This window comes from Haliotis rubra, unplaced genomic scaffold (genome assembly GCF_003918875.1).
Source record: "Haliotis rubra isolate DU_JTF1 unplaced genomic scaffold, ASM391887v1 Scf439, whole genome shotgun sequence".
Classification (NCBI taxonomy): domain Eukaryota; kingdom Metazoa; phylum Mollusca; class Gastropoda; order Lepetellida; family Haliotidae; genus Haliotis; species Haliotis rubra.
The window spans coordinates 538,561-682,739 of NW_025767123.1; the positions used below are offsets into that span (position 1 = coordinate 538,561).

The 144,179-nt window shown below is 39.7% G+C and overlaps 1 protein-coding gene and 1 pseudogene across 1 annotated transcript in view; both read left to right on the forward strand.

Annotated features, from left to right (window-relative positions):
* Positions 1-6,590: 6,590 nt before the first annotated feature.
* Positions 6,591-116,982, forward strand: LOC124289285 (annotated as a pseudogene).
* Positions 116,983-141,910: 24,928 nt separating this feature from the next.
* The window catches only part of LOC124289286, a 19,789-nt gene continuing 17,520 nt past the window's right edge, over positions 141,911-144,179 (forward strand). Inside the window, exons 1-2 of the mRNA XM_046725896.1 lie at positions 141,911-142,020; positions 143,320-143,475. Coding sequence (XP_046581852.1) covers positions 141,953-142,020; positions 143,320-143,475 — 224 coding nt within the window. The 5' untranslated portion in view covers positions 141,911-141,952. The remainder of the gene's footprint in view (positions 142,021-143,319; positions 143,476-144,179) is intronic.

A 144,179-nucleotide genomic window follows, 5' to 3' on the forward strand; every position in this document is an offset into this window, starting at 1 on the left:
CAAACACACCCACTACACAACCACACCACTACACAACCACACCACTACACAACCACACCACTACACAACCACACCACTACATCAACCACACCACTAATATCCACACCACTACACAACCACTACTACTACACCACACCACCACAACCACGCCACTACACGACCACACCACTAATATCACACACACCACTACACACACCACACCACTACACAACCACACCACTACACAACCACACCACTACACACTACACAACCACACCACTACCACACCACTACACAACCACACCACTACACAACCACACCACTACCACAGCCACAACTACACACACAACCACACCACTAATACAACCACACCACTACACAACAACACACACTACACAACCACACCACTACACAACCACACCACTACACAACCACACCACTAATATCAACCCACACCACTACACGACCACACAAACCACACCACTAATATCAACCACACCACTACACAACCACGCCACTAATATCATCCACACCACTACACAACCACACCACTAATATCAACCACACCACTACACACTACACACCACTACACGCCACTACATCAACCACACCACTACTAATACAACCACACCACTACACAACCACACCACTACACAACCACACCCACTACATCAACCACACCACTACACAACCACACCACTACATCAACCACACCACTACACAACCACACTACACCACACCACTAATATCAACTAACCACACCACTACACATATCAACCACACCACACCACTAATATCAACTACACCACACACAACCACACCACTAATATCAACCACACCACTACACAACCACACCACTTACATCAACCACACCACTACACAACCACACCACTAATATCAACCACACCACTAATCAACCACACCACTACACAACCACACCACTACACAACCACACCACTACACAACCACACCACTAATATCAACCACACCACTACACAACCACACCACTACAACCACACCACTACACAACCACACCACAACCACGCCACTACACAACCACACCACTACACAACCACACCACTAATATCAACCACACCACTACACAACCACACCACTAATATCAACCAACACCACTACACAACCACACCACTAATATCAACCACGCCACTACACAACCACACCACTAATATCAACCACACCACTACACAACCACACCACTAATATCATATCAACACACACTACACAACCACACAACCACACCACTAATATCAACCACTAATATCAACCACACACACAACCACGCCACTAATATTACACAACCACACCACTAATATCAGCACACCTACAACCACTACACAACCACACCACTAATATCAACCACACCCACTATCACACACACAACCACACCACACCACTAATATCAACCACGCCACTACACAACCACGCCACTAATCAACCACACCACTGTGACGCACCACTAGACGAACACTTCAAGACGACTACACCACCATACAAGATAAATCCCACCACATCACGGCACATATTGTACCCATGTGATGAATCGAACCCGGGTCTTCGGCGTGACGAACGAACGCTTTAACCACTAGGCTACCCACAAGTGGAACAGAACACAACCACGCAGAAACATTACTACACAACCACACATCTATATAAACACGCTACACACAATTATGCAAGCACACAACCATACAAGTACACAATTGTATAACTTTAACCACACAACAACACAACAACACAGCAATATTACTACACTATCACGCAACACACAACTATACAATCACACACCACTACAATCATACAACCAGAAACGGCATATCAAGTGATCCACAGAACCTGAGCTGCTTTGAAATACCGCCATCATCAGTCTGAGTGCGTGGGCAGATATGTAATACCCTGTTCTAACCGTACCACATACACTAAACCTCCATCCACACAACACATTATGATGGTCACGTATTCACCTGCCTTCTCCTATGATATTATCGGCTTTCAGCCAGATTCAGTATCATTAAACATCACACCGGCATCGCTGGATGTTAGCACATCGTACATGAAACTATACACATCTTGTAATTCACTTACACCGACAACAGTTTGTGCACCAAGTCTCATTTTCATTCTATATTAACCTTTTGGATCAGAACAGAATTGGAAAGTGCGTGATATATTCAGGGCGAAATGCATCTCGATTGTTGCTCTGGAAACCGAGGGCTTAAAACCGATTACTGGTCGTCTGTTTATGATTAAAGGGACAGCACTAAGTGCCTTGACTTCGCTCCATGCCTAAAGGACGACGGCATATAGTTGGAATATAGCTGGGTGCGGCGTTAAACGACAAACAAAACTTAAAGGACGAGGACCATTGGTAGACATACTCACCATAATTTAGGAAATAAAGGGTTTATTTATCAATTTATCAACTGTGATCATACACATTTGAATCCAAGTTTCAGTCGCTTCAAACAGGTATCAACAACATGATGTACAGATAAATAAAAAATGACAACGCCAGAGTATAAATGCCTCTATTACCTGCCCAAAGAAATTCCATTGGGTGTAAAGACAATGTATTCATGAATCTTACAGTCAATGATCACTACAAGTAAAGTTTGAGACACCCGTGAAGATCCGGGTTAGAATTGGTCTTCAGCAACCCATGCTTGTCGTAAGAGACGACGAACGGGATCCTGTGGTCAGGCTGGCTCACTTGAGTGACACATGTCATCGGTTCCCAATTGCGCAGATCGATGCTGTTGGTCACTGGATCGTCTGGTCCAGACTCGATTATTTACAGACCGCCGCCATATAACTGGAATATTGCTTAGTCCGGCGTAAACAACAAACAAACAAACCAATCTTGAGACCATCTGATTTCGACAATGGTTATGTGTCCATTGGTACCAATTTCCACTCACATGATTTTTATGAAAAAACAAGTGCTCGTTTATTGTCTAATGTCGTACCCAGTAATACTCCTGCCGCTGGTTAAATGTGTCAAAAAGCTTTTAAGACTGATTCTGCAGGAACAGGTTTTTTTCCTTGAATTTGAACTTTGGCACAATTTGATTATCTTAGAATATGTGGAATGACGAATCAAACATAATTATGGTAAAAGAACTCATCGTAAATGACAGCCCTGCCTCTGATATGAAACATCCCTATGGACCTGTTAACTTTATGTTCTTGGACGTGATGGAGTGAGTGAGTGGGTTTAGTTTTACGCCACACGCAGCAATATTCCAGCTATATGGTGGCGGTCTGTAAATAGTCGAATCTGGACGAGATAATCCAGTGATAAACATCATGAACATCGATCTGCGCAATTGGGAACCGATGACATGTGTCAACCAAGTCAGCGAGCCTGACCACCCGATCCCGTTAGTCGCCTCGACAACCACGGGTTCACTTGAAGATCAATATTCTAACCCTGACCTTTCATGGGTGCAGGCGTGATGGAACCTCCAGGAACCTATACAGTTTGCACTCCTCCACAAGCCCAATCTACTGTATAAACTCTATAAACAGGTCATCGTTTCATCACTGGCTTCCAACCCTTTGAACATGTCAGAAACATGTTTGTGTTTCGTCGCAATACGGTTGAAATATTGCCGACGTGAAATTGTAACTAACCTGTGTCTTAGTGCTTACTTCAAAGCGTTATATTTCTCCAGTTGGCCAAGAGGCCGTTATTTCAACCCGAACTTCAATAATTTGGCGATATGGACTGGCATGATGACTTTGCAGTATTGCAGTATGAAGACATTTCTAGATTTCTCAGAACACGGTTTTTCAAAACGCCAATGTGCAGTCTATCATCGTTATTCCGAAAGCCACCGTACTAAATTCGATTAAAATAACAAAGCGAGTCAATGTTAAACCATTATCCGACATGTTTCGGTTAGCTCTGACAAATGGATCATAAATAGATATGTTACAAGGAAATGTTAATTGTACATTCGAATCCATCCGAATGGTATGTGAGCACCAACTTCGTACATGACAGAGGCTTTATACCACGTTAAGATGGCACTCCATGCTCTGTTTCAACTTAACTGCCCGATAAAATATATACTCCCCATCAAAAGTTCAGACTCACTAGTGTAAATGTAGCCATTTACTTAAGTCAACTGTTCTAAAATAAATTTTGCAAAACTTTCCATTGATGAATTCGTAACAAAACTTTACACCAAAACGCAGCTGCTCGCATGCATGATATTTGCACATGCTTTACAGCAATTTGATGCATGATCCTCGTGCAATTCATCTGCATAAGGTTTTCAGTTGGTTCCCCCAAGTTAGTGGAGAAATTCATCTTCGATGTAACCATACATATATACATAACATATAGTGAGTGCTTTAAGTGAGTCGAAACTTTTGATGGGTAGTATAGTACACACTTGGATTCGAAAAAATTACAAATGTTTCCGAAAAGTTACTCCGATGAAGGCAGTTGTCGCATCACGGACAATGTATAGTCCAAAACACAACTATCAAATATCATCATTTGATAAACATTTCTTGTTTGCTCAATTTTAGCCATCATCAAAGATGGTTGGAAACCAGGTTTTTTATGTTCAAATCGGTGTTTCACCAAGCATATAGTTACATGTTGCTCATGGTATAAACGGCACTAAACGCGTGCGACACACTTAATTATATGATGAATATAATTGTATGCTCCCCAGGGAGTTGAGATTGATAACACGATGTGCCGTTGAGACTGACATCCAATGATCGAGGGAAAAAATACCAGCGCCTTGAGCAAGCACTAGTTGCCTGGATATGTGCGCTATATAAATATCATATATTAATAATAATAATAATAATAATAATAATAATCTGATGATGAGCCTTACCAGCCTGACTGTGCCAGGAACACCCGAACCCTCTCTGCTGCATACTATCTTTAATCTGTAAAACATAATAATAATAATAATATATTCTTCAGCTCGGTGTTAACGCGAACGTTAGTCCCTTCAACAGTGAATGAGTGGGTTGGATTTACCGCCACTTTGAACAGTATTCCAGTAATATCAGGTCGTGTGGGCATTACGTTGGAATAAAGACTGAAATGATGCAGGTCTCAGACTATTATCATTACGGTGAACCCTCCTAGCACTGGGATGGTGATGACAAATCTGGAAACAATCAGGGAGACCCGGATCTCGATCCGACAATCATCGGTTTCCAGGAACCTTAGGAACGCAACTCACAGCGAACGGCAGCGCCTCAGATGACTGGGCCGTATTCTCGGGGAATTCTTGAATATTTTTTCTGGTATTATTTATAATAGGTAATTCTGTGCCTTAGGCCGTTTCCACTCACTAATTGATCAATAACTTACAGTTTACATTTTTAACGTGTTTTTTGTGAAACACAGAAAGCATATTGTTCCCACATCTTTCTGAGAAGACTTTTAAAGCTATGTTCCTCCGACTCAAAACAACTGAAACATGTATAATAACTAATGCAATGTACTGTTCTTTTATTCTGTCGACAAAAAATATGTAAAATGTAAACATTGCTGCTTTCAATATAACTATTTCATAAAAAAGAACTCTTCTTATAAAACCTTTAAGCATTCACAACACAACGAATTACGACGTTTCGAGAGTACAAACATGTATTTTCATTTTTATACATGTTCAACCTGCTGGGCTGAATGTTTGCACTAAAACCGGTAACATATAATCTGGACCTGTATCTCCATCACTAATGCTGTATCTCACATTTTATCCACTGGTATGTGTAGGCGCATACGAAACACACAAAATTCAGATCCTGCTGTGTAGTGGCAAATAAAGATATCCCCGTAAATACCTAGCATAGCACATAAAACCAAGCCTATACTGACACCACAATACTCTGTTATATAATACTGTCCTGAACAATGCAACACAACATTAATAACGACACTCCAAGTTTCGAATGTGTATTCACATCTGCATTCAAAATGAATAATTATTATTCAATAAATGCTAATGTGTGTTATTCAAACATACCAACGCGTTAATGTTTAAATCAATAAATCTGCACAACTGGAAACGTGTTTTATTTCTAAGTACACCGAGCAAAACGCTCCACACGTGGAACCAGCATATCGCGTATATTGATCCTGTTCACTGGACTATCCCGTGATTTCATCACGCACCTGTCAAGTTGTCAAATCCCTTGCATGAAATAACCAGGCACTAAAACCCCAGCTCACGTAAAAGCATATTTTTCACTTATAACCATTCCAACAAACTCTGGTGGGATTTGTACAGCAATGTAACGTTGATGATGTGAAAGGGTTGCAAGTTCCTAATGTCGATTTCAGATACACTAATCATTTCAATATTCGACCTAAATCGGGACGATTAAGTAATATTCGATCAACACAACTCTAACGTATACATACGTGTAAGTCAAACACGGCTGCTATTTCAATTATTAACACAACTATGTTCTATTTGCAGAAGCGCGGATGAGAAGTAAGACATGCTGCGATGTACTATTGTATTCCTACGCGGTACTGCGTGACTAACAACTGCTCAACATATGGTCAGTGGGATCAGACAGATGCGTCTGGAGTAATGCAGAAGGACGAATCCCGACCCTAACATGATCCCTGCCCTGGAGTCCGACTGAGATACAAAATCAACAACGACAGGCTAATAATCTCTAGCCTTGTATGATGTCGAGTCAATTAAGGATGCTTCGCTACGGTTCGTTAAAAGTAACTTCTCAATGGGTTCGGACTCGTTCATCCGAGATCGCCGTTTGAGGAGAGTCGTGTATCAACAGTCGCGAGGAAAGTACTCTCAGACAGAGTTTGTGCATTTGAGGAGTCGTGAAGTTTCGGCGGGCGTTAGTTTTGATTTGCCCGTGATGGCTTTTGAGGATCGGATCATTGGAAAATGCCTCTTGGTTTGACCGGCTATTGATTTCTACTTGTACGGTATTGTGATGCACCGTGTCTACACTCTCTCGACACATAGGAAAATATTTGGGAACCTGATTTGTTTCTTACTTGGGAAATACAACCTGGTTATAGGACTGACAAATGTTTGTAAAGTTTGATAAATCCTGCAACACAATCAAGACAAGTGCTGGTGTGTCTAGATGGTTTTTGTGAAGTATTCTGGACTTTTCGCCGTCGGAGACCTCAACGTAATGCATACACTGTGAGGAGTCTCTAAACTATGCGGATCAGCCAGAGAAGAGGTGTCGGACAACTAAATATTTGAGGAAAATATTTGTGATGTAGGATAATACGTTTGTGTTGACAAATATCAATTCTAAATACTGTCTAGCTAACGATAGAAAATATCAATTCTCGTTTCAGAAATAAGGATCTGTGAAATTTATTCTTCGGAAGTATCTTTCAGTGAATATATTGGATCGTTGATCTTTCCAAAATAGGATTATTCTCGTATATTTCACTGGTTGTTTGTTTTACCTGTGATTGAAATCTGGACCTTTTCCTTGTCGTCTGCTCTGTCGTCTGTTCACTGCGTGATGTAATTGATGATGTCCTTGAGTGCACTGCGCATCCATACATCATGGAGTACTGGTCGGTTTGGTGGAAGATTTTAGTCGTCTGCTGCTCAGGTAAGAACAGTTAATTGCTACCTTTGTATCTTAACGTAGTCCTGATCACGAACTGTAAAAATGCCATTTGTACGGAGATCAATTGTAACAGCGGTGGTGGTGAACGTCAGCGCGTGTTTGATGACTGGTCAGGTATTGATGCTAGCGGATCATTCTTGATTGATTCATACCAATTTCAAATGAATGTCATTGAAAACGATGTTATGGGTCATTTTAACCTTTTCATCAAACTTGTTTAACCATATGTACAACGAAAACAAACTATACCATTTGTTGAAAACCTATACAAAAAAACATTGTATCCCCCTAATATAGACTACAATAGGGAGTACAATAATTTTGTATCAGTATCAATAGGGAATACAATTCTTTACTTGTATCAATAGGGAATACAATATTATTTTGTATCAGCATTCATAGGGGATACAATATTTATTTGTATCAGTTTGGGATAAAAAAAATCGTGAAAATGTAACACAATATTAATTTGTATCAGTATTAATAGGGGATACAATATTTACTTGTATCCGTTTTGGATAAAAAATCGTGAAAGCATAAACATAAAAACACAACATTGGGTGTGGGTACAGTAGAATAAACCGTGAAAATGATTTGTGTCAGTAGAGTGAGCTTCTATGCAGTATGTCAATATATATCACGGTTAAGCATCTCGCCAAGTGGGATTATGATTCATTACCGCTCGCAAGCCACCTGGCTTAAGTAGCGAAAGGTTGCTAAATATATAGTGTCACGGAACTCGCGTGTAGGGCAGGGTGTTCCAGTAATGAGCTTCATTACATGTTCGAAAATACACACCCGTTTTATTAGAAGTACCGGTATGATCATGATAATCAGCTATATGCATGCAGATATGAAAAATATCCTCGGGGGTGTTTTTGTCATACAAATGTACAATATTAGATTGCGAGGATTTGATAGCTGTTTATGACGTGTCCACCTGGTTGCCTTATTAGATCTCGTATATTGTTACTAGATTTATCTCAACTGAATATATTGATACAGCTGTGGCACATTGAATTGTGGGGGCGGTGGGGTAGCCCAGTGGTTAAAGCTTTCGCTCGTCACGGAGAAAGCTCGCGTTTGATTCCCCCTATGGGTACAATAACCCCTTTCGGGTGTCCCCCGCCGTGATATTGCTAGAATATTGCTGAAAGCGGCGTAAAACCCAACTCACTCACTGAAGTCACTGATGATTCATATTTGGAAGTGTCCGGAAAATGTAACTGAGACCATGCATATCGTAACCCTGATTTTTTAGAAATAAAATAAAAAAACACCGGCGACGAAATGGTTGTAAATGGAAACCAGAATGATCCTAGCGACCCCAGGGCTGGGAAACTCAACCCTCACCCACATACATACACTGAGATCGTCTCAGTTCTTTGTAGAACAAGGCCCTGTTTCTCTCCACATAATGTACATAATATATGGAACGTAAGTGCAAAAGAATACATGGTCTTGACTACTCCCAGAAACCAATTCCGTTTGGTGTGTTGGTGTTACAAGAGAAAATAGTTGTGAAAAAGATATGAACATCGCTGAAACATCAATGGTAATACCAGGTGTTCGTGAAAAGGGTAAGCATGTCCTTCCCTACTTCTGTGAAAACACATCCCCAGAATCACCTGCTTGGATACAGGATCGGCCAGAGACCGTTTTAGGGAGCAGTGTATGTACTTCTAAACATACATTTTGTTTCCCTTTTGCAAAAATCTTGATTATAAATAGATGTAGAACGTTTTAGTGACAAACCCTAAAGCACCGCTACATTTTTGGTATTTTCTGGAACGTGTATACTGGATTCTTTTCACAGGTTTTTTTTCAGGTGAAAGTGGGAAAACACATGAAAGCCATATGTGCCTGTATGTTTTAATCTATATCAATATACAGCTCTACAGGACCATTTGTTAATCGTATGCTGTACTTAATTACAGTAAAACCACTTTCCATCAAGGGACAGATTCATACTGAAACACAAAAACACACGCTGTTTTTTTATCATGACGTGTTTCGCAAGTAACAGTTGCAAATGGATGGCCACCAGAGTTGGTAAACATCAACCTAATGAAGCAGACTATAGTTAAAGTGTGTGGCTTTAAACAAAGGAAACCACATATATCATATCCAGCACTGACTCAAAGTAACGCAGCTTCATATCTAGCACTGCCTCAAAGTAATGTAGCTTCATATCTAGCACTGCCTCAAAGTAACGTAGCTTCATATCTAACACTGCTTCAAAGTAACGTTATTTCATATCTAGCATTGCCTCAAAGTAATGTAGCTCCATATCTAGCACTGGCTCAAAGTAACACAGCTTCATATCTAACATTGCTTCAAAGTAACACAGCTTCATATCTAGCACTGCCTCAAAGTAACGTAGCTTCATATCTAGCACTGCCTCAGAGTAACGTAGCTTCATATCTAGCACTGCCGAAAAGTAACCTAGCTTCATATCTAGCTCTGCCTCAAAGTAACGTAGCTTCATATCTAGCACTGCCTCAAAGTAAAGTAGCTTTATATCTAGCACTGCCTCAAAGTAACCTAGGCTTCATATGTAGCACTGACTCAAAGTAGCGTAGCTTCATATCTAGTACTGCCTCGAAGTAACGTAGTGTCATATCTAGCACTGCCTCAGAGTAACTTAGCTTCATATCTAGTACTGCCTCAAAGTAACGTAGCTTCACATCTATCACTGCCTCAAAGTAAAGAAGCTTCATATTTAGTACTGCCTAAAAGTAACCTAGGCTTCATATCTAGCACTGACTCAAAGTAGCGTAGCTTCATATCTAGCGCTGCCTCAGAGTAACGCAGGTTCATATCTAGCGCTACCATTCAGTAACAAAGCTTCACATCCTACACTGCTTCAGAGTAACGTACCTTTATATCTAGCACTGCCTCAGAGTAACGCAGCTTCATATCTAGCTCTGCCTCAAAGTAACGTAGCTTCATATCTAGTACTGCCTCAAAGTAACGTAGTGTCATATCTAGCATTGCCGAAAAGTAACGCAGCTTCATATCTAGTACTGCCTCGAAGTAACGTAGTGTCATATCTAGCACTGCCTCAGAGTAACTTAGCTTCATATCTAGTACTGCCTCAAAGTAACGTAGCTTCACATCTATCACTGCCTCAAAGTAAAGAAGCTTCATATTTAGTACTGCCTAAAAGTAACCTAGGCTTCATATCTAGCACTGACTCAAAGTAGCGTAGCTTCATATCTAGTACTGCCTCGGAGTAACGTAGTGTCATATCTAGCACTGCCTCAGAGTAACTTAGCTTCATATCTAGTACTGCCTCAAAGTAACGTAGCTTCACATCTATCACTGCCTCAAAGTAAAGAAGCTTCATATTTAGTACTGCCTAAAAGTAACCTAGGCTTCATATCTAGCACTGACTCAAAGTAGCGTAGCTTCATATCTAGCGCTGCCTCAGAGTAACGCAGGTTCATATCTAGCGCTACCATTCAGTAACAAAGCTTCACATCCTACACTGCTTCAGAGTAACGTACCTTTATATCTAGCACTGCCCCAGAGTAACGCAGCTTCATATCTAACACTACCATACAGTAACAAAGCTTCACATCCTGCACGGCTTCAGAGTAACGTACCTTTATATCTAGCACTGCCTCAAAGTAACGCAGCTTCATATCTAACACTACCATACAGTAACAAAGCTTCACATCCTGCACAGCTTCAGAGTAACGTACCATTATATCTAGCACTACCTCAAAGTAACGCAGCTTCATATCTAGTACTGCCTCGAAGTAACGTAGCTTCACATCTATCACTGCCTCAAAGTAAAGAAGCTTCATATTTAGTACTGCCTAAAAGTAACCTAGGCTTCATATCTAGCACTGACTCAAAGTAGCGTAGCTTCATATCTAGTACTGCCTCGAAGTAACGTAGTGTCATATCTAGCACTGCCTCAGAGTAACTTAGCTTCATATCTAGTACTGCCTCAAAGTAACGTAGCTTCACATCTATCACTGCCTCAAAGTAAAGAAGCTTCATATTTAGTACTGCCTAAAAGTAACCTAGGCTTCATATCTAGCACTGACTCAAAGTAGCGTAGCTTCATATCTAGCGCTGCCTCAGAGTAACGCAGGTTCATATCTAGCGCTACCATACAGTAACAAAGCTTCACATCCTACACTGCTTCAGAGTAACGTACCTTTATATCTAGCACTGCCTCAGAGTAACGCAGCTTCATATCTAGCACTGCCTCAAAGTAACGTAGCTTCATATCTAGCTCTGCCTCAAAGTAACGTAGCTTCATATCTAGCACTGACTCAAAGTAGCGTAGCTTCATATCTAGCACTGCCTCAGAGTAACGCAGGTTCATATCTAACACTACCATACAGTAACAAAGCTTCACATCCTACACAGCTTCAGAGTAACGTACCTTTATATCTAGCACTACCAAAATGTAACGAAGCTTCATGTTAAGCACTGTCTCAAAGTAAATCGCGCCCGGATTGTCAGGGTGACGGGCGAATGCTTTGACCACTAACTCATCCCACCTCAACCCAACAAAACACACAAAAACACTAGCAACTAGTCCGGGACCGACCCAGGAACTGCCTGAAAATGACGAGGATCAGACGCTTGTCTTTGACAAAATATCAGTGACAGTTATCTCCAGATTGACAGACAACCAGCGGTCGTTTGATTCTAAAACACTACGTTTGAAATTGAGACAATCCAGTACTGATAAACGGTTGTCAGGTGTCAACGTCTTTTCCATCATTCATTGAAGCAATTCTAGTGTCACACGTATTCTTGTGAGTTCATCAGATGTCTTCATAGAAACACCAATTGACTTAGAAATACTCCATCTTTAGGTTTCAAATGAGATGTTGCGGGAGGTCATTGAAACACGAATATCTCAGATTTCTCATGTGGAAGAAAAATAGAAATGCCTTTCTTTGCACTGCTAGTAAGCATCGGTTTACAAGAGCTTTGTAGCAGATGTAATTCGATACATTAACTAGGGCATGTGTTCTTATTGAATTATGAAATCAAGTTTTCGTTTTTACATATGCACAGGCACTCAACGACGTGTCTGAAAAAGGCAGCCATTATAAATCCATACACCAGCTGAGGTCCGGGTAAGAATTTATCTTCAACAACCCATTTGTGTAGGACGAGGCGACTAACGGAATCGAGCGGTCAGACTCGCTGACTTGGTAGATGCATGTCGTATCGGAATTGTATAGATCGTTGTTCATGATGTTAATCACTGCATTGTCTGGTCCAGACTCGAGTTTTTACAGACCACCACCATACAGCTGGAATATTGCTGAGTGCGGCGTTATACAATAGTTCTTTGGAAAATGAACACTTCGAAATATACATTCATCGAGTTATCAGTAGTTCTATACAAATGGAATTTGTCAGGCTTCCGGGAGGTTCCGTTGAAAGAGTGTTGTGGTTATGATTGGATATGTTTAAATAGAAACTCCTTGAAAGAATATCTGTCGCCATATTTTGCTAAACTCATAGAGTTATCCGCAGTTCGATACAAGCGGTAATGGTCAGTCTTCCATGAACCACAAAGTTTTATTGTGAGGGGATGTTATGAAAATTGGAAAATCCTGAAAAGAATATATTTGCGTCAGGTATTACAAAACAAAAGATCATAGGACATACTCTGTGTTCTGAAATATAATGTGATATCAGAGGAGAGCATGCGCCATTGTCCTGAATCTCTATAACACAGAAACCTGCTCCAACCAGCCAACACCAATCTCACCCCACATCGTCGACTCTTGAAGGAGTTCGAGCTAACGAGAGATCAATCAAACAGTGGCAGATTCAGTTTATCTGCCGATCGCATGTGAACATCGGAGTTCAGTGAAAATCATCTTTCATGTTACTTTCTTTCTTCCTTGTCATTTCAATGCGATGACATAATGTTTCATGCACATGCTATTCAACAACACCCTGGGCCTGTTCGTTAGCACCCTGGATCCATATCAACGTTATCTTCTGTGACAATCTCACTGATGTGTGACTTATTATGAGATCGTAATTAATTAATGAAGACGTGTTTTGAATAAATCAGTGAAATGCATGAAAATAGGAACACTAACACCTAGTTAGGGTTAATAATTAAACTCGTCGTAGCTACGCAATCTCTTCAGTCACACAGTTCCTTCCGTGTACAACGTTGGAACGTCAGATTACGTTGTTTTATTCATACGTCACGCCGAAAAAATATTTTCTCACTTTTTTTCAACAAAATTATTTTCTAAATCTGACCGTTCATAAATAATCTACTTAGGATTGAAATCAGAGAGTGGTAGGTGGTTTTTCGAAATACGTGTATATCAATAGTGTGTTACGATACTTTTACGGCAGTTTTAGATATGAAGTTTTAGAGGCAGTGCTAGATATGAAGCTACGTTATTTTTGGCAGCGCTAATATGAAGAAAATTTACTTTGAGGCAATGCTAGATTGAAGATAGTGCTAGGCAATGCTAGATATGAAGATACGTTATTTTGAGGCAGTACTAGATATGAAGATACGTTATTTTGAGGCAGTACTTGATATGAAGATGAACTTTGAGGCAATACTATTACTTTGAGGCAGTACTAGATATGAAGCTACGTTAATTTTGGCAGTACTAGATATGAAAATACGTTATTTTGAGGCAGACTAGATATGAAGATACGTTATTTTGAGGCAGTACTAGATATGAAGATATGTTATTTTTTTGAGGCAGTACTAGATATGAAGATACGTTATTTTGAGGCAGTGCTAGATATGAAGATACGTACTTTGAGGCAGTGCTAGATATTACTACTTTTGAGGCAGTGCTAGATATGAAGATATAGATTGTGCCAATTACTGTTTAAGACGTAGTGTCCTAACTGTTTAGTATCATCGGAAATGGGGCAAATGGACCGGGGGTATATCTTCTTGTTTTCTCAGTCAGATTCCTCAGCGCTTGAAAAAATATGTTTCTTTCCTTGCCATTATAGCTTCATTATAGCTTCAAGTACAAAATACAGATTTAATTTTGTGTAATATCCACAGAGAAAACAAATTAAATCCTTAAATTTATTGCTAATGTACGTGTAATATTTATTCGTGGTTGTAATGGGATTATTACACCAAATGATGTTTGACAGGTAGAGTAATTCCAGTGTTCGTGATTCTCAGTCACGTCATAAACATGGAACTGCTTCAATTATATTCCGAACAGTGGATCAATGTCAGCCTATAGAAATACACAACGCTTGAAATAAAGTCCATACTTTCAACTGCACTGTATGAATCATGCTGTTCTCAATGGAGTAGCTACAGAAGCTGCTTCTCTTGGGTACCAGGTGTATGCCAATACCACAATATCTGCCCACACTGCCTGTCATTAAAACCGAATGCCAGAAGTGTTGATTGTTACATTGCGAGATGGCATCTCGATAAAACCATTGTTTGTTTTGATTAAATGGTGGATAAGCCTCATGAATGTTTTATTACGTAACTCATATATGCAATTCTGGTGGGTTGACCATGTTTGAAGTTTGATTAATTTATCGTGGGAACAGTATTATATACTCATGCCAATAATGGTTGTCACCCCCCCTCCCAACCCCAACCACACACACACACACACACACCCAACCCCTACCCCCACCCCCTCTCCAATTAAAAAACAACCATTATTGGCATGAGTATATAAAAGCTGTTGAGGCCTTAGTGATACAAAGAGATTATGTGGAAATTATAATAACCACCACACGTGCATATAAGGTATATATGTTTAACTCAAAGTTTATTCGTCATACGTCAGATTATGTGCATTTATCAAAATAGCCAAAGACAATATTGCGTGAAGTTATGTTTTAATGAACAATAGTCAATTCACATGTTCTACACTAGCCTTAAAACATGTCACTATTGATCAGATCATGGGACTATCTGACCGGAACTGAAACATCCGAAAATCAAGAAAACGAATATACATGTATTGTCAAAAAGTGTCAGTAGCGCGTATGTGGATCACGTGATGCGCTCACAGCCGGACACCACCGGAAGATACTTTCAATACCGGGTAGTCGGCAAGGGAAAACATTCCACTCTTCAGTAAGTGCATTGCTGAGTTCCTGTAGAGATGCTGGAAAGACGTTCAACGGTTCGATTTGGCGACTAAACTGGCCACTCCATGCAGACATTGCTCTCCTTCCTGAAGTTCACAACGACCCTGTCACGATGAGGACGTTCGTTGTCGTCTATGAAGATGAGGTCAGGTCCCATAACTCGAGTATACGATCTCAGGTACACATCTAGAATTCCACCCCTATAGCGCAGACCCGCCATCGTGCCTGATTGAACATGGTGACTGTTTATTCCAGGTTTACTGATCCCAGCCCAACTAATTGAGCTCCCTTCATATCCGTCATGTTCGGCTACGGTATAATCCTCAAATCTTTCTCCTTGTTTTCGCCACACTAGGGCACGACGATCTGTGAAGTCTAGACAGTATCTCGGTTCATTATTTAAAAGTACTAAGCCCAGTCCTGGCATGTCCAATTGACGTGATCTTTAGCCCAACCCGAACGTGCCGGCCTATGATGTCGGTTCAGTGGGATGAGAATGCATGCCCCCTGCGACCGGAGACCAGACTCAAGGAGACGATTACGTACAGTCTGGGCAGAAACATCACAACAGTTCAGGTGTGTGTGTGGTATCGGCCACGTTGAGATGACGCCATGCTGCAATCAGATGCAGCCGACTTCCGGCTATGTGGAACGCTGTCGACCACCTCCATGTTGCTTGGTAGTTGGTCCAAACGTCTAGTATCAAGTCCATGACCTGCTGATACTATAGACGTTTACAATATGACGTTGTACTTGAATGACTTCCAAGCATTATTCAGTCTTGATTACACAATGCCATTTAGAAAGTAGTCAAATGTAACATATGTTATATTTGGGATATTCTTTCTTACTAAAGTACAGATTCTCGTACTTTTGTTGGGTTGAGTCCCATGCAGGATTGGAATTCACACCCTCAGAGTCAATTAAGCACCTAATCGCCAGCACACAATGTCAGCCACCTAGCTCGCTCAGCCACCGCAACTTCCATGTGTGTGTTTCACATTGCGTGAAACCAGTGAGCACGGGAACGGAGCTAACATGTGAAAAAGAACAAGTACTGAGATTCGACCCAGAATTACGTCTTTGTCTGTCTTGATCTCGCAAGTCTGTACATCACGATGTCAGCAACGTCCAGCGTGAGTGAGTGAATGTACGCCGCTTTTAGTCATATTCCAGCAATATCACAGCGGGGGACACAAGAAATGGGCTTCATACATTGTACCCATGTCGCGAATCGAACCCGGTTCTTCAGTCATATTCACGTTTTTAACTTAGTTAATTTGTTTGCATTTCTTTTATTAAAATGGAAGCATAACGGTAAATGCTAGACAATAACCAGTCTCGATTATCGGTCGACTCCATTGTACGAAAGGCCCAATAGGGTAAGAACGCCCCGCCCTACCTGTAACATACGCCATTCCAACCCTTGCTTACAAAAAGCAAGTGCTTGTTGCCTGATGCCTCATAACTGTACCACCGTCGTACAAATTCCATAACATGTTTCAACTTGAGTCTATAACCAGATGTCTTATCGTACCATCGAACCTTTTACATACACAATTACATACAATAAACGACTTCAGGGAGACCTTTATGAGAAATGGATCAGGAGTAATATGTAATACCCCTAACAGTCTTGGAATAGGAAGGAAACAAATACGATATTTCGAGATACAATCAAATCAATCAAATCATCCATCAATAACGTCCAATATCCACGGAAGATCTGCCTGTGTATGAAACATTGTACGTAACCGGGTGGTTTAATCAGGGAAAATACAGGATAAGGCGTTTCTGTTCCGACTTGCACAAAAGACAACCTCCAGAGATTTGTTTGCCATGAATGGAGCCAAACACTGAGAAACCATTCTTCACTTGTGCATCGACCACATCCACACTGCCTGTACCGTTCTCTCTGCGCCATGACTGCAGAAACTGCTCGTGGCGGTCTTACATAAGATCTAATATTTCAACGATGTATTACATTGAAGATCTGTTCAAAGGCATCGCCGACTTGTCGATAAACCATTAGTTAGAGTTTCAAGTTTGATTTGAAGGGTTTAGTGTTCGTGAAAACCTGTAATCTTTCGCTGAACGATTGACTGAATTTAAACTAAGTGATGATCTGCCAAGTCACGACACACACGCATGCTTTGATGCTTTGATGTGGATCTGGCAGTTCATGATGTATCTTCCACAACCTCTGACTGCTGGGACTATTTATGCTGCTACAACCTGTTGTGTATACAAACATAACGTCTATTTTTGTGACAGGAACAACCTTCCGTGCTTCAAATTTAGCCCAGTATATCCTGAACAGACCGCTGTAAATTGCGATCGCAGCTTTAAAACCATTATACATGCTGTCGAAGAAAGAAATAACAAAAGAGGAGATGAAGCTGTTAAACGTGCTTTGTCGATTGGGTTGAGTCAGTGTGTTATGGTGTGAACAACTAGATGAGGTAGAATAGACCCATTCTCTCCAGTCAGCTGTTTGATGGTTTATGTATGTTTAAAGATTCAGCGTCAAAATGCCTAACTACAAGACTGTGCCACAGGAGACACGTCTAGAACTTTCCAGTGTCATATTTATTTTATTTGCCCGGAAATATTCAAGTAGCCCCATACATGGCTTTTTCTGCGAATATTTCAAATTGTGTCATAAGACTGCAAATATGCTATTAAAACAAGATTACAAGATTCCAGGTCTCGGTAAATCTTTCAAGATGGTGTATTTTTCCACATTTGACGCATCAGTGATAAATTACATGCGGTGTTTGTTCAGCTGAAGTCTTGCCTTGCCTGTGAATGTGTAGGATACAATGTACATGGGAAAATAGCAACTCTTTTTGCGAAAACATTTTTTCATTTCTATTTCACATCGATTCTTAGCACATGCTTATCATTTAGTCAGAATTGTGCAATAAAATGTATTATGCTTAATGTTTTAATTTTTGGTTATATTCATAGACATGTTTTGTGAAGAAGATGAAAACCTTTTCGCAAAACGGTTATCGATTATGGTATAAATTGGAAAAAGTGCAGGATCTTTTCGCATTTGTGAACAAAATATCAGTCAAAAAAAGCTATGTACATGTTCTTCACGTTCACCTCAGTGTTCAGTTGGACATAGCCGTGAAAATCCAGGTTAGAACTGATCTTCAACAATCCTCATTTGTCGCAATAAACAACTGACTTGGTCGGGTGGCAATATGTAGCTGAAATATTGCTCTGTGCAATGATCACCAACAAATGAACTCAGATACCAATGAATATGCTCATCTCTTCATTGTCTACTGATTCATAGAATACCCTATGACATCCACTGCCAATACAGTTATACATAAGGAATATTTTCATGACATTATTCCATCACTATGCATCCATATTTCATTATTTGTCAGAATCGAATAATCATGATTCTGATAAGAAGGAATATGAATGTCAATGAAATGCGAATGGTATCAGTTTAGACGGCAGTGCCGCTGGTAACATCAGAGTTAGATCAAGTTTGAAGTTGTCAGAAAAATATGCATCATTGTGAGAGCAAGGCGATATTAATACACGAAGACCGTAAACGTCAGTCACGGGACACAATAGTGGAATATAGTCAAAGATTCTGCTTTCTATGGTTTCAGTGTATACGTACAGCAGAAGTAGAGTGTTTGTTTGTTTGTTTGTTGTTTAACGCGGCATTCAGCACTATTCCAGCTATATGACGGCGGTCTGTAAATAATCGAGTCTGGATCAGACAATCCAGTGATCAAAAGCATGAGCATCGATCTACGCACCTGGAATACGACGCCATGTGTCAACCAAGTCAGCGAGACTGTCTTACGACAAGCATGGTTTGCAGAAGACCACTTCTAACCCGGATCTTCACGTGTCGTGCAGAGTAGACGATCACTTACCTTTTTAAATGAAAATTGTTGTAATGGCGATTGCTTCTAGTAAAGCAGGGCATTCCTCCCTTTTCTGAAACACCCGGTGTCTACACTGGTTTTCCGCGATTCATTCATATTATGTTTATCAGTATTTTGCATGTTACCCTATCTCTATCTCGACAGGTAATTGAGACTGATCATTCTGTCGCGTTTACATTTTCAATTCCATTAGGGTCAATCCAGGTTTCTAATAATCCCCATGGCTTGCTTTTGGGGCATGAAGAATTTTGCAACCCACAATAAACACTATGTATTTCATTAGATTTGAAAACAAATTTCAATTAAGTAAAAATTCCTTGTTTATGATGATTGCTTCAAGTCTCTTGTCAATCTCAGAGGGCAGGTATTCAACTGTTGAAGTTCGGTAAGCTTTGAAATGCAAAGATGATTACAATTGGCTATGCGTGAAAATACGTGGACATCATTTTGCATCTCACTACATCTGACATGTTCAGTTTCTAAGCTTGTTTGGTTTCAGTAATTCTCAAACAACAGCGTCGCCTGTTAATACTTGAATACACACTACAAGTTCACTTCAGGATTCTATTTTCGTATATTGTCCGTGCATTACCAATGTTTTGAAATAGTTTTGATGCACACACACATCGACCCGGTGGAATAAGTCGTATGTGTTTTGACATTCCAGTGCCTCACAGGCAGCTTCACTTAACCGGGGTGATAATGTTCTTTGTATTGTATCGTTTAGAGCATGCAATATCAGCTTGAAGTTCAGCGCAATAGGTGGCCTTATAATCACGATTATTATTATTACACATTATGCATGTTTGTAGTTTGTAGTCGTAATCAGTATAGATTTATCCTTTTTAGTGTAATTACAGGAAGGTGGTCCTGCAATTTCTATGCAATGTCAAACTGGTGTGCATTTTCGATTAAATTTACACTTAACTGTTTTGCTATTAAAATCTAATTAATTTTGTCAAATTGTTCAACTACAATATTTTCCTGTCATATGAAAAGTAATTATATTTTGTTACACACACGTCTTGTTGTTTAGTCACCATTGCCATATTGAGCTCTTCTTGTGTTCCGCAAGGAAACAAACAATCCCCCCAGCTTTTCATGAAAGTTGTTTGAAAGACGTAAGCTACCGTTTCCGCGAACACCTGGTGTCAACACCGATTTGCAGTGATCCAGTCATATGATCCCATCGATGCTTTGCCTTTTACGACTGTAAAATCTGTTCCAGCAAATACTCGACACAAATAAATCTCATTAATTGGCGTGCTTGAGTTATAATACTAATCTATCGTTCCTTCTTTCCTGGCATTTTTTTCATTTTAACAATTCTGTTTGTAGTTGCTCTATCGAACCTGTTCTTAGTCATTCTGAGAATGTTTTAACATTTCAAAATGTATGTTTTTGTTACTTCAATCTGTCAGTATTAGAAACATTTCGAGAGGTGTGTGTTACATATTTTGGCATCAATTCCAGATAGGTTAAAATAATCGAAGCCTGTGGCTAAGGATGTCGTGTATAACTAGCTGAATATACCGTTATCTTTGTGATACTTGTAACTGCAACATAAATGTTTGTGTAAACGACCCACGATTCCACCGTATCACCTTGACGTCCGTTCACTCGTAATAATTTCATTCGGCATATATCGTAATGCAACAGGAAGTCCGAGGTCCCAAGGTTCACGTCTATCTTTACGATCGTTCGAAGCAGCTGCAGCCAAATGTCTCCCGTGTTTACTTTGTCGGCGTTCTTTGAAGTAGATAGTCTTATAATCACGGATGCTATATATCATAAAGGCCGATATAGAAAACAAAGGATGTTTTCTTTTGTGTTCTGTGTTTATTTCTACTTATATTCTGACATGTGGGGTTGATTCCGAACCCCACGATCTACAGGTGATACTTATAAAGATTAAATCTTGACATGTTAACGTGTACTAGGTACAGTGAATGTTTTTAAAGCTTTGCGGTCATGCCTGGTATCTACAAAGAAAGAAGAAGGGAAGAAAAATCCACATGAAGATATTCTCAGAGTCTTATAATATATGTTCCTCCTTTCTTTCTTTTGATTTCGTCCTTAACCTGGCGATGTTATCAACTCCGAAACCGTAGCTATAGGCGGCTCTGTTTTTGTGTGCTCCCGACAGATGCTTGGTAAAAAGGTGGGCGGATTTGGAAAATAGCATGCTCACTGCTTTGTCCAAAGAGGTAACTACAAGGGGCGGTCGATTAGCAAAGTTGATATGGTGTTCGTTAGTCGCGCTGAACACCTGGTTCGGTTCCAGCATGGTCGTATGCATGTATTTTTACGATGTTCATTTTTTGTCCTCCTCTATTACAGAGATAGAATAAGAGGTGACAAACACTTCCGACACTCTTTTAGTCACTCACTGATAGTGAAGATGTGTTTGGTTTAACGCCGATTAAACAAGAATTAAGATTTTTCCCGGGACTGTCTAATGGATTAACGTATAGTGACTATTAAGACGTTTATCATTTCGGTGAAACCTATAACGGGGGTACCCTGATGGAAACCTAGACGCATAAACAGGGCGATACCGAGGTTTAAAACCACAATCCTGCTACGCGTAAAGAGACGAAACTCTGCCAAGCGATTGCGGAGCCTGAGTAAGTGGAACCTTTCATTCCCCAAATATTCCGAAAGGTTATTTATACACAAGTTGCATTTTATTAAAGCCTTTGTATCTTATTGTACATCCTAGTAGAAGTGTTTATTTGGAATATCTTGTGTACTGTGTTCTCGCCAGTGAGTTGAGAATGGTAGCTGGAATGCACACGGATTCACTGGTCGGGGAACAATAACTGCATTTGAGGTGTTTCTAGTACCAAGATACATGATACATGGAATGTATATGTATTAGAATCATAATAATCATAGTTTCGAGAGAGTGGTTATGTGCAGTCTCCGTATAACTGCGGAGTCCTTTGCGTGGACGAGGCCAGCTGCTTGGAAAAAAGGTCTGAAAAGTGAAAGAGAAGGCTTTGTTTACTTTTCAGGACCAGTCACTTCCAACTCGAAGCCGTCAGTGAGTGACTTTGCAGCACAATGTAAATGTTTAATACAGATTATGAATTTAATGAGATGGTCCAATACCTTGTCAGCGGAATTGCAGCTTTTGCACAAAAACAGTATCTTAAACGACATGATGGCATAGCTCGATCCTTTGTTGATCTTTGCCATGTTCGTCTCTTTGACTCATCAGGAGTTCACTCATGGTGCCAACACAGAATACGTTGTGGGAGTCATGAAAATCACAATTAAAACCTTTTGAAAAAGGCCCGCATACAGCCCCAGTAAACAAAACATCTTGTCCGTTTTTTCATACTGAAATCATTCGCAGCATCGACTTTTCTGTCCCTTTGATGCAACTAAGACATTCAGAAAGATGTGATTGACAACATTCAGTGAAAAAAACAAAAATACGAACAAACTGTCATGCTTGCATCCCAAATACCACATTATCCGACTCTCATTGTGCCTTAGGTTTGGTACCTCTCAGTCTCTTGTCGGACATTGGCAGCGTTTTCTTGATTTACTGCCAGACACACCGATCTTCTGACACCCTTTTAACAAAGCTACAGTGTTGGGGAGACCCCCCACTCTCCGAAAGGTTCTCGGTGGGTCCAACAACACAGCGCTTCCTGGGAGAAGTCCCATGCGCTGTCTTGGCAGCGTGTAAAGAGGGCAAATACCCTGAGTTGATGATGAGTCTAGCCACTCTGACTGTGTCACTCTTTGCTGCATTTAAATATTTTAACTTAAATACTAGTAATAAGAAGCCACGCGATCGGCAAGATTCAGGAAAAGAATGCTTAATATACGGACTTCGCCTTTGACATGTCTCGCTTGCATCCCAAGTACACTGTCGTCAGGCTTCCCATTGTTCTCGGTGCCCTTGGTCTTGTGACTTCTGATCTCTTGGCCCAGATCAGGAGAGTGTCCGGGTTCTCCACCGGGAGCACAGCCCTTCTGACGCTCTGGGTAATGCAGAAGACTTCAGTGGTGGGGAGTCTACACATTCTCCGGAAAGTTATTGGTGGGTTTGACTTGGCAGAGCTTCATGAGCGAAGTCCCGTCCGTAGTCTGTTTAATGCCTAGTCCTCCCTGCAATGTTAAATCCCTAAATGAAGCAAGTCCAGATTTCCCCAGGTCAGAATCTCCCAACTCACTTGGGCTCCTTTTCAATTTAAATGGGATTATTTGTTACTATCACAATTATATATATTCAGGGACTAAGCATTAGTCTATGCCATTCGCTGTTTGGACTTTAAGTAAATGGCGCAAGGGCGCTGAGCTGATCATGAGCCGTGCCAGCCTGACTGTGCCAGGATCACCCGAACCCTCTCTGCTGCATACGGCTTTTAATCTATTAAACATAAATACAAAAAAATCACATTAGCTCCGTACCCCAAGAGCCTGTGTCATATATAGAAACCTCGCTTTAACGTCTGACCGTATTTCAAATGTTTGACATAGTAGGTCCGTTGATTTATAGTCATATTCCTCTCTCACTGAATGACATATTGAGAGATCGCACACACTTGAAATAATACAGCATCCTTATTTCCGGCAGCGTTTATGTCAAAGAGTTCAGTAGGTGAAGTAGATTTAATGGCTGGTGAAGACAACTTGAGATTACTTATAAAGCTTCTCGAGTATGTCCGCTAGAGCAACATGTGTTACTGGTTACCCGGATTTCTCGTTAATCCTCGCATTTTTCCGTCAAACATCGCGGCATTCCGTTACTGATGTGATTATGATTGCGATTGCGGTATGATTACTGGCGAATGTGCAAAGAGTGCTGGTAAAGACTCAAATATATATATCGGACCATCAGTGAATAGTATCTAAGAACTACGGGGCTATCCAAGAAGATTATGTTTAAGACGCGTAGCATTTTGCATCACAAATAGATTCGGAATGTAGACAAGGCTCTAAAAATGTGCGCTGTTATACTAAGTGAATCTAAATCCCGCCCTACTCATTAATAAGCCATGTACACGTGTTAATAGCGGTATGATCCAGACAAATATCTATTCCACATCACGGTATATTAAACAGCAGTTATAACAATACCAAATAAGTTATTCAAATTGTCATAAAAATTTCCGGAATGGACATCTGGTGAGATTTAACGGTAACCGTGCTTTTTGTTGTTTGATCGCCAAATCTGATTAGGGAAACCATTTATCTCTGTAAAAATCTGCAATGGTTTGGTCGTATTTTTATGGGTCAGCTATTTCATTAATTCTCAGAAACATTAATTTCAAGATTTGCTTTATCCGAATGCGTTCTACTCATAACAACATCGTAGCAGCTGAAATACTGCTGATACCCGTGAAGGTACGGGTTAGAATAGTGATCTTCAGTAACCCATGCTTGTGTTAAGAGGTCACTAACGGGATCGGGTGGTCAGGCTCGCCGACTTTGTTGACACATGTCATCGGTTCCCAATTGCGCAGATCGATGTCCATGCTGTTGATCACTGGATTGTCTGGTCCAGACTCGAATATTTACAGACCGCCGCCATACAGCTGGAATATTGCTGAGTGCGGCGTTAAACTAAACTCACTCACTCACTAGCTGTAATACTGCTGAAACAAACATGTACTCATGATATTGTAACAATTGTACAATCGACGCTGCTTTTAGCAGAGATTTCTTTGGGATGTGGAAAGGGATTTGTCGCGTCTATTCTATATACACGTGTACATATTGTACAAATAGTGTACATATAAGTCTATGCATAACTGAAATTTATGTAAAATTCCAAGTTCATGAAATATTAAACCAACCATGAGGTCTGTGCTAAAGCGTTGAAATGCAAGTTTATTGGTCTCGTTTGTGACCACGAAGAAAGGTGATTTGCTGACTAACGGTAAAAAATCAAACCCTAAATGCAGATATCCCACCCAGACAATATATTGGCTTGTAAGACGTGCCAGGGATTGAATCACAACTTTCTACCCCCAGGAAACCACTCTATCCACTAGACCATGGATATGTTTTCGTCTGTATGTGTGTAAGAGAGCTTCAGCCAAGTCTTTGTCTCATTGTCCCCATGAGGGAACTTACCAGCAATGGAAACGCTCCTGACATTTACAGTTACTATATCATGTGTTAACAAAATAGGTATTCTGTCCTTACAATCCGTAATCTGGCTCACTGTGTGTTTATGGATCGTTACAGACGACATCAAACAACGGTTTACTCGGTTCACAATCAATTAATTTTTGACAGGCAGCTTTGGCAGTTCTTCAATATTCCTGATGCGACCGGAAACAACATTGTTCCCTGAATTTTCTTTTCTTGTAAAATCATGCAAACCCTGCCCACATTCTTTTCGTTTCTGTGAAGTTCATAAAATTAAAAACGTCATGTGTATTTTCTATTTTGCCATAGCAAGGAGTGATACTCTACACCACTGACCTGGTATTTCATAATATCGTCACAGAACTATTTTTGAATCGAGTCAGACGTATTGCGAAATCTCCGCATGAGCCAACAACGCAGACATTAAATATGGTTAAAAAGCATCCAAGGAGATCATTGCAACAGCATCACAAACTGATTAATAGCCTTTCGTTTGTTTTTTTATGCATAAAAAGTAACATGAAATCTTCGTTGAATGGTGCAAATACCATAAAAGAGAGTTGTTTTCGTTTAAGAAGTATATTTAATATTACAAGTTGAACTGTTTTACATGTACCAAAATACATTTTGTCGGATAAGCTATTTGTATCTAGGTAGGCGTGAAGACTAAACAGTAATAGTCTGGTTGCTAAATGGTCAATAAATCGCTGTTACGTGTTGTAACGAGGCATGGGAAAGGCGTCGAGTTATCCTATATATACACTGCTTATGATATTTAGCAGGCTGTAATGTAATTGTGAAAAAGTATCGATGTCGTGGAAACTACAATAAACAACGCTTATATCGAATACACTTATAACGAACTAACAGATATAACGACTTGCTATATATTAGTGTAAATGGATATAACGAACTACGGTTAAAACGAACCAGAATTCCCTTTAGTTCGTTTAACCGTAGTCCTCTGTAGAAGAAGATAGCAGCTTAAACGGATGATGAGTAAATCCACGCAAACCATCGACCTCCACTTGACCTCTCCCTCACCTGAGGGCAGGTTGAAGGGAGATTATAGTCTTCTATACACACCCTCACACTCATTAGGAGTATATATATGCAAGTGATATACTGACCATCTCATACCTTGTTGTACTATATACAGCCGCAGGGAATGCTACAACATGTACAATAATGAGACGCGGAGAAAATTACCCGTGACTGCATCCCGAGCAGGGTGTGAGAAGCGACTGATGGGTTCTGGTGGTCAGGTTCGCTGACTTAGTTGACACATGTCATCGTATCACAATCGATGCTGATGCTGTTGATCACTGGATTGTGTGGTCCAGACTCGATTATTTACAGACCGCCGCTATGGGATATTGCTGAGTGCGGCGTTAAAAATTAACTAACAAAACCAATAGTTGTAAAGTTCAGATTACATTATAATATCTAACTGTGAGATGGGCCTATAGAGCATTTCCTTTAGGGACTGGATCCTTTTGTTCTTAAAGCACATGCGCATTTCCGTCACATTGACATAGATAAGTTATCTTTTCATATTGGATGTTGGTTATTGGTGCTTGGATGCATGCGTGGAGAACCTGTTTATGAAACGTCAGCATCATTTCGGCTTTTATATTACCCTGCACACGTCCGATACCATAGAGCACGGCCCAGCATTATTTCATGGTCATTAAGATAGCATTGAAATGCCCTGGCCAGACTGATATACCCAAGAATAGTTGACATACCTAGCAACATTGACATACCTAGTAACATGTAAATACCAAGTAACATTTAACATACCCAGCAACTTTCACATACCCACTAACATTTGACTCACCTGGCCACTTTGGCATGCCTCGCCAGACTGATATACTCAGGAATAGTTGACATAGCTAGCAGCATTGACATACCTAGTAACATTTACATACCTAGTAACATTTAATATACTCAGTCACATTTACATACCTAGTAACATTTGACGCACCTAGCGACTTTGGCATGCTTCGCCAGACTGATATAACCGGAATAGTTGACATAGCTAGCAGCATTGACATACCTAGTAACATTTAACATACCCAGCAACTTTCACATACCCACTAACATTTGACTCACCTAGCCACTTTGGCATGCCTCGCCAGACTGATATACCCAGGAATAGTCGACATAGCTAGCAGCATTGACATACCTAGTAACATTTACACACCTAGTAACATTTAACATAATCAGCCACTTCACATACCCACTAACATTTGAAATAAACTGTTTATAGAACGGTGTTACTTCCTGTGTGTAACAGTATGATGTGTACATAATCCCTTGTATAATTATGGGCCAGAGGCCTTCTGTACAATAAACCTTTTGATTGACTGACTCTGACTGAGTAACATTTAGATACAACATTTGACATACTCAGTCACATTTACATACCTAGTAACATTTGACATACTCAGTCACATTTACATACCTAGTAACATTTGACATACTCAGTTACATTTACATGCCTAGTAACATTTGACATACTCAGTCACATTTACATACCTAGTAACATTTGACATACTCAGTCACATTTACATACCTAGTAACATTTGAAATACTCAGTTACATTTACATGCCTAGTAACATTTGACATACTCAGTCACATACATACCTAACATTTGACATACAGTCAGTTTACATACATTTTGACATACCAGTAGTAACATTTGACATACTCAGTCACATTTACATGCCTAGTAACATTTGACATACTCAGTCACATTTACATACCTAGTAACATTTGACATACTCAGTCACATTTACATACCTAGTAACATTTGACATACTCAGTCACATTTACATACCTAGTAACATTTGACATACTCAGTCACATTTACATACCTAGTAACATTTGACATACTCAGTCACATTTACATACCTAGTAACATTTGACATACTCAGTCACATTTACATACCTAGTAACATTTGACATACTCAGTCACATTTACATACCTCAGTACATTTACATACCTAGTAACATTTGACATACTCAGTCACATTTACATACCTAGTAACATTTGACATACTCAGTCACATTTACATACCTAGTAACATTTGACATACTCAGTCACATTTACATGCCTAGTAACATTTGACATACTCAGTCACATTTACATGCCTAGTAACATTTGACATACTCAGTTACATTTACATGCCTAGTAACATTTGACATACTCAGTTACATTTACATGCCTAGTAACATTTGACATACTCAGTCACATTTACATGCCTAGTAACATTTGACATACTCAGTTACATTTACATGCCTAGTAACATTTGACATACTCAGTTACATTTACATACCTAGTAACATTTGACATACCTAGCCACTTTGACATGCCTAGTAACATTTGACATACTCAGTTACATTTACATACCTAGTAACATTTGACATACTCATGGATCAGTCACATTTACATACCTAGTAACATTTGACATACTCAGTTACATTTACATGCCTAGTAACATTTGACATACTCAGTTACATTTACATGCCTAGTAACATTTGACATACTCAGTTACATTTACATACCTAGTAACATTTGACATACTCAGTTACATTTACATGCCTAGTAACATTTGACATACTCAGTCACATTTACATGCCTAGTAACATTTGACATACTCAGTTACATTTACATGCCTAGTAACATTTTACATACTCAGTTACATTTACATGCCTAGTAACATTTGACATACCTAGCCATTTTGACATGCCTAACCACTCTGATATACCCAAGAGTAGTTAACATACCTTGTAACATTTGACATACCCAGCCACTTTGACATACGTAATAACATTTGACATACTTGGCCACTTTGACATGCCTAGCCAGATTGATATAACCAGGAATACTTTACATACCTAGCAACACTTGACATACCTAGCACCAGATGGGCTGAACGCCTCGACAGTCAACGCCATGAGAGTAACAACAGGTGTTGCCAGCGGCTGAAGTTAGGTTATCAACAGGATTGATTATCAAACGAATAACACAGAGGGGCGTTCTGTCGCATCACATACACTGTATCAAGTAGATATAACGCACAGCTGTGTGTGTATGTGGTGTTTGTGTGTCTCTCTGTGTAGTGATTATGTGTCTCTGTGTGTGGTGTGAGTGTGTTTCTGTGTGTGGTGTTTGTGTGTCTCTGTGTGTCGTGTTTGTGTGAGTCTGTGTGTGTGTTTGTGTGAGTCCGTGTGTGTGGTGTTTGTGTGTCCTCTGTGTGCGTGTGTGTTGTGTTTGTGTGAGTCCGTGTGTGGTGTTTATGTGTGTCCTCTGTGCGCGCGTGTGGTGTTTATGTGAGTCTGTGTGTTGTGTTTATGTGTCCCTCTGTGCGTGTGTGTGTGGTGTTTGTGAGGCTGTGTGTGGTGTTAATGTGTGTCCCTCTGTGTGTGCGTTTGTGGTGCTTGTGTGAATCTGTGTGTGGTGTTTGTTTGCGCGTGTGTGGTGTGTGTGTCTCTGTGTGTGGTGTTGTGTGTGAATCTGTGTGTGGTGTTTGTGTGATTCTGTTTGTGTGAGTCTGTGTGTGGTGTTTATGTGTGTCCCTCTGTGCGAGGGTGTGGTGTTTGTGTGAGTCTGTATGTTGTGTTTATGTGTGTCCCTCTGTGCGTGCGTGTGGTGCTTGTGTGAGTCTGTGTATGCGATGTCTATGTGTGTCCGTCTGTGTGTGCGTTTGTGTGAGTGTGTCTCTATGTGGTGTTTATATATGTCCCTCTGTGTGTGCGTGTGTGGTGTTTGTGTGAGTCTGTGTGTATGTGGTGTTTATGTGTGTCCCTCTTTGCGTGCGTGTGTGGTGTTTGTGTGAGTCTGTGTTTATGCGATGTTATGTGTGTCCCTCTGTGAACGTGTTTGGTGTTTGTGTGAGTCTGTGTGTATGTAATGTTTACGTGTGTCTCCTGTGTGTATATCTGTATGTGCACGCGCCCACATATGCTTGTTCAGATAGCATATATTTGCGTTGATAGATATGTTACCCATCCCAGCCCTACATTACACTGTCACATGGAATAGCCAAAACAAACAACAACAAAGCGGCGTTTTCACTCACTCACTCAATCAGTTAATTAATTCATGTTTGTCATCAATGAACATTACATAAGCTCTGTAGTACTTATTATGCACGTATAAGCTAAACGGTCATACATGAATAAAAGAAACATGAGGAAAATTCTCTGAAAGTATTTTATCTTCCTATCACACGACAACTTTAACGAAAACAATAATTTCTTCATTCAACATGTAAAATTATTTATTTGATAATAGATATCATCTTTTTCAAATATGGTGAAGAGGGCATTTAGCCAAGAGGCAGGTATGTCATCCGCCACCAGCTGCTCTCACCTCCTTGCTGATCTGTTTTTTTGTGCATACGACTCGGAATTTCTGCTCGGGTTGGAAAAAATCCAAATATGGAAACCTGGCCAACACGTTTAACTTTAACCGGGGGATATTGATGATATAGTAATGTTCAGTGATAGCAGAGATTTCTTAGAAAATCATATGGAAAGGATATCAGGTTATTGCTTTTAGTTGTTATGTACTCAGTAAAGTTGAGTTGTAGCCACTTTGTAAATTTCTCTTTTACCGCGACTTGAGACACAGAAAGAGTGATCCTAAAATAGTGTTATTGAGAGTCGAACTCAGATCCTAGCCGTGCTGAACCGGCGCGCGCCTCTCCAGTCTACAGTTGTGTCAGCAAATCTTGATTTCACACTTTTATTGAATTTGTGAATCATAATAAAAAGTAATTTAAACATATTTACATAATTAGTTATGAGCCTGACGATGCACGTTTCCCACAAAAGCTCACGTTTACATTCAACAAAAAATTAAGAATTACATGTCTGAGACAGCTTCTTTATAGTCGGTTCTTTGATAGGCAATCATTCGTTTTGCAGAAGTTATTGTAAATCGGAAAACCAATTAACTTGCGCTCAGCTCTATTTTCCATCAAGCTACAAATATTGACCAATGGCTTTAGGGATTGGCGACCAAAGAGTGACCCTGAGCAGTGACCAGGTAATCAAGCCTTGTGTTTGCACATTTCATTTTCAAAGTCAACCAATTCGACCAGTCAAACACATAGCTCGTCACAAGACACCATAAGCAGCTTATTGTCTGATCAGTGTGTCCATCACTGCCCTGCTAATCACGTCTGTGTCTAATCAGTATGCCCTGTTCACCGAGCAAAAAATGGGTACCCGGTAGGATGACAATGTGCTTTTTACGAGCAGTTCAGGTTGAATACTCCCCGGGGATCTGAGGATACAAATGGAAGTCCCGCTTATCTAGGTAACAATAACAACAACAACAACATCAGCAACAATAGTTATGACAGTGCACAAACATGGATTACAAGTGATGTATTACTGTAACAAAATGTTCATGTCCGCCTTGGTTATAGTCGATGGACACGCCCAAGGCTTTCAACAATGTGGTAAACGTAGAAAGCCTTTATTACTTCGGGGTTTGCTCCCACATCAAGCAGATACACCGTGACATAACTGAAATACTGTTCAGTGGCGTTAAACAACTCCCCCACCACACACATTACTTAATCATCCCAACTTTTTAGAGTGTACGGCGTTAAATAACAAACAAACAAACAAAAGTGCATACAAATAATGTAACCCTGATCAAACACATTTTGAGCAAGAGTCACGTGGCAAAAATAAGTACTCCTGGAAATTCCCACGGTACTGGTGCAAGGTAATTGAGCATTTTTTATTATTTTCTATTCTATTATATCACAAAATGTATATACTGAAAGTTTAAAATTTAAATATATTATCAGTATATGTATTCTTACGGCATTACTCTTTACTTACCTTATACATATGTGAGTGAGTAGGTTGGTTAATCTCCGCTTCAAGCAGTATTCAGTGGTGGTGGGGTAGCCCGGAGGTTAAAGCGTTCTCTCGTCACGCCAAAGACCCGGGTTCGATTCCATTTCTGATTTCCCCTGCGGTGATATTGCTGGAATAAAACTAAACTCACTCACTCACTCGAACATGTACAGCATCCCAGTGATATCACGACGTGTCAGCTGAATGGGGGATGTAAGCAAGACGTGACGCATGTCTCGTCCTTGGTTAAACTCAACAGCACGGGTATCCTGCTCAGTCTGCGAAATAGCCACTGACCCGCTAGCCCGTGGCTAATTAAATTCCAGTCGGGCCAGTAAATCTCCACAATCACTGGCCCGACTGGCTTGTGAATTTTCATAGGGTCGTTTTGTAAATATATCACTCTCTCCGACTTGTTAAGTACTGATACACTTTTAAATCAGTAAGAGTTCCTCCCGTTACCCCCGCGTGAAATGTATTCTATTTATTAGGATTATGGCCTGATGAAAATGTGTCATATTAGCAGCTTAATGATGAAACCTGTGTCATGCCGACAATATCTTATTCTCACCTATTTTTGTAATCTTTTGCTTAGTTTCTACATTCACATTTCGAGGCTAGTGAATTATTTTGTGTGCTTGTAACTTTCAGGCATAGCTAGCCCGACTGGCAAGCAAAATTTGTAAACTGTTCCGCATACTGTAAATTTTGGCTTGAAAACCTAGAAATCGCCGAGAACCGGAATTCCAACCACAGTGAAATGTGCTCAAGGGACGCAACTCTGTTCAGTGATACGATTGGGTTACCTGAGCCCATGTATACCTGTGTCGCACAGTGACGTCAGTCATAAATATCATACATCACAGTTAGAGTACGACAGAGTCCGATAAAGGAATTAGAAAGGATATCACATGATCTGTTTATATTAAAAAAAAACACTTGAGACTTAATTTACTCAACGAAGTGTTGTAAAACCATCACATGAACAGAATATAAAGAGAAACTAATTGAACCAACTTTTTTATGTAGATGATTTCTTCGTGCATTTTTTCAGTATTGATTGAAACTTTACATACATCTAATAAGCACTTTCTGGAATGTATCTGTAATATGAGAGATCCGTAGCCTAATTGTCTGTCTGACATTTATGAAGATATCCGATATTCATTACGTACAATAAGAAACTTAGAGTCCGGAGGGAAAATTGATTAAATTGCTGTCTGTGTGTTTTATTTTTTAAAGATATTGGCGTGTGTGATCAATACCTGGAGACATCGTTAAACATTGTTATTCTGAGAGAACAATAATTCAAACTTTAAGAAATCTTTTGCTAGGTTTTCTCACGAAATAGATTGCCAGAAGCGACTTTATTGTGTTTGAAAGAAAGCTGTGTTAAGAATAAACTTTAGTTTTAACTGCGAGGAATTAAGCAGGATGAAGAACGAAAATAGAAAAGTAATTGTAAAAGGTGTTATAAACCATTTGTGCATTTTGGGAACTTCAAGTATTTTGCCCTAAATAGACTACTTCGTTTAAAGATATTGTGTATAAAGACATTACATAGCGCCATTGGTGTTCTTTGGATTCACGGATAAAAAAATAAGAGGCTTGAGAAAATCTATTCTTTTCGTTTGTCGCCGTTGTAGATTATTACGTCGCGTCTGAGGGGCATTACATATTTTTTTATCAAAATAAGTGTATTTTTGCATAAACAATGCAACGCTAATCGAATCTCGTTCGCCATCGAGGAGACCGCTATCGCGACCGAAGAGATGTCATTATGGAGCTCATATTGCAAGGTTACCTAATTTTGAGCGGCAGTACCTTTGCAGCAGAACTTATTTAATATGGAGGCTTTTCTAAGCAGATCGATGAGAGTCGATCTTTACCAGTTCAATCCAATACTACCGCCGCGAATAGTTGTAAAATCGCTAACGAAGTGTTAAGTAAGCACTCACTCACTCACGTACGCACTCACTAACGCACTGACTCGCTCATTGCGACCCATCTCCATCTTTCACTATAAGCCGAGAGCACCTTGAACCGTCACGTTCCAGGACAGGGACTTCAAAACAGCATCGCTATATACATAACTGGTACAGATCGTCCATCACACCATGATGACAGACAATCGATTTACTTCAGCATCTACTTTGTAGTTGCCATGTATTCTAAAGTAGTATTTGTTTGTGTTTTGTTTAACCCCACACTCAATATTCCAGCTGCATGTATACAAACATGGGTTGCTGAAGACCAATTCTAACTCGGATCTTCACAGGTCCAAAAGTAACCGGATATTTGGATCCCGTACCTCCTTTGAAGGATCGAACCACAGATTACAACCACTGTGAGCCATGGCAGGTATCATCAAGAGCATTCACGAAGCACAAGGGAGCCGCTTTCACGTCATTCACACATTTAGTTGACAAAATTAATCCAACTAAATTTATTTTACGACAAGGCACTCCATGTTTGTAAAAGAATGGTGTCTGTCCACACCTTAACTAGCCTTTATGTATGACCCTCGCTGAACTGTGGAAATCTGATGTCTTCTCAGTCAGTGAGTTTGAGGTGCACAGAATGCTTATTGAAAAAATGGGGTGCATTATTTATATTTCTCATGAAGTTAACAAAAACTTGTGAACGCGCAGACGCAGTTTCCAAATGGATTGAAATCGCATATCAGATATTACTTTGCGTCTTCATAATTTGATTTTTAAGTTAGAATGTGTGAGATAACTTAAGCAAGAACATCTCCACCTCAAACAACTCTTGGTACAGTAAATTCCAACAACAAATTAGAGGTGTTTGTATAACAGCTTGAACGCCATCTCTGTTGGGAATTTATTAGGCGACCACTTATGATGGATATCGCCTCAACGCGCTTTAATGCTTCGGCATACAAGTTTTACATTGTTCTGAAAGATAATCCAGTAATATACGACGAGGCACCAGAAATTGGCTTCACACGAAACAATGTTTACTTAAATGTATTCACAAACGTCCCGTCTTTTCTAACACGCATAAAATTAGTTTTTCATTTCCAACCTATCAACGTTCTTTTTAAAACATCCCTCCTTCAAATGTGATGACAGTCGATTTGATGCAAACGTGCGCACGTTATATCCGAACAAGAATGAATCCAGGGAATACATTTGGCTTCTAGCTATAGATCATCAGCAAAGCCAAATAATTTTAAGTATATTAGGAAAAATAAGACAATTTCTTCGAGGCACTATCACAAGGATTCCTCTCGTCAATCGTAATACCATAATATATACCTGCTGGGGCCACTTGTGTCAGCCCCGCATTGGATGATCATTTCGAGCACAAGACTTCCAATCACGACGACTCTCTCAACCCTCTCCGCGAGGCGGTCAAAGTCCTCCAGTTGAAGGGAGATGATTTCAGAGTCATCATGAATTCTGAAATAGATTTGTACTTACAAGCAAAGTCGATCAGAGGTCTTAATATTGGGTAGAAATGGCTTTAGTAACAAACCTAAATTCAATTGATCATATATAATGGAATGGATCATTCGCACGTCCGTATTGCAGTGAGATTCATAGCGCAGAATGTGGGTTACTGTAAAATGGTCGTGAAATGGTAACGACATGCTAAAGTAGCATGGAAGTGACAGACTAGAAAATTCATGATAAAATGGAACTTGTTGCCAGAAGCCTAAAGCAGAAAAGTGAATAAGTGAGTATGGTTTTACGCCGCTTTTAGCAATACTTCACTGCGGGGGGACACCATTAATGGGCTTATTGTGCCCATGAGAGGAATCGAACCCGTGTCTTCGGCGTGACGAGCAGACGCTTTAACCACAAGGCTCCCCCACCGCCCCCTAAAGCAGAAGAAGCAATATTATTATATATTAGGGGTGGGTATTGCAGGGAATTTTCGTATTGCGATATATTGCGATGCAAAAGCATGTATTGCGATATGTATTGCAATATATTGCAAGAATTATTTTTAACAAAAAAAATACTTATAATCGAGTTAATGCTTGATTTGTAAAGCAAAAACACAACAAAATCACAATGCTTGATTAGGCTTTAAGAAAACTTTTAATCATGGCAAAATATTAATGTAAATAATGTTTGACACAATCGAAACAAGGAAAGGAACAATTTAAAAAAACGGAAATATCCGAAGATTTCCGAGTGTTACAAAGTTTTCCGAAAGCATGTCAAAATACCGGTTTTCGATCAGCGTATCGCAATACGTATCGTTTCCATGTCTGAACCGGTAAATACCGGTAAACCGGTTATATTGCGCAGCCCTATTATAATATAACTTACTTGGAGCACTATTTCAATTATATTTTACATTGTGTATTCTCATGGCAAGTAATTGAAAAAATGCATGAAAAAGAAGTTAATTCATGCGTGAAATAAATATACGAAAAATGTGGGACTGAGTTATGGTAATTAACAAACGCAACAGGTTGGTCGCTGGATGAAAACACGATGTGATTGTGCCAGATAATTAACATATTTCTACTGAGGAAAAATAGGATTCCTCTTCCATAAAAGAGAGAATAATGGATGGGTCATTAAGCTCTTTCAGCGCATCTGTCACAATGTGCATTTTTAAATGGGACATAATAACAGTTCTGCCTACCCTCATCATCACATTTGTCAAGGTATATCGACACTTTGACTAATCGACATGCATGTGTCCTTCGTGGCTTTGTGAAGCTTGATATGCCCCATCATGCATGAAACAAACTGGTGGTGTATTCCCATACTGCCTACATGTTAAAACAACATGATACGGTCCAGTGATCAGGAAGTGAAGTTAATGGGAATACACCGATCTGACCTGTTCTACCCCTGCTAAAATGAACTTGACCAGTTAGTTGGTTAATGAACTGACCTGTTCTATGGTGTCTTCCCACACTGCTTACAGAAGTTTAAAAAAAATGGCAAGTGTTGGTTGGTAAGACATCTTTATTCATTCTGAGAATTCTCAGTCTTTACATAGAGACATGGATATATCATGAAACATTTATAAGTTTTACACAATTACACAATAATAACTGACAAGGATGTCCATCTCGTTGCCATGGACTCCGATATGTGACGGGACCCAGATAAAATGTATTTGATTATTTTTTTTTTGGTGGTATAGTATCTTCTGTATATGTTATTTATTAGATCTGGTCTTTTTGTTGTAGAGTTATTTTTGAGAGCCTGCATGGAGCTTAAGGAATCCGTAAAAATGCAGATGGTAGTGTTTGTTTGGTCAGATGTTGTTTGCAAGGCCTGAACTATGGCTGCGAGTTCTGCTGTGAAGATGCTCGAGTTTGCCGGGAGATTATAGGATTGTTAAAGGCTTTTTTGGGGTATGTAGATAGGGGCTGTGTCGTAGCCTAGTGGGTAAAGCGCTTGCTCGTCACGCCGAAGACCCGGGTTCGATTGCCCACATTGGTACAATGTTGGAACCCATCTCTGGTGTTACTACTGGAATTTTACCAAAAGCGGCGAAGGAAAGGTTTTCTTTGCTGTTTAACGCGGTTTTCAGCAATATTCCATCGATATGACGACGATCAGTACATAATGTATCCTGAATCAGACACCCCGGTTATTGACATCATGAACTTCTATCTACTCAGTTGACAGAGTGAGTGAGTGAAAGTACTTTTACGCAACAATCAACAATATTCCAGCTGCACCATGACGTTCCGTTAATAACCGGAGCCGGACGAGTGAGTGAGTTTAGTTTTACACCGCTTTTAGCAATTTTCCAGCAATATCACGGCGGGAGACACCATAACTAGGCTTCACACAGAGTGCCAATGGGGGGAATCGAACCCGGGTCTTCAGCGTGACGAGCGAACGCTTTAACCACTAGGCTACCCTACCGCCTCAGCTGCACCATGACGTTCCGTTAATAACCGGACCTGGAAAGGACAGCAATGGTCAATATCCTAAACAGCGACCATTGTCGTCACAAAGCCTGGCCCACAATCCATCCTCGTCACATTTTATAACACTCTTTGATGTGAACTATTCAGCGTCGGAATCCCAAAGGATTCTTTAAATAAGCATGTCCCTGGTACCGTTATGACTTGGCTATTAGTATTTAAAGCTTTCATTTAACTTTGAAAATACCCTTAGAACTAAGCGGATTGAATTTCAACACAACCACCAAGAAATCATGCAAACCTTCACCTTTGATGTATCTGAGACGATTACACATAATTGTAACGTATTTTAAAAGTAATTGTCTCAAGATTGGCTGCTTAGAATTGTAATACTCTCCTCCCATATTTTGTCACTGCCAATTTCAATAATGAAATATCTGAATACTCATTTCCACACATGAAACAGTGGTAACTAGTAGGCGTGTTGGATGCTTTATGAGAAACAATGAACAATCAACCAACAGCGTTATGTCCAAAGCTAACAAGATTGGAAATGAAGTACCCTTGGTTTAATGCGTGCAATGCACTCGCTGATGACAGAATGGGGAGTCGGATAAGGTGGTACCAGGGAGGTAGTCCTGACATTTCGTTAGCCAGGCCCGCATAAGTTGCCATGTTGCTCCTGAATCTAGTCAAACACATGTATAAAATTCTGTTATATAGATGACATTTGTCAGTAGGTAAAACACAGGTACAAGAAATACCTTACTTCTTTGTTGTTCCTGAATCTCGTCAATCACATTTAAAATATTCTCTTATATAGATGACATTTGCCAGTAGGTAAAACACAGGTACGAAAAATACCTAACTTCTTTTTCATATTCTACTTCCTTTTGATTTCAGTGCAATGATACGTGAGAAGAAATGGTTTAGTCATGACATTATATATGTGGCAAAGAATGAGTGAGATGGGTTTTACTCCTCTTCTGCAACATAATAATGAACTGATCCGAGTTTCCTACATCATTTTTGAGTTAATGTAACATCAGTTTTTCCCTTAATGTAAAGTAATTTGCAAACACCATGTGGCTACGTAACACTTTTGAAAGCTTTGCTGGAATCTTGCAACCTTGAACAAGTTCTTTACCATTGCCTGAGGAAGAGGATGCTCGATTTACGTCAACAGTTATGAATGTTGACACCAAATGCTGCAGATGTTGGCCAATTGCTGGACATGAAGGGAAAGTTGACGATTGGAAAGAGTAATTCTTACTGTCGGAGGAAGCAGATGAGGCGTTTACATGACATTCTGCAACCCTTGCTTGTAAGAGGCGACTAACGCGATCGGGTGGTAAGGTCGCTGACTTGGTTGACACATGTCATCGTATCCCCATTGTGTAGATCGATGATCATGCTGTTGATCACTGGATTGTCTGGTCCACACCGAATTATTTACAGACCGCGTCACATAGTTGGAATAGCTGGTAAACAAAATACTAGAAAACAAGAAGTTTTAGATCAGCTGTAGACATTTGCGAAAAACATTTGGTTATTATACCATTTGCTGCACGATATAGTACACAGATGACGGGTTAAGTTTCTTATTGGGCGAATATCTCCTAAGCCTTTGGAGATGCGATGTAACAATTTTTATGGTTTCTATTCATCACCTTTCAGAGAAAATGCCCAAATGAATGATGTTCTTCCTGAAGTGGGATAGGAGTGTAGGAAGCAGAAAAATCGAATGTTTTGACATCATTAAACTTTTTGAGAATTTACATGGCAGCAATTCCACCTGTCTTACATCAGTCGTTGGAAACTGAAAAGAAGGTGCGACAACAAGTCCGACGAGATTCATGAAGCCGTTTACCGGTTGTTGACACGGTATGGTACTAAAATATAAAATATATTTTTAATCTATCCTGGATTCCGAATCTAGATACAACAGCTCTGGCTCTGAACTTCGACCACCATGCACAGAGACCCTGATGTAAGGGAAGTCTGTTTTCTAATTTTCAAATTTGAAAAATGTTGACAGTTTTTTTCGAACTACAACCATTTTCGTCTATAAAGTCTGCATCAAACAAGCTTAGGGAAGATGTTTACTATCGCAACATGTGGCAGATATGTGCAGACATGAATTAGTTTGCAGTAGTTGAAGATCCGCTCATGGGCCATAACGATGGTGCAATATTGGACTGTCGAAAGTAAATGTCTAAACTTTAATACTTCTCAGACATGCAGCGCTGAAGCATATGCTCTCTTATCCCCAAGGGAACGATTTTCAAGGCGATCAATTTGCAACAGGGTTGTTATTATAATCAAATCCTACTTGTATGCAGATTACATATTTCTAACTGATTCCCCTAACGGCCAACTCAAAGACAATTTAGAACAGTGTGGTCGTGACTTTAGTTTGGTGTAATGAGATTTCAGAAACGAGATGAATGTTATAATGGCAGTCATTACATAGCCGTGTGTTGGCATGCACGGTTATTGTGTTATATTACCGTGTGTTCTGCGGGTCGGTTTGCTCAGAGTTATCTCCCTTACGCGAGCCAGAAACCTGAGCTCCAGAACAGATCCACAGCCAAACGCTTGCTCTGGTGTTTGATTATGGTAAACGTCTTATACTTGTAAAATGACTGGAATGCTGCCCAAATTATTAAGCAACACTCACTCACTCACTCGAGTTGATATATCCATACACAACTGAGAACAGTTCTGTCGAATATACATATATCTCGAACCGTATAGCCCTTTCCAAGTTCTGTCTAATACAAACGTATCTCCAACAGAATGGCCCTTCTTGAGGTATGTTCAAAACACACTTATCTCGATCCCATATGTCCCTTCCCAAGTTCTGTCGAATATGTATTTATCACGAACCGTATGGCCCTCCCCCATATCTGATTGTCTTAAATGTTCGATGGACTCACTATACCTACGTTGACACCTACTGTTGTAAACTGTGTTATAGTCGACCGCCTCCGTGGTGTAGTGGTTAGAGCGTCCGCCCGGACGGCGGAAGGTCGCGGGTTCGATCCCCGACCGCGTCATACCAAAAGACGTAAAAATATGGTACTTGTTGGTCCCTGCCTCGGAAGTCGAGAATAAGCGTGTGCAGAGTGCCGGTACCAATCAATTTTTTTTATATTTATATGGTTTAAAAATCATGCAAATGTAAATATATGACCAATAAACATTCTCGAAACTATTAATGTATAATAATATAAAGGAAATACAATGATATTCGCATTTTTTACTACATCACGAAAATTACCGATCATAATCACGGAACATGCCGATCGTATCGGGTGAACCGGTTCGCGAAAAGTGTACCGCAATATATCGTATTGTGAAGTTGCAATGTACGGTTAACCGGTATTATCGCCCACCCCTAGTTATATACGCTCCTGAAAACACTGACAACAGATCTGAAACACATTATGTACATGACCTGAGATGTGGACTAATTAGAATTAGATGTATGGGTGGTCGACAAGGACTTCTGACTAGAATGAGTACGAAGCAATAGCAGTCATGGGTCACTGCCAATGATAGATTAGAAAGGTTATTTATGCCACATTACAGGGACAGATGCTCCTTGAGTAAAAGTCAAGGGTACTGAGAAGAATTCCTACATCTATTACATGGTTAGTCACATAATATCAATACCCTAGGAATGTTTAACACCTTTAACGAGAGATAGTGCGCGGTGGTTCTGCGGTCATCAATATTCTACTTATACCACATCAGTCAATGGGTTAAAAGGTCCGGACCAGGCAATCCAGTGACTGGAAGCTTCTGACACGATCCGACCGCCTCCGTGGTGTAGTGGTTAGAGCGTCCGCCCGGACAGCGGAAGGTCGCGGGTTCGATCCCCAACCTCGTCATACCAAAAAGACGTTAAAATATGGTACTTGTTGGTCCCTGCCTCGCGCTCGGCATTAATGGGTACAACAAGGACTGGTTGGTTTGGAGTCAGTATAATGTGTCTGAGTGGGGTATTCATGCTTCACTGCGGCATGGTATCTCAGTGGGCTAGCAATATAAAACCAGCTTAAGTCTGGGCTAGTACAAGCAGCCGCACATACACATGCACATGCATGCACGTCGTCATATGAGCGAAATATTCTCAAGCACGACGTAAAACCCAATTTCACCTCACCTTTGACACGATCCACATTCTCGGGGCACGATGTGAAACACGCGGTAAAAGTCACATCCGGACTGGAGGTACTCTTTAGTCGCCGTGATGACAGTAATGGCTTACGTTGGACCAAGATCACTACTTTGAACTGTTATAACTCCCGTAGTATCAACGCTCAAATCGATAGACTTCAGTCGGAGTTTTAAAGGGAAAGTCCTGATCAAAATTGTAGTAAGGCGTGGAGACGGTGATGATGATGATGAATCGAGATTCGACTAGACAACCCAGTGATCAACAGCATAAATTGCATGGGATACGATGACATGTGTCAACCAAGTCATTGAGCCTGACCAGCAGCAGTAGTAGTAGTAGTGATGGTGGTGGTGGTGGTAGTAGTAGTAGTAGTAGTAGTAGTAGTAGTAGTAGTAGTAGTAGTAGTAGTACAAGTACTAGTAGTAGTACTTTGACGGAATCATTTTATGTGTTGCCATCTTGCCCGAGAAACCATTCCTCACATTCTCCCAATACAACCAGCATATTATTTGTTTACCTTTAATATCCCAACACAAAAATAACAAATGTCAATTTGTTCCACGCTGGTGAGATAACATTGTGTATTTCGATACACTCTGGCATTTCCTTCAATAAACAACACACTTAATTATCAATATGACATCTACAACGTTGTATTTACGTACTGTCATAGCAAGCAATGCGCTGCGAAAGTCTCACACAGAGCACTCTTCATGAAATCGTTATTAAAATTGAAATATGAACCATTTTGTGTTTTCTTGTTAATGGAACACGGCTTGCAAAACATGCATCGGTGCTGGCATATCAATAGAGTTTCATATGATACGAATTGGCAATTAAATCAAAACATAATGTAAATTGATTATGCAAACATTAGGATGACATTGAGGACACTGTTTAAATCTCACTCGCGAACCCTTAAATAGACTGCTCTGTAGGCCAGTGGGCCGGGGTCGGTTTTTCTTCATTACGCTAACACCGACCTCGTGATTCGAAACACTTAGCTGTATTAACGGGACAAAGTCTGGCCATCAGCAGCTGGTATAAATCACGTGGAATAATATTTGTACACGGATACGAATATAATGACCCATGTGTGGCTAACGGTAAAGCAATTACCATAGTACGAGAGTTAATATGATTAATAGAAATGCCCAAAGGAGGCAGCCTATATTAAGGTACTTGAGGTCGCTTTCGACGCTGTGACAGTAGCGTAAACTACATATACACACGAATTAAACAACGTATGGATCTATAAAAGTATTTACAATCTGGCCATATTTACATATGTCTTGTTTCAAAACATTTCTGGGTTATCAATTAATAGTTTGCGGGGGCCTGTATGGTTTTGCTACAAAACACGCATTTGTTTGGGGGTTAATTTCTCTGGAAGAATTCGCGGACAGCTGCAGAATTGGTGGTGCGGCGTTAAACAATATTCACTCACTTGCTCACTCACTAAAAGAGTGAGTGAGTATTGCTTTACGCCGCTTTTAGCAATATCAAAACGTGGACTCCCTAAATGGGCATCATGCATTGTACCCATTTGGGGAATCGAACCCGGACCAGCAGCGTGACAAGCCAATATAACTAATACTACTAGGGCCCTTCATCATGCATTGTACCGTCAAATTTAAACCGTGTGAAATATATGATTATCGTCGAGATTCTTGAGAGGCATTTAGAAGTTGGTGAATATATAAGACGAGATTGAAGACCAACGAAGCTCCTTCTTCAGGTGATTGAAGACCCGAAGAAGGGGCAAGAAGCAGAAACGTTGTGTTATACAATCAACAAGAAGTTGCCATCCATATACTCGTCTTATATGATCAGCGTCGTCCATACGATACTACTGGGTTAGCCACTTCTTCAGGTGATTGAAGACCCGATGAAGGGGCAAGAAGTAGCCCAGAAACGTTGTGTTATACAATAAACAAGAAGTTGCCATCCATATACTCGTCTTATATGATCAGCGTCGTCCATACGATACTACAGCCACGTTTGTCCAGTCGATTACGTAGACGGGAGCTCAGTCAGCATGTAATGAACAACTTAACTGTGATCACACGACATCCAGTTTCATCAAATATTCTCCTGACAACTAATCACAACAAGAAGCTTGCTATGTCAATACTCTGCAGTTGCAAAGTTCAGGAGTTCTGAAGTAATGCGCCAGAACATCAGTGTAGAACCGCGACAGATTTTACAGCTGATAGATTGGTGTAAGTGGCCTGAAAAACCAATTCCATTGTGATGCCTTGTTTCAGGGTGTCGTACGACCCTTGCTCAAACGCTTGATCAAGGTTACAACATTAAAGACCTTAGTTAAGCTGTCAAAATGTTTTATGGTAGACATGTGGATATCATTTCCAAATGTGGCCGATAAGATCTCGATTCAGTTACCTCATTTAACTTGCTATATGTCACCGTTTTTGTTCTTGTTGTTTTGTTTGTTCTTGGTTGCTTTACCTTCTTGTTTTGTACTACGTGTAACACTGGTGATAATACTACAGTAAAGTACGTTTATAACGAACACCTGATAATAATACTACAGTAAAGTACGTTTATAACGAACACCTGATAATACTGCAGTAAAGTACGTTTATAACGAACACGGATAATAATACTACAGTAAAGTACGTTTATAACGAACACCTGATAATACTACAGTAAAGTACGTTTATAACGAACACCTGATAATATTACTACAGTAAAGTACGTTTATAACGAACACCTGATAATAATACTACAGTAAAGTACGTTTATAACGAACACCTGATAATATAATAATACTACAGTAAAGTACGTTTATAACGAACACCTGATAATAATACTTTATAACGAACACCGGATAATAATACTACAGTAAAGTACGTTTATAACGAACACCGGATAATACTGCAGTAAAGTACGTTTATAACGAACACCTGATAATAATAATACAGTAAAGAACATTTATCACGAACACCTGATAATACTGCAGTAAAGTACGTTTATAACGAACACCTGATAATACTACTACAGTAAAGTACGTTTATAACGAACACCTGATAATAATACTGCAGTAAAGTACGTTTATAACGAACACCTGATAATACTGCAGTAAAGTACGTTTATATCGAACATCTGATAATAATACTACAGTAAAATACGTTTATAACGAACACGCTTAAATCGAACTGACAGATGTATCGAAATGTTCTGTGGCTCCCGGGGACCTATTGTAATCGAAATGCATATGTACATCGGTTATAACGAACTAAAATTAATTATCTCTTTGAGTTCGTTGTAACCGGGGGCGTTGGGGTAGCCTAATGGTTAAAGCGTGGCTGTGAGTTAGGTATTGACCCTTTGGGTATTGCTGGGTATTATAAATGCTGGTATAATAATGTCACAATAAAGGCTCCTAAGTAAGCTTCCATGGCATATGTGGATTATGCATAACCCACTCGAAGGCTTGAAGCTGTTGACGTATTCGTTCATGATTTCCATTCTGAGGAAAATAATCCTGATTATGTGAGAAACCTCCAGTGGAAATCTCTATTTATAACACATGAATACATGCTGAATTCAACGGTCAAAATGTGCGATTGCTGGTTGTCTCTTTCCCACATAAGACCTTTTCTTTTCGTATTTTCGAAAGGCGATTAACAATACATTGATGATCGAAAATGGAGTTAGTGTGGATTTTAATATTAAAAATGCACCAGGTTACTTATAATTCTTGCCTGTCATTTTGTAAAACTCATCCACATATTTCATTTGGTTCATGTTTATTAGTGGTGGTCCGATTAATTGAAATAATCGAAGATTGGTCGCAGTGAGTAAACGACCAAGCAATCGATCATGTTTTCTCATAATCGAACACAAACAATTCTAGAACACTTGTGTTCATTAACAGTATTTTTCACTAGGTTGGTTTTGTCTGTTACATTTCATAAGCACTACAAGCTCGTTCCAAGTCATGATTGAATTTATCTTAAAGACTCTAAGAAATTTATGTTCCTCCATACTAGTCATCCTTTAAAGATGTGAAATCAGAACTACATGTTTTTTCCTCCTTTTGTGGTGCATTAACACATTTCATAAATGACGCTAACCAATTATTTTCGATGATTGATCGGTTGTAATGAACCAATCATCAATTATGAGATTTTTACCAACTCCCAACACTAATGTATATACGAGGGTTGACAAATTCTAACAATCACATTGAAGTAATTGCACTAGAGTGACATCTTTCGTTGTAGACACCACCTGATCTCAGAGAGGTATACGTATATCCACACACAAAAGTATGTCATCCGAGCAAATTGTTTTATAACAAGACAATTAAATAAACATCGGCCTGTGGCCTTTAGAAAATGGACGAACGTGCATCACTTCGTTTACTGAACCAACTGTAAACACGACGTGCGTCAAAAAACTTCAGTTTCGAAAGAGTGACTGAGTGAGTATGGTTTTACGCCGCTTTTAGCAATATTCCGGCAACATCACGGCAGGGGACACCAGAAATTGACTTCACACATTGTACCCATGTGGGGAATCGAACCCGGGTCTTCAGTGTGACGAGCAGACGTTTTAACCATTCGGCTACCATACCGCCCCTTTTATGTTAAGGCAATATAAGGACAGGACAAGTTTTGATAGAACACGAATTATGCAAAATATGTCAATAGTCATCAATACCAGCTGTGTCAATGGCAGTAAACCCGTGACAGTTAATCAGTACACATAGTAAGATAACAGTCCAACAACAAATACTTTCAAAATGCAAATTTACTTTTCCAAAAATGACTAGCACATGTGTTTAGGTTTCTTCAAAAGTATATACACAGTCTGCTTGACTCCCATTTATAATAATGTTGATTAGTGGTGGTCCGATTAATTGAAATAATCGAAGATTGGTCGCATTGACTATAAGACCAAGCAATCGATCATGTTTTCTCATAATCGAACACAAACAATTCTAGAACTTGTTTTCATTAACAATATATTTCACAAGGTTTGTTTTGTCTGTTACATTTCATAAGCACTACAAGCTCGTTCCAAGTCATGATTGAATATATCTTAAAGACTCTAAGAAATTTATGTTCATTACATACTTGTCATCCTTTAAAGATATTAAAATTTTGCACCAAAAAACCCCAAAGAACTACATGTTTGTTTTCCTTATTTGAGCATTAACAAAAATAACCAGGAACATTTCATAAATGACGATATTATTTTCGATGATTGATCGGTTGTAATGAACCAATCATCAATTATGAGATTTTAACCAATTCCAAACACTAATGTTGATATGATGTTATGAGTGGGTTGTACTTGAACCATATCAGACTCTGATAACTAAAGGTTTTAATTAGCGATAATTTAGATTTAATTTCAGATTTTTTAATGTTATTTTATCATTTTTACGTAAATTGCCATTTATCTTTGTGTTAAACGTTTGTATATTCAACTACCACAGACCAGACAACAATGTTCAGATCACTGTAGCTGGGTAAATCACTGGCCACTGCGCTGGGACATTTGGTCTTGTCGGAGGTTTCAATCACAGATTACACGATCTGTCAATGCCAACGTCTACCTTCGACTCTTGTGTCAGATATTGAGCTGAAACGGTAACAGGCATTTAGTGCCAAACAGTATATCACACTGGATAATTTTACAATTATTTAAGGTATAACATTAATATCCGCCGCAGCTGTTCCCGAACACGTTCTAATGTTTGCATTTTACTCCAGCTCAAATAATCATTAATACCTGACGCCCTAGTGTTTCACGCATCAAAACACGTGATACATTACAAATCAAATCTTGAGAAAAGTAGTAAAGAGAAATTACTGATAAGAAATATTTACCTGAATATTTACTGAATTTACGCTTATCTTATTACAAAGCTCTCCCATTTCCTTCCTGAGTCTCTCTGCGTAAAGCAGGCAAGCAACAGACGATTTGACACCTTGCAACTCATGAATTCATCCCTGATATATGCCCAATGTAGAATTCGAGTTCTGTAAGAGCCGGTCTTCATTACCCCGTGCTGGTCGGAGGAGGCGACTAACGGTATCGGATGGTCAGGCTCAACTTGGTTGATGTATGTCCTAGTTGCGTAGATCACTGGATTGTCTTATCTAGAGGTTATATACAACAAAATGGCAACGAGAAGAATATCATGTGTGCATAAACGTAATGTATGTAATGAAATACACAATATATTATTTAAAATATGCATTATGGTAAGTATTTTACAGGTTGGCCGTAACCACTTACGTCTTTCCTTTTTGTGAGGCATTTAGAAGCTAGAATGATGAAGAGGGACAGTTTTTTATGGATAGACAACGTCTTTATTGCAATGGATGCAATAGATTCAAGACGAATTAAGAATCTTTCATTGGTTTTCCTTCTTTCCAAGAAACGTGTACCCTTAATTTTATGTTATGAAAAACATTACAAATATTAACGTATGTTATATTTGGGATTACACTTTCTTAGTAAAGTACAGATTCTAGTACGTTTTGGGTTGAGTCCCATCCGGGATTCGAACCCACACCCTCAGAGTCAGGCACCTAATCGCCAGGGCCTAGATTTTCGAAGCTCTCTTAGCGCTAAGATAGTCGTAAGTGCTATAAATTAACATTCACTTACGACTATCTTAGCGCTAAGAGAGCTTCGAAAATCTAGGCCCAGCACACAATGTCAGACGCCTAGACCGCTCAGCCACCGCGGCTTCCACGCTTTGCTTTGGGTAATCTTTATTGCAATAGATGCGCCGTTTCGGTGTAGATGCTGACACCATCATCAAGATAGTCCTCTTCACTTGTTTCAAAATGTTCTTAAACCACCATTTCATCTTTCGTGGTGTTTGTTTCGTGTGAAGAAACAGACGAGGGCGTTTAGTGTGTCACACTGTTAACCAGTCACTTCGCAAAATAGACAGGGCGTCAAACATATACCTTACTGTACGCCAGTTTTAGATAATAAGACCATCTTGTAGCTTGTAACTTAATCATGTGGGGGTTGATGTACATGTTGGGATATAGCCACTTCTATTTAATGTAAGAAACGCTAAATTGTTCTCCTAAGAACGGAGACATTAAACAGGTTATCAGTAATCTCATTCCCATTTAACGTCATTGCCGTGACTGAATTTCACGACAGGAGGTACATGTCACGTGACTATAATTACTTGGATCTGCTTGACCGTGTTTAAATCACGACTGAGTCAGGAATAGGTCTTTCAGTCTGTTACTGTCTTGATTGTCCTCAAATACGGTCCAAGCTCAACCTTAACAAGGTAATCTGGTGTTAGTCCAGTTGTTTCGACCCTTCGGGCCAAATTTCACATCTCGTTTGCTCGTGACCGGAAGTATTCAATACAAACACGCCATAGTATCGTCAAAACGAGATCAGAGGTTTTATTAACCGAGTCCGAGGCTAAATGGACGGCTGATTACCGTACCGGACAAGTTGTCGCAATTGTTTTGGTCTACGGTTGAGATGCAAATTGGATGTGCTAGATCAATGCTTATTCAATAAAGACGGAAGAAACTAGCTCGGTAATGATGCTACGTGACCTTGACCTTGACCTTGTTGATTTCCCACGTCGCTTCAGCTGACACATTAGTAACAATTTTCTGATTCCCACAGGGGAGATGGAGAGTAAAGATGGTCAAATCATGTTTTACCCAATGTGACATGAAAGACTGAAATGATGTGTTTTGACGTTGTGCAGATGTGCGTCCCTTACAAGCGAGAGTCCTCTGATTGCGGGTCAAAATTAGAAGTTGGCACCAATCATTATACACATCAACCCACATCTCATGACGATCACTGAGTGATAAACGCATTTCAAAACTACCCATACACCTGAAGGAACATTTTTTGATGGATCGACTTCTGTTTTGCAATAGATGCGACGTTTCGGTGAAGATGCTATACCGTTAACAAGTAATTGATGACTTTTCTTGATAACGCGTGTATCACTTGCTTGATAACGGTGTTAGCATGTACACTGAAACGTTTCATCTGTTGCAATAAAATAAGTAATCGATCCATAAAATACGTTCCTCTTCATCATACCAGCTTCTAAATGCCACAGTTAAAGATACGCCTGGTTTACCCGCTCATTGCGCGTATTTTAAGCCTCAAGAGATCAAATGTCAAAATGACAAGTCATTTTTTGGTGTACTTTTCCTACAAAAGTTTGCTGAAGTTGTAGTGATTTCTTAGGAGGTCAAAAGGTGTTAGAATGTTTTCAAGACGAATTAAGAATATTTCATTGGTTTTCCTCCTTTCCAAGGAACGTGTACCCTTAATTTTATGTTATGAGAAACATTACAAATATTAACGTATGTTATATTTGGGATTACACTTTCTTAGTAAAGTACAGATTCTAGTACTTTTTGGGTTGAGTCCCATCCGGGATTCGAACCCCCACCCTCAGAGTCAGGCACCTAATCGCCAGCATACAATGTCAGACGCCTAGGCCGCTCAGCCACCGCGGCTTCTACTCTTGGTTTGTGTAATCCCAAATATAACATACGTTACATTCGACCACTTTCTAAAGTGGCATTGTGTATTTCCTTATAAATATTTTCAAAGCGATACTGGCCGGAAACACACTGGAAACTTAAAGGTCCAAACACGATCACCATGGAATAGAGATTTCCTGTTTTTTTCATTGCTTGACACCCTTAAACATGGGTACGCTTTCTTTTGTTGGGCATTTATGTGATTGAGTTAAGTTTAACGAAGCAAAGAACAGCGACGACGTCAGCTTCATGTGGAAGTAATGTTTGAAGTTGATGCAGAACTTATAAAGAAACTCAGCCCAACGATTTTTGGCGTCAGTGCTACACGTGATCCCAAGGTCTCACTACTCGTGAAGACCAGGTCAGGTCTTTAGTAACCTATGCTTGTAGTAAGAGGCGACTAACGGGATCGGGTGGTCAGGCTCGCTGATTTTGTTGACACGTGATCGTATCCCAGTTACGTAGATCGATGCTTATGCTGTTGATCACTGGATTGTCTGGTCCAGACTCGAATATTAACAGACCACCACCATTGATGAGTACGGCGTAAAACAACACTCACTTACACGCTCAAGGTCTCACAGACACTTGCAAGCGTTGGTCTTATTCCTAGAAAGGTAATATGACAAGACCACGTCCACAATCCACTATGAAGTGGTCGTTGGTTAGAGAAGGACGGGTTGAACAGTAAACGGTGTAAATACCGTTTAAAAAGGTGTAAAGAGGCAATATCCTTTACCGATAACCTTTAGAAAGGATTCTGTGTCTCTTGTTAGTCACACAGGAGGAAAAATGACAAGCAGCTGCGTTATTTAATTCCACCGCCCCCTTGATTGGTTCACTGAAGCATGGAGACAATAGCGAATAACATGATTTTATCACAACAGTTCAATAAGAATTTCTGATTGAGTTTATAACAAGCGTTTCGTTCATACGCCGTTTAATCCGCCAACAAAGAAATAGCCTTTATGTACAGTAATAACCTTTATTACAACTTTAAACGGAAGAAACTTGCTTTTTCCCTTCTAATGATGGAGTATGGTGTTTGTTAGCCAATATTTTTTCTCAGCTTTGCGTTTGAACTGTCTGAGAAGCTGTCAACTCTGTCAATTTAAACAATCTTAATGGTCTGAAAAGATAAAAAGGTTCTCGAAATGACCTTTTTCATTTGTGTGATTCCCGGCTGTGTTTGATCGATGCGTTCGAGATAAGTTGTTCTCGGGCCAATCTTCATTGTTCATGCATAGTCACGGCCCTACGTTGACCCGTGTTGTACTGCTGTTCTAGAGATTGGTAGTACTAATATTCTTGATTGAATAACAAAGTCAAAATCGTTTGTTTTCTGTTGTAGGAGATTTAACATGGATGTTCTGACATTTAAGTTGGAGATTTGCCCTTTGTTTGGATGATATCTTAAGAACGTAATACGATTTCGTTAACCCAGAAATAACTGTGCGTATTTGATAAATAAAACCCTATTCATCAATATTTGTTTTGGTCCACTTTCATCTTTGAGGGTCAGATAGTGAAGAGATTTCATGAACTTAGTAAGATTTTGTAAACCAGAAATAACCTTCGTATTTGATATGTATAATCCTAATTATTCTAATATCGTTTAGGGTCAGACATCTTTGACAATTATGCTTTCATAAAATATCATCGGTTTGGGTTCCAATATAACTTTTGATGAAGCAACGGGATACTGTAGCTATTCTCGAGCTAAATGGCAGTCCAAGCAAATATTCAAACCTTGTAAGAGTTTCTATTTTATGTGTAAAATGCCACTTTTGCTATAAGTATTATTTTAGCATTTTAATATTACCGTAATTACAGATTATTAATAATGAGACAGTCATTAACAGTCGTCACTAAATTCAATCTCTAAACCTAAAGGAAAATGAACAATACTCCATGGGGCCTAATGAGAATAGTAGCAGAATCAATTGGGCTTCAAAAGCAAAACAACTGGTCTGCTTACTGCCGCAGTTGGCACTTTTAAAAATGATATTTCAGCCTTTATCTCATAATTTTTGTTTCATGTTAAGGTAATATGATGACAGGAGAGCACGACGCATTCGTTGTATGATTTCAATACAGTATATTATCTCGGTTCAAACATGGGAAACGTCTTCTTTCAAAGATTCCAACTTTAACCACTGTCAGCACTTGTCTAAAACGCATTCAAGTGAAGGCAAAATGGTCACTTCAAGAAAAAAGGAATTATAAATGGGAAAATGGGGAATCGCATCAAACATTGTTTTGGACGACCGCTTTTATGTGACACCTCACTGGGAAGACCTCTTCATTTTATATGGCCCGATAGAAGAAGGAGTCATCCTCCTTTTCTGAGATAAAAACACATGTGAGACACCTATTATATGGTCCGATCCTCCTTTCACATGTGAGAAATCCTCCTCCTTTCACATGTGACACCTATTATATGGCCCGATAGACATCCTCCTTTCACATGTGAGACCTATTATATGGCCCGATAGAAATCCTCCTTTCACATGTGAGACACCTATTATATGGCCCGATAGACATCCTCCTTTCACATGTGAGACACCTATTATATGGCCCGATAGAAATCCTCCTTTCACATGTGGAGATGTTTGTGAGGTATGCTTTCAGGTGAGGAGAAGATGTTGAAGTGCGTCATCAACAGTGTCCTGTTAACCAGGTATGTAATGCCCATCCAGATGATTGGATCAGGTATCTGTGACTAGACCAGGATCAGCTGCTGTAACCCAGAGAGCAAACACGAATCTCTGAAATGGACATATGCCATTTCTTCCAAAACAAAGTTTGAAACATAATATTCGATGTTAGCTCTATATATTTAGAGACACTGAGTTGGCATGTCGTCCTATATAAACCGAATAGATCGATGCTCATGCTGTTGATCACTGGATTGTCTGGTCCAGACTCGATTATTTACAAACCGCTGCCATATAGCTGGAACATTGCTGAGTGTTGCGTTACACAACAAACAAACAACTTCACAATGAGTCACTAATGCAAGTTTATTTGCACAACAATGATCATAAAGACATATTAAAGAAAGTAAACCGAGACGTGATGATGTTTTTCTGATAGATCAACTTCGTGTTTGTTAGAACTTGTTGTCGTGGCATGTTTTAAATACACAAGGTCGTGGTATGTGTTTATCTCGAACTGGCTGGAAAATATAAACCTTAATAGCTGCACGTAGGCGTTTTATCTGTTAGTTCCCTAAGTCTGTCTCAGCTACCACTCAACATGGTTGAGGCTGGAAGACCAAGCATGGCTTCTTTGGTATTTCCATAGCTATCTTTGACGTTCTTACACTACTCGGACAGGCCTTAACAGCAGCTATCTCATATTTACTAGTCTATGGTTCTAATTCGCACATAAGCATATATGCAAGTACAGTAATCTACGGTGATAACGAAGTTCACTCAGAGAAACAGTAATTGTGTTCGTTATAACCGTAGTTTCATTTCCACTAAAATATACAGCAAGTGACCGGGTCCAAACATTCAGTTCGCTATATCCGTCAGTTCGTCATAAGCGTGTTCGGTACAAGCGTAGTTTAGTGTATATACATATTACATCTGGGCGCAGGTATTTACGTCATCGTATACAGATGTGTGTACTCGCGTTTGTGAGTTCGTAAGCATTCTCATGTCTACATGCATATACTCATGAACGTGCATTTGAAAGCTCTTAGCAAATATGTTTGTGTAATCAGGTCATTTTTTGTATGCATTCTTATATACACATGCATTATACTGGTGTATGTATGTTAGGATGCACGTAACAGATATGTGCGTTTAGTCACGTGCGTATGTTTGAACGCAAATGTTCTCGCTTTCGTATATTTATAAATACGTATTTATATGGATAAATACGTATGATCTCGTACGTGCATTTGTTACCATTCTTACGCGGTGTACTCACCCACTATTAGGAGTATTTTAACAAACCCAAATATGCACATGGCCTCACGAGTTGTATATTAAGTGCACTATCACTGTCACTGTACACGTGAAGATCTGGTTATTACTGTTCTTCAGCAACCAATACTTGTCGTTAGGGGCAACTAACGGGAGTTCATCGTTACGATGATAACAGATGCTCATGATGTCAATCACTGGATTGTCTGGTCCAGACTCGAGTAATGACAAATCATCGTTGTATTACTTTAGTAGTGCTACAAACAAGCACACCTGAAGGTACAGAATGTCATATATATTGTCATACGTATATCCGTGTCGATACCGTCATGTTTATGTGTTGTAACCGTTTTCGCAAGAGTCATTTCTCAAGGCTTTCAACAGAAGATCTATGGTAACTCATCATTCATTATGTCCCGCGCGTCTGATAAAAGATCCAGCCTAGTTAATCAAGGTGGACATTTATGTATCATTATTTAGAGTGATTGCTTGAAAAACAAGACCCAAAATCCGTTCCATATTACGATAATATTTTCCATGAGCGCAGTCAGGGCATTATGAAATAGTCTACTAAAATATGTCGACAAATCCAACGGATGGTTAAGTATGAATTAACGTCAAAAGCGGTAAAACCCATTTGCCCTCAATAACATTAGCAAATCGATTAAATATGGCAACATTTCCTAGATCGCAACTTGTTGTTTGCGATAAGCCGTTATTTGTTGCATAAAATGACGACAGCGTTTATTCTGGCATGAAATACAAAGGGAGTGGCTGGAGCGATTAAATGAATTATGCGACACGCACGCAACTTGTGTGTTTTTAGTGAAAATAAAATTACACTGTAGGGAGTCGATCGAAGTTATTACAGATAATAAGTACGGTAGGTGGTAAAACCTTAAAAATGTTGCTATTTTTAATGACGATATGGGCATGACTGGAACTAATACTGGCTGTGGGTGGGATGTGGTTGAATCGGCGGTTGATAAATACTCAGTTTTGGAAGAAAACACAGCTTCATATTTTTGTCGGTTTTTCTAGAAACTTAAATCAGCCAGTCAGTTTAATTCTGTTTTATCGTCGATTAAACAGGCGAGCGGATACATTCACGATTGCAATAAACAGAATGTGACATTTACAAACGTGTGACATTACAACCGTGACATATGGTATATAAATGTGACATTTACACAAAGGTGATTAAATGAAGGTGACATTTACACAAAGGTGATTAAATGATGGTCAAATATACAGAAATGGGATTAATTGAAGGTAAAATATACAGAAATGTGATTAATTGAAGGTGATATATTCAGAAATGTGATTAATTGGAGGTGACATATATCCAAATGTGATTAAATGAAGATGTGATTAAATGAAGGTGACATGTTCACAAGGAGATTAAATGGAAGTGATATATATACAAATGTAGTTAAATAAAGGTGACATATATACAATTGTGATTAAATGAAGGTGACATGTATACAAATGTGATAAAATGAAGGTGACATATATACAAATGTGATTAAATCGAGGTGACATATGTACAGATGTGATTAAATGAAGGTGACATATATACAAATGTGATTAAATCGAGGTGACATATGTACAGATGTGATTAAATGAAGGTGACATGTTCACAAGGAGATTAAATGGAGGTGACATATATACAAATGTAGTTAAATGAAGGTGACATATATACAAATGTGATTAAATGGGGGTGACATATAAACCAATGTGATTAAATGAAGGTGACATGTTCACAAATGTGATTAAATGAAGGTGACATATACACGCATGTGACATCAAGCATACGCGAGAGTAACATAACACACTTGTGACGTGTGCATGGAGGTTATAATGGTATACACACGACAGTCATTAAAGATGTACAATCACAACAGTGACACATACTATAAAGTGATTTATACACGACAAAGATGGTGACAAATATGCAAAATGGTGACATATGCACACAACAGTGACATATGTACACGATGAAAATGACAAATAAACAGGGCTTATATATACACGATTGTCCCACATACACAATGGGAACGTATACACGATGGTGACATGAACGATGATGACATGTACACGATGGGGATATAGACGATGATAACATATATAAACACTGATGACATGTACACGATGGGGATATAGACGATGATAACATATATAAACACTGATGACATGTACACGATGGGGATATAGACGATGATAACATATATAAACACTGATGACATGTACACGATGGGGATATAGACGATGATGACATATATAAACACTGATGACATGTACACGATGGGGATATAGACGATGATGACATATATAAACACTGATGACATGTACACGATGGGGATATAGACGATGATGACATATATAAACACTGATGACATGTACACGATGGGGATATAGACGATGATGACATATATAAACACTGATGACATGTACACGATGGGGATATAGACGATGATGACATATATAAACACTGATGACATGTACACGATGGGGATATAGACGATGATAACATATATAAACACTGATGACATGTACACGATGGGATATAGACGATGATAGACGATGATATATAAACACTGATGACATGTACACGATGGGGATATAGACGGTGATGACATATATAAACACTGATGACATGTACACGATGGGGATATAGACGATGATAACATATATAAACACTGATGACATGTACACGATGGGGATATAGACGATGATAACATATATAAACACTGATGACATGTACACGATGGGGATATGGACGGTGTTGACATATATAAACACTGATGACATGTACACGATGGGATATAGACGGTGATGACATATATAAACACTGATGACATGTACACGATGGGATATATAAACGACGGTGTTGACATGTATATAAACACTGATGACATGGATGGGGATATAGACGGTGATGACATATATAAACACTGATGACATGTACACGATGGGATATAGACGGTGATGACATATATAAACACTGATGACATGTACACGATGGGATATAGACGATGATAACATATATAAACACTGATGACATGTACACGATGGGGATATAGACGATGATAACATATATAAACACTGATGACATGTACACGATGGGGATATAGACGGTGATGACATATATAAACACTGATGACATGTACACGATGGGATATAGACGGTGATGACATATATAAACACTGATGACATGTACACGATGGGATATAGACGATGATAACATATATAAACACTGATGACATGTACACGATGGGATATAGACGATGATAACATATATAAACACTGATGACGTGTACACGATGGGGATATACAGTAGACGATGATAACATATATAAACACTGATGACATGTACACGATGGGGATATAGACGATGATGACATATATAAACACTGATGACATGTACACGATGGGATATAGACGATGATAACATATATAAACACTGATGACATGTACACGATGGTGACCTATATACACGATGGTGTACAGTGTACATTACACAACCCTGTGCACTTAAAAGAACCCTCGAATCCGTTGGTATATGACCAGACGGTGGCCACATGAATACGTGGAAACACCTAGTTGCGGGTACAGCAACGTGCAGTAAACTTGGACAAAGTACTGTGACTATGTGTCCCAGTCCACCCAGTTGTGAATGGGTACCTCGTAAGGATGGGAAAGCCACAATAACTCGGTGCACCTTGTGGCAGCAAGAGTTGTATGTTCCCCAGGGAGGTGAGATTGATTATACGATGTGCCGTTGAGATTGACATCCAATAAATATCCATACTTAATATTGGATATATAAATATCCAATAATAATATATACGATGATGACATACATAGACGATGGTGACATACATACAGTACAACCAGAAATTATTGAGAATTTAAAGATTGTAATTTTATTTTTTCAATCATTACTCACGTATTAAATGTGAATATTAGCAGAACATAACTCCAGATTCAAAGACAGGTGAACAGTTAGTATTTTGTCAAGTCACCATGGGCAGCAATGCAGGCTTCAATGCGGCGGGGCATACTACTGATCAAAGAAGTTAGAAAGTCGTGGTCCATGCTGTCCCAATATCGGACCACCTCTAGTTTCATATCAGCAATATTTCTCAGATATTTCTTATTGACACTTTCCTTCATAAGTCCCCAAACATTTTCTATTGGATATAGGTCAGGGCTATAGCTTGGTCAATCTAATAATGTCATATTTTGGGGCCGAAACCAGGCCTGTGAATGCTTTGAACGATGTTTTGGATCGTTGTCCTGCTGCAAAATCCAAAAATGTCCATAGAACACGTGAGCAGATGGAAGTAAATGTCCCTCGAGAATATCTGTGTACCGCTCACTGTTTATATTCCCTTCAAATACACAGAGAGGCGTTGCCTCTAACACAGATATGCCACCCCACACGTTAAATTTCGGACTGTACTTTGGGCGCTGATACAAAGGTTTTTCAGTTTGTTTGGTCCAGAATTTCAGTGGATTAGGAAACAGCCACACAGAACTTTCATCTGAGAAAATCACATTGTCCCAGTTAAAATTTCTATGCTGTAAGCACCAGTTCAACCTTCGCTCCTTTTGTTCAGGTTTCATGATCGGTGATGGAATTCCTCCACTTTTCTGCCAACCCATTGCATGCAGCTCTCCTTACAGACAGCCACAGTTCCTCTATCAATCATATCGAGCCTTAAGTTTTCTAAACTCCTTCGTTTGGTTTTAGAAACAAGAATGCCAAGCCGCCGCCTGCATATCCATTTGCAATATTTTTCAAAACACGATAAACAGTGGACAAAGGGATGCCTGTTCTACTTGAAATCACTTTAGCTGATCTGCTGTCCTTGTTATAATACTCTAAAATCCACTTCCTCTAAATCATCTATACTTAGGTTCACTGAAAATGTCGTCTGCTAGCAAGTACACAAAGGGGGATAACTCTTCACAAACTAATGAAAAAGGACTAACGGAGTTGTCTCTCTTGAATAAAACCAAGCACTTGATAGCTGGTCAAGGTTGTTTATACTAGTAATCCAATTAAACATATTCCTAACATTCTTAATAATTTCTGGTCGTAGTATACTAGAAATCCAATTAAACATATTCCTAAAATTCTCAATAATTTTTGGTCGTACTATACTAGTAATCCACTTAAACATATTCCTAAAATTCTCAATAATTTCTGGTCGTACTATACTAGAAATCCAATTAAACATATTCCTAAAATTCTCAATAATTTCTGGTCATACTATACTACAAATCCAATTAAACATATTTCTAAAATTCTCAATAATGTCTGTTCGTACTATACTAGAAATCCAATTAAACATATTCCTAAAATTCTCAATAATTTCTGGTCGTACTATACTAGAAATCCAATTAAACATATTCCTAAAATTCTCAATAATTTCTGGTCGTACTATACTAGAAATCCAATTAAACATATTCCTAAAATTCTCAATAATTTCTGGTCGTACTTTACTAGAAATCCAATTAATCATATTCCTAAAATTCTCAATAATTTCTGGTCGTACTATACTAGAAATCCAATTAAGCATATTCCTAAAATTCTCAATAACTTCTGGTCGTACTATAATAGGCACATAAAGAAACTGTGCATACATGTATCCAACATGCATGCACGTGCCACGTTCCGTGACGTCAGTGGGTTCGTCCTTGAGACGTGCAATACGTTGTTGCACGTGCATTCCGGGAAAGAGAAACAGAGCAAAAAAATGCCACACAATACTGTCACTTTGGAAATCTCAACCCCTGCCCTTGCGATCGTTCAAAAAATTAAACGGCTATTGAAACGCATAGCATGCCAAGGCTCACGTCTGCACAACGTCATGAGGCCATTGGGATAGTCCGTGGGGGAATGTCTCAACGACAAGTGGCTGCACATTTCCACTGCCACCGGAACACCATTTCTGCACTGGTGAGACGCTACCAGAACACAAATGACGTCATCGATCGGCCACGTTCTGGACGTCCACGTGTAACAACGCCAAGACAGGACATATGGATAAGGGTGACCCATCTTCGCAACAGGTTCCAGACTGCAGTGATGACTGCCCAAACCATCCCAGGACTTCGCCGTATCCACCCCAACACAGTTCGACAACGTTTACGTCATCACGGGATCAGATCACGACGTCCCGCCATACGGCCTATCCTGACACAAGCTCGACAAGCTCGCCGAATGTGGTGCCGATATCATGTCCGCAGACCCTTGTTTTGGTGGAGAAATGTTGTTTTTACAGATGAGTCCAGGTTTAACATTTCCCATAGTGATGGACGTCAACGTGCCTATAGACGCTTGGGAGAACGTTATGCACAGGCCTGTGTCTTGGAGAGGAATCGCTTTGGTGGTGGTGGTTCCGTGATTATTTGGGGTGGCATAACAGCACGCCAAAGAACTCCTTTGGTGATTGTTCAGGGTATCTTAACTGGTGTGGGCTACAGGGATCAGATTCTTCGACCTGTGGCAATTCCTTTTCTGCAACGTCATGGCCCTGGGTTAACATTCCAACAGGACAATGCCCGCCCTTATACGGCAAGGGTTGCTATGGATTTCTTGCAACACCACAAAGTTGATTTACTGCCTTGGCCTGCAAATTCACCGGATCTCTCCCCGATAGAGCATGTTTGGGACGAGATGGTTCGACGTCTACGCCGTCTTCCTCATCCGCCACATAACGTCCTTGACCTTGCAACAGAACTTGAGAGAATCTGGCGTGACATCCCACAAGCCTTCCTTGCACGTTTGATAGGCTCTATGCGTCGTCGATGCACTGCTGTTCTCAATGCCGATGGTGGACATACCCGTTATTGAGCTTGTGACATGGTCGTTTGACCCCTGTCCCGCTTGTGGACTCGTGACGTCATTGTGATTGACTTTTCAGTTGAAATTCTCCCGACTTGTTATGGTCTCATGATCCCTCCATTAAAGTTTATATGTACCTTTGACATTGTTATCGTACTTATCAACTGGGATAATATTTTGACAATGCACAGTTTCTTTATGTGGCTAGTATATAAACACTGATGACAAATATACATGATGGGGACCTATATACACTATGATGACATATATCGACGATGGTGACTAAACATTGATGACAAATACACCATCGAGACATATATACACGATGGTTTATTTATAAACGGTGGTGACATCGGCACGTTAGTGACATAACAAATCATGGTGACATGCATAATTGTGACACAACAACGGTTGTTTATACAGCATGGTGTCACATAAAGTCTGGTAGTATATACATAATAATGACATATACACGATACACAATGGTGACATATATTCGAAAGACGCATTTGAAAGAAGGTTCTCAAGGAATGCATTGACAAATAAGCCTTCCAAACCTTGACGGAGTGGACTATATCAGTGATCGCGGCTAATGCATTACACCTAGATTTCCGGGGAGATGCTAATGCACGCTAAACACAGCAAATAATTTTCAGCAAAGGATGTCTATAATTTTCTTCCCGCAGGGAACAGAAGACGTCTAATTTGACTTCGCCATAGGGCGACGCAAGTCGCCTATATGGAACTATCCCTACCAGTTCTAAGCGCAACCATTTTACCTCCAACTATTTGTATGGAGCGGTGATTTCAGGTTAACCGATGGAAAATCTCTCATTATTTTAGCCCAGATTATAAAGCCTTGCCCTGGTCGTGAAGGGTGGTGATTATCTGTGCAAAGGCCCGTGGCCATTTCAGACACATAATCACTGAACTGGGGCTACATGTACTGGTTTGTTGCAGAGATTCGCGAAACGTAACGAGACACCCACAAGGTGCAATGCTTACAAAACGATTGTATAATGCCTATGTCATCGGCCAGGAGATCTTGTCTTGTCTGCTTTAGTTCCTCGGAAATATGGTAAAAAACAGGATTATAAATATGTCTTCTTACTGTCCCTGCCTCAGGTCAAGGCTGGGATTTGTTACGCAACATTACTTGTGCCTTACCAAAACATTCATATGACATTCCAACTGTCTGGCCTCGAGCAATGTTCTGTGAGATTATGTGAGAATATGAAACCGCCAGCCGCAGTTTATAAAGTAAATGAGTTTTCGATGGATTTGGCCTTGGGTTACAGTCAAGACCTTAGTAATGTTATCAAAAGGTTTTGAAGTAAACGTATTGAGGGTATGACCACATCTGTCGCATCCCTGACAAACAGATAATCTCACCCAAGTGTCTACTGATATCAATAATTATATCAACACTAGTTGATAAAGTTACAAATATCTTTACTTTTATCAACGAGTGTTAATATATTTGATATTTGAGATTCTATTTATCATCAAAAATCACTATTTATTCATTTTCAATGAAAAATGTATATCTCTGAACACGGTACATCCATTAGACTTGCAACGGTGTCAAGGCATAGTGACGTCATCAAGTTACGTCATAGCATTGCACAAAATCTACTGTCAAAACGACATCTCCTAGGAGATATCGTTTGATCTCACACAAGCAGTATCTCCAGTGGAACACAGTTTTTAATGATCAAGTGACATAGCATACAGTTCCAATGTTGAATTGTCTTGGTAGGGTTTTCTCTCAGGTGAAATTGCCTTGCCTTTGCAAGCATTTGTGACGGTGCAAACGAGGGGTCAGGGTACGTGTACCTTTTTGAGAACACTTTATATTATTTAATGATTATTGAGCTTATTGTGGTCAGTTTGCAAAACGAAGAAAACAATGAATTTTACATTCAAATCAATGCCAGGTGATTTGAACTTTTTCAAACTCGTGAAACACGATTAAGGACTGACGAAATGAAACTACTTTTAGAACTGTTGCCAACTTAATTATATATAATCATTTAGTTTCAACACGGTGATTGGTTTTACGCTCGCTGTAATATTTTAATCAGACACTTTTGAATAACCTCACTGAAAAATCAAATGAACGGAAGAATAAGTTCACTGCAGAATGAGCTCAAGAAAGTTTAAAAGATCAGCTAGGCTCTCGAGACCACTAAGGGTGAAAAAGGCAAAAGAATGTTTAAACAACCGCCCGCGTACATATACACATTTCAACACGTTGGTTATATTGGATCGATGTTGTTCAACCGGAGTACTGGAAGCATAACGCGTTATGTGATGATGGTGGTCATAAATACTGCCAATGTAATATATCCAACACTTTCATTAACACGCGGTGACTGTAAGACTATTGTACTCTCAGATTGAGCTCATCATGATGTTTCCGTGTATTCTTTTTATGCTGAACGGAAGAAGTTTGACAACTTGTAGATGAATTGAATTCTTGTGTATGTGGAATATGTCATATAAATGGTTCAAACACAGATGATGTATGGTTCTTAATAACATGATGATTGCACCAAAAGGAAATCATTCAGAATTGAAAAAATATCTTATACCGTTATGTTACACAAAGAAACAATCTTTTTGGCCGTCCAATCTGAACGTCAGGAACTGCCAGTCACAGAAAGCAATAACTCACGTTGCAATAGACAATAATATGTTACACTATCTTGCAAAAGAAACTCTTGTTAATACGGACATTGAATATCGGACAATTGTCCGGTTTAACAATTTGCATGGATCAACCATTTGCATGATTAACAAACCTTGTATAAAATATTAAGTAGTAATGAACTGGAAGTGGGTAATACAGGGAGTGGCATCGTGCAGACTAACGGGTACAGAATGAGGGGCATTGGGTAATTGGGTACGGATTGTCAGATACGGAGAACGGAATATGCAGTAATGGGTATTGAGTTACGCGGTACAGGCGGGCGCAGTGACGAAGAATGGACTGACGTGGTACAGACTAACGGCGTATGGAGTAGCTGGCACAGAATAACGGGACATAGACTAACGAGTCGGAAAAACGGGGTATAGACAAACGGGTACGGAATAACGGGGTATGGACTAACAGGTACGGAGTAACGGGGCTTGGACTGACGGGTACGGAGTAACGGGGTATGGACTAGCGGGTACGGAGTAACGGGGTATGGACTGACGGGTACGGAGTAACGGGGTATGGACTGACGGGTACGGAGTAACGGGGTATGAAACTGACGGGTACGGAGTAACGGAGTATGGACTAACGGGTACGGTGTAACGGGGCTTGGACTGACGGGTACGGTGTAACGGGGTATGGACTAACAGGTACGGAGTAACGGGGCTTGGACTGACGGGTACGGTGTAACGAGATATGGACTAACGGGTACGGAGTAACGGGGCTTGGACTCACGGGTACGGAGTAACGGGGTATGGACTAGCGGGTACGGAGTAACGGGGTATGGACTAACGGGTACGGAGTAACGGGGTATGCACTGACGGAGTAACGGGGTATGGACTAGCGGGTATGGAGTAACGGGGTATGGACTGACGGGTACAGGGTAACGGGGCATGGACTAACGGGTACAGAGTAACAGGGCATGGGCTAATGGGTACAGTATGATTGGGTACTGTTCTGAGTAACTTCCATGGATTAAGGGGTACGGACTAACAGAGTACGGACGAACCGGGTACGGAGTAACGACGTAAGGTGTAATGGCGTATGGAGTAACAACTACATGATAGGAAGCAATGAGGGGTACGCTCAACTGGGTACGGAATGAAGATGTAAGGACTATCGGCGTTTCACTGTATACGGTGTAGTCTCAACATGTACACCACAGTGATGTTTTGGACAACGCATCGCATGTATTAGATCAGTACAGCGAGACAGACAGCAACACCAGGCTGTCATTACAGTCCCCAGAGTCGTGGTCAAATATTCAGAGCATTCGCTTAACAAAATATATGTATTTAGTTTCTATTCCAGGGATTAAAGTGATGTTGATAATACAGGAACACAAATGTTACAAAATACAAAACTAATCACTCCGTGCATAAAACCACTGGACGTAAAAAGCAAATGACAAATTAGCGACATTTCGTGACAAACTTCAATGCGATTCCTTGCCGGAAACAACGCCGGTATGAACCTTAAACACCGTTGTCTCTTGAATACGAGACGATATTTGTCGGTAAATGCTCTAAACAGACCACCTAATTCACGTATTGAGACGCGTATGACCCGTTGACACGAGCACACGGGGATGATGGAGGTGGCCGTGTTTCCTTCAGCCAGAGAGGGTTCCAGACATCGACCGCTCGTCAGCACGCACACTGGGGCACGCACGAAGAATTAACGTGGTCTTTGTAGAAATGTAAGGTTTCCAACGCAAACACATATGGGACTTTCAGATGAAGGGAACCCGATATACTAGAGCAAAGTCCCTGTGAAGACCTAAGATGAAGAAGGAGGAAACACAAAATGGAGTAGATACCTCTGTATTAGCAGCTTCACAGTGTGAGGGGTTTGCAAAGAAACCAAGAAATGGTTTCGTTAACAGGTTTTGATTGACAAGCATCAGAATAAAAGTATATCCGTTTATCATAAGTTACCAGAATACCATGGCTTATATTATTTCTTATGGTCTTGCTTTTTGTTACATCCTATTCAAATAAATGTTTCATTACGCCAATGTTTCGACTAGACCAGGTGCATAATTGAAGGGGTATAGATTCAGGCTTTCAATGAGTGAGTGAATTTAGGTTTTCGCCGCTTGTAGCAGTATTCAAGCAAAATCAGGGCGGTGGAGACAGGAAATGGGCTTCACACATTGTACCCATGTGGGGAATCGAACCCGGGTCTTCGGTGGGACGAGCGAACGCTTTAACCACTAGGCTACCCTAGACACTAAAAACATCATTTCTTTCATGTTTTCTTAAGTCTTTTAAGCATAGTCCTTCTTGTAACGATATTCTCAGAAACGGATTCCGTTTGGTGTTTAGGGCAGTTATATGAATGGACAACTGATAATCAGTGATGACACCGGGTGTTCGCGATAAGGGTTCACAAAATGTACCTAAAAAAGTAACCTTTTTACTCCTGCCATGCTTTGGCAGCTTGAAAACAAACCAGACAATCAAGTGAACCAGAATATCCAGCTGTTCATTTTGACTTACGACAACAGAGTGGACTGACCCTTCTATACACGTTGCTAAAGAATAAACGATGTATATGAGAGCACATCATCATTTCGATCATGTTTGTAGGAAAATGATGAGGTTTAACATCCACAAAAAGGACCTCCTTTCCCTCCTCCCCGAGAGGATCAAAAGGCCTTCATCAGAACAAATAAGAACAATCACCTAAATGTTTTCATGACCCATCAGTTAATACATAATAAGCCTATTACTTTAAGCTATAGCAGATGGCGACTGACGAAAACTGCAACAAGAAAGATCCATCAACGAATTCTCACTGATTACTCTCAGGAAAGAATGAACCTCAGCTTCAGATCGGACATTTGTTATTAAGGAAGGATGTAGATAATCAACGCCACTAGTGTCAATCTCCCCCTATTACTGACATACCGTTTATCCAGCATACGTCGCAGTCAGACAAAATTCCTTACAAATTCGCTTCATGTGTGGCATTCAGCTAATAACCCACCGTAGTTTTAAATGTAAAGGAATTCAAGACATGAAAAAATGGGTCTATTAAATAAGGACGTTAATATTCTACCAAATTAAGTTCAAATGGTGAGTGCAAAAAGAGACCCAAAATGAAGGCCTGTCTGTAATCACAGGCCGGGGATCGTAATCATCATTTCCCTAAATAAGATCACAAAATAGGTTGGAAACCCCACAAAGTTAACCAGATTAAATCCAATTTGGGTTTTTACTCAATTCTGTTTAAATGAACCAAGAAATGTGTCCAGCCTTCAATGAGGCTCTTGTTTGCGTTATGTGCTGTGTTTCAATAATACAGATCATCATTTGCTTTATTCCAATGTTATCATCCTTTAAAATTCTGTTTTGCTTTTGTTTTCCAACCGTGATTCACAAATTAATGAATACCTAAATCAATCAAATCTAACATGAGGAACTGGTTTTTCATTCATTCAATATGAATCTTGTTAAAGACTCCTCTGGTTCGTTGAGGGTTGTTTTAGCGATGTCATGTCCAACATACACATAATCTCTTTCCCTAATTTGTTTTTATGTTCGTCTTAAGATGATTTAACCATAAGTCCCTTATAAGCCCTTGAGTCAGGCTAAGATCTCCTACATAAGTGGTTTTGACACCTTAAAGGGTGTGCTGGACAACCATGAGTTCTGAAGACCTACTATCGTGTTCCGCTTCTCTGTGAGGTTCAGGTTATAAAGGATTTTGAAATCCTCGGGGATTGTCCTACTAAAGATGGTCTAAATAAGATAACTGTGTATGAGCCAGTGAATTGTGCTGTCAGTGTTTAAGTGATATAGTGATAAGTACTAAACGGATATCATAGTACGAGTTTATGTGTGTACATTGTCCAATGTGCCTCTGCCAGAAACAGATAACTTCATTGCTCTTAAAACCCCGATTGAACAACACAGATCTTAGACATGTACAAATTTGAAATAAAAACAAATCAAAATGACAGATGCCAAGTAGGTGTTTTAAAAAAATTCTTTGAGGGTTTTGAATATGGTTGCTAATATTTATGTATTCACAGATTTCTTGATATTACTGCACGACATCAATCGCTGTACAGAACGTGTGACCATGCATAATACGTCTCATACACGGGTATTTGGAGTCGAACAATAATAGAATGTCAGTACCCGCATTCACTTTGATCCCACGATGGCTGAATTAGCATCTGCCCCTTGTCTTTGTTTATTGCTGTTTAACGCCGTAACCAGCGACACTGCATCCAGATAACAAAGGCTTGTAATTAATAGAATCTGCATTAGACAATCTAGTAATACAAGATCAACGACGAACGGCGAAGTAATATGACAGGCTATCAACTACTAACTATTCAGTACAGACAAGAGCATTTATTGTTTTTGGTCACAACAAGCACTGTTTGGCTTTTTTCATGGCTCATTTTGGGGGGACATCCAGTGAGATATTGTTTAAAGTACATATTGAAAACAATTTACTCTAGTCATTTGTAACATAGATGTGTTTAAACTGTATCTATGGTACCTTCATAGAATCATAAACGGTCGGCTCCTTGTGAACTCCTTGTCGAAGACAAGACGGTATTAGTGCTTGTCTCATGTTTCAACACTTCAAGCAAAGTATTCAGACCAGAAACAGTGCATCAACGTCTTAGGAAATGCAACTCACGTGATCATTCCCGCTTTCCCTGAAGCACTTTGTTCTGTCTTCCTAGCCACTCTAGTTGAACAAACAATGAAGGGCATAAAATCACCAGTTCCAGTACTGAAGCATGGTGTTTGGATATTTCTACCATTGATTACTTGATGAGCTAGACATGTTAGAGAGTCATATTACACATTACCGCCACAGCCAGACTTGTTTACCATCCACTCTTACTGACTGCTTCCTGATGGAGGAATTACAGTGTTTGAGCCGTATAATTCTCCTCTCAGAGCCTCAAATCCTGTGGTACCGCCAAGATAGAAGAACTCGGGTTTCCTTTTCTTATGTACACCCGAGTAATCCTTGTACTTATACAGTAACGGCGTTGATAACGTTCTTCTTATCAACATCACGAACATTCATCTCGGGAATGAAGACAGTTACTTTGGAACATTGTTCAGTGGAGCAGCAGAATGTTACAGCATATGAAATAATATAATATAGAACGGAGACTTCGTTAGGAATATCAAATAATGCTCCATTATCCCAAGGGAAAAGTGTTTCCAATTAGCAGATTCTGAACTTATAACCAGAGTTTGGTAAATTTCGTTTAAACTGTTACAATGTTATAGCAATTCGTTTTCTCGAATGTGCAATCAGTGGAATCCTTCATAAGTCGGAACCCCGTTAGTCAAGACACTCCGGCTTCTTGGTCATCTTGCTGGAACGTCCTGAGATTTGCTGGCTACAACGTTAGGAAAGAAATGACACTTTTCATGCAAAGTCTATCAGTGGACAAGAAATGCAAGCGGTAAATCCTGGTGTCATATTAATTATTTTCTTTCATATAATGTTCTTAACTATTTACCTTTTGAGATCCGATGGAGTGTGTTTCGTTATATAATCGAAGCCATTTGTTGGGTTAATGTTACAAATCTACATGTACAAGATCACAATGCCCCATACATATGATTCCTTAATGCGGATTAGTTACGGTGCTGTCTGGAATAGCAGGGTTTCATTTTACATTTGTAGCTCAATATGTATAAACGTTAATTTCATAAAACATGCTTGGTATACCTCGACATGGCAAATAATGACAGAATCGAGGGAGGAACTGTTGTTTCTCTACGGTAATATCATCTACATGTGCATTTGGTATGGAATGCACGGAAGTATTGTTTCGAATTGACTATGCTAGAGAGAGTTACAATATTAAAACGCCACCGATTTATAATACTATTGTCTTTATCGATGCTGATTTATGCAATCGATGACGTCATTTTCGACGGTGATTTCATAAGCACTTTGTATGCTTTATGTACGTGTACGATGACGTCACATTTTATGCATCGATGACGTCATATTCATTAGTGATGTTAGGGTTTGTTTTATCTGAATAAAACACAAAACAAAGAACATGAAGTAAAGAGTGATGCTCTGTAGCAACAAAACCTCCGTAGCAGCAGCAGCGTTGTCTTGCATGAGAGAAGTAGTCCTCTGCTCACTGGAGTCCATGAGTCATCTGATTAGATGCTGATGATTAGCGTGATGGAGGATTAGACACACGTTTCTGTCTGTCTGGACGTTGGCGGTCAGAGGCAACAACTCGCAATAATCTCTGGCGCAGATTCATCATGTCTGTTTAAACACACTGGACTTGTTTGTTGGGGCCAAAGGGAGGTCGAGATGGATTGGGCCTTATCAACATGCACTAGGGACAGTTGAACTGTAGCACTGCATGTAGCGCTATGACACAGCGTTGAGGATCATAGAACCTCAGCCGCACATAAATTCGCTTATATTCAAGACGATGATTTTCACCTGTATTCTCTGTGACTCTTAACAGTATACTACTACTACTATAGACTAACAAGTCTCTGAAATGAACATATTTTACTGAAAAAAACGTTCATAGTAAAAACATATATATGTAATGAAAAGGAGCCCTGAGACTTTCTTCATTTTCAGAAGCTGAGGAAATCTAGACTTACCATATTTTCTAGACTTGCATGGGCTTTCTTGGATATATTTGCTTCAGGGTCTGAAAGAGAGACATCTAGTACTACTACTACTACTACTACTACTACTACTGCTGCTGCTGCTGCTGCTGCTGCTGCTGTCTCTGGGCCGATGGAGTAGCCTAGTGGTTAAAGCGTTCGCTTGTCACGCCAAAGACACGGGTTCGATTCCCAACATGGGTACTATGCGTGAAGCCCATTTTTAGTGTCTCCACTCTGATATTGCTGGAATATTGCTAAAAGCGGCGTAAAACCAAACTCACTCATTCACTCACTACTATGTATATTACTACTGCTGCTACTACTACTAGAAGTAGCAACGTGAACGTTATCGTATGGCCAGACTCGCGTGCTTTGTTGATACATGTCACCTTATCCATGATGCGTAGATCGACGCTCATACTGTTGATCACTGGATTGTCTGGTCCAGACTCGATTATTTACAAACCGCCGCTATATAGCTTGAATATTGTTGAGTGCAGCATTAAACAACAAACAAACAACGACTAATAATAATAATGTCACAAGGTGTTTGTAAAAATGTTAGCGCATCCCGTCACTGGCAGCATAAGTCTGTAGTTCACCTGCAGAAACATTGGAACATATGACACAAATACAAAATACGGAATGGCAGTTGACATCATTTTGGTCATATTTGGAACCTTCTTCTACACAATGTACCGTACAGCAGTTTGAAAGACCTTGAATGTAATCAAGAACACGAAACATGGACGCCCTGTGAGGCTTTCCGCCAGGCTGGGTCTGTTTCGGGACACCAAAAGAACGATGGCTGCTGTACAATTGACGTCTCATGGGTAGTTTTATGCATAGACCAACATATGAAACAGTTACTAATGAGGCGGTTACGCTGGACCCTTTCTGGTGCAAGTGGGTAGATAATTGATCATTATTGAAATTGGTGTCAATTGGATGCCTTCTATTTGCCTCAATGTCCTCTCCACACATACCAAGAAGTCCCGCAATTCATGTTTCGTCAGCAAATATCAGATAATATCATATTTTGCTTTCATATTTATATCGTCCTGAACCTTTAAGGATAAAAATTTAACATCTATTGTCTTCTCGTTTTGAGACAAAGTTAAGCAAAAATGGTTATTCCTTCTGTTCTTCCTTTGGGTAGGGGTGCATCGAGCTGAAAAATCAGTAGGTCATTTTCCTGTCGATGTAACACGCGAAATAAAGCTTTACACTGATTTTTTGTAATGTTCTTGTTATATCACCATGGAGGCCATCGCATTTCATCTTCACGCATTATACCCATATAAGGCTAAATTTTACAGATCCATTCTGCGCATGCGGTGATATTTCATTGAGAAGTTCACGTTATTATTTCATATATGATATAAAACAACTATTTAGCCTTTTATGGCCACTGGAATCGGTTCTATTTCATAATAAAAACTGGTTATTTTCTTTCGCTGATATTTTAGGTTTCATTGATCTGTGAGTACAATTGTGAATTTAGGAGTTCCTACAAGTTCCTACACCCTTCTCCTATAGCACCCCTTTCCAAGATTATTTGCAATAAGAAATAACATCACAAGCAACTATTAGAAACAAACACAGAGGAAGATTGCTAGTTAAAGGGAAAATTTATAATATATAAGGTACAGTGTAAGAAAACTTTTTGGTTTGCTTATATATAGATTTGCATCAAATAGTGTCATGTTTATGATTAGTCAGATCTGCAATACCATATAAAAATAACCGATAATGTAATCACAGAATTACAGTCACAGACATCTTGAATGGCTTTAACGTGATTTTCCCATGCTGTTTGTATATTTTAATGACTTCTCAATGAGTGAGTGATTATGGTTTTAAGCCGCTTTTAGCAATATTCCAGCAATATCACGGCGGGGGACACCAGAAATGGGCTTCACACATTGTAAATGAAATATGTTTAAACTAAACCCCGGTGGGAAAAGGATCCCGACCTTCGCAGTGACATTCGAACGCAGGGTAATTGCTTGCATCGTCGATATATATATCAGCGTAGCAACTGACTACGTTTCAAAGGTCACCATGTCATTTAATCTGCATCTTACTTAAAGATTGGGGAAGTTGCGAGACACCCGTCTACTCAATTCAGGGCTGAATTTTCTTTTTTTAATTACTTCCTGCTTTGTACATATTATCAGATCACATTCGGTTTCCTCAGAATTTCAAACACAATGTGTGAAGACATTAGTTCAAAGGAACCAGGAAATGGAATGGTGACTTGAAGACTTCCTGCTGTTGTTGTGAAGAGCTTCTTGATGAAGGCGGAGACATAGTACCACCTGTCTATAAGTTAATAAATAGTATATCTAGTGCGTGTAGGTTACGCATCGTTATTGACATTCTCTTCAGTACTTTAAAGAAACCTTCGAAGACAAAACTCAGATTAAAAATTAGAAACACAAAAGTTCCGTGTGTATACCTAAGCCATATATTTCACCAACAATCATTAAAACAAAACCCATTTTGCAAAATAGTTTATTTTATTAATTTCCAAGCTAAATTTTATTTTTTTTATTGCGAGTTTCGTAAACTACCAGTTTCAATGTGACCATCTACCAGCAATGTAGTGTATGTTTGTTATATCAGAAACTTATAATGGATCATTACTTTCGGGAACACGTGAGCTCATCGCTGATGTTCACGTTATTATTTCATATATGATACAAAACAACTATTTAGCCTTTTATGGCCACTGGAATCGGTTCTATTGCATAATCAAAACTGGTTACTCTCTTTCGCTGACATTTTAGGTTTCATTGATCTATGGGTACAATTGTGAATTTAGGAGTTAGACAATTTGGGAAAACGAAAAGAATTATCGTCTATGCATTTTTTCTCCACTTTGACTGAACATGAGATAATGTGAGAGGTATGGACGTTAATGCCAGACGTCAAACATATCATGAAGAAAGTTTTGGAATTAACTGTATATGGTGTAGTTCTACATGTAAAGGGGAGCGAGCCAAGAAACATTGTTTTATATGAAATTATAAGTACCGCACCAAACTGCTTACATGGCATCCGGACCAAACACATGCAAATGCAAGGTAACTATGCATCTGTGAAAAGTATGAAAACATGCGGTAAGGTCAAAATGCCGAACTGAAACATGATTGTTTGAACTGATATGTCAACTGGAAGTACAATTATTGAACATTCCTAGACATTACATCCGGTAACCGTTTTCTTTTTATATTAAAAGCAGGTATCCTTTTTATTGTGAAATATATCACAATGATCTCCATCGACGAAATATCCAGGAGGTATTCAGAGAATGACAATGTCTGGCGACCCTGTGTTAATGTACTATGTCAAGAGCAGACAACTGTGTTAATGTACTGTGTCAAGAGCAGACAACTGTGTTGAATGTGTATAACTACATGTATTGTTGCATATGTTTCAGTGGCCATGTCCCTAGCGGACGACAATGAGTACCGGCTAGTGAGGGACTTGTTACAAGGATACGACAAACGCATACGACCTTCAATCAACTCGAGTGAGAGGCTCAACGTCACGTTCGGGGTGGCACTGGCACAGATTATAGATGTGGTGAGTAGGATTACGTTTAAAGCGACACTTCGCATTTACAAGGAACGAGGACCCATCTGACCAATTGACCCGTGGTAGGAGATGATATATGATTTTAATACAGTTTAATACATGTATTATACACAATACTAGATTGAAGACAAACATTAAGTCTGTAAATTAAACAACATCAAGACATATACTCAAGTATGTACGTGCCGCGAGCCTTAGCAATCCCCTCTCTAGTGAACAGGGTGTCAGTCTCCAGGACAACAACGTCCCTGGTTAGAGACGCAACGTCATCGTTGTAGGCCGCCGACAATGTTTGCTGAACTTGGCCAGGAGCAGCAAAGGGAAAGGGGTAGAGTTCCCCAAATCACCATTTGGAGACTCCTGTCGTGCATGCCTCGTCGAGTGAATGAATATTGGACGTGATGGTATTACACTCATCTGATCCCAAAACATCAGCTTCACATTTTCCGTCTTAACCCTATTTTCGACGGTCACATATACTTTATTACCGGTTTTAATGTGTTCCCAGTCCGTTCATTAGTATCATGCAAGTGTTCCTAGAAACTAATATCTAGCATAGGGGTTAACGCGTTTACCCCTCCCGCTGAAGGACCGGGTTCGATTTTATATTGGTACACCGTGAAGCCCATTTCTGGTGTCACACGCCGTGATAATGTTGGAAATTGGAATACTTCAAAACGCGGCCTAAAATCATGCTCACTCGATCACACAGTCAGCCCGCAATATGAATCCACGATTCCACGGCTTGCGACGATCTCTGCAAGGTCTCGTACAATGTCAATTGTCGTCAACAAGTAGCACAAGGGTCCACGTACCTGTACAAGATGCCTTAACTGTCACGATAACCCGAAGTTATTACGTCGACCGTGCACCTTATTGTAACAAAACCATGGGATGGGGAAAAGTCAAGATGCCGAGGATCACAAGATGAACAAGGTAGACAGACTCTCTTCAAACGCTGCCAGAACGTTTATTGGGTTTTCATCAAGTTCCAAAAAGTATCGCCAACAATAATTACCCCTCAGTCTTGTTGATGAAGCAGAGGCCTTAATGAGACGTCCCTAAATTGATTTAGTGACTTCTCAAGGACTGAGGGAGGACGTGGTGCTACAGCAGCACTCTTCGTGTCCATCAGCCCTGAGTTTTAATCATCCAAGATAGCAAGATTTACTCAATGTAACCACATCGTGGGCAGGAAACGAGAACTCCCGATCTGAAATTGCTTGCCACATCAAAGTTAGTCGCATGTCTAAAATCAATCGGTCGACATTTGAATGGGAGTGACCCTTTCTGCGAACCCAACTGGTGTGATGTGACAGAGCTTCCACGGTCAGTACGGGACCAAGAGTCTCCTGATTGAAGCTTCTTTGAAAACAGGATGAAAGATATTCTCTATCCGACAAATTATACGCCCCTGTTCTTATGACAGTGTTTTTTTGGCACTTTGTATAAATTACGTGCTGCCGTGTCAAGTTGAGATGTTGTTAAATGATATCGTGTGAAATGCATCTTGAGTGGTTCAGGAACAGCTGACATTTTTTGTGTTTTCCCTTTATTTTGACATGTTTTCAAAACTCAAAAACAGTAAAAGGTATGTGAGATGTCCATACAGTATGTATATAAATCAGAACACATGACAGCTTTGCTGTAATATAACATTTGTTGTCATGATGACGTAAACCGCTCTGCTGCCTAAACATATACATAAGGTTTGGCACTAAGTATACTTAACCAATAGGCTGGCCAAAATGATTTCCTTATCGGAGAGAAGGGCTGACTATAATGATCAATAATCGGAAATATCGTCGATAGGAAAGATTATTAATGATTATCGATATGAAAATTGTGTTATCGATAAGATCGTATAACAACTTTTGCGATAGAGAAAGTTTTCAATTTTCTCACACAATGCACACATTATTCATGGTCTGCTTTTGAATAATGTCCAGAACACTGTTTCGTTAATAATCCATGCAAAAACATGTCACCGCTCACAAGTGATGTGAAATATATTCATTTCTTTCAGGCATTTCTGGTATTTTTGCTCATAGTTACGAGTCCGATATTTATCGATAATGAATCGATATTTAGTTAACGATAGCCAGCCCTATCGGAGACTGTATTAAAATTTGGCACATCATAATGCGTGGTTCCTACGGTGCTTTACAGTGGATATTGAAGTAAATAAATATAACCGACAATACCATTTCCACATCCAAAGAAACCTCACCTAAAAGAGTCGATTGTAAAATTCCTACTTTATGATACATGGTTACAACTTGTGATTTCTGGTGAATTACTATCAAAAAACGGCGTAATAAATGATAACAGGTGTTCGCGAAACAAAAATATCTTGCCCCATCGGTTACTATCACTTGGAAATGCCTTCCGGTGTCACCTGCATTTAGAAAAGCTTTACTGAATGGTGCATTGTCGTGATCGAACAACTTGTAAACTCGGGTCATATGACACTCTTTGAAATCTTGAAATCTTGAGAGCATGTTCAAGTTTACCTCAGACGTTGTCCTGCTTTTCATACTCCAAGTGGTCCTCCTATGACCCCGCTATTAAGAAGTGTACTTCTTTCAGAGTATCAATTAGCAAGTACAAACTACTTGATATTATCACAAGCTTCTTGGATCAACTTGAATAAACATAAAATATTAATATATATTTCTATGAAGTTTTTACACACGAATCATTTTTAAGGTAAACCCATCTGCCTTAAAGCATCCTTCATGATGGATGTGCCATAAAAGTGAAACGTATTGCTCCGTAGGACATATGTTTGATTTAATTATGAGAAGAACCTAATTCCCAGATGAATTACGATAATGATATGGCTGGCACTACGGTGGTCGTGCCCATGGTTTCATTAAAAATATCATTTTATGGATTAACCCTAATATACTCTCTGTAAAGCGTGATTTACTACACTGATGAAGCGCTCAGCTGTTGATATTTCTCGATAATGTGGACACCTTTTAATGAGAACGAACGTAAACGAATGGAAACTTTAACATTTATAAAGAAGAAATATATGAAATACCAGAAAATCGAAAATATTAACATTTCTTTAAATGTATAAAACCTTAATGGGTTTCCGTACCGGTGTATTAAGATCCTATAAGCAGAAAAGTATTGTTTAATTATGGACATCAGAGGAGTATCTCACTCTTGCAACCTATCCTGAGAGCTGTTTACAGACCTGGGTGGATGTATATGGTAGGATAATAGACGAGGTGCAGATTCTCTTCATCTTCCATCTTCATCTTTCAATTAGTTTATGATAATAACCAGTGTCTTAAGAGTGCAGGGTGGTGAGGTAGTTTAAAGCGTTCGCTCGTCACACTGAATACCTGGGTTCGAGTCACCTCATGGGTGCAATTGTGAAGCCCATTTCTGGTCTCCTCCGCTTTGATATTGCTGGAAAATTGCTAAAAGAGGCGTAAAACTAAACTGAATTCCCTCAGTAGTACATTTGGCTAGCTTCAGTGGTATATAGGTTAGTGACGTCATTTATGCGTTACGTCATGTTAACCAGTGACATTGCAATGGTCTGCAAAGCAATATGATGCAATACCAGTACGTAACGATATCTCCAGAGGTAATGCTTGATATCATAACAGCGATATCTCCTGCGGAGGCAAATTTTGGGTGATAAATGCGTGTCCGCCCTGTTTGTTTGATGGTGATAATAGGCATGGTAGCCTCAAGCAACACTTAAACTAATTAAAAAATTGACGATAATATTAAAATATCAATTCGTATATATTTGTATGTCATGTGATTAAAACTTGAAACTAATTACCAAAGCAGTTCATAAAATCCAAACTTATACATTAACACAGAAATATCATTTGGAGTAGAATGTGTATTATCGCACTCCGTAATCCCATCAGTCCACTGTGACCATATTTCTATGATCAACTATTCATTTTAAACTATAACTATTCATATTAAACTTTAGTCACACACAATGACATTTATCTACAGAAGTGTATTTTCAAGCCATTGTATCCGTGTTCATCCTTTGCCAAAGAGGCACGTGCGGTGTTTTGGTGTTGGGAACAGGGTCGCGCGTCCAATACTACTCCTGCTCTTATTAGTGCAAGAAATCAGCGCTGTGGGATTAAATTTGTGAGAGAAGATTAACAGGTTAACAGGGCTGTGAGCGTATGTCCTGGGGACACATTGGACTGGGATTGAAAGCCGCGTGTGTTTTTGCAGTAGTGCTGGTAATATTACTCGTAGTTGTAGTAGTAGTAGTAGTAGTAGTAGTAGTAGTAGTAGTTTTAGACGTGGTGGTAGAAGTAGTAGTAATAGTAGTAATAGTAGCAGTAGTATGGTTATAGAAGCGGCGGTAGCAGTAGTTGTAGTAGTAGTAAAGTAGTAGTAGTAGTAGTTGTTGCAGTAGTTGTAGTTGTAGCAGTAGTAATAGTAGTAGCCGTAGAAGTGGTTGTAGTAATAGTAGTGGTAGTTTTAGTAGTTGGAGTAGTGGTAGTAGTAGTAGTAGTAGAAGTAGCAGTAGTAGTAGTGGTTGTTATTGGAGGAGGAGGAGTAGTAACCGTAGTAGTAGTTGTAGTAGTAGTTTAAGCAGTGTGGGAAAAGTAGTAGTTGTAGTAATAGCCGTAGTAGTAGTTTTAGTTATAAATGTAGTAGTACTAGTTGTAGTTGCAGTAGTAGTAGTGAGTGAGTTTAGTTTTACTCCGCACTCAGCAATATTCCAGCTATATGGCGGCGGTCTGTAAATAATGGAGTCTGGACCAGACAATCCAGTGATCAACATGCAGTAGTAGTAACACTAGTACAGATGTACTAGTAAAGAAACAATATCAATTGCAAATCAAACAGCCTGTAAAACACACATTAAAAGCTTGTCCTGTCGGGTATTTCTTTTTTGTTAAACAGGGATACATTTAAAAACGATGCCACTTGCTATGGAGAAACTACACGTAAACTGGAGCAGAACTGCCAGAAACTCAAGTACAATTATGTTGCAGAGACTATGCAGGGCTACAACAATAGTCATTAACGGCGGCGATAGTTATTAGTTTTGATTCCGGTTATGAAATGTTTCGGAAAACATTACACCTGCCCCTGTTTCCGTGCAGCACTGGATTGTCTGGTCCATTACTTGATTGTCTGGTCTGTCGTGTTGTTGTAGAGCTTTGTACAACAAACGCATCCTTTTATATGACACTTGACTTCAGGAGGATACATTTAAGGCAGGACATGCGAGAAACTGATGTCATCTCTGATTATAACATATCCATTCGTGTAAATTTTCGCGCCTGTTTTGTCCCGTGAAGATCCGGGTTAGAATTGGTCTTCAGCAACCCATGCTTGTCGTAAGAGGCGACTAACGGGATCGGGTGGTCAGGCTCGCTGACTTGGTTGACACATGTCATCGGTTCCCAATTGCGTAGATCGATGTTCATGATGTTGATAACTTGATTGTCTGGTCAGACTCAATTATTTACAGACCGCAGCCATACAGCTGGAATATTGCGGAGTGAGGGCTTTAAACAACAAAGAAGCAAAACAAGCACACCACCTGATGGAAACTATTTTGAAAACAATTGAGACTGGACAAGTTATTTTCTTGTACTGACGTTCTTATATGACTATATTAAGATGCATCACATTGGCTGAACGAGCCCCAAAATGGCGCCTGCTAATGTGTATATCTGTGTATATTGAAGGAAGGCGGTTAGAAGACATGTGATTTCAGTCTTCTTTGTGACCATTCATAGACATTGAAATTAAAGTTCGACGACCTCGTTGCTATGCTAAGCGGCAACAACACATTTTACACCTAATGGGTCGAAAAAATTCACACACATGCGTGAATCTCTCAAACTGCCTCTCAAATTCACAAGTTTAATCCCAAGAAACCTCCTAAGAAGCCAACAGCCGTTCCCCACACAATCGACCCCCGCCAAACCTTGCACGCCACCGACCAGCGTACAGTACAAACGTATAAAATGCCAAACCACCAATTCTAACAGTACCAAAGTGTAAAACCTGTTAACCAGGCTGATTTTAGATGATGTAAGTTTGGGTTTATGGCTTTGTATTTAGCCTGTTACATGCCCTTGGAACATAAAATAGCTGTAAATATTTGGTAAGAGTTTCGTCGGATTGGAGTGACCCTACTTGGATTACAAAGCGCTTTAAGGGCTGCTCGTTCTGCTACTAAACCGTGATGGAGACGGGGACACGCAAATTACTCTAAAAGAAGATGTGGTGTCAGATTTGTTGGTAATGTATTGCCTTGTAACGCTATTTCGGATAATTGTTAAATGATTATTACGCAGGAGATGGCGTTCAACTGTTATGTATTTTTATACATTTCTTCTGTTATTTTCCAGTGTAACTTTGTGTAGTGTAACTGACTGACTGACTGAGTTTGGTTTTACGCCCCTTTTAGCAATATTCCAGCTACATCACGGCGGGGGAACACCAGAAATGGGCTTCACACATTGTACCCATGTGGGGATTCGAACCCGGGTCTTCGGCGTGACGAGCCAACGCTTTAACCACTAGGCAACTCCACCGCCCCGTGTAGTGTAACTAATAACACACATATGTAAACTTGGTTTCGTCGTTATAAATCTGAAACTGCCGATGCGGCGTTAAATTATGACTCACTCAAAAGAGGCATTCTATCAGTTTCTACATATCTGTTGATTGTCAGAAATCTGTTTTCGTTCAAATTACAAGAAACCTCAAACAAATGATTAACCGCCTAACCTCCCGTTTCAATCAGGAGCATGATATTGTGATTTGAAACTTACCGAAGAAGAAGCACATTATGGTAACAACGAACTAACCAATCAGAAAGGTCCAGGTTAGAATTTGTCTTCAGCAATCCATGTTTGGTGTAAGAGGCGAGTAACGAGATCGGGTGGTCAGGCTCGCTGACTTGGTTGACACAGGCCATTGTATCCCAGTTGCGTAGATGGATGCTTATGATGTCAGTCACTGGATTGTCTGGTCCAAAGTCGATTATTTTCAGACCAACGTCATATAGCTGGAATACTGCTGATGTGGTGTTAAACAACAAACTAACAAACCAATCAGAAACATGATATTGGGATTTGAAACCTACGAATTACTAGTCAGGGACATGGTGTTCAGATTTGAAACACCTCACAGATTAAGAGCCATATATATACTAACATTGTCAGCTAGAGGTTGTGGGCGACATTGTTCATTGACGTCCATCATACGGAAGGTTGGAATTGTCCCGGGATTTGGAATCCCTAATAACCTTTTCTGACCAAAGAAGACCAACGTAAGTGCATAAGAGGGTTAGCAGAAATGCAATCAAGCGAGTGATGGACTGTGACATATTGTAAGGATGTTGATACAAATCTTGTAACCGTCAGATAGGGTATATAAAGGGGAATTGAATAGAACTAGTTAAGAAACCATTAACCCAGATTTGTCAACCCTACCCTAGTTATATTTTCTGGTTTGTCATTCCAAATAGTATACGTTATTCAATACTTTTATCATTTGTATTTCCCGTGGTTGGACCATTAGCTACGATGTGAACAGAAAGTGTTCAAATGCGCATGGTAAAAGGGCAAGAGTTGCTGGCTTTTGAGAACTGTATTTCGTGAGTTCCACTATAAACGTTTGTTTCAACATCTTCATCAGGTGAATTTATCTTCAGTTTGAGCCAACATTTGCATAACAGATCTTTTTCACGTCTGTCCATACTTTTCAGCCAAACACATTCAGGTAAAATTTAAATATAGAAACGATAAGTGGGACGCGCTCATGAATTGTGGCCATTTGACATTTCTCCTTTCTGCAAACTTGAATTTAATAATCCAGTTTAATCTGGCAATAACTGGTCACCTCCCTGACGGCAGACAAAATCGAAAGGGTACACTTGACTAATATCAAGAATGGACAACGAAGTTCAAACACTGACGACGTTTTGACGATGACCATCTGTGATGTCGTCAAGGATACAATGGAATATGTAAAAAAACACAATATAATTAAAGACATGTTGCCTAAGGTCGCGTATTGCTTTGCATCGAATGTGGATGGCACGGAAATATTCTCAAACTATAATGCTCCTCTGTTGAGACATTGCTTCCTGTTCACGGCGATTTGTAAACCCACCAGGAGAATTTCACGCGAGGCATCACGAAACGTTCGTATATATTTTCTCAAAACATTGCATAACAAACTTTAGCTATTATGATTTCTTTTACGGTGAAACTCTCGTTCATATGTGCTTAAAATATTTTTAAAATGTAACTTCTGTTAATTATACTTATACGCAAAACGGTTTTTACTGATTGCTATCCGATATGTCTCTCTGGTAACGTGTGAAGTTGTCGTGGTATATAAGAACGTCTATCGCAATACGCTGTGCACTAACAACCTTCGCTTTTGTTGCAATTTGAAAGTTAACATGGATCTATCTAATGCAATAACCAAAGCAACGACAAGTGATACATTCAGAATACAGAGGACCAAATATGCCTCCGTTTACGTTGCAGTTTATGGGTACTCGTTAAGATTGTAATGACTCGGAGGCATTTACCCTTTTAGCGTTTTAGCGTCTCACGGGCGGCATGTATTGGATACTCTTTCGGAAGCTGAGAATGAAACTCAAGTGCACACTGGTCGGTTTCCGAGAGCAATAATGTTAGAGCTTCGAGTATGCATAATTTGTGTTATGTATTATTATTCATAAATACACGAATCATTTTGGATCATCGCGTATGCACATTTCCACTCATGACCTGTGGTAAGTAGTTCCTTGGGTATGATTCCACCTTCAGTGGAACCAGTTGATGCTTGGGGTGGGTGTGTGTGTGTGTGTGTGTGTGTGTGTGTGTGTGTGTGTGTGTGTGTGTGTGTGTGTTTGTGTGTGTGTGTGTTTGTTCTGTTGAATATTGGCTTTTTTATGTTTGTTTTATTTGTCGGTCTTTTGGGTTTTTTTCTATGTTTATTGCTGTTTTGTGTTTTATTTTTTTTATTGTTGTTTATTTCTTTGTTTTTTATTTTTATTTATTTTTGTTTTATTTTGGGGTGGGGGTGTTTTTGTTTTTTGTTTTGTTTTGTTTTTTTGTTTGTTTTGTTTTGTTTGTTTTTGGGGTGGTGGTTTTTCTTGGGGTGTTTTTTTGTTTGGTTGGTTGTTGTTGGTTTTGTTGGTTTTTTTTTGGGGGCTGATTTACGCCGCACTCAGCAATATTTCAGCTATATGACGCCGGGCTCGAGTCTGGACCAGACAATCCAGCGTACAACAGCATGAACATCGATCTACGCAAATGGGATTGGATGGCATGTGTCAACCAAATCAGCGAGCCTGACCACCCGATCCCGTTAATCACCTCTTACGACAAGCCTGGGTTGCTAGAGATCAATTCTGACCTGTATCTTCACGGGTCGTCACAACGCTAATTCAGATAACTCATCACCATGAGTTTGTATCAGAGTAAGGAGATATGACAAGGGCTTTTGAATAATGTAAATGGAACATTCTCGGAACAAGCTCTTCCAGGCACACCCATGTTGAAGTATTTCTAATTTATCTGGGTTTTTTGTTGTTGGAATAATTACAATCAACACATTAATCGGGACAATTTCCGTGTCTGAAAAATCCTTCATAAATATCGAAATGTCAGGGTAGTTGTTCCGACCACAATCACATGGTCCAAAACGCCATTACGTTTTTATTGAATATTATCTAACTAAGGAGTGTAATTTTCACCCGAAATCTCCTCTTAAACTCACATCTTACTCACATTTAACTTCAACCATTGATGCCGTAAGCTCGTCTTCACCAGAACGTTTCATGGTATTACAGAACATAAAATCGTTCGGCGTTCAAACGACGTGGTTTATGGCCGATTTATTCTTGAGAGGGGGAATTTGGGCAAAACCTTAACGACAACAAAATCAAATTTTCTTGTTCGTGTTATTGATATCTTTTAGTAGGGTTTCTTTCAGTGCTAGAAATCGCTACTTTCAGTATTGTGCAACTTCACGTTCACGTCTCGACTTCCTGGTTATATGGTTAACGTCAATCATACAGACGTTGGCGACGTAATAAAGATCGTTCACATTGTTGTTCTGATCCATTTGTCGTATGTGTATCAAGATGGAATGAATCACGTATGTAATTGTAAAATTGCAAATTTGGATTTGGATCTAAATAATGGTTTTAGATGTGGTAGAATTAGTAGTGGGTGTCTGAGTTTATTTTTACGCCGCTTTTAGCAATATTCCAGCAATATCACGGCGGGGGACACGAGAAATGGGTTTCACACACTGTACCCATGTGGGGAATCGAACCCGGATCTTCGGTGTGACGATCGCACGCTCTAACCACTAGGCTACTCCACCGCCCCGGTAGTATTAGTACGTAGTAGTAGGAGTAGTAGTAGTAGTAGTAGTAGTAGTTGTTGTTGTTGTTGTTGTTGTTGTTGTTGTGACTTATCTACTTATTCATTTTCTTACTTATGGCAAGTTTGCATATAACCTGTTATATAAGAAAGAAAGAATACTGGTGGCTTAATAAGTCTTTTCATTGCTCAAAGACATTGGCAAGGTACTGTCATTACAAGTTCTTTAGGTGCATAATCCTTAAAACAGTTTATTTGTGATGAAAGAGAATACGTTCCAACGAGTGTGTTATCTGTAATGATAAATGTTTGAATTACTTCTGCTCTGAGTCTATTTCCCCGTTCTGCCATTAACGTTACCCAAAGCTACAAGCGTGATTATAGTCCTTAACCTTTCAGACACGCTGATTGGTTGAATGAAACCGAGGCTCTCTGTTAAGAGACCGAGGCTATGATGGATGGCTGCCAGCACGTGATAAAGGAGCTAGACGATATCCTGATGAATATGATATTAATTTATTGACATTCATAGCGGAAAATGAAATTTCGCTGGGTTCAAGGCTACTTTATTGCCCGTGGTGACAAGGCACACATTGAGGACAGAGGAGTTATGATGGCTTAGCGCAAGTGTTGCGGCAGAGAATGAAGTTCATCAAGGTCACAAAAATGAAGGACGATGGCTCGACGTTCATCCCCACTATCGACTCACTTTATTACCAATATATGGTCAATAGCGAGGAGCTTAGCAGACTTGAACCTCTCTGGGAGAGTAAACTTAACGTTAACTGTTCATGAACAGTGATATCCGAACCATCAACCGTTACAGTAATGCGAGACGAATTGGTAATATGATTGTGTTCATATTCCGTTACGAAACAGATTATGATATACTACCAATGAATGGAAATGAAACATTATAACATATTTAAGAACTACATGCCCATACATTCAACAACACTCATTGCTTTAGAGAGTTTGTTAATCTCGAGTTACTAAATGGTTATCATGATTGCTTACTGGTTATATCAATTAGGCCACTTAAAAAATATTCTTGTTTCTCGTCACTTTTTAAAAACAAATATGGGTCGGGTGGGCGGATTTTATTTTTACATTTATGTCCAAAACCGCTTGATTACTGTGGAAATTTAAACCTTTTCTACGCTAGAAAATCCAAACTTTAAAGTGTGAAAAATTCATGCACATTTTGAGAGTCAAAGTTGCATTTTTTCTTGTGTAATTTTTTTTAAGTCTTCGAGTGGGGTCGAATTTTTTGGTAGGGCGGTAATACGAAACAAAAATATTTTTATATATGGCCTTACTGAAATTCCGTAAAATTACAAACGGATATCCGAAGCATTAACCGTTACAGTAATGTGAGACGAATTGGTAATATGACTGTGTTCATATTCCGTTACGAAACAGATTATAATATACTACCAAGACATGAACGAATGGAAATGAAACATTAAAACATTTTAAGAGCTAAACTACATACACCCATTTCTCATGATGACAAAAACAAGACAAGGTATGTCTATTCGAAGGTGATGTAGTTGATTTAGTATGATTGATTCTGGGCAATACGTTTCGTGTGTTTCGGTGGCTGTTTTCAGCCTAGTATTCGGGTCCAAGTCAGTTTCCAAATGTATGCTTTCTTTTGCCTTGCTGTTTAGTAACATACAACGCGTATGTTACAATCTCTGTATCAGGTATGTGGATTTTGTTTTAGTAGAGTATTCCCCACTTGCAATTCGTGTCGAGAAACAGATGACGTTATATGACGTGACGTGAATATATCTCATTATTTGAACTAATTGGATATTATTATCATCTTTGTTGTTGGCACCGATCATGATCTTATTCCATACGTGTGTTGCCTGGATGATATATCTACCCAAACATTTATATTCGTACGCATCAATCTCTTACCAAGACAATACCCCCAAGTGTTGCATTTCAAACTCTTACCAATAAAATACCCCAAGTGTTGCATTTCAATCTCCAACCAATAAAATACTCTAAATGTTGCATTTCAATCTCCTACCAATAAAATACCCCAAATGATGTTGCATTTCAATCTCCTACCAATAAAATACCCCAGATGTTGCATTTCAATCTCCTACCAATAAAATACCGTAAATGTTGCATTTCAATCTCATACCAATAAAATACTCTAAATCTTGTATTTCAATCTCCTACCAATAAAATACCCCAAGTGTTGCATTTCAATCTCCTACCAATAAAACACCCTAAAATGTTGCATCTTAATATTTTACCGATGAAATAACCCAAGTGTTGTATTTCAATCTCTTACCAATAAAATACTCCAAGTGTTAAAGCTTGTGATGATGTGGGGTTTTTTTCTTCTTCGAACTTATCTTGTGTTGGCACAGAAACATAACAAAAAAAAACATATTTAATTTTGTTATTATTTTTGTCATTTTTCCAACCGATGCCTTAAAACTTGCAAAAAGATGATCAAGAAAACAATGTTGAAGTTTCATAAGCTTTGCCTGAGGGTCTGACGTTTTTATAAAACGTAGATTGAAAGCTGGGTGAAGGAGGATATTTTCATCAAACGACTGTTTCTGCTTTGTTTCGTCAAAAAATGCTTTGTTTTATGAAACACCGCCACTTGAAATGTAAATACCAGCACCCAGGGGCGGAAGTCTCTGGATGTTTAGTTCTCGGAAATACTAATCAAAGTAATGTCTTAAAGGTAGGAGATTTTTTGTTCTTTTCAAAATCGCACGCGAATCCAAACAACACTGCAGAATGACATTTAGATACTTCACTAGCATACTTAATATTGCTTAAAGATATTAAAACCCAATAGGATTTCAATTTCGTAGCCAACCAACACTTTTTCGACGAAGCCTCTCTTAATTATCTGTATTGCCATAGTCAGGCGAGTTGATTAATTTATTTTTTTAGTTTTAGTTCTAGAAATGTTAGGTGTTTGTAAACAAATTGAGTTTAAATGACAAAGTGTGTTTGTGTGTTTTGAGTGGTATTTCAGAAGCACTTTGAAGTACTGCTATGTTTTAAAAGTATAAAGTTTATCCATTGAACTGAAGAGCAAAAGCAAGTATTTACTTGAAAATTGATTTTGATTAAAACATTACAAACCTTTTGAAAACTTAACAGTCCTGAACACACAACAAACGTAAAGGAACTATTCTATCCGTATCAAATACATGTACACCACCTTCGAATAGAAGTGAGTGAGTGAGTTAAGTTGTACATGGGTTACTGAAGGTTCATTCTAACCCGGACCTTCATGGGTACCTTCGAATAGAAATGACTTGCCACCATTTAACATAGGTGTATTCTTTGCCTGGTGGGGCAGTGGTAACCTTGTGGTTAATGCGTTCGCTCGTCACGCCGAGGGCCAGGGTTCGATTCCCCACATACGTACACTAGGTGAGGTCATTTCTGGTGTCCCCCGCCGTGATGTTGCTGGAATATTGCTAAAAGCGGCGTAAAACCAAACTCAGTCAGTCAGTCGTCACGCCGAGGGCCAGGGTTCGATTCCCCACACAGGTACACTGTGTGAAGCCCATTTCTGGTGTCCTCTGCCGTGATATTGCTGGAGTATTGCTAAAAGCTGCATAAAATACACCTCATTCACTCTGCCTGGTTTATATAGACATCGGAATGACCCAGATAGACGGTCTTGATAATATCCAATCATTATGCAAGCAGGAATAATTATGTGCCGGGGATGTCAAATTATATCCTGGGATATCAAAATCACCTCGTGTTCTTTCAGGATAAAATTCGAAATGCATTCATGTTCATTAGCGACCATAAAGACACCAAACAAGTTAGTATCGCCATCTCATTACTCCAAACTATCTCGGGATTTATCCATATATCATATAAACGTCTTTTGAGACGCCCCCTAATCAGTGCAGTTTGAAACGGCGTGATGAATGGTGTCGCAATGCGTGATAAATGACGTAGCACATCGTGATAAGTGATACGTATTAGAGATTATATCGGTTGTGACGACTGAATAATACAATAGATTGCCAGACTCTCGCTAGTTTGTTACCGTCGAAGGACCAGCATTTGTATTCATAGTCTGTCCATTTGGACTCACAACGTCTGAGGATGTGTCCTGGTGTGATATTCCTTTACTGCTCAGAGGGGAAGTATTTCTTCGCGCATGCGTCACTAATAAACGATGGTATCTTGTTCGTGCGGATTGTATTCCGGTTGTCGTTAGGACACATGACTTCATGAACTTCTTTTACCTTTTAGTGTCCGAATTCTGGAATAAGTTAGCTTCGGTCTCGATGTTCACGGAACGGGGTTTTGTCTCCATATACGTTGAGTGATATATGATCTCGATATGATCACGAGTGGGTTTTCAGTGCCTGTAGACCAGCATGTCAGCATACAAGTAGACTTGTTTGTGCATAAAGTGTAACAGCAATGTTAAAGTGAATTTCACCTCATAGGTGACCATAGCCAGGCACCCATAGCCGTTACAGCCTTGTCACTCACGGGCTGATAACATCTTCACTGCTGAGGGGTAGCAAATGGGAGACTATTTGGAAACCCACGGGGTTTTGGAGGTTTGCGCCCCGGCCTTTAAACATTGCCAGCATGCAAGTAGACTTGTTTGTGCATAAAGTGTAATAGCAATGTTAAAGTAAATTTCACCTGATAGACCGTAGGAACAAAGTTTTCGTATAACTCGTGTGCGTGTGTATGATTCTAAGAAACCGAAGATCATAATCGAGTGGTTTGTGAAACTTTGATAACAGGATCCTGATATGTGTAAGGGACATGATATTGCTCAAGGAACTGTCGCTCCTAACACTACTAACTATCTTGTCCGGGAATGCAGTTCCTAAATCATATTTAATTTTGTAAATTGAATCCCAATTTCTATTTGCAATACACCTTCCTTCAAGCCCTCGCATAGCTTCAATGAATCTGATCTATTATAGCAGTTCAGTATAAGGGTTTCTTGTGCAAGGTAAGGTATTTACTGATTTGATTTCCACAGTAGACGATGTAATCATCGCTAGCTGAGATTCTCACGTCGTTCAAAGTAGCGGGAAGACGATTCAATAGGGCACGGAGTGTGGGAAGTGATCTCCGATAGTCACTGTCCCTCTCTCAAGTCTTCCATTAATCCGGGCGAGTAGCACGGTGCTATCTTATTGCGTTGAGCGAGCAACAATCACTAAATTGATCTGCTAGCGATCAGCTGGAGGAATTATCACCTTACCAAAACTCTCGACAACCGACTGATAGCTTCTTCGCTGCGAAACTTCCTCAGCCAATCAATAAAGACTGCCTGAGATAATGTCGTGATTTTTCAAGATGGCGAACGAAGTGTCGTCTGCTTGCATACCTGGGAACACGGCTTCAGGGTACTCAGCAGTCTCGCTTCATGCCGCGATGGTGATGCTAGACGTTTGTAACTTCTCTTATTTGACATGGAAGTACGACAATCGTACCAAGGCTTTGTGTTAAGTGGCTGTGGTTAATGTAACACCGAATACAGAATGTCATGGATCATTTTTTTTTACAAAACGAAATCTGAAAATATAACAGAATCCACTTGCATATAAAAACGGAATATGACGGCAACACATCAGCTGCTTTGTGAGAGGGGTTTTGATCGGGGGGTATTTTAGCTGGTTGTTTTTGTTGGTGTTTTGGTTTTTGTCGGGGTGGGGAGATGGGAGTTGTTCCGTTGCGATTTATTGCTGATGTACTGAAAATATGTGATCGTCAATGCCCCTGGTTTATGTTTAAATACAATCAGAGATGTATTCTTCGTTGATCCATTCGGATCAAATATTTGTTTGGAACTCGGACGGTAAAGCAGCTTCGTGGTTAAAGCATCCGCTCGTCACGCCGAAAACGCCGGTTTTTATTAATTTATCTAGATGGACGCAATGTTTAGCCCATCTCTGCTGTGATATTGCTAGAATATTGCTAAAAGTGGCGAAAAACCATATTCACTCACAATATATCTCTCATAATCCCCAAATCACTCACACTCTGTTGAACATACATAAAAACGGCAGTCGTACGTCACGTCCTTGAAAACATGACCTTCAGGACGACGTTGCTCTCTCCTTCTTTAGTTTCGACGTATTCATGAGATGTGAGGCCCGTTCACAGTTTACACCAACGCCTGTAAGTAATCGACTCTGGAGCAGACAAACCAGTGATTGATAGAATGAGAGACTTTGCATGCCAATGAGGTCAAAGTCATAGAGACTGACCACCCGACTCATTAAGTCGCCTCGACATTGGGAGCTTGGGTCCCGGTCTAACGCCATACGATACAAGCACTGAGATGGACCCATAGAATCAGCAGCAGGATGATAAGTCGCAAAGATGTTGATCGAAACAACGCCATGACCTAACAGTGGAAAGAGTGAATTCTTGTCGATTAAAAAAACGAACATGATAGTCCGTTCCCTTGGTGCGAATTGGAAAATATAGATTCAGCAAAATGTTCCCTCAATGCTTCATTGACAATTTCTCAGAGTCAACTTAAATAATTATGGTATTTCTTATATATTCGGTCGGTGATTTCCATGGCAACCGACCACAACGAGAAAATGAGTTGCTAGATCCATCTTAATGATTATAAAATAGGCATGGTCCTTCCAGGAGAAGTATTTTACATTTGGTGTCAAGGCAAAAACCGATAAATTACACTATGAGTGCCTTTCCACAACTCGACTGAAAGTGGTAATGCAGGATTAATGGCATTACATTGGTTTGAACTACGGTTCACGTGGTACTGTTGAGTCTTGACGGCGTGATGAATCTTGGTCATGTTGACGAACTTGTGAGAACATTTGCAGTAAACATACACCTACTCATGTTTCATCGTCTTATAGGTGAGGTGAAGTGAGATGGTTTGGGTGAGGTTGGTTGAGATTAGGTTGAATACGGTTTGACGTCGCCTTTGAGATATTGGCGTGAGTACAGCGTGTACGTATGCGTATGTTTTGTTTGTTTGTTTGCTGTTAAACACCGCATTCAACAATACTCCAGCTATATGACTAAATAATACATGATCTGGACAAGACAATACAGTGATTGAAGAAGAAGAAGGGTTAATTTTGTATAAAGGCCAAACGACCCATCCTACAAGGTCGTACAATAGTGATGTTGGTTACCATTTTCATACAAGAACTTGACAAAATGATGTTATTTTCGGATGATGTACATATGCTGCGGAGTGAATAATAATATCCATGGACCGTTTTCGGAATGTAACGCCGACGCATATCCTCATAGCGTTTACAAATATAAACTATATGGATTTCATCCTCAATTCTTTTACAATGTTTACATAACACAATATCATCACTGCAGCAGGCAGTACCTCTTCTAATATATTTGATACCTAGTGCATTACACCCTGACGGTGTCCTGATGCATTGACACCTCTAGCATTGTTAAACGCAAAAGGGATATGATGATATGTGTCAACCAAGTCCGACCACCCGATCTCGTTCATCGCCTGTTACAGCAAGCATGGTTTGCTGAAGACTGTGGTTGCTAATACTAGACGGACCTTATGCCAGTTTGACCGCTCTGAAACAGAAAGCGCAAAGCATTTAGGACATCCGACTCAGCGACTCTGTCTAAAGTATCAGGCAGGGCAAAAACAAGTACCATCTTTTAACGTCTTTCGGTATGACCACGCTGGGTATCGAACCACCGACCTTCGACAGTCCGACAGACACACCAAACACACAAAAGATGCGTAAAATAGTTAAGTCTATACACTTATGGTGATCCTTGGGAACAGATATTGCAAGAAGTAGTAGTAAAATCCTTCCTAAATTTACAAAAATTTACAACCCTTGTAAATATGATCTTTACCATTTTGGAAATTTTGTGAATATGATATTTACAAATTGTAACTTTTTGTAAATGACCATTATTTTTTCTTGTGCCACCCACTAGACCATGGTCAGATTATTGAACAAGTGAATGAATTTATTAACAGCTACCAACCACATCTCAAGTGCAACCCGATCACGTTTGTGATAATTTCAGACAAAACGTAAACAGCAAACTATGCTTATAACGAACACTCCACTAACGAACTGACATATATAAAGTCTGGGTTTGGTTTTGTCCAGGCCACATGCTTTATACTTAGTCGAAATGTGTAGCGAACAACGGTTATAACGAAATGTAATTAGTTGTCCCTTTGATTTCGTTATAACCGTGTTTTACTGTATACATTAAAAAATAATCATAACAAATGTTAGTATGAAATTAATAATGCATATATACAGGACCACCAAAATCAAAAATGTATTCTCATTTTGCAATGCCTTGACTGCTGGGTTTTATCGGTGATGAGTGAGTGAGTTTGGATTTACGCCGCGTTTAGCACTATTAAGCAAATTATGGCTGGGACGCCAGAAATGGGCTTCACATATTGTATCCATGCAGGGAAGGGTTTATCGGACTATCTGGTATACTGTTTACGTCTTAGTTCAATCGGGCGTTTACTGCAACGACATGAACTCAAGTTATACATACTATAATCATATTTATTATTTTTGTTGATATTCCAGATTGGTGGAAGGTTCCCCAATGGCATTATTCCTCATATATATCGATGAAATCTCGTTGACTCAAACTTGTTAAACTCGACTTGTATACGAGACCAGTGAAAACGCCTCGTCTGTTTAATATTTTCATTTATGCACAATGATTCGGAATGACAAAAGCCCTGAGCAACATGCAGGATACGCTTACCTTTTCGTAGCATCACTATGTGATAGTGTTTCATAAACACCATGATGATAATACACTTTTCGAGAACACGACTCTGATTTTAGCGGATATGATATTACGAACATGGAAAGGGTTTCGTGGGTTTTTTTTGCTTTTATTCATACTACCTCTCCCATATGTAACCACTATTGTCTTCGATGCGGCAATGTACGATACCTCAAAACTACAAACGTTTACATACCGCCATTTACTTCTACAAACATTTTTTCTTTACCTTTACAAACTCACTGCGGCAATTCCACAAACATATCACTTTACCTTTACAAACGCACTGCACCAATTCCACAAACATATCACTTTACCTTTACAAACGCACTGCGGCAATTCCACAAACATATAACTTTACCTTTACAAACGCACTGCGGCATTCCACAAACATATCACTTTACCTTTACAAACGCACTGCAGCAATTCCACAAACATATCACTTTACCTTTACAAACGCACTGCGGCATTCCACAAACATATCACTTTACCTTTACAAACGCACTGCGGCAATTCCACAAACATATCACTTTACCTTTACAAACGCACTGCGGCAATTCCACCAACATATCACTTTACCTTTACAAACGCACTGCGGCAATTCCACAAACATATCACTTTACCTTTACAAACGCACTGCACCAATTTCACAAACATATCACTTTACCTTTACAAACGCACTGCACCAATTCCACAAACATATCACTTTAACTTTACAAACGCACTGCAGCAATTCTAATTAAAAATAACTTGATTTCTACAAACGCAATGTGCCAATTCCACAAACATATTTCTTTACTTCTCCAAACGCACTGGGGCAATTCCGCAAACATATCACTTTACTTTTACAAACGCACTGCACCAATTCCACAAACATATATTCCTTACCTTTACAAACGCACTGCACCAATTCCACAAACATATTTTCTTTACCTTTACAAACGCACTGCACCAATTCCACAGACATATTTATTTACTTCTACAAACGCACTGCGGCAATTCTACAAACATATCACTTTACTTCTACAGTGGCACCGCCAAAATTTGTACTTGCTGGAATTTTCTCCTTTTTGATGTTCATGATAAGTAGATGCGGTTCCCCTTTGTTGTAAAAGACTTAAATGTTTGCTAATTTGTTCTTTGTTAATTACTTTCCTTATCTACTCTTTAATATTGGTGGGTTTAATCGCCCGGAATCGAACAATATATGAAACGCAATAAATGATGTCAGTCTAGATGGCCGAATAATGGACTGGGAGCAAGTACCTAACATAACACTGGGAGTTTCTTAGGAGATTAACATCATGTGTTGGCCAGAGGTTTCAAATGAGATATTCCCGTGTTTCAAATACTCAATAACACCCGGAAATTGGCCAACACATGATGTTTATCGACATTGTAAACACAAAAGTAAACCAAAAGGCCCACATGGCTTTACATCGAGTACGGGTACAGTAGTGAAGTGTCATCAGATGGCCGTTTCAGCTAGACAACAATACAATTGTGTGCGATATTTGTACGTGTCAATACGCAGTGAATAGTCTTGGAATTTCCGGAAATCGAATACGATTTGATCACGTTTTTCAACCAATCAGATTAAAGAACACGGTGACTTTTGGTTTAAAATTTCCCATAACATCTCCCCAGATTTGCTTTAATTTCAAACATATTCAAAAAGAAATTTGCCGTCTCAGTGAAGAGCAGCATGAAAGAACCAGTCAATTAGTACTTCATGTCAGTCTTCATATCTAACCTTTTCCTCTTCTCTGTAACGACGCGCTAACAAATTAAAGAAAGATGCATGATTGCACGCTGCAGGTGACTAAAGTCACCTTGCTCTAATATGGGGTCCCTTTAAGGTGTGCCATTCTGAGGCTGGAGGCCACAATTCATCTATTTCTCCTTCTTAGAAGAGTTCCAATCCATAAGGGAGGTAACCGCAAATGATTCCAAGGACAAACATTGCTTTGTGGGCTGCATTATCGCATTTCGCAGGCACTTTTGATTTGAATTAATTTCCCAAGGGTTGACGCGTATTTTCTGGCTCCAATCAAACATCTGACAAGCAAAGAAAATTTTATTGAATCTCCTTGGCGTAAACCACACTCTTCAGGGTTGTAAATCAGCATACCTCAATTTGTTACTGAATTGGCATTCCTAGCCATTTCCATACGATCGTAAAATGTTCCTATATCAACAATTAAATGTTTTTACACATAAACGGCCTTGAAGAATCACAGAAGTTACTCCATGCGATCTATCGTGGTAGTGGGCCGAGTGAATTGAAGCGAGCTCACAGGTCGTCGCTTGGCCATTCAGAACCCTCCCCCTGCAGCTCGCTCCGACCGCTAACACGCACACGGAATAAAGCGGTGAGCACCTCTTCAAGCGAAGTCTATCAAACCTGTTCCACGGTTATTTTATTACTCCTTTCTCAAATGAGCTCACAAATTCGGAGGGAAAGGTCTCTTTCCCGCCAGTGCACTACTTTATTAGACAAAAAAGGTGCTTGTTTCGTTTTTACCTCCTTGAGATTAAAGGCAAATACGTCGATGTAAAATGACAGTAATTTGACAGAAAAATGAGAATGTTCGAATTCAATCAAACCTTTTTATGCATTTCTCCAGCGGGTCCTTGGGTAATGATGGCGTCTTTCTGTTGCAATGATTAATTGAAACAACCACTCGGTGTTTGAGTGCTTTTACGCTTTTACAATTCGTGTACTACCTATATATTTTTGTGGTTTCCAATTGATGAGAACAGATGATACCCTTGCTGTAGATATTGTATGGCTAGGAAAGACACTTCAATCAGAGACCTACAGAGAGTAGCATCGATGTCCAACACGATCATGCATTGGGAAGAATAGCAAAGCTTCCTGTCTCTGGAGGATAATTATGAAAATCGTATTTAAAAAATTCTATAGTCCATGTTTTATTCATCAGTCACTCACCACCTCCTGCCCTCCATTCAGTGTTCCGAGTGGAATCAGGACTGAAAAATGTCCCCAGAAACCTATGATTGTCATGAGAGATGTCTATTAATGGATGGAGGTCAAGCTCGGTAAATTGGGTGATTGTGTATCGTTTGTACTCAAGAGGATAACTCAATCACAGGATAGTCTGGTCCTGACTCGAGTACTTACTAACTGACTGAGTTTGGTTTTACGCCGCTTTTAGCAATATCACGGCGGGGAACACCAAAAATGGGCTTCACACATTGTACCCACACGATTACTTTGAGGCCGACGTCATATAGTGCAGCGTTGAACAATACACATTTATTTCAATGGCCATATGATAAGAAAAGGAGTAATTATAGCAATAAAGACATTGATGATAATATTCACTTAGTTGGTCGTGATAAGTCCTAAAATAGGTCGTAGCTGGGAACCCTGGGCAATGAGGGATCTTAACTTTACTGCTGGTCCTTTTGTAATGTAACAGAAAACTTGTCATCTTTGCTGCGAAAAATTACGGTATCATATATTTCAAAGTGTGTGACACTGAATCAAAAGGTAGACATCAGTCATTCTGCTCGGATTGGCAAAATCTAGACGAATGAAGTTGATTGAGATATTAATTAAACTTCGTGTATGTCGATGATCAGATATCCTTTGGTAATGTTCAGTTACCAAATTGCTTTAAACTCCCCCCAAACGTTAGTGTCTACATTGGAAAACGGTTGAGCTACAGCCGAGCATGCATTTTCCGTGAAGACTTAAGGAGAGTCATATGACTGACTCTACCTCGAAGAGTTTTAGTTGAGCTTCGCGTTTCAGCATTGGTAGTAGTTACCAAAATACAAATACATGAAAACTCGTCTTTAAAATGGTGTCTTTGAAGAATCGGTAAGTGTGCATCTTCATCGAAGACATGGCACTATCGCGACACTTGTCTTGAATTAACTCGACGGTTCAAAGATTTCGGGATATCGAGAATTAACGAAAGTAACAGCGAATGAAAAAACCGGGACATTGTGAAATGTGGTTCAGTGGATAGCTATTTACAACGAAGGCCAAATTGGAACACTACGAAACTCTAAAACATCTCATATTTAAAAGTACGATCATCATTTTACTTCACGTCAGGCTAACACCACTGACTGAAAATGGGGTTCACTCTTTCAATTCACTGCAAAGAACAGAAGAGTACCACTCCTGCCCTCAAGAACCAATACTCAATATAAATCAAACACATTGCATTCATGGCGTACCAATATTCAGATAATGAATATTAACCCGACCACAAAAAATTCTCATTTAGATAGTAGGTTTTTAAAGCCAATTTATCGGTCAGTGTTAATGTCCTATGAGAAGCTGAGTACGTCCAATCACCTCGCCCGTACATAGAACACCCGTCACTGCAGGGTCATTTGGGCACTCTTCTCTATTATTACCCGGCATCTTATGCCTCAGGACATTGAAGAAAATTACCTCTGTGCTGGAGAGTTCTAAATAAGCTTTACTTCCGGCTAAGCCAACAAACGACGACATAAAAAGCTATCTTAGTTATCGGAATTCGTTCTTTTATTACACAACTCTAGGTTTCCACGATAGTTACCTAGATGTTACATTTGGCGATCAATTTCGATCACTTTTTTCGATTCGGCACTGACGACCCAATATCTGTTTCAAACAGATAGGGTTATCTGCTGTGTCGTTTGATGTTCATTTTGCTTTGTTGCTTTTACAGTGCACAAAGTGAAAACGTGGAGTTCATTTTAGATATTGTAGGTTTTGGAATCAATAGATGGAAACTGTGTGTTTCCATTGTCAAGCTGGTTTCTTTATCTTACAACGTACAAACTTGAACTCGGCTTCTGTCTTCCTGTGTCTTTTTGTGGTGGTGATATCTGTCGAAGTATAAAAGCAATTTATTTACTTAGCGCAAGCAAATATTGAGTAGTTGCCATTTGAATGTAAACATTTAAACAGAAAATGAACTGTGTGTTTGTGATATTACTCTATTTATAAATAGTATGTACGAATTGACACTATGTTGCTATGATATTAAAGTGGCTTTCGAGATTGGAAATTATTGATAATTTATATAGTGATATTTAAAATATCCAACTATTTTGTATAAATGTCTGTACATTAGGTTGTCAGTGTTCCCCTACAAATGATACTATTGCTGCATTGATTAATGCAGTATGAGTGAGTGAGTATGGTTTTACGCCGCTTTTAGCAATATTCCAGCAACATCACGGCGGGGGACACCAGAAATGGGCTTCACACATTGTACCCATTTGGGGACTCGGATTCGAACCTTTAACCAGTAGGGCCCCAGCTAATTCGGCGTTGGCGTATCTCCGAGCGGACGCTTTAACCACTAGGCTACTCCACCGCCCAATGCAGTATGAAGTCAGCACCAGAGAGACAGAGACCAGGGAACCGATCCGCAAAACGTTCGTAGCGCTAGAGTTACGACAAGTCGTAATGTTATGTTGTTGATCGGGACCAAGACCTTTAGAGAAATATGTTTACATGAGAAATATGTTGTTATAAGAAAACTATGATGATGAGTTTTTCCTGAGCGAAGCCCTACTGTCAAGTAGACTGACATTTGTCAACAGTTTATGTCCATGAAACGTTGTTCTGCCTCATAAAATAATAGACGTCTCTTTTTCGTTAAATGCTGCATTGTTCGTGTACATAATTGTAATGGCCAGTACTTTGTTCTATTTGTACATTTATTGTAGACGAAATTAGGTCTAGAGAGACGGTTGTAATACCCATTGATTTCCCGACTGACCAGATCGAAAACTGGTACATGATGACTTTTGTCATAAAATGCCTGCTAGTGCGGCCAATTATTTACAGGTCTTTCCTGAATAATGGTTGTGTACACGTATCACCCAGGGAACTAATGGAAAATGAATAGTGTAAAAAGTTCATGTAAAAAGTAATATGTTTCTTAATGCAACTGTCAAAGGCAACACTATAGATGTCAATCAATGCAAATAACGGTTTTACCTCGTCACACAAACTGAAGAACGTATCACTACCTAGCGTCAGAGTAGTCATTTATAGATAACAATGTTGTCTATTGAATGACATTTCTCATGAAGCCCAGGACGAGTAAACGAAACAAATTGACCACACATCATTGAATGTATGCGTCCGTTTGCCTCATTAATGCTACCTTACTTTCAGAAATATGAATAGTATTATGTTACTTTAATTGGTATAATAAATCTATAGCTATTCCTATTCTGACTTTATTTTCACCATAATGTTGTGTTTGTTTTGCAAACAATTTACTTGCCCTTGTGTGCGTTTGTGACAGGTGCTTCCATAAGGTTAGGACACGCCTGGTATTACCACTATTTGATAATGATTCATAATCACACGCCCAGTATGAAGCCTGGTTCGTACAACTGAATCTGCTTCTAGCAGATATTTCTTTTGTTTGCTATTTTAAGGGCTTTGCTGTTTTTATTGCTATTTCGCCTGGGAGTCAAGGCACCGGAAGCTTGTAGAACAGGTTCAGTGGATGTTTTCTCGCTTTTACTTACAAAATGTTTTGTTTTTCAGGACGAAAAGAATCAGATACTTACCACCAATTGCTGGCTGAACCAGGTGAGTCCGTGTATGCAGGTCATAAGAAATATCTATATTGTGTGGAGGATTCCGTTTGTAAGTGTATTAATGTTGGAGGATGGCACCTTGTTGCAACATGTGTCCTTTCGAATGCAGAAATGATTATAGCTGGTATTATAAATATGATGATATCGTTCAGCGGCGGATGACAAGTTGGGATATATTAAGAAAGTATGATGACATGACGTGAGTGAGTGGTGAGTAAGTTTAGTTTTACGCCGCACTCAGCAATATTCCACCTACACGGCGTCGGTTTGTAAATAATCGAGTCTGGGCCAGACAATACAGTGATCAACAGCATGAACATGAGCATTGACCTTCGCAGTTGGGATACGACCAAGTGTCGACCAAGTCAGCGAGCATGACAACCCGATCCCGTTAGTCGCCTCCTACGACAAGCATGGGTTACTGAAGACCAATATTCTAACCCGGATCCTCATGATCGTGTCATGACGTATCTTATGAAGGGATAGTATATTCCATACCACCCAAAAGATGTTAAGTACCCCAAGTCATTCTTATAGTTTTTACTAGATCTTATATGTTCTCATGGAATAACTACAGTGATATAAACAACTCAAATGACCTTAAGAGAGTGAGATTCATACTGGATGTGTGGAAACGCGAAACATTTCGTGTGTATCCCTGTCCTTCCAGGATAAAACGGATTGTTGGGAATCTGTTTAGTTTAAACATATTTTATTCACAGTGTGAAAAGGATCGGGGACAAGTTCTTTCAACTTATTGAACCCCTCTCGAAGATATTTACAATAACTAATTACATCACAAGCAATTATTAGAAACAGAGACAGAGAAAGACTGAAAAGATAACAGGGGGAAATGCTATAATACAAAAGGTGTATAGAGAGAAGACTACTGGAATCGTTTAGATTTGCATATATATTGATGTACATTTTTGAATATAATTTAATTTTTATGATTTGTCAGATCTGCAATGCCGTTTATAATAACAGATAATGTAATGGGAATGGGAATCTGTTGTAAAATATATCAGACGCATAAGGACAGACACATTTAAAACACAAATATTATTGATGTATGTCACAACGTAAAGAAGAAGTTGTCATCCATGACAATATGTTTGTTTTATTTGAACACCAACTTCTAAATGATCTCGCAAGAATCTCGACATGATACATTGTATTCGAACATACTAAATGAACTTCAGGCCCACGTGTTGAATATAAGTCATCATCAGAATATATGACATTGCAATACGATTTGAGAACACTTTTGCACAGTACAACTTAATACAATATGCCATCGCATTCAATGATACTACCTATTGCTCATACACAGTACTGTTGCGGAAAGTGATGGTCAGTATCTCACCTGAATACAATGGCACAGTTTGTCATACTACGAAAACTGCTCAATCATGCGGTGATAGTTGTGATTGTCGAGGGAGTCGATTGAAATTGGTGCGTGTCATAGAGCACGAAGTAGTGAGTGAGTGAGTGAATATTGTTTTACGCCGCTTTTGCAATATTCCAGCAATATCACGGCGTGGGGACACTTTGTGGGGAATCGAACCCGGGTCTTTGGCGTGACGAGCCAATGCTTTAACCACTAGGCTACCCCACCGCCCAGAGTGAGAAGTAATACAATATACGAGTAATGCAATGTAGCATCACATAGTAATACAATATAACAAAACGAAGTAATTTAATATAGCAGCACATAGTAACACAGCATTCGAGCACAGAGTAATACAATGTAACAGCACACAGAAATAATATAACAGCACATAGTAATACAATTAAACAGCATACAGTAATACAATGTAACAGCACATAGTAATACAATTAAACAGCACATAGTAATACAATGTAACAGCACATAGTAATACAATTAAACAGCACATAGTAATACAATGTAACAGCACATAGTAATACAATTAAACAGCAAATAGTAATACAATGTAACAGCACATAGTAATACAATTAAACAGCACATAGTAATACAATGTAACAGCACATAGTAATACAATGTAACATCACGCAAAAAAAATATAACAGCACATAGTAATACAATTAAACAGCATACAGTAATACAATGTAACAGCACATAGTAATACAATTAAACAGCACATAGTAATGCAATGTAACAGCACATAGTAATACAATGTAACATCACGCAAAAATAATTTAACAGCACATAGTAATACAATTAAACAGCACATAGTGATACAATGTAACAACACATAGTAATACAATGTAACATCACGCAAAAATAATATAACAGCACATAGTAATACATAGTAATACAATGTAACAGCACATAGTGATACATTGTAGCAACACAGTATTACTATCAAACATCGCATATTAAACAAATATATACTAGCACATAACGATACAACATCACATAGTAAAACAATATAAAATCACATAGTACAACAATGTTTTAGCACACGGTGATACAATGTAACAGCACATAATAAGATACATGTACCAATATAATATACTCAACAGCACCAAGTAATTCAATCTCACTTAACACTGGGTAACAGCATAAAGTACTGAAATCTCAAGTAACACAGTACAGCCAGTAAGTATGCTTTTCAGAATAGATTTGTTTGGCATCAAGCGCTATTACTAGAAGCCAGAATCACAGTGTATACACATACAGCGACCGGGAGCCAACCATACACATACTATACCCAATCTAAGCTTAAACTGCCTCATAAAATCAAGTCTATTGCCATGTAATACATATCATTGCATTCCATAACTTTTCAAGATTTTTTAGAAGTTTTCCAATAAATGCAAGTTTGAATATGGCTTTCCTGCACCTATGATTTGATTCACCACCACTTACACTTAATGTGGCAATTTCTTGAAGCGTTGAATGATTTGTCAGTGTACAAATGAACTTTTCACACAATCTACCTCATTACATTACATTACGGTTCATATTTACCCCTACAGACAAATCGTCGGTGTTGTAGCCACCCAAGGCTAAGTATGGCGTGAAGACGTTGCCATCCCACCCTGTCGTGTCTGGGAACAGTGGCGAGCAACGCAGATCTAGCCTTACCGGCATTTTTCTATTCACTTGATATCGCTCCAAATGTTATCTCGGCTAACAGGATAATATTGACCAAAACAGACAGTTAATTTGTCTGTTTATTCCCCTTCCACCACAGCCCCAGGCATACGTTTTGAAATTTGGGTGATCGTGCACGTGCCAAAGTTGACATTGCAATTGGCTTCAATTGTGCACATGATTACTGAAATCAAAAAGTCAAACAGAATTGCAAAAACGTGTCTTCGTTGTCAAAGAACTTCACAAAGTTGGCTAAATTCAGCAAGAAACCTTTGGTTATTTTCTTCAGGCGGTATCAGAGCAGCATTAATTCTCTGGCATATATTGCCACCAATAATGATATCATTCCATCTCCTCTGACATAGGATCGAAACTCCTAAAGTGAAAGGACAAAACAGTGTTATTTTGATTAGTCTGGGTGAAGCGGACCATTCTAATGATGTTTCTCCGACCAAGGATGTGGATCAACGCTTACCAGTTAGAAGACACACCTTCGTGCAAGAATTTGTAATAAAGTTATGAAGCATGTTTGTTTGCATCATTACAGGGCTAACCAAATTGTATTCTTGCTTTGATCTTGGCTGCCGTTATGTTTAATCAGTCAGTTGATTTGCAGAAATGCTTTAAGAGATTTTCAGTCAGAAAAAATAAGTTAACCCGATAAGACGTAAAACACTGGCTACGTGTTGATCCTTACCGCAGAAGATGACAAATACTTCACGTTGACTGGGCTCTGTCTACAAATTAGCTACGTCCCTTTGCTTTATGTCCGCAGACACGGTGTAGGCTTAACTGTGCTCAAGTTTACGCTTATATTGTCACGGGTTACCGTGAAACACTTTGGGAAGAGTTTGTATTTTTTACTTTGAAGCTTTCACTGTGAAATTATAAAAGAAACATTTTTGTAGAAAAGTTTGTAATATATTTCATTGTTGTTTGAAGTACCTGTTGGCGCCTAGGGGACTCTACATACGATCACGGGGAGCTGGAGTAGCTTAGTGGTTAAAGCGTTCGCTAATCACGCCGAAGACCCGGGTTCGATTCCCCACACGGGTACAATGTGTGTAGCCCATTTCTGGTGTTCCCGCCGCGATATTGCTGGAATATTGCTAAAAGCGGCGAAAAACCATACTCACTCACTTACTACATCCGATCACAACACACATTCACACACGCGCACGCAAGCGCGCAGACACTCAAACGTAAATACACATAGACACTCATTTACACATTCTCAAACATTGGCACAAATACACACACACACACACACACACGGACGCTCCACTTAATACCAGCAGCTTAACAACACATTGAACACATCACAGAGAGTGTGACACACAGAGACACATACACAAAGATGCACAGAAACACAAGTGTGCAGACACACAAACACTAGCAGCTCAGATTGAGTGAGTGAGTTTAGTCTAACGCCGTTTTTAACAATATTCCAGCAATAGCACGGCGGGGGACACCAGAAATGGGTTTCACACGTAGAAGCACATTGAACATAGACACAGGTAGAGAAAGTGACACACAGAGACACATACATGGACAAAGACACACATAAACACAAGACACACATGCACGTACGTGTACGGACACACGCACACGTCAGGTTAGAAACACATTCCCCCCCCACACACATTGAACACACGCACGCACGCACATGCACGTACGCACGTAGAACACAGACACACAGAAGCACATTGAACACAGGCAACACATTGAACACAGACACATAGCGGGTATAACGTCATTCTTTGTACAGCTAATTAGAATTATGTATTCTGAGAAAAGGGCATATTGCGATGAAGAATTACACATTTGTTGCCACACAGGTGTTGTCCGCTTGTTGACCTCTATGTATTTTAACCATTACGGTTGATGTTTCAGATGTGGTTGGATTACGGTTTGAGGTGGGACCCTGACAAGTATGGCGGCATCAAGGTGATCCGTCTCCCCACGACTCCGTGTGTGGCGGCCAGACGTACTGCTTTACAACAAGTACGTCTTCAAGTCTGTTGTGTCTTTCTTTGTTGTTTTACGCCGCACTCAGCAATATTCAAGCTATATCTCGTCGGTCTGTAAATAATCGAGTCTGGACCAGACAATCCAGTGATCAACATCATGAGCATCGATCTACGCAATTGGGATACGATCAATATGTGTCAACCAAGTCAGCGAGCTTGACCACCTGATCCCGTTAGTCGCCTCTTACGACAAGCATGGGTTACTGAAGACCAATTCTTACCTGGATCTTCAGGGTCCTGAAACCGCTAGTTGAGATTTTCCGTCACGTGTTTCCATTACGTAGCGCAAAAGCCCGAACTGAAGCAAGTCTAGATTTTTGTCACTTTCAGAGACGTCTCAATTGCACACTTTTTCAATTTATATAGCGTAATTTGTTCCTAAGTTTCCTTTGTTTCATAGTTTCATAGAGTAAGCGTTAGGAGCCAACAATGTCATATTGTGGTTTTGTGTAAGTAGAACAATATTTTTTTCGATGGAAAACTTGACTGGATAAATTGTTTTGAAAACATTATTTATTACTTTTCTCTTTTTCTGTTCGGAGACCGAAAAGATATGTTCTGTTTATGATGAAAATGTCCGCCCCCATCCCCCAAAATATTACCATACTAAATCTCTCCGCATTAGCGATGCATGTCAGTATAAAGAAAGCAGTATCGAGACCTTCACCTTGACCTTATTTACCTTCACCTTGCAGCGCCGACGTCTCGTCATTCTTCTCCTCAATAAGCTCCAACGTGATCGTCAACAACGAAGGCAACGTCACGTGGTTGTCAATGGTGATCTTCAAAAGTTCGTGTTCCATCAACGTCCGATATTTTCCATTCGACGAACAGAATTGTTCCTTGTTGTTTTCTTCGTGGACCTACGACGGTTTACAACTTGACCTCGTCATGAACTCTCCACATGGCGACACGTCAAACTATATCCACAACAGCGAATGGCTACTGGTCAAACTACTGGTCAAACGCAACGTGCAGTACTATTCCTGTTGTGACGAACCGTACCCGGATATAACGTACTATATTCACATCAGGCGACGTCCGTTGTTCTATATATTCAACATGATATTACCGTGTATATTGATAACGTTGGTGGCGTTGTTAGGGTTCTATATACCCTCAGACTCAGGAGAGAAGGTGACGATGGGGATTACGACGTTGCTGTCGATGACGGTGTTCATGATGTTGGTGACGGAGAATATGCCCCCGACGTCGGATGTGCTACCTCTCATAGGTAAGTTATGGTCCTTTCTATGTGACGGTGCCGCCGGTGGGACAGGATACGCTCACCTATTCCGGAACAACTCGTATCGTCATTATTTGATAGTGATTCTTAAATACATGCGCAATTATATTTGCTATACAATATTTTATAATTAGATTTACAATGATTGTAGAAAGGGATTTGTTTATTTACGATAAACGTCTGATGTGAAACCTCTTATAGATACGTCATGACACTAAAAGTTTCTTTACGATAGGGGCGGTGGGGTAGCCTAGTTGTTAAAACGTTCTCTCGTCTCGCTGAAGACCCGGGTTCGATTCTCCACACGGGCACAATGTGTGAAGCCCATTTCTGGTGTTCCCCGCCGTGATATTACTGGATTATGGCTACAAATGCGTAAATTCATATTCACTCACTCACTCACTCGCGAGCTAGCGAGTTACCTCTGATGATGTATTACATACTACTCAAACATCGTACGGATCTACTGGTTGTTTCATTGTAGTGTAACTGATGTGACCGATTAACATCGTGATATGAAAGAATCGAGTGATCCGTATTTGTTGTTCAGAAGTATTTTTGCTGACTATTCCATATGTGTCATATAAGCATCTGATTATTTAATTCGTAATCAAACCAAATGGTATTCTTTTAACAGGCCTATTGACTTTAGAATCAGTTGGTATATGTGCCTTGTTATATTGTAGTAAGTCATAAGCGTTATGAGATATTGAACTATCAACAGTCATAATTATGATGAACGTAATTGAACCCTCCTTGTTACGGTGTATTTTGTTTGCCATAGCGTTTCAGACCCAACAAAACTACTGTGTATGTTAAGTGCTAAAGGGTCTTCCAGTCTCTGGTTATCGCTCGATGGCTTTCTTGAAGATTTTCTTGCAAAATAAATGCCATAGTTTAGTGTATATTCGCCATACTTAGCCGGACCGAATACCACATTGTATAATGTTTACATCAGTCAGGTTTGAACATGTAACGTCAATCCAATATAATATTCAGCCAGGACCATCATCTGAAAAGGATTCCACTTGATGCAAAGCGCGAATATAGCTGTGGAACTTGTAAGAATAGATCACTGACGATCAGTAATGACACCGGGTGTTCGGAAACAGCATGGCCTGTCCTACAGTCTTTCACGCAATTTAAAAAGTAACTTTATTACCTGATGCTGCACAACTCTGCTATAAAAAGGAGGCCTGTATAAGGAGTGAATGAGTTTAGTTTTACGCCGCACTCAGCAATATTCCAGCAATATTGCAGACCAGACTGAGGAGGTATCGATAAACAAATACATCAAGTGACACGTTTCGTATTGCTGCTGAAATAGTGCTAAACTGCGTAAACCTGCTCTCCTGCTGTAGGAAGAATCAGGGTGGTTGTTTCTCGTAAATATGTGAATGAGTGAGTGAGTTTGGTTTTACGCCGCTTTTAGCAATATTCCAGCAATATCACGACGGTGGACACCAGACATGGGCTTCACACATTGTACCCATGTGGGAATCGAACCCTGCCTTCTGCGTGACGAGCGGACGCTTTAACCATTTAGCTACCCTAACGCCCAACGAAAACATGGGGCGCTTCCCTCTGGATCTGACACAAGTAACGCGTAGTGACAGACCATCTGGTAATGTTCAGCACTAGGATTGGGATTTAAATCATAGTAAGATATTGTTATATCCACTTACAAAGTGGTGACATCGCATGCCCCAGAGTGTGGTAGATTCTGTGCAGATAGTGTTGCGTCTGGGGATCAAATGGAGCACTATCAGGTTCAACGGAATCTTTATTCGAAGTCATCTGTTTATCAAGGATGGGTTTGATATAATAAGCACGGACACTTGTTCAACTCAATCAGTTGGTTACGGTACTTCTAATGCTAATTGTGGGACGATGTGTGAGTATTGGTATATCTAGACAAGCGGTTTCTCGTGTATGAACTCTTTAAGTTTTTGTAATGTTTTTGTTTTTGTTTTTGTTTTTGTTTTTTGTTGTGTTTGTTGGGGGTGTTGTGGTTTTTTTCAAAACACAGAATCTTGCGTCCTTTTAAAGAACATGTTAAGTTTACAAATGTATATCCCGTCAGCATACGTCACAATAACCTTATTCTTCATTTTAAAACACTTTTTGGTTTGGAGCCGTGAACATTCGGGCTAGAATTGGTCTTCATCAACCCATGCTTGTCGGAAGAGGCGTCTAACGGGATCGAGTACGATGAGACACGCTGACTTTGTTGACATGTCATTGTTTCCTAATTACGTAGATCTCTGCTCATGATGTTGATTGTCTTGTCCAGACTCGATTATATACAGACCTCGATTATTTATTGCTGGAATATTGCTGAGTGCGGCGTTAAGCAACAAACAAACAAACAAACAAACAAAACGTTTCGGTGTGAAGTGTTGTCTACATCAGTCCAATGTCTGGCCGGGGCGGTGGGGTAGCCTAGTGGTTAAAGCGTTGGCTCGTCACGCCGAAGATACGGGTTCGATTCCCCACATGGGTACAATGTGTGAAGCCCATTTCTGGTGTCCACCGTCGTGATATTGCTGGAATATTGCTAAAAGCGGCGTAAAACTAAACTCACTCACTCACTCACTCACCCCATGTCTGGCCACTCTTTCTCAGCTACGCCAGTACAGAGTTTCTTACCTTCATCCCTTAATGGGATTCGTCTTGACGGCAAATAAACCGAAAGGTTTTCCCATATGTTTCTACAGTAATGGCATATTTTTTTACGAAACATCTAGGCATTAAAAAGCGAAAACATGTTCATGTGTGCACAGTCTGGCCTTAAAGCAGCAGTAATAGCCAAACATGTGGCTTGTTTTGCAAGTTCCTCTTTCCTTGACCGGAGCGAACTACACCCGCTCTTTCGCACCAAATGTCACCTACTTCATAATATCTAATGTCACATTCGGCCTACATCAGCTTGTTAAAATAGCAGTAGATATTGAGAGGTGGTCAGTTTCAATTACTGGATGGATATACAGATGTCTTAATCTGCGCTGACGGTTCTCCACAAGGGCGGTTGTGTGGACAACTCATTCCGGCTTGTTGTAGGAGAATCATAATGGTCCTCCACTGTGTCAGTGATCCTCTTTTGGCTAGCATTTTACGTCAATTGGATTATGTTTCCATGGATAATAGAGGCTGGTTATTGTCTGGCGTTGACGTTTATGTTAACATTGTCTTTCCCTTAACACCATTCTGTCACTCTGTATTGAGGCGGTGGGGTAGCTCAGTGGTTAAAGCGTTAGCTCGTCTCGACGAAAACCCGGGTTCGATTTCCTACCTGTGTACAATGTGTGAAGCCCATTTCTGGTGCCCCCCACCGTAATATTGCTGGAATATTGCTTAGAGCGGCGTAGAACCATACTCACTCACTGTCACTCGATACACAATAGGACCTCCGCCATATAGCTGGAATATCGCTGAGTACGGCGGAAAACTAAACTCACTCACTCACTATACTCAACAGCTGGAACGCTCAACAATGCTAACTGAGCGAAACAGCATTCATATACTTTTACCACAGTGAAGACTGTAGCTACCACAATGGCAATAGGGGCGGTGGGGTAGCCTAGTGGTTAAAGCGTTCGCTCGTCACGCCGAAGACCCTGGTTCGATTCCCCACATGGGTACAATGTATGAAGCCCATTTCCGGTGTCCCCCGCCGTGATATTGCTGGAATATTGCTAAAAGCGGCGTAAAACCAAAACTCACTCACTCACAATGACAATAGGATGTTTTGGACTAGGCAAACCAGTAGATCCAAACACGAACCATATATCGGGGCACACGAAAAGACTTGGTCAGAGAGACATATCAATCGACTTCAGGCCATGGTGCTCAGAAAGTATAGTTGCTAGATCTACTCTGGCCGTGTTCCAAATTTTTTTCTAGTTAACGTCTATTGGCTTGACGGATCTGACGCCAAGATCCACATACCACCTCTTTCTCCTACGAACGTTTGTTACAGTTCGCAGGTTCCAAATCCGATCTCTCAATATCTGAATTGTTAGAGTTAGAGAAAGCCATCGTGTGATATCACTGACTGACTGAGTTTTGGTTTTACGCCGCTTTTAGCAATATTCCAGCAACATCACGCCGGGGGACACCAGAAATGGGCTTCACACATTGTACGCATGTGGGGATTCGAACCCAGGTCTTCGGCGTGACGAGCCAACGCTTTAACCACCAGGCTACCCCACCGCCCCGTGTGATATCAAAAGATTGGAAGAACGTCTATAATATGTGAATATAATAGCTAAAAATCGACTTATTTTCGTTTTTCACTAGTGATATGATACAGTAACAGGTGTAGAAATATTAAAACCCCGTTCGGGAAATAGTGCCGAAACTTTTACTACTGGATTACTGATGAACAGTGATGACACCAGGTGTTCGTTTGTGCTAAAATTAGTAAACTTAGCAAATGCAAGCCTCCTTTGCGACCCCCTCAGCGCTTGGAAGAGCCATCTATGATTATCTTAGTTACTACATGTACCCGGTCGCTCACTCTTGCCAGAAAAGGGGCGGTGGGGTAGCCTAGTGGTTAAGGCGTTGGTCGTCACGCCGAAGACCCGGGTTCGATTCCCCACATGGGCACAAAGTGTCAAGCCCATTTCTGGTGTCCCCGCCGTGATATTGCTGGGATATTGGTGAAAGCGGTGTAAAACCATACTCACTCACTCTTGCCAGAAAAGCTAGTAAGGTCGTCAGCCTCCTCAAACAGATATGTTAAGTCACATGAAATAGTGATCAGTGTGAGGGTTGCTAACACTACATTGTAATCCGGTCTTTGAGAAGTAATTCTCTCAAAGGAATAGTTAACATGCTTTTCTGCTTAAGTCCCTAAAACTCCTTGAATTGATAATACAAAAACATTCCAGATAAAAAAATACCAGCAATCGGACAATTGAAACGAATTTAAAACAGAAGCAGAATCAAACGAAGATTTGTTTTATCGACGTAGCTTCTCTTGCTGAGTGTGATATCGGTTTTACATTTGATAAACTAGGCTCGGAAGACTGGAGCTATCGAAGCTTTGTTGGATCCAACGGTAATCAAGGGGATCATTAAATATGAGTTTCAAAGTAATGCTAGCACACGATATTGCGATGTAAAACTGAACAAATCAATACCTGTTAGTATGCCAAGTAATTATGGTCGGTATCAGAGGTCAATGTCATTTGCCATTTTGTAGTCGGATTCATCTAATTCGTTTTAATTATTAAGATCGCGTTCGAACGAAATAACGTGTTTTTGGAGACATCGACCACGTTTGATGAAACATAATATTATTTCCAGGAGCAATAATTACGCATGTTCAAATAATTGAATTGTTCTGAAACGTGGTTTGGTTTGGAGGATTTTCAGCATGGCGACCTTGATCTTCTCATCTCGTCCATCCTTCGATTCAAAAAGGATTCTCTATTGGGACTGCATGTGGCTCAGTCACGTAGGCAACACCATTATTTGTAACGTGTGTTCATTTGGCGTGCATTGATCATGTATTAGTGGTTTGGTTCTAATTAACGGACTTGGTCTGCCTGCACCAGACCCCTAATACTGGTTTCATCAAAGTATGAACATTCTTTGACCTTCAGTAGTTCAAACTGTTTACAAACATCAATCAGTCATGACTTGACAACCAAAAGAAAGTATAATCGTGAACATGGGGTCTGATGAAACAATTTACAAACTTTAAAACGGTGAAAACAGTCACCGAACACGGTAAATACATCTATAATACCCGTAAATGCATCAGCCCATTTCCTGAGGTTATTCGTCATGCTACTGCTCTCTCATTGTTTGATCAAGGTTACAACATTCAGGGCAGTTCCCTGATTTGACTTGAACCATCACGAGCTTTAGGTGAACAAATTACTAGCCTTTGCATGTGTTTGTGACGGTGGCCAACGGTGTGGTAGGTTATGCTAACCGTTATACGTATATCATTACTATTTTAGTAGTGACTCATGAACATGGTCGGAATGATGATATGGTCGGAATTGTACTATTTCCTGGATGTGGAAAGGGTTTTCTTCGTTATCATTGTCTGTTTCACTTTTAAACATCATCAAGCACGAGATATATTTTATATTGCCAGACAGTATATCTGAAATACTGTTCTCATCGTCGTACCATCAACTCACTTACCATCCACCCAAGATCACATTATGGCTAATACGGACACTTTGTTGCAGGTATCTACTACGGTATGACGATATTTATCGTTTCCTTCGCAACGGGCATGACAGTGTTCACCCTGAACATTCACCACAAGGGCACGAGGGGACGAGAAGTACCCAGCGTCATCAGGAAGATCGCCTTCAGCTGTCTGGCGAAGATGTTCTGCATCAAAGTACAGAATTCAAAAGCCCCTGCATCAACGGCAGTGGTAAGTTGACAAGACCATATCCAACTGTCAGTTGTCTCGAAGCGTCGACTTTGGGCATTCCCGAGGCATTGTGGGAAAACGTATTCTACTTTCGAAGTTCCCATTCATGTGATCATGTGGGGATACCTTGTATCGAGTTATATGTTGTTCGAGAGAACAGAATACCGACCACAATGCTGCGGATACGGTTGTTTTAAAGGTAGAGTACTACAGTGGGACCACGTGTAAAATCAATATAAGAAGACACCCACGTTTTAAATAAGATAGGAGATAGTGCAAAGCTAGAGTCGCATGTCGTGTAAACCTGCAATGCTAGGCCTGAATTACGAGTTCGGTTGCAACCCTTAGTTGAGGCTTTGGATCGAAAACCAAAAGATTTAATTACGTGTTTAATTATTTGCATTGAATTATGGTGTAGATTGAATACCTGTAGAATTCATATGTGACTGCAACCTAGGCAGTGAATTTTTTGATTGCCTGCAACCTACGCAGTGAATTTCTTGATTGACTGCAACCTAGACAGTGAATTGTTTTATTGACTGCAACCTAGGCAGTGAATTTCTTGATTGCTTGCAACCTAGACAGTGAATTTCTTGATTGACTGCGACCTAGACAGTGAATTTCTTGATTGACTGCAACCTAGGCAGTGAATTTCTTGATTGACTGCAACCTAGACAGTGAATTTCTTGATTGACTGCAACCTAGGCAGTGAATTTCTTGATTGACTGCAACCTAGACAGTGAATTTCTTGATTGACTGCAACCTAGGCAGTGAATTTCTTGATTGACTGCAACCTAGACAGTGAATTTCTTGATTGACTGCAACCTAGACAGTGAATTTCTTGATTGACTGCAACCTAGGCAGTGAATTTCTTGATTGACTGCAACCTAGGCAGTGAATTTCTTGATTGACTGCAACCTTGGCAGTGAATTTCTTGATTGACTGCAACCTAGACAGTGAATTTCTTGATTGACTGCAACCTAGGCAGTGAATTTCTTGATTGACTGCAACCTAGACTGCAGTGAATTTCTTGATTGACTGCAACCTAGGCAGTGAATTTCTTGATTGACTGCAACCTTGGCAGTGAATTTCTTGATTGACTGCAACCTAGGCAGTGACAGTGAATTTCTTGATTGACTGCAATTTTTCTTGATTGACTGCAACCTAGGCAGTGAATTTCTTGATTGACAGTGAATTTCTTGATTGACTGCAACCTAGGCAGTGAATTTCTTGATTGACTGCAACCTAGGCAGTGAATTTCTTGATTGCCTGCAACCCTGGTCATGAATTTCGTGTTTGACTGCTACCATGGTAATTAATTTCGTTTTGACTGCAACCATGGTGATTAATTTCGTGTTTGACTGCAATTCTGGTGATTAATTTCGTGTTTGACTGCAACGCTGGTATTGAATTACTTGCAATGTGATATTATACGACGATGGAGTTATGACCAATCCTTGATAGTATGGCAACAGCACACTAAAAACTGAATCTTTTATTAGCTCCTGACGAACACTAAAATACAAAGCCAACTATGCCATCAGTTTATTGCAAGCCCAACTTGGACTGAACTACTGCTGATAGTGACAGACGTCCTGATCAATAGTACGTTAATCAGTTTGCTCAATCCTTCACCCCCTCAAAACACAACCCCACCCTCCCATTGTTTAATGTGTCAACGCTGTGACCCCACTGCCTCGACGTCAATCAGACTCCATTACCTAATGTTTCAGTTCACACCAGATTGCAATGGAACGACCGGAAGTAGTTCCTACATCCGGTTTAAAATGGCGCCTCAAAGCGACCCGGAGAGTGCCCCATCAAAGCCAGTTGTAGTAAGTTTCCTGTTGGGTGGGATTTATGTATATTTTGAGGGTAGTAAATCAAGTCGCAATCTCGTCAGTTACAGCGAAGTTAACGATTGGTACTGGCATCTTCATTAAGAGAAATTAGACTTGAGCTCTTAATCAGCTGCCGCATCACTCGTGATGTTAAATCATCTATTAACAATGATTGATTATTCGCTGTAATCAAATAAATTATTATTTAATTCAAATGTATTTTTCCCCGGAAAAAAGTACTGTGTTTGGTAAGTCATATCATTTTCGATACTATTAGCTGCATTAGAGTGAGACCCCGTTTGTCCAGACGGGAGCATTCTCTCTTATGTCGAAGAGTGTAGCACATTTCTTGAAGCCTGAATCAGGCTTAAAGTGTGATGTGTTTCCCCGAATAAAAGTACTGTGTTTGGTAAGTCATATCATTTTCGATACTGTTAGCTGCATTAGAGTTAGACCCCGTTTGTCCAGACGTGAGTATTCTCACTAATGTCGAAGAGAGTAGCACATTTCTTGAAGCCTGAATCAGGCTTAAAGTGTGATGTGTTTCTATACACGAAAACGTCCCCAGTTACCGCCAGATAGATTAGATGTCCAGATTAAGGGTGTCAGGATTAAAGGTTTCCCCATTAACGAGGTTTCAGTATAGCTGTCTCGGCTATGCGGTAGCCTGGTAGGTCGTGATGTCGCCCATAACACACACGATCCGGTTCGATTCCCGTACGACGTACTGTAGAATGTTATTACAAGCCGAGTAAAACCCATGCAGTCACTCACTCGCCCATTTTTCATGGGGACCCCGGAGATGATGTGACATCTATGGCGTAAACAGCAAATCGCCAACATCTTTAGTATCGACCCGTGAAGATCCGGGGTAGAATAGGTCTTCAGCAACCCATGCTTGCCACAAAAGGCGACTATGCTTGTCGTAAGAGGCGACTAACGGGATCGGGTGGTCAGGCTTGCTGACTTGGTTGACATATGTCATCGGTTCCCAATTGCGCAGATCGATGCTCATGCTGTTGATCACTGGATTGTCTGGTCCAGACTCGATTATTTACAGACCGCCGCCATATAGCTGGAATATTGCTGAGTGCGGCGTAAAACTCAACTCACTCACTCACTCATCTTTAGTATCGATACTGACTTGAAATTCGTGTGAGTAAGGAATCATTTAGATCTCAGATCATACATCCCACATTGCACGCTATTTCCGTAACAAAGTATTATCCAAAGTATGTTTAGGTCAGTCAGTGAGCATTGCTTTTGTTTTTCTGCAGGATTTCAAATCGGCTGCCCCCGAGGTCCCTCCTACAATAGGCATGGTGGATGTTAAGCTGGAGGACCCCTTGTCTACAAACGGCGGACTCGGTACACACTTCCCACGCTTCCGGTCTGGACAAGCCGGAAGTAGTGCAGTGGTGGAGAACTTTGAGCAACAATTCATGCGGGTTCTACAAAAAGTATATCAGACAATTGAACAAAACGAAATACGATTAGCGGACCAGGACAGACGGGAAGCTATCAAAATAGAATGGCAGCAGGTTGCACAGATAGTGGATAGAATGCTGTTGTCAGGATTTGTGGCCCTCACGATGGTTATAACAGGCGTTGTACTGCTCGGAGCACCGGCATCTGTCAGCAGCCTGACGTCATAACGTCATAATGTGATACGGAATTACGGGAAGAATTTGGGACGAAGAACCAAAATGTTGGTCACTACCAGATGCCGCCATGTTGGTGTTTTCAAGGAACAGGAAGGATTATCACTACAATACATTTGACATAAAGTGCCAAGATTGCAGATATCTCTTGGAGGGTTGGAGGAGTTTTATTGCAATCTACTTTGTTCCAGTTGGTAAATGAGTACCTATGTATGAAAGAAATTTTGGCGGCAACAAATAGTTGTCCAGTGCGGTCACCACAGTTATAATGTTTGTGTCACTGCTACAGCCGTTTCCGATTTATTGTCTGATTCAGTGTGCTATCTGAGGTAGCAGGTTGGCGGTAGGAGGTTGGCGGTATCAGAGATGCGAAACGATAACAATTATCCAAATTTATTTTATCACGTCAATTCATCTGTCTGACTGTTTCGATGAATACGTTGGAATACCATATGGTGTGATTACATACGACGGTCTATTCAGGAGAGTCAGCTATGGTTGCTGTGTAATATGCAAATGTTATCGAAAAGTATGGTGGCGTAACTTCCGTCACTATGGTGACCTTCACCTTTACCCATCATTTCTCAAGTTCACAGAATGTATCGAATACACGTATACAGTTAATGACGAGAGTTCATATCTAAGATGTGACCCATTGTGATGCTTGGTGTGTCAGCACTCTCTTTATTTCTGCGTTCTCAATTATTGTATATGTTTACGGCCACAGTCCCATATAAGGGTGAAGGTCAAGGTCAGTAGAATAACATGTGACCGGAGCTTAAGGTGTATCAGACATCAACAGCTTGTGACAGATGAACCGAAAGCGCTGGCGCTTTTACTATACTTATATCCTTCATGGTGGTCGGAACACGTGACACTATATGTTTGACGAGGTGGAATTATTTGTTTGACAAAGAGAAGCTATATGTTTGACCAGTGACATTAGATATTTGCAGGGCGACACTACATGTGCATGTACCCGTTTGACGTGGCAGGATGTTTGACATGGCAGAATGTTTGACCAGTTGTCATAAAATGTTTTGCCGGATGACACGTTGCATCAAAGCACGTATAACCAGACCAAACATGTTACTCACAAAGTGTTTGACCAGCTGACGCTAAATGTTTGACAGAGGGACACTACATCTATATGTCTGACGCTACATGTACATGTTTTAGAAGGAGAAGGTACATCAGATGTTTGACAGAGGGACACTACATCTATATGTCTGACGCTACATGTACATGTTTTAGAAGGAGAAGGTACATCAGATGTTTGACAGAGGGACACTACATCTATATGTCTGACGCTACATGTACATGTTTTAGAAGGAGAAGGTACATCAGATGTTTGATAGGTACATGTTTGACCGGGTGACACTACACATACAGGTTTGACGTTTGATGTTTGACCGAATGACATCAAGGTTCATGTTCTAGAAGGAGAAGCGACATGTTTGGGTACGGGTACAGGCTCATTGACAGCATGTTTGACTTGCTCACACCACATGTAAATGTTTGACGAGCGGTGCTATATGTTTGACCGGGTGACGCTACACATACCAGTTTCAGCGTGTGACGTTAGTTGTTTGACCGAATGACATCAAGGTTCATGTTTTAGAAGGAGAAGCGACATGTTTGACTAATTGGCAGTACATGCCTGTACGGGTACAGGCTCATTGACAGCATGTTTGACTAATTGGCAGTACATGCCTGTACAGGTACAGGCTCATTGACAGCATGTTTGACTAATTGGCAGTACATGCCTGTACGGGTACAGGCTCAGTGACAGCATGTTTGACTAATTGGCAGTACATGCCTGTACAGGTACAGGCTCATTGACAGCATGTTTGACTGGTTCACATCACATGTAAATGTTTGACGAGCGGTGCTATATGTTTGACCGGGTGACGCTACACTTACCAGTTTCAAATGTTTGACCGACTGACACAACATGAATTTGTTTGATCAGATAAGGCTACGTATTTGTCCAGTAGCGTCACCCTGACCAAGGGGTGTGTCGATGCTCTTGTCTTCAGCCTAGCAGTCCCTCTTGTACGTGTGAGTGGCGAACGTCATGGAGTAGTAACAGTGGATATGAAAGTCTGAACACAAGTTTGTTGTTTTCATGGAGAAGAAGTTTCATGATAAGACGTGAATGAATTTGTGCAAATAGTAACTTGGTAACATATACCAGCTGAAGATTCCTATTTTGGGATATGGCTGAAGAAACAAGGGTGATTCCTGCCCGTGGAAACCAATATGTGTTGAGATTTTTCAAATCTGGAACTGAAAATTCAGCAAACATCTTTTACCTACGGCGACGGAAATGTACTGTGAAACCTTGCATATCCGGACTGCACCGTTCCAAGTGATATCGTCCGGATTAATACAAATCAGGATAAACGAAACCTTGGCACGTGATTACTCATTAATGTATTGACTACGTCCCTGTCAGAAATGATCCGGTAAAGAGGGTGTCCAGATTATTGAGGTTTTGCTGTGTGCAAGTGATTTCACTGCACTCCTTGTGTTCCAGGTATTACACATTGTCCGAATGAGTTTCATGAACGAGGGGTATCACATGAAGCAAACATGAAGCTTATATGAAGAATGTCAACGTATTCAGAACATTGCAGTATTGTTTAATTACAAAAAAACTAAATTAATCGAATCTGTGGTAAGACCAGTTTTTAAAATTTCTTATTCTGATGGCCTTTTCAAAAGTGACATGGAAGGATCCGAGGATCTTCAAAGAGTGTTTACATCTTTTGTAGGTTGCATATTTGTGGGATATTTTATTCTTGTGTACTACTGATCTCATTCCTCATCCTCTCAGGCTCGATATACGAAGATATGGAACTGCAAATCTAACACAATGGTATGAAGTGTTTTAAAAGGAATGTGGTGAAAATATGAAATTTGAATTAAAGGATTCTCTTAACGTGCTTGAAGAAATATACGATGTTGTTCAGGCATCTTACAGATCCCAGAACTACAATTTTATGAAACACCCACATTCCATGCTCATTATATTGTGGCCCCAGTAGCCTATTCGCATCCACTTTCGTTTATTTTCGATGACGCCAATTATTTAAAACTTTTTATAAATATACACATTCAATGCTAGAGAATAACTTGTCTTATGACAGATTCCACGTGAAAAAGTCAAAATAGCGAAATCGTAATAAATAACATGATTTTGAGGACTATGTGTGTCAGGATAGCACAAGCACGACTCTAGATCGTGAAAAACAATGTATACTTCAACAAGCCAAATTTTAATTCCTAAGAGATGTCGAAATGAATTCATGAATATGTTAATTCAGATCATTATTAAAATTCAAGATGATCAGATATTACGTGTACAATATTATATAGAAGTACAATCTGTACGATCTACATATCTTTATGTATTCTAACTTTGTACATATTTATGCAAACGGTGTTGATGTGATTTTGTTCCCTGTGTATATATATCCGTACAGTACGGCCATTATTCTCTTGGCATATTTGATCAAGGGGGATAACTTATCTGATTATGATGTTACAACACAATCTGTTCATTTCATTGAAACACATATATTATTGGTCACGTGTATGTGATTCTTATTGACTTTATATTCGGGATTTAGCCCTGCTATGTACATAAGCTACACGTCAATCACTTCTACCGGGTGTTATACACACTCTTTAGATAACATCTCCCTTGAATATGTACATATCTATTACTTATATAATCTTATTGTTCGCAATGTAGAGTTTATCATTTTGAAGCTTATATAATTTACTGTGTGGGTGGTTTCTTCTTGGTGTAGGAATAGTTAATTTCTCAGTGGACATTTTCAGCCATGGCCTCTTTGTAGGAGACTGTGACATCAACAACCAATTAGAAAAACAATTTCTGATACCAGATAGAATGTTGTCACCAGGTTAGTTTCCATGACGACTGGACCAATGTGTAAACTCAGGACCAATCGAGGTCATTCAACTTAAACCGCTTACAACTTACACGTCACATCGCTGGCGTAGTGATATCACACGTGACAGCTGACCTGTGAACCGCCAGAATATAGTTCGGACATCATGGCCGCAGTTTTCGAAAACCGTTGACGATTTAGCAAACAGAACTTAGTTATTTTCAGCGAGTGAAAACAGACCTTGTAATAGTTTTATCACATCAGTACCTCTGCTTCGGAGGCTGTACTGTGTGTTTCGTCACGTGATAATCACATGACTGAAAAAAGTTCCTATGAGGAATATGGCCGCTACTGTCGCTTTTTCGGCACCGTCTTCTGCACATAGCCTGAACTTACTGAATACTGAATATCCTTTATCAAATCGACCATCAAAAATATTAAATTTGTAATTACAACGGATTATGAAAACATACGATATGTGCCGTCGTAGGACGTTTATTGCTAAATTGTATCATGCTATTTTACGATTTACCCAAATATAGATTCAAATATTATGATGTCAACAACACATCTCGCGCTACAGTGACCGTTGGTAACATCATAGTAATACGACTGTCTCTCTGTAAATGTTGCTGTCTAAAACCAGAGAGTTCTGCAAAGCAATGGCGAATACAGCTCGGACCACATATTTTCTGCTCACTTTACTCATGTTCTGTAAATCACGGGGTACATTAACCATTTAAAGTTGAAAGAAGGTTGCCAAGTGAAACAATATCGCAATATGTTTGTTGGGATTATTTCATTTTATTTATTTTTGGTTTTGGGGGGTTTGGCTTTCTTTGTTGTTGTTTTTTTTGGGGTTCTTGTTGGTGTTTTTTTGGGGTGTTTTTTCTTAGGGGGATCGGGGGTTGCGTGGAGAATTTGGAAAAGAAATGTGTTCTTGAAAAAGGGGGGCAAAATAATTTCGCTCAGGTTTCCACCTAAATCATGTTTGCCGGGTTTGAAAGTTGTCCAGTAAAACTTTTTTGTAAAATAATGAAATTATTCATTTCCTCCCTTAACCACCCTTTAACAGATGTGGTTTTAAAGAATACACTGTAAGCATAACAGATATGTTTACGTACAAGAAGTCAGAGTTTCTATTACAACGCATCTGATCTAGATACCACTAATCTCTGTATAAAATATTAACAGTACTCCCTATGATGAACTCTAATTAACTGTTTTGGCTACTAATGAACGAGGGGAAGTATCTGAGCAAGTATCCCAGTATTAAGGATTATACATCATAAACCTAGTTTGTGGCTGCAAGGGATAATATTAAGTTTTGGCCCCGCTCTATTTCCCTGCTGGCGTTTGCCACCATGATATCAGGCGTTCTGTTTGGAGAGCTGAACTCGCTCACGATAGGCGTAGTGCAAAGGTAGCCTTGAGGGACATGACCCACTCCCTCAATGCAATATCTGCTCTGCGACTATTGTCAGTTCGAACAGCAAGTAACATCAATATACAAAGCCAATGCAAGACTAACCAGTCTCGATTGTCAAACGAAACGGGTTTCAGTGAGCGTAAAATATAAAATGGCGGTGAAAATTATATGACTGGATCGCATCTCATTACCGACATGGAATAGTGACGTGATGGTATGTCCGAGATGTGGTAACAGATTAATGGTAACATTGGAAGGAGGGATTCGAGTTGCAGAACGATGATATGTGGTCCGTTGATGGTCACAGGATGATGATATGTGGTCCGTTGTGGTCACAGGACGATGATATGTGGTCCGGCCGTTGATGGTCACAGGATGATGATATGTGGTCCGTACCGTTGATGGTCACAGATTGATGATCTGTGAGTGAGCTATTGGTGGTCACAGAAGGATTATGTGTGACCCATTGTGTTCACAGAATGATGATATATGGTCCGTTGATGATCATGGAACGATGATAGGTGATCTATTGGTGGTCACAGAATGATGACATGTGATCACAGAACGATGCTGTGTGATCCATTGGCGGTCACAGAACGATGCTGTGTGATCCATTGGTGGTCACAGGACGCCGATGCTGTGATTCATTGGTGGTCACAGGACGTCTTTATGTACTCCATCGGTTGTCACAGAACGATGACGTGTGGTCCGTGGACGGTCACAGGACGATGATATGTGGTCCGTTGATGGTCACAGATTGATGATAAGTGATCTATTGGTGGTCACAGAATTATGATAAGTGATCTATTGGTGTCACAGAATGATGACATGTGATCACAGAACGATGCTGTGTGATCCAGTGGTGGTCACAGGACGCCGATGCTGTGATTCATTGGTGGTCACAGGACGTCTTTATGTACTCCATCGGTTGTCACAGAACGATGACATGTTGTCCGCGGATGGTCAAAGGACGACCACATGTGATCACTGGTGGTCACAGAACGATGATATGTAGATTGTTGGTTAGAGAATGGTGGAATGTGGTAGACTGATGGTTTTGAAACTCGCAACATGACTCTGAATATCAATGATTGTTTTCTAGAATATGACAAGGTTTCCAGCCCTCGAATATGCTGTCCACATTCACAATCAAAGGATGGCAACGGATGACCGTGTCAATTAACAAATTGACCCCATGGGTAATGCTACAGCTTGTGTTTTCATACAAAGGATGCTGAAAATATTAAATATGATATAAAGCCGTAACTTTGATTGTGGTGTGTGTTACCTTTGTTCAGGATTACTAATTCAGAAAGTGGGGGATTAATTTCACACAGGACACTTTATACGTTTCGTTGGTGCTAGGAATTATGTGCTATCTTTGTTGTGGATAAAGTAATAATTTAGGTGATGGGGGATTAGTGAGGAAAGAGCAGGGGGTAGAAGGAAAATGGATTGAACGTATCTGGGGATGCGAGGAGAGGTTAATATGGTTCGGTTCAGATCGATGGTTACTCTGTCTCACAGTCCCTGAACCACATTTTTTTCCCTACTGCCTAGCCCTCTCTGCAATGCTAAAGCCCTAAATAAAACAAACCTAGAATCTCTGGCCTCCCTAGGGCTCCTTTTGAATTTAAATGGGCTTGTTTGTTACTATCAAAATTATATATAATCAGAAACTACGCATTAGTCTAATCGATGGTCTACAGGACTGATTGCTATATATGTGGGCGGGTGTTGTAGGTTGTGTGTGTAATTGTTAATTATTAGGTAAGATTAATAATTAAGGGTATGGACAACTGTGAACCACTTTCCGGTAGAAACGTTCATTATCTTAACCAACTAATAAAGACAACCTTTGCTTTTCTACTTGAGATTAAATAGTATTACCTACATAAACCGATCTTCCAGGTTATTTCTCGGCGAATCAAAATCCAGTGAGTGAGTGAGTTAATATTTAACGTCACATCGGCAATATCTCAGCCATATCGTGACGACAACAATTTATACAATATAAAGAGAAAACATTTTGAAGATTAAAACCTGTCGACGATGGACAGTAAAAATACTAGAGAATCACAGATATGAATAAAACTAGCGAGCAAAGCTAAAACATTTCAACTAAAGAGGACAATACAGTATAAAACACGGGCTATAGATCGCCAACAACTGAAGGTAGATCACCATACTAGGAACCATGGGGACTTACATTACTTTTGCTACCTGCATGGACCCGAATCAAAATCCAGTTTACAGTGGTCACTGTGGCGCTATGTTGTGTTGTGATTTAAATCTAATGGTCTAAAGTTGGTTTGTTTGTTTTTCAAAAATGTCTTGGACATAGACGTTCTTATACAGTGGACATGAGTAGCGGCCAGAGTTTTTGGATGTTTGAGGACGCCGATGTATTAACCTGCCGGGTAAAAGAAAGTATTCACCGATGTTTGATGTTGGCTAGAACTTAAAACAAACAAGATCTGGTTATTAGACTGTGATGTGTGTGATATGGTATGACGGTTGTATTCTGGACCTAAACTTTAACTTTTCAGCCTAACGTTTATCCAATTTTATGTGTATACTTTTTGGAGGTCTGCAGTTTTGTATATCACCTTGTTCGCAAGATCCGTTTTTTTTCAATCAATGTTTATTACTAGCCACTTGCAATTCCTGCAATCAATTTTCAACAACTCCCTTGTTGTTAAATGTTTGATCAAACCTGTGTTTGAGTTATATTTTTACTTCCAGAACTTAACGCATTGATAATCTGTTCGTCTGAATCAACGCTTGTTATTCTGGTAAACAGGGACGCAAAGTCTTCTTTCTTACCGATGCCTTCAAAGTTACATACGGTCTGATAGAATGTGTCGAAAATGAATTCGTCACTTCCGGAAAAAAAGGTTGTCTTGGAAAAATCAACAATCGTTTCACCTTCGAATAGTAGACTCGGACGAACACATCATGTTTTATGGCCTTAATTGTGTATTTTGTTAATTTAGTATGATTCATCTTGCACTTCTGTTTACGTTTATGATATTCATGTTTCATGAACCATAAAATGTGGTATGTCTTGACAATTTGTCCCTCCACTAACACCAATATTAGAAAATATTATATGGTATCAATTTCTTTTGAAGAAATTTGTCCAACAGCAAACAATTATGCTATATCGGGTATAAGTTTTCAACGCCATGTTATTACCGACATACTTTAGCAGGCGGCGTTAGAGCTCTAAGTATTCCATGTACAGAGTGATTTTCTTTTATGACGTCACAGTGGCTTCATCAGCTGTTACCCGATATTCATGCAATACAATGTAGATTTCAATCACGTCTCAATTACGAAATAAAGCATATTGCCATATCAAGCGTTGTACATTTTTTAGTTGTAGATTCAGCCAGTGCTATCTAAGCAAGAATTCGCAATTATGGATTAGTTACCTTAACCGTGCAAGAATCCTGTGATTCATCGATCTCTCCATACCTGTGCTCGTGGGTACACCGAAGTGGGAAATGTCAACAAATAGTTTAAAAAACATTTCCATAATCACAATAAATACCAACATCTGCTTGCAAATTGTCTTTTGTTGTTTATCACCGCACTCAGCAATATTCCAGCTATATGGCGGCGGTCTGTAAATAATCGAGTCTGGACCAGACAATCCAGTGATCAACATCATGAGCATCGATCTACGCAATTGGGATACGATGACATGTGTCCACGAAGACAGGCTTGCCCACCACCCGATCCCGTTTGTCGACTCTTACGACAAGCATGGGTTGCTGAAGGTTCATAGTAACCCGAGTTACTGTCTGAATAGGTTACAAAATGGCGGACCGCCTCCGTGGTGTAGTGGTTAGAGCGTCCACCCGGAGAGCGGAAGGTCGCGGGTTCAATCCCTGACCGCGTCATATCAAAAGACGTTAAAATGTGGTACTTGTTGGTCCCTGCCTGGCGCTCGGCATTAATGGGTACAACAAGGACCGGTCGGCTCGGAGTCAGTATAATGTGTCTGAGTGGGGTATTCATGCTTCACTGCGGCATGGTATCTCAGTGGGCTAGCACTATAAAACCAGCTTCAGTCTGGGCTAATACAAGCACCGCACATACACATACACACGCATGCACGTCGTCATATGAGCGAAATATTCTCAAGCACGACGTTAAACCCAATTTCACCTCACCTCACAAAATGGCGAATGACCAACTCCCTCATGACCTGCTATTTCAATAGTTCGGCATAAACCTTCCGCCATCATGTCCATCGTGATGTAGCGATGCTATTTTTGATTAAACAACATTTGTATTCACTGTGCGGTAGTGTTAACCTCCACTCGTCAACTCAGTTCCACCAAATCGATAATTTTTAATTTGATAATGTACATTGTTCATGCAAACACATTTTCATTTTAATTCTAGTTTTATACAAACAACAAAGGTGACATTGTGATGAGTTCTAGCTGATCTTCAATATCTTGATTAACCGAAATAACCACCTCCGGGGCATAGTAGCTTTGTGGAGCTCACAGCGCTGACGCAATTTCACGGGACGTAGGAATCCCATCATGTTTTTTCTTATGTTGATTATAATAAACTACAACTAACCGCATTGAAGGCCATAAAGTCATTATGATGTGTAGAAGTAACAAGTGAGCACTGCCAGATGCAATATGAATTAAAAACCTGTAAATATGTCACGTCAGCACTTGAGTATAACCTGCCTCGATTATACATGACAGTGAGTGAGTGATTTCGGTTTTACGCTGCTTTTAGCAATATTCCAGCAATATCACGGCAGGGGACACCAGTAATGGGCTTAACACATTGTACCCACGTGGGGAATCGAACCCGGGTCTTCGGCGTGACGAGCGAACGCCTTAACCACTAGGCTACCCCACCGCCCCTTATACATCACAGGTTCCACTGGACGTAAAAATCAATATAGCGGTGATAGTTCTTTGTCTGGACAACTAGATACCAGTTCCGAATCCAGGTCATTTACTAATTATGTCTATACTGACGGTGAAAAGTATATTGCAAGTATAAATACACATAATGCTTGTCTCGTAAGTGACAGCCGCAAGTATAAATACACGTAATGTTTATCTCATGAATAGCAAGTATAAATGCGCATAATGTTTATCTCCTGAATAGCAACCGCAAGTATAAATAAGCATCATGTTAACCTTGTAAATGACCACTGCAAGCATAAATACACATTATGTTTATCTCCTATATGACAACCGCAAGTATAAATGCACATAATTTTTATCTCCTGAATGACAACTGCAAGTATAAATACGCATCATGTTTATCTTGTAAATGACAACTGCAAGTATAAATACGCATAATGTTCATATTCTGATGACAACCGCAAGTACAAATACGCATAATGTATATCTTGTTAATGATAATCACAAGTAAAAATACACACCATGTTTATCTTGTAAATGACAGCCACAAGAATAAAATACACATAGTTTGTATCTTGTAAATGTCAACTGCAAGTATAAATACACGTAAAATGTTTATCTCGAAATGACAACCGCAAGTGTAAATGCACATATATTTATCTCATGAATAGCAGCCGCAAGTATAAATAAGCATCATGTTTACCTTGTAAATGACAACTGCAAATATACTCATGCCAATAATGGTTGTCAACCCCCCCCCCACCCAGACCCCAAACACACCACACACCCCCACCCCACACCCTCTCCAATAAAAAATTGAAGGGGGTGACAACCATTATTGGCATGAGTATATAAATAAACGTAGTGTTTATCTCCTATATGACAACCCCAAGTATAAATACACATAATGTGTATCTTGTAAATGACAACTGCAACCATAAACACACATAATGTTTATCTCCTATGTGACAACCGCAAGTATAAATACGCATAATGTTCATCTTCTGAATGACACCTGCAAGCATAAACACACATAATGTTTATCTCCTATGTGACAACCGCAAGTATAAATACGCATAATGTTTATCTTCTGAATGACAACTGCAAGCATAAACACATATTATGTTTATCTCCTATGTGACAACCGCAAGTATAAATACGCATAATGTTCATCTTCTGAATGACAACTGCAACCATAAACACACATAATGTACATCACCTTAATGACAACCGCAAGTATAAATAAGCATAATGTTCATCTTCTGAATGACAACTGCAAGCATAAACACATATAATGTTTATCTCGAAATGACAACCGCAAGTATAAATACGCATAATGTTTATCTTCTGAATGACAACTGCAAGCATAAACACACATAATGTTTATCTCCTGAATGACAACCGCAAGTATAAATACGCATAATGTTCATCTCCTGAATGACAACCGCAAGTATAAATACGCATAATGTTCATCTCCTGAATGACAACCGCAAGTATAAATACACATAATGTTTATCTCCTATATGACAATCGCAAGTATAAATACACATAATGTTTATCTCCTATGTGACAACCGCAAGTATAAATACGCATAATGTTCATCTTCTGAATGACAACTGCAAGCATAAACACACATAATGTTTATCTCCTATGTGACAACCGCAAGTATAAATACGCATAATGTTCATCTTCTGAATGACAACTGCAAGCATAAACACACATAATGTTTATCTCCTATGTGACAACCGCAAGCATAAACACACATAATGTTTATCTCCTATGTGACAACCGCAAGTATAAATACGTATAATGTTCATCTTCTGAATGACAACTGCAAGCATAAACACACATAATGTTTATCTCCTATGTGACAACCGCAAGTATAAATACGCATAATGTTCATCTTCTGAATGACAACTGCAAGCATAAACACACATAATGTTTATCTCCTATAAATACGCATAATGTTCATCTCCTGAATGACAACCGCAAGTATAAATACGCATAATGTTCATCTCCTGAATGACAACCGCAAGTATAAATACGCATAATGTACATCTCCTGAATGACAACCGCAAGTATAAATACGCATTATGTTCATCTCCTGAATGACAACCGCAAGTATAAATACGCATAATGTTCATCTTCTGAATGACAACTGCAAGCATAAACACACATAATGTTTATCTCCTATGTGACAACCACAAGTATAAATACGCATAATGTTCATCTCCTGAATGACAACCGCAAGTATAAATACGCATAATGTTCATCTCCTGAATGACAACCGCAAGTATAAATACGCATAATGTTCATCTCCTGAATGACAACTGCAAGTATAAATACGCATAATGTACATCTCCTGAATGACAACCGCAAGTATAAATACGCATTATGTTCATCTCCTGAATGACAACCGCAAGTATAAATACGCATAATGTTCATCTCCTGAATGACAACCGCAAGTATAAATACGCATAATGTACATCTCCTGAATGACAACCGCAAGTATAAATACGCATTATGTTCATCTCCTGAATGACAACCGCAAGTATAAATACGCGATAATGTTCATCTCCTGAATGACAACCCCAAGTATAAATACGCGATAATGTTCATCTCCTGAATGACAACCGCAAGTATAACACGCATAATGTTCATCTCCTGAATGACAACCGCAAGTATAAATACGCGATAATGTTCATCTCCTGAATGACAACCGCAAGTATAAATACGCGATAATGTTCATCTCCTGAATGACAACCGCAAGTATAAATACGCGATAATGTACATCTCCTGAATGACAACCGCAAGTATAAATACGCATTATGTTCATCTCCTGAATGACAACCGCAAGTATAAATGACAACCGCAAGTATAAATACCCAAAATGTTCATCTTCTGAATGACAACTGCAAGCATAAACACACATAATGTTCATCTCCTGAATGACAACCGCAAGTATAAATACGCATTATGTTCATCTCCTGAATGACAACCGCAAGTATAAACACACATAATGTTCATCTCCTGAATGACAACCGCAAGCATAAACACACATAATGTTTATCTCCTATGTGACAACCGCAAGTATAAATACGCCTAATGTTCATCTCCTGAATGACAACCGCAAGTATAAATACGCATAATGTTCATCTCCTGAATGACAACCGCAAGTATAAATACGCATAATGTTTATCTCTATTAGGCTAGACCTTGAATTCGATGCTTGAATTCAACTGACTACTCGAGTAAATATCAAACGTTATTTGTAATTTTCCACTTAAATTTCTTTCCGCGTGAACTCAGTACATGAAACAAGACTGAAATGCTATGACGTCACGTTTAATGGATAAATTAACCAAACCCAAGCGTTTCTGTCAAATTAAACGCAATATATGAAGAATACGACATGTAACGGGTTTTTTTCAAATATGGAACACGGTACTAATGAACAAAATTCGTAAGTGCAACATTCACAGTTAATGCTTTCTCAAATTTTATTGAAGTTTATAAGCGACAAACGTGATGCGTGCTACGTACTTCACTCCACATTTACGAAGCCAATGCTCTGGAAAAGAACAAAGTGTTACAGGTTCCGATTGAAGTATAGAAATCTACTTTCAATCATAGCAAACCGACGTGGTTATTTCAACACAATGTGATAGAAATGCTATGATATTGATCGCTGTTTTCGTAACAGAGTCATTTACAGTTATTACATTGGGACAAAGGCATGATGGCACTCAAGGGATTCTTACATATAAAACACGGAGACTGGTTGGGAGGTTAGTTACCCTATCGAGGTTGTTGACACCTTATTTGCGAAAACAGGCTAATCATCACAGAAAGCACTTTTAGGGGTTCTTTTTAAAACGAATGCATTAAATTTGGCTAAGTATAATCTAAGGAGCTATACAGTTTTATGTCTCTGTTACCAAGGTTACAGCTTTAAGGAGTGGGCTATAGGGTATTGCTTTGTGTAATATACTTCAGTTGCATGAGTGAGTGATTTACGTACTTCAATTATATCACGGCGTTTCAGTTTAATGTGGGAGAATAGACAGAGGTATAAAAAAATTATTGTTGACCTGGACGTTCACCTCTTAGGTGAAACCTGCAAGCACGCGTATAATGCTGAGAGGTGAAGAAATGTCATCAGTGCTAATCTTGGGTTCAAACCTACTGATCCTAGTAATGAACGAAACTCTGCAAAGTGAATTGCGGGTTCTGGGCGATTCGATAACCTGTCCCCTACCATTCCCATTGAGCTAATGCTCTGTATCTCGGTTCCAAATGGATAAATCGCTAGGATTTATCACCAATGCATAGAAATATGCAGCTGGTACTTGGAATTCAGTACTGGTAATTTAGTACTGGTAATTTAGTACAGGTAATTTAGTACCAGCGATGCAATAATGATAAAAATGGAGGCGTTTTCATTTCAGATATTTGAAAAACCGGTGATAAATTTTACATTTCATTAATATAAAAATATGATTGATTTGGAAAGTGAACTTGGATTCAAGGTCGCGTTCAAAGTTATTGCACTTATTTAACGACGTACTTTCTTATTTACTACTTTGATATATAAATATTATTTATTATTTATGTCAACCAAGTAGATCATATGTCTGTGCTTCTCGTCATCACAAATTGTGTTATTGAAATTATTAATGATTATCGACATGAAAATTGCGTCATCGATAATACGATATATTAACTACTGTGATGAAATATGGTTTCATATACACAGAGGATACACAAAGTTATGCTTTATTTATGGATTGCTTTTAAATTGTGTTTTGTGCTTCTAACACTTGTTTTTACTAATACAAGCCTTAATATATTACCACTTACCAAGAACTACGTTGGGTTTTTTCAGATTGTTTTAGCATATCTGTTCAAAGTTACTTCTCCGATACTGATCGATAATCGATATATTCAGTTAACGACTATCGATCTCTATCATCTGTATCGATAGCCATCCCAAGATTTAGCCATGATTGCAATAATTATATGAAATCTGTTCTTAGCCTAATCTGATGTACGAGTCAACCCATGTCATAATATTGTTTAGACCGCCTCCGTGGTGTAGTGGTTAGAGCGTCCGCCCGGAGAGAGGAAGGTCGCGGGTTCGATCCCCGGCCGCGTCATACCAAAACCCGTTAATATATGGTACTTGTTGGTCCCTGTCTGGCGCTCGGCATTAATGGGTACAACAAGGACCGGTCGGCTCAGAGTCAGTACAATGTGTCTGAGTGGGGTATTCATGCTTAACTGTAGCATGGTATCTCAGTGAGCTAGCACAATAAAACCAGTCTGGGCTAGTACAAGCAGCCACACATACACACGCATGCACATGCATGCACGTCGTCACATAAGCGAAATATTTTCAAGTACAACGTTAAACCCCATTTTACCTCACCTCACCTCAAAATATTGTTTCAAATCAAACCAGGAATTCGCAAAAGGGTATCTCAGTTGTTCACCTGAAAAATACACGGGCACATATGGTTCAGTGGAAATTAGGGGATTGAATGAGACATCATTTTGTGGTTTATGTTTAGAATCTGGAAACGTTCCCCAACTTGTCTTCAACGGAACTGTTTGAACGTGACGCGTCACACACAATTTATTTCTCTTGCTGCTCACGGCGACGTTGTTACGACTCCCTCTATAGCATCTTAATTGGACAAGGACTGTACAAGATTTAAAAACGTGATGCTTCAATTAGTAGGATAGTTTGGCAAATACAGCAATTTGTAAGTCACGACCTATATGAACTGCGTTGATAGGTTGCTAAAGTTTTTTTCAAATTACACCTCCCCACTCCCTCTACATATTTCGTCCAAGGAGTGCCCGGGTCCCCTTGTGTGAAATGCTGTAAGGAGTGCCTGGACCCCTCTTGTGTGGAATGGTGTGAATGAGTGTAAATAAACAGACATTATCACACCGTTAAGAAATAGCTGCCAAGAACAGTGCACGACTGAAATAGTGATAATATCATGAGTTCGCGCAAAGGTCAACGTACCATTGTCCAGTGGTGACACGGTCACAAACACACGCAAAGGCGAGTCAATGGCTTATCTGAATAAACACAAGAAAATATGGTAAAAGTCAAAGTAGAGAATCGCATCGGACATCATAAGTTTCCTCTCAATGCAGAAATAACGTAACATATCCCTTGCCGTATGAGGGCGGACATTGTCCTGTTGGAACGTTAACCCAGGGCCATGACGTTGCAGAAAAGGAATTGCCACAGGTCGAAGAATCTGACCCCTGTAGCCCACACCAGTTAAGTTGCCCTGAACAATCACCAAAGGAGTTCTTTGGCGTGCTGTTATTCCACCCCAAATCATCACGGAACCACCACCAAAGCGATTCCTCTCCAAGACACAGGCCTGTGCATAACGTTCTCCCACGCGTCTATAGGCACGTTGACGTCCATCACTATGGGAAATGTTAAACCTGGACTCATCTGTAAAAAGATTTCTCCACCAAAACAAGGGCCTGCGGACATGATTTCGGCACCACATTCGGCGAGCTTGTCGATGACGTTGTGTCAGGATAGGCCGTATGGTAGGACGTCGTGGTCTGATCCCGTGATGACGTAAACGTTGTCGAACTGTGTTTGGGTGGATACGGCGAAGTCCTGGGACGGTTCGGGCAGTCATCACTGCAGAATAATTTCCATAGTGTTTCACCATACAGTTCTGTAAGATTTTAGAACATGGAAATGCCAAATCTGGTAAATACGGAAGATATTCAGTAAATGTGCCCTATTGACCAGAATTGGCACTGAGTTCCACATCATCCCAAACTTGAAGAAATTAATTGTATGGTTGTCATACTCACACACAAACACTACTTAAGTGACATTCTTGCACTAGTGAAACTCCTCATCTGAATGGCTAATCTTGCCGTTATTCTCCAGACTGGTAGCTCGTATACAGAAGTAATGTATTCATTAAGGATGCCATTTGTTAAATGTAAGTGATGCTCCTACTTAGACAAACTTCCTGATTTTTCGCTAAAATGAGACAATACGTGCCGTCGTGCCGTTATCGCTGGAACGATTGCTGTCCATGACGTCATCGATCTCTGAGAGTGGCAAGGATTATGTTTCATAATGCCATAGAAACCTATCCATAATTGACGCATTTAACTACATTAATTGACGTATACTAGCGGTGGATATAAAAAGTCTAACCAGGAAGTTTTAAACGGTTCGGGATTATTTCTGCACGATTCTTTTCCTCTGTAATCCCACCTAGTAGATGATCGCGATTCGTTTTTAATAGGTGGATGTGGCGTGTCCGTGTTTTAAGGCTATTCCGGGAGGGTCCGATGAAATTGCATCATTAAGGCGTCTGATTAACTGCCCTAACCAATAACGCTTAAACGTCTATAGCTTGGCGAACAATTACACACCGGTCAAAGAGACCCCTTTAAATATCTGTGCACTTTTAACAGGGTTGAAATGATAGCCTGGCGTGAGAGGTCCTATCCTGAGGCAGTAAAAATTCGCAAGTTACAAGGTCTGTCCAAGTGATGGGATGTTCGTCATTAGCGTCAGGTTTTTGATGAAGCCAATGACTAAATAGCAATCATGAGTCAGCTTTGGTGTCATTCAGAGCTTCAGAAACAGAACACAATGAAAGGTTTTAACCTGGGCATACAACTCTTAACAATCAATTGCCTCATTTACAACATAGATTAAGTGAGTGAGTATTATTATCCTTTACGTCGCTTTACTTCATCATTATGACGGTGGAAGACACTAGAAATGGGCTTCACACATCATTGTACCCATGGTGGGGTTCAATCGAACCCGGAGAACTTCGGCGTGATGAGCGAACGCTTTAACCACAATAGACGGCGGGGAACGTCTTCATTTATAGATTTCGTGACGAGCGAACGCTTTAACCACTAGACTAACGTCCATTTATAGATTTCTCACTAGCTCCTGGGCGGTGGGATAGCCTTGTGGTTAAACCAACCAACCAGCCAACCATATAAAGGGGGGAATTGGTTAATGTAAACTTGTGTATCACGAGGCACATGAAGTTTCTCATGAAGGGGGACGTTGGGGTGGCCTAGAGGTTAAAGCGTTCGTTCTTCACGCCAAAGACCCGGGTTCGATTCCCCACATGGGTACAATGTGTGAAGCCCATTCCTGGTGTCCCCCGCCGTGATATTGTTGGAATATTGCTAAAAGCGGCGATAAACAAAATACACTCACTCACTCATGAAGGAAGGAAGGAAGGAAGGAAGGACTGACTGACTGACTGAGTTTGGTTTTACACCGAAGGAAGGCGGGAAGGAAATGGAACATTGTAATGGAAGGAAGGAAGGAAGGAAGGAAGGAAGGAAGGAAGGAAACATCTTGTTCCTCATTATACAAAAGTTGGCATCCATAAATGTTCCAATAAACTAACTACATTCTGTTACAATGAAAGGCTTTTCCAGTCAACCCTGAGTGTTTAAGATTGTACTTAACTGGAAATTTGTGCAAAGTAAACAACCTCTTCTTAAGCTGATCATGTCGACGATATATTCACCTTCAGGGATGGACCGTGACACAGTTTCGAATCCGCCCACACTGCCAGAACTTATTTGCGTCATAGTATTTTATCACCGCTTAGTTACACCGACATTGAAATTCTCAACACGTTTTGCTGCCTGCCTCTTCACACAAAAACGAAGCAGATTATTATATCAGATTTGTCAAATCCATAAAATCCCGTCCGCCCAATTAATATTCGGAGGAAGAGTGGGGGCCTGTTTGAAAATGACGTCAGACAGAAGAGTTTGTTGGTCATTTGTTCAAGGGTTTTTTCAGTGACAAAACGTGACAAATTAATTCTATGTTTGGAAGTCATAGCCTCAGAAACCTTTTTAGTCTATTCCCAAACATACATCTAATATCTCCATTATCCCAGCATCCTAAGAGTTGCTTAGAAGCATAAAATGGGTTTTCTTGTGTATTTGATTTTGTTTTTGTTTTGGTACTTTCTTGTTGTTTTCATTTTTTTTTTTTCTTTTTTTGCCATCAGTTTGTTGCGCGTTTTTTTTTTGTGGGTTTTAGGGGTTTTCTTGTTGTTTTTGTTGTTGTTGTTGTTGTTTGTTGTTGTTGTTGTTTTTGGGGTGGTGAGAGTGGTTTGGGGGTGGCCCTAGGGCTGTAAGGTGCGAAAAGTAAGTCAGTTCGAAAAGTAAGACTGAGCTCGGTCCTATCCAATTCAACATTGACCAAAATATTATCGCGTCTTCTAGGACAGACACAGTTTTGATTCCGCCCACACCACCAGAACTTATTTGCGTCATAGTATCACCACTTAATTACACCGACATTGAAATTCTCAACACGTTTGGCTGCCTGCTACTTCACACGAAACACGAAGCCGATTGTTATTGTGGTTACACCCCAGAAAACATATAATTCCCCTCCTCTTTAGTCTTCTGGTAACTTTAACATTCCAGCATCCTTGGACAGTCGTGGAGAAGGAAAAAAATAATTTTTTTACGATGATTTCTTTTTTAATTTTTGTTTGCTTTAATGTGTGTGTGTGCGCGCGTGAGTGTGAATGCGTGCGTGTGTGTGTGTGTTGTTGTTGTTGTGGTTTTTTTGGGGGGTAGGGTTTATTGTTGTTGTGGTTTTTCTTTTGTTTTGTTTATTTGTTTGGGGATTTTTTGTTCTTGTTGTTGTGGTTGTTGATGTGCATGGGAGAGGGGTGGGGTGTTATTTAATGTCGCACTAGAACAGTTATTACAATTCTAAAAGAAAGGCTGAGATCGGTCCTAACCAATTCAACATTGGCCAAATAATTATCTCGTCTCGTAACTCTGTTCATGTTCTACATAAATAAAACAAAAGCAAATATTAAATGTCAGTCTCCGTAGGGGGATGGTCAGTGCTGGACCTTTTGTCTGACCTCTGAGTACAACAAAAAAGACCATCCCACTTTAATGTTTTCTCAAATCTAGAATGACCACTTCAGGCCAACTTCTGAATGCCAAACAATGCGTTCCCCCCTGGTTATAATTGCTGTCAATTACTGATATCTTTGAAGATCTTTTATCACCAGCCCCCATGCCTGTCGGACATAGCTGTGCGTTGTTTATAATCAGCTCGGGTAACCATTGATCTGGCCATACATCAAAGCTCGCGTTGTTTGCTGCAGTAGTAGATTTCATTACAATTTGAATAGATAATGGACTTTATTTTTCAACAGTTTTGATCAAGCATTGGCGAAACATTCCACTGTGCCCTTTGTGGCACTTGCAGGGGTTGAGTGACGTCATTGTGGAGGATGTGTGGTTGTGTGGCTCTCGCCCATCCACTGAAACCCTCCGTCCAAAATCGGATAGGTTTTCGGTAGCTCGAGGAAGACTTCGCCATGGTGAGATTCGGTCGAGATCCTCAGGCACAAGTCCTGGGTATTATATGTGTGTCACCACATTTAGGCAGATCAGGTCCCCTGTGTTATGTGTGTGTTTCCACCCCCACCCCACCCCGATATGTTCAAGTCAGAATAGGTCCCCTGCATCTTTTGTGTGCGTGCGTGCGTGCGTGCGTGCGTGTGTGTGTGTGTGTGTGTGTTTTCCCGGTGATATTTTCAAGTCAGAGTAAGTCTCCCGTACTAGGTGTGTCTTTCCAATGGAATTTCGAGGCGAGTCGGTCAACTTTAGTGCATGTTAAGAATAAGTTGCGAACAAATATTTAGTTTAGATAGACTTTTATTGATACAAACTCGAACCTAGCTGTATATTCTTTCACAAGCATTACTACTTCTGGTACTATTATTACAACTACTACTACCGCTGCTGCTGCTGCTACTACTACTACTACTACTACTACTACTACTACTACTACTACTACTACTACTACTACTACTACTACTACTACTACTACTACTACTACTACTACTACTACTACTACTACTACTGAGGGTACTGATACTACCCCTACTTCTACTACAGCAACTGCTACTAAAACTGTCGGTGGGGTAGCCAAGTGGTTAAAGCGTTCGCCCGTCACGCTGAAGACCATTGCTGGTGTCCCCAGCCGTGACATGGCTGGAATATTGCTAAAAGCGGCGTCAAACCCAACTCACTCACTGCTACTACCACTGCTGCGACTGCTACCAACACTACTTCTAACACAATTACCACTGTAATTGCTACTGTTTCCGTTACCACTGCTAATACTGCCCTGCTACTTCCGCTACATTTACTGCTGCTGGTACTACTACTACTACTACTACTACTCCTGCTGCGGCTACTACTAATACTGAAGTTCTGCTGCTACTACTGCTGGCAGTACTAATACTGCCGCTGCTACTTCCTTCGCTACATTTACTGCTGCTGCTGCTACTACTACTACTACTACTTTAACTTTAAACCTATTTTATTCGAAAATGAAATGGATTGGGTACAAGTTATCCAACTTAGGAACGCCCTTTCCCAGAAGTTACATATGTCATATTTACAATATAAAAAACATTGACAACAGGGATTTGTGGAAGGAATGTACAAGGTATTTAAAGAGGATGTGTATAGTATATACAAGAATAAACCTACAAAATTCTTTCAGTGAGCTTAATATATCTATGTACATGTTCAAATAATAATTCATTTCCATATAGTGATATTGTAACATGACCAAATAACAATAAATCTAGATTAATGGGTATGCGATGTTTAACGACAGTATTTACATTTGCAAACAAATCTTTACGCTGCGTTGTGTACAAAGAACATTCTAAAAGATAATGCCATGAATTTTCACAAAACACAACCACAAGTACAAGAAGCATCTGATCTTAAATTAATTCTGAATAAATCGTAATTAAGCGGACTTGTATTGTACCTTAGTTTTGTGTGAAAAATGTTCAGTTTCCTTGTACCAGACCAAAGAAAGGTGGGGCTGCATTTATTTTATTTTGAATTTTCAAGTTAAACCCTGCTAAAGAATCTATATTTCTTATTTCTATGGGAACTTTGTTCCACATTCGTATAGTCGTATACTACTACTACTACTACTACTACTACTACTACTACTACTACTGCTGCTGCGGCTACTACTAATACTGAAGTTCTGCTGCTACTACTGCTGGCAGTACTAATACTGCCGCTGCTACTTCCGCTACATTTACTGCTGCTACTACTACTACTACTAATACTAATACTCCTGCTGCGGCTACTACAAATACTGAAGTTCTGCTGCTACGTTTGCTACCAGTACTACTAATACTACCGCTGCTACTTCCGGTATATTTACTGCTGCTGCTACTACTGCTGCTACTACTACTACTACTGTTACTACTACCACTGCTGCTACTGCTGCCAGTACTACTACTGCTGCTAATGCTCCTGATGTTACTACAGTCGCGCCCCGTTTATCCGAACACTTGTGGTTTTCTTGAAATTGTTCGGATAAACGAATTTTCGGATATCTGAACCGAGGACCATATGGAAAAGACAGACAAACAAACGAACATAATAAGCCTCAGACGTATTCTTTATTGATCAACAAATAATCTGAAAATGACGACTGATAGTAGCATAAAGAATCATACTTAACTGTCGCTGTAATGGATTTCTCAAAACATAATTAAATAATGAGCCAAATCCCATCGCCGAATTAGCGAAAACAGCAATGTGTGTTGTGGCCGCCATGGAAATTGGTCACATGACAGATGGTTTGATACAAAACAGATTACCATGAAACGACTCGGAAAGAAATAATACAGCAGTATTTTATTTATTCATTAAGATTTTATTTACCAGTACATCATGAAGCGAATAGTCACTTAACACTCAATCATCTCATTCACAACAACCCGGCTTGTTTGAAATCACAAAGAGCTTCATATACAGTAGAAGTTAATCTCATCTGTCTGTCAAATGCTAGCAACCAATCACGAAACAGTTCTGATGTCATCCACGCTTTTGCATTGTTCCTGTACCCAACATAAACCTCCGGATTGAAATCACTGCCAAAACAACGGGGACGTCTAGCCTTGCCAATAACAAGTGACAGGCCTCAAGATTAACTCAGTGTCACCTTGCTAATTAAGGGCAGTTAATCCTTTCACCCTTCAAAGAATGCCGGCTTGTAACCCTTGTTTCATGTTAGGGCACGCAAGGCCACTCGGTAAAATGCGCGTGTAAACATACTGACAGGTGCTCAGCCATCCGGATATACGAGAAAAAAATGCATATGATTTAGCATTTGGTATGTGAAAATGACCATCCGGTTACGGAAACCGGATTTCCGGTTAAGTGAGTAGTTTTACAACGTTGTGAATTCGTTTTAATGAATTTTCGTTCGGAAGGCGAGTTTTCCGGATATCTGAGGTTCGGATAAACGGGGCACGACTGTACTACTATTACTACTACTAGTACTACTACTACTATTACTGGTGCTGTTGATACGACTACTCCTGCTGCCGCTACTACCTGAGATACGAATGAAATGGGTTGATGGTGACTGAGAGTAATGATCCTTGACCAACGCCTTCTGTTTAGCTTATTGAACGATCAAAGACTATGTGTATTCGTTAGTGTCTCTCAAAAACTGGAGGGTCCACTTTAGTGTCCACTCAATCCCATGACCGTCAAGAATGTCTAGAAGTGAAATACGTGGTTAAGAAAGATATATTTTTGAGGCGCTTCTTACAATCCAACGCCGCGCTGTTTTAACATAGTGACAGAAGTCACAGCTATTTACAGACTCTGAGGTTCAGTGGGTAAGGCGTCTGCCCAGGGAGCGGTCGGTCGATGGTTCGCGCTTTACCTAAAGTCGTTAAAGATGGCACTTGTTGTTACCCTGCCTTGGGGCTCGACATGGTACTAACGGGATAAAACAAGGAGTGGTAAACCGGACTTCAGTACAAAGTCGTCAAATCACACGCTCGTTCGTGCTTCAATAATCTTGAACGCGACATTAAACCAAATTTCATCTGACGTCATAGGCGTTCTACCTTACTACCAGCTCGTGTAAGATAATTACAGTCAAAGGTCATGTTAAATCGCAAATAGAAGTCTACAGGACCACGTGACTGTATATCAGTTTTCCAGTACAGCCCCTTCCTTTATCTTTGATTCAAAAGTTTTGAATTTTAAAGATCAAATCCAGATTTGGAAGGAAGCGACCCAAACCAGTAATCAAACGTATGACGAACATGTTATTCGTACCTATGAAACAAATCGTAGCTTTGGTATTAGCTAAACGATAATGATCCACAACCTTTGATAGGCCTCAGCAAAACAGTACAGGGGAGATAACTCTTACTATTGGCCTGTGACACTCACCTGTGTACAGCTTTAATTATTGTGACCGAACTTACTAAACTCTGCACAACGTAGCGACGTCATCAACCACCAAGACGGAGACAAATTGACACAAACCTCATCTGTCCGTGCACAATTACATATTTTATGAAATAAAAAAGACGGAATGAAATTAGTATAGTCCTCATTGAAACAGTTATGTCAAACTAGTGTGAAACAGGTCATATTAACATGTCAACATGCCCAATGTTACCAGTCCGTGCCCTCGTGCTATAGAACAAGGCAATGCTTTATCTTAACACATCTGCTGCAATGAATAGACACAAATTATCTGTTCAGAAATTTCCCACAGCGATAAACCTTATATATACCTCAGAGATACGGTGAGAGCCATTTCCTCTCTGACAATGGGCCCGCAAGGAACTCTCGTACTTGTCCTTCTGTGTGCCTACGGAGCCGTCTCCCTGATCGCCCCGTGAGTACACACGCCCTTGTATATCAAAATGTCGGCGTTAGAGACAATATATCCTGAGAGAAACAAATAATGGACCACAGGAAAATTCACGCGTTCCTTTCATATTTTCCAGTTTTTCCTCCTCCTCAACGCTGGTAATGAAACCTGGAAAATATTAAAGAAACGCTTGAATTTTCCTGTGATCCTTTATTTGTTTCTCTCAGTATATGTACTACAGAAATTGATACAGAAATTTATCAAAACATTGTAAGCTACATAAAGTTACATCGCAAATGTTGCTGGAGTGATTTACCAAGGCTCATGTAGATATGAAACATGAACATTTATGGCCTTTTTAAGGGGTTTAATGTTCCCAAGCCTTTTTATTTGATTGTGAGCATTAGTCGGTCACAAATGTTCCAACAAAATCTATTTCAAAACCGAAAAAATCAATAATTCAGCCTTTGTCTCGCAAATATATCTGTGCAATGAACCTCTTCCTTGGTACATATTTTTGTGCGTCTAAATACTTTAATAAGTGTTTCACTTTGTACAAATTCATGCATTTCAAGCTATTTTTGTGATTTTCAAAATATTTTTCGTTGGTGCCTTAAATTTCAGGCAATGTACTCGTTAGTTTTTGCGATTCCTTCGAGTTTTCAGAACTTTGTTGCGAGGTTTTAGGGGATTTGTTGCTTTGATTTGTACAGACAATAACCTCTTTGTCAATAAACAATCACAAAACTACACTCTCAACTCCCAAATATTGTTTGCTGAACTGACCCGTGATGACCCGGGTTAGAATTGGTCTTCAGAAACCCATGCTTGTCGTAAGAAACGACTAACGGGATCGTGTGCGTGCGCGTGGGTGGTCAGCGTGCTCGCTTACTTGATTGACACATGTCATCGTGTCCCAGTTGCGTAGATCGACGTTCATGTTGTTGATCGCTGGATTGTCTGGTCCAGACTCGATTATTTACATACTGCCGCCATATAGCTACAATATTGCTGAGTGCGGCGTAAAACTAAACTCACTCACTCAATCATTGCTGAATTAATCCAACTCCAAAATCAGATTTGGGAATGTGGAGTTATCCCTCTTATGCCGATCGTCATTGCACACTGCGCATTTCAGGCAAACAAGTTATATCAGTTCACAAATTTGGCTTGAGTTTTAACGGTATTCTCAAGATGTAGATCTGTTAGATTTCGGGATCGGTAACCTACTACTATATATACTTTACGCGTTAAAGGACTGATTTTATAGAAGGATCAAATTGGAATAAAGATCAGATTTTTAATGTCTTTTGGATGTTTAAGGTGCGGCTTATGCGGGGATGAAATAGACATCACAATCATCGCCCAGAACTTCCTCAAGCCCCCGTTCTTCAACTACACCGTGAACGTGCACGGCGAACCACAGAGTGAGCTGATCTACTTCCTGCAGAAGGCGGCAGACATCGATGAACACCTCAGGTACAATATATACACCTCGGGTACAATATAAACACCTCGGGTACAATATATACACCTCGGGTACAATATAAACACCTCGGGTACAATATATACACCTCGGGTACAATATAAACACCTCGGGTACAATATATACACCTCGGGTACAATATAAACACCTCGGGTACAATATATACACCTCGGGTACAATATAAACACCTCGGGTACAATATATACACCTCGGGTACAATATATACACCTCGGGTACAATATAAACACCTCGGGTACAATATATACACCTCGGGTACAATATAAACACCTCGAGTACAATATATACACCTCAGGGCAAATATAAACACCTCGAGTACAATATAAACACCTCGGGTACAATATATACACCTCGGGTACAATATATAAACACCTCGGGTACAATATATACACCTTGAGTATGAATTATTGTAGTTTACCTTAAATTACAGTTAATCCTCTTAAAATATTATGTCGTATATTATACAGGTGTGTTGGAGTGGTTGGACAATATAAAACAGAGTTCTATTCTCGTAAATCACGTACATATTAAGTATTGTAGTTTACCTTAGATTATAGTTAATCAGCTTAAACGATTATGTCGTATATTATACAGGTGTGTTGGAGTGGTTGGGCAGAACAAAACAGAGTTCTATTCTCGTAAATCACGTACATATTAAGTATTGTAGTTTACCTTAGAT